Here is a 129,159-nt window from a genome sequence, read left to right on the forward strand (position 1 = left end):
ACCCAGGTCCTTGAGCAAAAGCAATCCCACGAATGGTTTGCCTTTGCCTGAGGCAGGAGTAACCTAGACTGTTTTCCCTAGCATATTTTTTATGTGCACTACAGGGACTTTATCCCCTTCTACGGTACATAAAAGTTCTGATCGGGCAGGGTCAGCCTGACTGGTAGATCCCCTGGTGTTAACTAATCAGGTGGCTTTTGCTAAATGTGTGTCCCAATGTTTGAACGTCTGGTTTGGGTTTGTGTGGCGGGGTTTTTGGTAGCAGGGTAGAGTCCGCAGGGCCGGCTCCTGTGAGAAGCTGCTGGAAGCTCCTCCGGCTCCAAGCCGGACCCACCTCTGGCCCAGGCCGAGCCCCTCAGGGACAGTGGAAACACCGGTGGGAGAGCAGATTTAAGAGGGGAAACCTGCAGGGAGTGGGGGATTGGAACGGGAGAGGAACCCCTCTGCAGACAGTAAGGCCAGTGAGGAAGGATAAGAAGGAGGGGATGCCCCTGCAGCCTGTGGTGAGGTGAGGTGGGGTCTGGTCTCTGGTGAGCAGGCCGTCCCCCCGCAGCCCATGGAGGGGAGTGGGGGAGTGTAGGCCCCCCAAGATGGCTGGGACTCTGTGGGAAAGCCCGCGCTGGAGCAGGCTGGGACTGAAGATCGGCCCACGGGAAGGACCCACGCCAGGGAAGTTTGTGAGGAACTGCAGCCCGTGGAACGGACCTACATTGGAGACGTTCGTGAAGGACTGTCTCCCGTGGGAGACACCCCACGGCAGAGCAAGGAACAAGTGAGGAGTCCTCCTCCCCTGAGGAGGAAGGAGCGGCAGAGACCAGGGGTGAGGAACCGACCCCAGCCCCCATTCCCTGTCCCCCTGTGCTGCTGGGGGGAGGAAGTGGAGAGAACCGGAAATGGGGTTGACCTGGGAAGAAGGGATGGGGGGCGGGGGGGGAAGGCGTTCTAAGGTCTGGTTTTACTTCCCAATATCCTTGTTTTGATTTGATTGGTAGTAAATTAAATTGATTTTGTTTCTTCCCCAAGTTGAGCCTGTCTTTTGCCCATGACCGTAAGTGGGGAGTGATCCCCTCCCTGTCCTTGTCTCGACCCACGAGCGTTTCTTTCTATTTTCTCCTCATCCCACTGTGGCCCGGGGGGAGGAGTGAGCGAGCGGCTGTGTGGTGCTTTGTTACCAGCTGGGCTGAAACCACAACAATATCCAGCCCCCCATTGCTCTCAGTGTAGTCTTTAACAGTCTGTCATACCGTTAGATTTTCCTGGAGTTTGGTGCATAATAGGGGATGTGATATACCCACTCAATGCCATGCTTTTTGGCCCAGGTGCCTATGAGGTTGTTTCGGAAGTGAGTCCCGTTGTCTGACTCAATTCTTTCTGGGGTGCTGTGTCACCTTAAAACTTGCTTTTCAAGGCCCAAGATAGTGTTCTGGGTGGTGGCATGGGGCACGGCATATGCTCCCAGCTGTCCAGTAGTTGTTGCCACCATTGTAAGCACATGGCGCTTGCCTTGGCAGGTTTGTGGGAGTGTGATATAGTCACATATATATGAGGGGGAATTGAATGTTTTGAGTAGGAGAATAGGCAAGATAGATGAAAGCCAGTGGCAAAACACTGTTTGACCCATCACAAAAATGTCTATAGGCTGGGGAACGTGAGGGTGGTTTTTTCACAAGGTCCGGAAGGTAGGCATTAACCAAGGCAGGTAGAATAGTAAATGAATTTTTGTAAAGCTTTGTTCTTGACTGTTGGCATGTGAAATCAAGGTGACCGACCTGAGAGCAACATCACAGTGAACCACACACTTCTGTGTGATAAAAGGGAGAGCGTTATGGTGACCTGTTGGAGCAACTCGGGCAAGATTAGTAGTGATTTGGGCTGAGTCAATACAGGAGAAAAATAGCAGAGCAGCAAGGGAGAATGGTGAAGGATGTCTATAAGTGTGTTTACTAGTGTTTTACAGAGACCACACACTACGTTGCCAGAGATAGGAGAGTGGGAGTAATGTGAAAGGTCAACATGGGAAGAAATCTGTGTTGACGAGCGCTAAAAGTGCATCAGATTGAAAGAAGTGCTTTCAACTAATTAAGCATGTAGGACTGAAGGGATCTCTTGAGGCACTGATTTCACTTACATGCTCTGGTATGTCTGTACACAAACACATATATATGTGTGCAGATGTGTGATGTCATATCATCCCTGCTATAATAATTCATCTTACCATTAGCTCCAGTAACCTTAAACAAGTTAGGTTTGGGGGGTTGGGTTTTTCTTTAACACTGTTTATGCCTTCACTATTTTCCGGGCTAATTAGCTTTTCATTTTCTCATGGAGCATGGTAGCAAACTGAAATGAATAGGGACTCATCCTGCAGAATAGTTGACCTAATGGCAACCTTAAGCTTGCCAGGCAGGACTCGCATATTGTCTGCCTTCTTTACCATTGCCCTGCAGGCAACACCAATGCTGCCTTTTGCATTGCTTCCGCTCACTTAGCTGGGGCACAAGTCACTTCCCAGCTGGATTGTGGTCTCTGAAGTTGTAGAATTGGATTACGTGTTTAATTTTATGCATACATATACACAACTAGGAAAACTTTTGTCTAGTCATATGTCTTCAGCTGCCCTGGGAATAAAGCCCAAACTTATTGGTGGTTTTCTTTTTTGCTTGTTAACCTGCTTTCCCTGATGGGCTTCCTGCTATATCTGACTGAACAAGGGCCATAGAAACACCATGGCTACACATACATTATTTGAATGTTTCGGATGTTTATTAATAGTTAAGTATGTTGCACTCCCTCCAGTGCTTTCTGTCACCAGGCATTAGGAGAGATATGCACCGGGGGGATTTCTTTGCTGCAGAGCTGGGTGTGATGGGGTGGGGGCGTACGCACAATTGCATATATTCATGGATATGTATAATATATAGACATGTGCACCTAAAATAAAAATGCCATTCACTTCTCACGGGTGAGAAGGGCAACTCCATTAATGAAATGCTCTAACAGAAACCTGCTGTCTGTGACTACGTTTGCAGCTATTTTGTAGCTGAGAGCATGAAGCTGTTTCTCTCCCAGCCATGTAAAACATAGACTGGAGAACAGGAATAAAAGGAGAGGAAGAAATCACTGGCTAGGGAAAATTCATAGGAATGAAGGCTTGAATGTATAAAATACTGTGTATTTCTGAGAGGTTATTGTCTATCCTGCAGTGACAGCTTTGAAATACTTTGAAATATCAAGTCCTATTCTGGCCACTGTAACTTATTTGACGGAGTTAGGCAAAGCAGTTAAAAATATGTTCAAACACCACCAGCAGTGATTGAAAGCAGCAAAGCCAAGAATGGGATTAGCATGTGGTACTCTTCACATAAGTGCATATTGCTTAACAGCCTAATCTTCTTACGTGTATAAGAACCGCACACTTCTCAGCCCTCTTGAATTATGTCTGTTGTTGTGCCAGTCAACTGAACACCAGGTAAATGCAAAATTCAAGGATCTGCGCATGGAAATGACATCCAAATCATATGCTTTCCAGTATTTTAATCTTTCTAGATAACTGAATGCCAAATACAGCTAGGGTTTTGTCCACTTGTCTCTTTTTCTCCTGAATAGCTGTTATTTCCATGTGTAGCATAACGGGACACAGAAAAATGTCACAGGGATGCACTGTGAAGAAGAAACTGTGGTTGAAACGTGAGAAATGTCACTATTGGCAAGACATAAAACAATACAAAGAGCATAAAAGATCATGGTCTTTCTCAACAGTTTCTGCTGTCAGTGAGGTTTCTGCCTTTTTGCTTGAGTTTGAAAAATTTGCTAGATTGTCCATGTATGAGTGCACAACAGAATAATAATTGTGTTCATGTTGTTGCCCACACATAGCTAAAGACTTAACTTGTTTTGTCATGTCTACCCTCCTGTTTGTCTGGAGGGCTGCTGCAGCCTGTGTAGACACAGTTGCACCGGCTTTGATTTGCACGCATGAGTGCCAGTGGCAGGGCAGATGTAGTGATCCACGCTTCAGGTCCAGACTGCTTGCCCAAGCCATATCTCAGGCCCTGTGCCGCTAGAGTTTGCTTTTCACATCCATCCTGGATTCAGATCGTACATGCCAAAAAATCCTCGGAAATAATTTGGGTTTCTGCCCTGATAATAGCAATAATAAGATATAATGATGCACAGAGCCATTACAAACCATGTTTTCCAGCATGGGCTCCCAGAGGGAAGTAACCAAGGAGCAGACCACCAGAAATGGGGCATCAGTCACCCACAGCCCTGTGATAGTGGGCATTGCAAGGACTGAAAGGGAAATGTCCACATTGAATAGTACCCTCACAAATGTCAGAGTGCATCAGGAACACAGGAACAAAAGGTGTGACCAAGGATAGGGGAATCCATCCAGATCCTGAATAAATCCCAAATATGCACAGGAGCGGCAAGAAAAAGGAGACAGGGGTTTTGGCATGTAGTTTTCTGTTTTGCTGAGACTTGAGCATCTCTTGCATTATGTGAGAAGTGTGCTTAGAAAGCTCTGTCAAGGTCTAGGTAGGACCTGCCTCAGCTCTCACATCATCTCCTGGGGGGGCTGGACCGCACACAGCTGCCCGGGGGAGAGGAGGACAGGAAAGTGCAGGCAGAATCCTCTGCAGCCCCCGCAGTGCCAAGGGGCAAAAGCGCCTGTCCCGTTCCCATCATCTGATGTCCCCCCTGGCAAAAGGGCTTCAGAAGAGAAAGCCATCACTGTCAGGTGTTGCTCTGGCGGTGACATGGACAGAAGTTATTGCTTCCCCTTAGTGGGAAAAGAGCATGGCATCCTGCCCCTGCCAGGGTGAACAGGGTTCCCGAGGGCACCAGGGTATGTCTAGTTTTCTGGCTCTAGTCACTTGGTACTTTTTGTCTAGAGGTGTGAGGGAAAGTGTGTGCATGCCCATGCTTGTAGGTATACTCACTGAAGTTATGGTGAGGTTGCCATTGCTCACTGGGTGATGGGAATGCTGAAGAGCCAGTAGCCTTTATTTGTAACGAAGAGCATCCCCGCCAACACACTCCCTTTGCACTGGCATTTTTCAAGCCTTAATAAAGATGGGACAGGAAAGTAGCTCATCCAAATAGCTATTTGCAGTTCCAGTTGGTGGGGTTTGCCATTGGCAAATAGGTCAAGACTGGGGGAAATGTCTGGGTGCAACTATGGTTAGGAGCAAGCATGACTGTAGGAAACAGAGTGATTGTCCCACTTCTGAGGAGCTCCGGGCTCCAGTATCCCTACTGGGTAAGCCCCTGCACGCTCCGTGCCATCACTGTGAAGCAGCAGCTGCAGAGGGAGCTGCTTTGAAAGTACTGAGCTTGCTGATGCATCGCACAAAATGTGGGACATGTACAGCAGAGAAACAACTGTAGATTTTTACCAGCCTTGTAGGCTTAAACCCCCTGGGTGTTACAGTGGAGACATGAGTACTTGGGGGAAGCATACATTCGAGACATTCAGGGCTATAAATAAAATTCACATGAGACTCAGCACTTGCCTCAATGAAACATTTACGTGCTAAAATGCATGATGAAGTTGGATGTGTTGTCAGACTGCCTAGTCTTTGAGATAATCTGGTCATCTTCCTCAGAATTAATTTTCTTGCAATGTTTTGCACACAAATTTATCAGGCAGTAACTCACTGCTGACCTGGGCACTAGGTGTGGAAGAGTTTGATCAGTTTGAACTCTGCTGCTGGCACAGGCCTATTTATGCAAAGCTGGGTGAACATACAGCTTTCTTATGACATTGAATCACACAAGAAAAAAGTCACCATTTTTACCTGAAATGGCTAGAAAAAATGGCATCTGCTAAAATGACAGGTCAACCACCTTAGTGCTGGAGAAGGGCTTCCCAAGCAGAGCCTGGCATGGTGCTGCTGGCCACGGCAGTCCTTGAGAGCATCCCACACCCCTGCGGCGCAGTAGGGAGAAGCAGTGGAGTTTCACTGGGTGCGCAGCCCCCAACTCCTCTGCCCCCTGCCAAGGGCTTGGGGCATTAGGGCCTCTCATAAGAGTAATTGGGCTCTGGAATAGGCTTATTCAGTAGTCTGATCCTTTTTAATTATGGTTTTTGTCTTTTGGAATCCAGATACTTTAATAAGGATTCAGCAGCTGTTGGTTCAGCTTTGCTTGTTCAGGGGTTCACGGCGTGACAGCTCTGAGCTCTGTCCCTTAGCATGTAGGCAACTTCCTCACTCACCACTCAAATCCCCTCCAGGCTGCACACTTTTTCACACCTTACAACACAATTGTGTTTTCTCTTTGAGCTAGGAAACATAAGGAATTATCTTCCCCCTGCCCTGACACCTGATGGCAACTATAATACAGAAAGAAATAATAGAAAGTTGAGAAACAGAAGGAGGTGGGGGGGCGGGGAGGCAAGCGTCTAGAGAAGCAGACAGAGTTGGGGGGAAACCCTGGATCTATCAAATAAATAGAGCAGAAATCTTTCTTGTTTGGCCTTTGTGGTGTTATTATTAGAACAAACACGCCTGAGTGCACTAAAGCCGCACAACCTTCAAGCATCCACATCTGGCTCTGCTGTGGCAGGATCCTTTTTCTGCCTTGCTAAAGGAGGGAGAGAGAGTGAATGAGAGGATGTGAAGATGAGAAGGGTCTGTAAATGATAAATATGATCAACTTTGATAAAAAAGCTATTTAGAAACCTTCAAAAATCTTCTCATGAGAACAGTCACTTGGGTATGTCTGTTTGACATTGGTTGTCAGGAAACCAGCCAACATTAATGGATCCATAGAATGTAATGGAGAATCCATTTAAATGGTCTCTTGTCATTTTGTCATCCCACAAGACAAAAAGAATAATTACGTGAATTCGAGAGTGAAATGAACATGATAGTTTATATGATTCACTTGTATATTCTAAATTGATCAAAGCACACACTGAAAATATATTAATCATCTATATTTGATGTCTGAAATGCAGTGTTTCCTATATCTGTACAGGCTTTTTTTCTCATTCACTGTGGTGTCCAGCTGTTAATAATTTAAAGACTGTGGCTTTACATTTTTTGTATTACTTTATTTATTATGCATATTGTGATGATGCTGAGGAGCTACAGCCACGCATAGGCTAGGCATTGTAAAAACAGACTGCAGTGTAAAACACAGAGTGAAAGGAAGTGCTGGCTGAAAGAGATACCTTATCCCCATTTTACAGAATGGAGGCATAGGGAGTGTTAATATTTAACCCAGGCTCTTAACAAAAGCATATGGTGAAGCTTTGACTGCACAGGTCTTCTAGGTCTCAACCAAATGGTCTTTGACTGCTGAACTACCCCGCCACAGGGTTGGCTTTTTTCTTTTAGTGGAAGTAAGAGATTTAATCCTGTGCAGCAAATCAGATGTTCAGTGGTTCTGAAAGCTCACGGTCCACTCCTGCGGTTGCATGCTCTGGCTTCAGCTCCCAGCAATGGTGCACAGTTCCCAGGGGCCTATGCCCAAACACGAGGTCCAGGCGAGATGCTGTTGCAGAAGCACTGGCAATGTGCAAAGGACACGGAAGGACATGTGCAAAGGACAATGTGCAAGGAGTGAAATGGAAGCAGGTCCCTCTTTTGGCAGACAATCACATCTGGTAATCCCCTTCAGAAAGGGTGCAGGCTTTCTCGCTTACCAGTTAGCTTTTTCCCTCTCTTTCCCCTTTCCAGGAGGCTTTTCCAGAGCTTCGCTCGTCTGAGGTTGGGATGCTGTTCTTCAAACATCCAGCCTAATTGCATTCATGGTGGGTTTATATTTATTTGTCTTTGGGCCAGCATTGTCCTCTACCCTACCCAGGGCTTCTCCCTCCGAGCTTCTTCCCCACCGCAGGCTGAGAACATTCATCCCCTCGCAGCTTTTTTGCCAGCTCTTTTAGTTTCTATTCTGGACTGCCTAGAAAATCCACTCCAGCTTTTGAGTATTTTAAAGGAATGTTCAGTTCATTGCGCATTGTGCAATACTTCTGCTTTCTTGGTGTCAGTGGGGCATATTCCCTGACACGGCAAATCAGTGTTCCTGCAGGGAAAGGCAAGAAGATACGGAGGCGTGCTAGCTGGGGCCATGGCACAGGGTACTGTAAGCTTCTTAGTGCCCTATCATTTGAAGATAAGCAATGTATTTGCTTTATTTTTCTTCTGGTACAGCACTATGCACAGCTCTGCCAGGTTTGCTGGCTAAGGGAGAATTGTTGGATGGCTAAGAGGTCATGCTATTTTATCTGTGAACAGCAATGTGTGTCTACAACAGCAAGTGCATAGCAGAATTGTATTAGCTTGGTTTCATTTTTAAGTCTCACACAAAGTATATTAACCCAACTCCTATTCTTTCTCATTTGTAAAAAACTGCTGCCAAAGCCAGAAGAGCTTTCTACAAGTTAAATTTTGCAGCAAATCTATTGTAGTCTAATGAAATGTCTGAACATTTCATAAGTAGGTAAAACTTTCCACTCACTTACTGAGCTCTGTCACAGACAGCTACTAGAACTTCAGTCTGGACAGTTTTTTTCTGGGAATAGGAAGTAACTGCTTGTGCCTGCTGTTTCATTAGCCTCCAGGGTACAATCTGTGATCATGAATATCACATATCATCAGCGATATAAATAATGGGTGGGGTATCATTACTATCACTTAAGGATTTTGTCCTGAGATGAGCTTCCCAAGAAGTCAGTGTGGCTCAGAACAGGATCAGGGCACGTTGTTTTGTGTCTCGGTACCTTGTCTGTAAAACAGACATAGTGCTTCCTTACCCTCAAGAGGTAAAGGAAATACAAAATCAGCTCATGCTAGTGAGATATTCACCTACTGCAGTGGTGACAAACAGACAAGCCATTAAAAGCTCTGCTTGTGATTTGGCAACATTCTGTTACTACAATGTTGATAATTTAATTAGTAAATCCTCATGATGAACAAACACATACAGGTTGCTGTCATTCACCCTACAAATTCCCCCGCTATCAATCATCTTTTTCTCACCGTGGTGCCGTTCCTTGCACTGACACCATGGCCAGTTGCATGGAGCGGCACTGCAAACATGTTGTAAACTGAGTGAAACCCCACCTGCAAAAATCCACTTGGAAGCAAAGCCTGTTGGACACAGAGTTCAGGGTCCCTTCGGTGGTGCTGAAGCTCTTGAGAACCTGAACTTCAGGAGGTCTATCGCCATATTATAACGCCACTTCCATCATGATGCCCACAAAGTTTTGTGAACTGGGTTTTTTTCTTATCAAAGAAGCTGATAAAGTCTGTCAGCATCCCACATGCAGCAACATGGTTCCTAGGTTTCTCCTCTTGTGTCTGCTCCCTCTTCCTTCTTCTCCTACTGTACTTTCCCAGTTCCTTTCACTATACAAAGCACTGGTATGCCTTCAGCCTGAGTGAATGTTGTTTTGCATTAAAGAAAGCAACAAAACCAGAAAGAGCAACGCATCTCCACCAGAGAGCCGGTCTCTGACATGTTGCACCGACTCCCACTCAAAAAGGGCAGCTGCTCCTGCAGGTCAGAGAGTGCAAAAGCATGGAAAGTAGATGAGAGCCCTGAAATGTGCTAGTTCCTTGGCTGGAGACAACGTACTGCTGTGGATGTCCTGCTGCCAACCCCTTTCTCTGGCTTGGCCTCCCCCTCGGTGGTGTCCCACGACAGTGGCACATTCATTCTCCTTCTCTTGTGGAAGTGGCAAGGGCCCTGCCAGGGAAGGGCTGAGGGCTGCGCTTGCCTGGAGTGATAAAAGCAATGCAAGGGGAGAACCTGGCCACAAAATATCTATCGTGTCAGTGGGCAAGACAGAGGCTGGAGACGGGGCCTGGCACACAGGCTGGGTCACTAACACAGAGTTACAAATCCCTGGTAGTAATCTCCATGGAAGAGGGCTCTAGCCATCAGCGTTGTGTTGGACTGTGTTACAATTGAAGCCGCCTCTGCTCCTCTGGGCTCTCACTGGTCGATGAGGGTGAAGGAAAGGAGCATGTGGCCAGTGGGGGGACCAACCCGAGGCACACTGGCTGTTTGGCTTCTCGCTAGGAATGGAACACCAGGAGGTCCCTCCACCACCCTTCCTCCCACGTGTGAGGGAGCCCACCTGCATCACGCTGCATTGTCCTGTAAGCAAAACAGCTGCAGCAGCTCCTTGGCATTACAAGAGGAAATGACTGGAGAGACTGTTTGTATCGATGCCTGCAAAAGAAGGAGCCAGCCTAGTGCTATAGCTCAAGACGTGCCAAGTGCTCTGCTGCATTACGTGGGCTGCTAAGCACAGGTGGGGAAAGTCTGCTCTGTGTGGCCAGCCGCGGCAGAGTGCTGGCATCCCCCATAGCCCTCCTCTCCTGCTTTGGCCCTTGGAAAGCTAGCTACTGCGTACACTGAGGTTGGGCACATCCTCCCAGAGTCCCAGCGCTCCTGAGAAATTCTCACAAACCTCTAGTGGAGTTGGTCCATGTAACTTCAGAGACTTCTGGGATTTCTCTGTAGAGGAATTGAAGTGTTCCTGTCCCTCAGAAGTCCCTGTCTATTACGAGAACCTCTTTTGATAAGTGACAGTTGAAGTCACTCAGCAGGGTGGGCAGTTAATCTCAGTTGTTACGTGCTAGAAGGCAATGAGCTAGCAACCTGTGTCAGAAATTAGTTGTGAGTAGCATGATGTAGTGAAGGAGCATATTTGCAGGAGAATGGGTAAATGGAAGACCCATTGCTCCCTCTGCCCTTGTTCAAAATGTCACTGTGGGAAGGTTGTGTTAGCTTCTTTGCGTTTTCATTTTGCTACCTATAAAATTATTATCCCTTTAGTTCATATATTTAACACCGACATAGTATTATTGCACCTACTTGCCTCCATAGAGCCATTTGCGATCTATGTCTAAATGCTAAGTGGTATAACGTGGTATGGAAACACAGAGAAGATAATGATCGCTCTTATTTGGTGGGAGGAGGGGTGCTGTAACACCCCCAGTGCTCGTTCTTGGCACTGCTGTTCCAAGTGAGAGCCACTGCTTTTCAGCTAGGTTGATGTAAGAGAGGCTAGGAGTCTTACCTTGCACTCTGGTTTTATCCTACAGCTGTCTCCAACCTGGATGCAGAGAGCAAACTGAGTGTCTATTACCGAGCACCTTGGAATCAGCAAAGAAACATCTTCCTCCCCTCCACCAGACCGCCTTGCGTGGAGGAGCTGCACCACCACGCCAAGCAGCACCTGCGAGCCTTGCACAGAGGTAGGTGCTTGCACACGCTCTGGCTCCATTTCCACACACATGACACCTCTCCACGGTCCCCTCCTGGCAGCAGCAGGGTGCTCAGGCACAGGCACAGGGCTGTGGGCAATGGTCTCCACTAGGACTTAGGTACTCAGGGTAAGAAATAAAGCTGAAGAAATTCTAGCAGTAGAAAAGGCTTGTGCCCCCTTCGGCTTGTTTGTGATTACTAGAGTAGAGCTGAAAAGGACTTTTTACTTTTCCTTTTTACATTTTTTGTTTATATGTTTTTCTATTAAAGTGGGTATGTCTGAATTGTGTGAGCAAATCCATGCAGTGACCCCAAAAGGATGGAGGCACTGAGTGTTTCAGCAAGGCCATCTTGTCTCCCTCCACTAAACAGATGTTAAACAATGCCTCAGCTCCACAACAGATAAGATTTAGCTTCCCGAGGGCTGAAACTGGAGCCCAGTGGTATTACAGTTGCCACAGAAACTGAGCTGTCTGCATGGGGTTTCCAAGCACGATACTGGAGGAGACCTGCATCCTTCAAGGGTGGCAGCTGAAAGCCAGGTGATACCCCAGACAGCTTGGCAAGGTCGGGCAGGTGTCCCCTTTCCAGGCCAGGGAACACCTCCTGACATCGCCTAACAAACTGGAGACGTATAGCTTCAAAACTGAATCACATTACACAGGGAGGAAGTGGGAGCAATCAAGGTCATAACCAGGCTCCTGGATCCCTGCCATAAAGGAAATTTCCTGGGTGCAAATATGTGGATGGTCCTACAACAGCACGCTACAGGGAAGGCAAAAGATGGGGAAAGGTCAGTTTTCACTGGGAACCTAACCGAGGGAAAATTCTTACTGGGAAGCACATAAAAGTAGGCAAACAAGCCTGTCTTTCTTCTATGCCATAGGGAAGAAGAAAATCCATGCAGGTCACCCTTAAAATGTTCAGCAGCAGCCTCCTGTGTTGCAATTGTTTTGCACCAACAGCTACCATTGCCTTGCTCATTTATTATTGTTATCAGGTTAGAATAATAATTGATTACTCGGATCTGCAGAGCATCTTGTTAGCTGGATAAAATGTTCCAATTAATTACCACATTTGAACCTCTCTACAGATTTTAGCTCAAGAACACACTGAGGGTGCAGTATGTCTTCATAGCACTGCAAAAAGTGATTCAGATGAATTGCAATCACAGTAGTGTTGGAGTAGAGAAGTTGGCTTTTCTGCTCTTAGCAGCTCTGCTTTGCAATTGTCCCAGGACCAGGCTGATCTCTGCCTGCCATCTTGTGGGCAGGAGAAATCCTGACAGCAGCTCAGGAAGGCAGCTGTCAGAAAATGCCTCATCTTTTTAAAGTTACAAATCTCTGTTTTGGCAACTTCCCATCCTCTGCGTTTAACGGCAGCTGTGCAGGTTCAGCAGGCAGCTTGGCATGTGCGGCTTTATTTTATTTTCCAAATAACTGCATATACTAGCTTGAAATTATAACTGGAAATTTACCCTAAACATGTTTATTGTGTCTCACCTGTTTCTTCTATCAGAATTTCATCATCTCTTTATCTATTTAACCAGGAGTAATTAAAACTAGACATTAGATCAGAAAACAGCTATGCTAGCAGCAAACATTGTTGGCTGGACTGTATCTACGTGCATCAGGTGAATCCCCTTCCAGCAGCTCTCCATGCAAACACTAGCTATCTGACTGTCACCTAAATTTAGAGATGGGGAGTCCTTGAGCGTTCTCCCATTCACTTGGAAGGTTTCAGAGGCTTGGGACTGATGCTGAAAGAGGACTGAATATTGTGAGCCCATGGTGAAGGAAGACTCCTCTGGGCCTGGGGTGGAGAGATCTTGACTTTTCCAGGATGATCTCTTCCATGCTGGGACAGAGAGTTCCACTGCAACAACCTTCATGATGTCAAGCCAATGCTCAGGACTTGGCACTGCCATGCAGCTGGGGAAGGAAATCCTACCTGGGGCTGTGTTTCCTTCATTCTCCTCAGAGGGGTGTATTTTAAATGAGTAGAGTGCAGTCATTGCTGCAGCACAATATTTCAAGGCAACAGGAGCTGCAGATTCCCACTGGGAATCAGGACTCGGGTCCCAAGCGCCTAAGAAGGTTAACTCCTTTGTCACTTGGCATAAAGGGTATAAAGCCCATCTGAGGAGAATTCAGCTTCAGTGCACACGCTGGGTTGTGTTGTATGAGCATTGCTCTTCCAGGGGCTTGGATGTCTGGTAACTGCTTGTCCTCTTCAGTTGCAACAGGGATCATAGTTAGCTGTCAGTGGAGAAGAGGAGGACCTTCATCTTTGCAGTCCACATCCTGTTCGTGTGTCTGTTGTGCTGTTAATAGAGATATTTATATGTTTTTTACAGTCTGAAAGCCTCATGTCTCCTTTCTCATCCAAAACAGAACATCGAAACCGAGGTGATAACAGAGAGCAAAAAGTCCAAGGCCCCATCACTGTGGTGGCTCCTCCCTTTCCTCCCTTCCCTGCAATCTGCAGTCAAAAGAGGCAAGCGATAAAGGACCGGCACTTGCTACCAGTAAGTCTTTCACTACAGCTATCACACACAAACACGTTATCAGCATTGTGGGACCTGAGTGTGACAGCACTTCACAAGCTCCCCCCACCCAAGCCTATGCAGGTATGACACAGCTGACCTTAAAGACTGTCAGCAGCATAACTCAGGTCGCAGCTTCCAGCAGCCAGCCCCAGGGTGGATGTTTCCATTGAGAAACCTCTTATTTTTTTGCCGATTGACAGCACTCATATGCACTCATTCACATACTCCTCCACAGCCCTTCACATTCTCCACTTGTGCTTTAGGTAGTACTTCCAGGACCGTCCTGTAATTTCAGAAAGTGCCATAATTTCAGCCCTTGCATTAGCATTGCCAGGAGCCAAGAACTCAAGGGCTTTGAGTGCTGGCTTGAGACTCACGTGTGCAGTTAGGCTCAACAGCACTTCTCCAGCTACAAGGAACTACATGTTCCATGTATGTATGGGCAATGGACCTGTTCTGCAGTATCCACCTCCATGCAGTTTTTTCAGATGCTTTGTGTCTCACGCATGTCCTTGCAGCCAGACAAACAGGAACTCCAGCTGAAGATCTGGTCCTGTATGTCTGTGCTGACTTGTCACTGCTGCACTAATTTGAAATCAAATTAGTGTTGGCAATATGGTATTTATCATGGTTAAAGGAAATGCACCAGATCCACAAGTTTAACTCTGATTGGGTCCATAATTCCCACTGGTTTCAGCAGGACTTTGCTACCTTTGTGGCTCTGGGTGTTTGACCCATGAAACTGCCATAGTAGCTATATTCTGCCCTGTGCTGAGAGCCATTGCATTCCTCAGACCAGTTTAAACTCCACAGGTCAGACCTGGATTTGACTTTTAAGTGATGCATATGTCTAATTACAGGCCTCAGTATAGAGATAGATCTGTCCTGCATCTGCAGGTACAGGGACATTGGCATCTACAGAGATGTTATACCCGTGAGCACATTGTGAGTCTGTAGCTACTGAATCGTCACTCACTTAGCTTAAAAATCCAAGTACATTCATCCTAATTCTTTATATTAACCATATGGAAATACTATAATGGTAAAGGAGTCACAACGTAAAGCACATGTCCAGGGAACAAAACATCAGCAGCTAGCCAGTCCATAGGAAGAGTTTTGTTTCTCATTTGAAAGCATGAAATGCATGATGAAGTTTTGATTAGTTTGACTATTCTGGCTTTTTGGCTGCTTATCTGGATAATTTTGAAGAAAGCATCACCATCACTGCAGGCTTTGAACTGGTTAAATTTGCAGGCCTTATGATTCAACTGAAGATATCCTGATGGTAAGGGACAACATAGAAAAGAGTTGGAAGACGGAAAGGAAAAACAGGCTTACCTGTTTCTTCTTTGTAAGTCATCATCAAAGCTAGCACTGTTGTAGGGTCACTGAAAGGTAAAGGAGAGGTGACCCCCACATTATGGTTCAGAACTAGTTACAGACAATAGTTTGGACAGTATATTGAACATAAATGTCTCTTAGTTAGTATCAGATGGGGAACAAGGCATGTCTTTTGAAATTGCATACTCAGTGGTGAAAGGCCTGAATCTTTGCTGTGTTTGGAAAACAACCAGTGCTCTTTAGACATTACTTCCATCTGTGGAACACAAAATAATAATAAATAGTGAGCAACCCTCCGAGTCCTGTATTAGTTGGCAAAATTAAGTCATGCTGAATGCAGATGTCTTGGCTTTATCAGCAAGTCCACCTTTTTCTTTTCAAGAGGGAAAATATTAAGCTTTGTGCCCACCCATATTGGGCCTTTTTTTGGAAGCTGACCAGATTCAGTGTTCCCCTAAGGAAGAGCAAGCAAGAGCTGCTTGGAGGTTGTCATCCTATTGATTTCAAGGCATCTGGTAATGTTCTGCTTTGGTAATTGCAAATACACCAAGGCCAGAGTACTTCAAAGTGCCTTGACCCATTTCTGAGAGAACATGAAGCTGCACATGAATGCTGTGTCTGGCAGAAGGTTAATCAGAGATTTTTACAAGGCACTGCAACAACGAATAGCTAATTGATATTGTGCCAGCCTTCATGACTTAATGATATCATTACAGGAGAAAGTTGAGAATGCTGTTATTGGCTAGCTTGCCCTTTTTAGCATAAGCTTTTTGACATCTGCAAATGTGTATCTGCTTCAGGGACTGTTGGTAATGTTTGATATCTGATTCCAGTTGATTGTATCATCTATTCGTCAATGAACTAAAGATGTTAAATCCCACAAGAATTTTTATTCATGGCATAGCAGTCTATTCTGTATTCCACTTTTCTGATGCATTGGAAAGGTGATGGTGAAAGCAATACTAAAGAACAATAAAAGCCCCTTTCTGTGTTACTTATGAATTAGAAAAGGGATTGTTTCTTTTAAATTAGGAAAGGGATCAATGAGAAGCTGGGAAATTTTTAAAAGTTACAGGATCTGACTTTTCCAAACTGACCATCTAAGTTAAATGAATGCATTAAGGTACTGAAATAAGTGGCTTGGTTTTGAGAAATGTTCAGATTACTACTGTGAGACCTGTGAGAGCTATCACTACTGAAAGGTACTGCAAAACAGGTCAGCTATGTCTGAGACCAGCCAAGGCTTCTATATTTATACCTTTTGGCTGCTGTTTTTATAGCTACCAATTAGGTGGCTATGAGCTTTTCCAAAGGTCTTGCATATTGTACAGTAAAGCTAGAGAAAATCAGCCACAACAGATGAAGATTCATTTTTAAGCATGATTATCTTTACAGGAAGGAAGATGCCAAAATCCCACAAATTCCAAGAAAGACCAAATGAATTCAAGTCCAAAGCAACTAATGCCAGTGTAAATGTGTCTGGAGGGACATTTTGGACTGTTCCATCACAAGGTCATTTTGTCATGAGAAGAAGCAGAGAACTAGAAATGACATAGGATCTTTTGTGTCCCAGGCAAGACAAGTTTGGAGTTAGCTTTATAGTCTACTTTTGTTAGAGGAACTGCCCTCATTTGTCTGATGAAAGGTCCACTTAGCCCAGAGGCCAGAAGGGGATCCTTCAGGAAAGAGTACAAGAACAGGGCATGGTTTATGCCATTTATTGTCCCATGATTTATCCTTCCAGTTTCATACAGAAATTGGTACAGAGGTCCTGAGCCAGCAACTAAACACAGAATAATAGCCACCAAGGAACCTGTCTGTGTTGCTTTTGAGACTTGTTTATTCCATTTTCTAGCAAATTTACACCTTTGGCCTCAACAGCATCCTGCGACAATGACTTTAACAATCTGTATGAAAAATGTATCTTTTGTTTGTTTCAAACCTGATGCCTCATAATTTCATTGCATCCCTTCTTGTTCTTAGACTGTGAGAAACAGTAAGCATTGCTTCCTCATTCCCTTTCTCCGTGCCCCTCCTGGTTTTGCAGACATGATTTTACTTTCCTATCCATCCCAGTCATTCACTTTTAAAGCTGAAAAACTCTACCTAGCATACTTAGTCTGTCTCTACACAGAAGAACTATACAACCAAACACATTCATAAGTATCGTTCATTCAGGCATTTTTACCACTGAAGAGAAAAAAAACCCAAAAACCTGAGGAGAGTACGAGAAAGTTATGGACTTGCTAAAATGAGGGAAATATTCCTTGCACATGTTCCCATGGCAACCCTGCCTGTAGCACTGCTGAGGCCAGTCACTGACTGTGAAGATGCTTTGTCATTCCAACTGCATTTCAGCCTTCTCTTTCATTTTCTCTGCATTTTTTCTTTCCCTGCTTTCCCCAAGTCCATCTAGTCAGGCTCTGAAATCTCAGTGTTCAAGTTCAGAATGTCATGGGACTACACTTTCTCAAACCCCTCATGGCACAGCTGTTATAATAAAACAAGGGAGATGGAGCAAAGAACTCAATATTTCCAAATTCATATTCACAATTGCACAAAGTTTGGTGCCAGTTTGTTCATAAAATCTGAGCAGAAATCTAAGGGACAAGAAGCAGGAGGTTGTTTTCCAGCCAGGCTGTGCCTCTCCCTGAGACTTCAGCTAGAGGAAATGTGAAGAGAAAATAATGCATCAGGTAATTTTATTCCATCTCCCTGACATTTAAAAAATATTCCCTATGGTCTGCTTTAGGATGCTTTGTACAGCAAAGGGAGGCACAACTGAATGTACTAACTTTCACACAGTTTTGTGCTGAAGCCATACGAAGCCGCAGTAAAAAATAACTGAGTTAAGGGCCGGGCATGAGTTGGGCTATGCACTTTTTGTGTGCAAATCCTGCCTGTAGCTGTTAGAAATAAAACCTACCTGGCATTATTTGCCAGAACGAACTTGTATAGCAGTATTTGTGCAATGAGCCTAACACCTACTGCCCTGTATTGTGGGATGATTATTTTGTACCTTTGTCTGCTGGAATGCCATGTGTGGTATGACTTCTGTCAGGAAACATGTCTTATTTTTGTCTTTACCTTGTCAAAACATTGGAGCAGTACATTAATTGTTAAAGTATTGTCAGTACTTTAGCAGATCGCATTTGTGATGCTCCAAAAGAAAAGAAAACACCCACAAGCAGATAATACAAAAACTTGAGAATGAAACATATGGAAATGTAAACGTTGGGAGCAGGCAGGTGAGCAGGGTTGTATTTTGCAGCAGAAGTAGCATGGTCAGAAATATTCCCATTACATATTCAGCATCAGTTGACTGTGTAAGAAAGCTGCTGTATAGGTACAAATGTTAATTTCTAATTAAGTAGTCAACTGTGCTCTGAAAACACTGGAAAGCTGCTAACCTTTTATTAGTATTTCTTCTTCTTTTACCAGACCTTTAATTTTCCAATGTGTCAATCAATAGCATTTTCCTTAACTCCTGTGAGTTAATGAAGCAGGAGGCTCTCCTTTTTACAGGGAGACAGGGAGGTTTCACCCAGGGCCACAGAAGGAGTCAGTACTCAACTCATGTGTACGTGAGATTGAACACTAGTTCACACTTATTCTATGTTACCTTTCCAGTATGCGAATGATTGCTTTCAAACAAGAACTCAGGATGTACTGTTAATAAGTACATAGTATTTCTGTGCTCACGTAGGGTGAAAGCATCCTGTATGTATGTTCTGTTCACTGCTGGAAATGGACCATATATGAAGCTTGCAGATGCTGAAGCTACATGCTGATACTCTGCTTGGGTGAATGTCACCCACTTTATTCACAAGGTCATCCTATGAAGGAAATTTCCCCCACATGGTAGTATAGAAGCCTGAAGTCAGAAATAATATTGATCCCTTATGCTTTTTGTTAGCTGCAACTTTTAGGTGGCAGGAGTCAAAAATAATCCTCTGGAGAATAGCACTGTGCTGCTAGCTGCCTCCTGCCCTCGACAAGGCTGTGTTGGCACTGCCAGCACCGGCCCTGTGCTTCTGGGGGTTGTGACTCAGCCACTGAGATTTCCTGTGAGGTAACACCTTGCCTACATGGTCAAACAGAGCTGAGGGGGAAGGAATCAACTTGGCCATGTCTAAATTTGACAAACATGTTGAGGATAAATGCTCTTGATGAGGCTTTAGCATTCTGAAGACATCTTTAATTACCTGAAGAAAAATTAGTTCTTTATTCTTTGGTTTATGTTTTTCCCCTTGCTATTGCACTGTGTTCAATATGCCCTGTGCAGTAACTTTGAAATCCCAGTATCTCCAGTAATGCTATCACTATAGGTAAGGCAGGCTAGGTACATGATTTAACGCAAATGTTACTTCTTGCACCAGGCTTCCCTTATATCATGAAGATCCTGAATGACAGTGGTATCTCAAAGCTTTGAGGGCTGGAAAACAGAAGGGCTTAAGTGGCATTTTTGTCCTGTCACTGGCCCATTCATTTCCTCCTCTGGATCCCAGCTCTGGGACAATAAATGGGGCAGGCCCATAAGTTGCCAGGCTGTCGACTGCTAAATTGCTCCTTTGTCATTGCACTGATGGTGTTCAAGATTTTTATTCGCTGAAAGGGTGACTCATGTCCTGACTTGGGTACCTGCAAGTAACGCTAGGCTCTTCCTAAAATCAGTGGGGAGAGTGTTCCGGGTCGCTTCATCTCGGCCTGAGTTAGGTGCTGATGGAAGGTGAGCTGAATTGCCCTGCAGCAAGGCCATGTCCTCTTTCTCTGTAGGGCACTATAGAGTTGACTAGTTCAGACTTGGACATCTGACTTTTTTGCTGTAGTGCACAGAAACCAAAGACTTTCACATCAAAGAGATGCAGAGCACTGAGAAATCAGATCACGTGCATATACAACTAAGATACTTACTGCAAAGCAGTTTCACGAGCACAATGGCACCTCTGCAACTGAAGTTGATGGGATAGCTCAGAAAATAAAGATGCTCGCATTTGTCAGTGACTGCAGAATAAATCCCTATTCAAGCAATTACATACCAGTTTGGTTTCAAAGCAATCTTAGCCCATTAAAGAAAAATGCCTATTTAAAGTGTTCTGGCTTTGTATTTAACAGATTGATTATCACCATTGCTGTTTGCCAAGCACACCCACACAAAAGAAATTCACTTTGAAAACTGCCTAACTGCAGATTTGCCCATCAGACCAGAACAGCCTTGGGTATATAATAATAATTTCTTGCTTAATTATGTGTTTACTCAGGACATTTAGAGATATTCCGGTCTTCTGAGTGAATGAAAACATTTGAAGAGTGGCAGCTCGCTCTCTCACCCAGTGTGGAGGTGTCGAAATGTTGAGGCTGATGCTATACCCCAGCATGCCTTAGCTGCCCAGCAGCAGGCACTGCGCAGGAACAGGCAGTTGGTGACCTCGGGACCCCTTGGCGAGGTAGCAGTGCCACCAGCTTTCTCAGGAGCACCACTGTGACAGCAGGAGCTGAAATTTTGCCAGTCCTTTTGCCTCCATTTTTGTCCTGCCTCCTCATGGTAGGAACCTACCTAGAAGCTTTGTCCTGCCATGCTTAAACAGGGACCTGAGACTTCGGCACATCAGACGATGGCTGTGGGCACACGTAACCAGGCAGGTGCTTTCTCGGAGGCATCAGGCAGAGCGGCACGTGGGGGAGGTAGGAAAGCCCTGTGCTGACAGATGGGTAGCCAGACCTTGCTTGAGGCCAAAGCTGAGGTCCCGCTGTTTCCCCCAGGGAGGTTTGCCCCTGAGTGGCTTGTGCATGTAGCTGTGCTCAGAGCTCAGCGTGGGAGGTCCCTCCCATCCTCTTCTCCTTGTGCACTGACTAGGACCATCATAGGCCTTTGTGGGACATTGCAAAGATTTTCATATCCTGAACTCTTGTGACCTCAGTATCATTTGTCTCCCCATCTCGACCCTCCCTAGAAATCCTCTGACATCTTCCATGGGGAAGTTGAATTTCAGTTCAAATCCTGATTCTGTTAACTGCAGCCAATCTGCTCAGAGCAGGTGACTGGAAACTTGGCCAGAGGACTAAGGGTGAAATCGTCCCTGGGTATCTGAAGAGTAGACTGAACTGGTTGATGTATTCAGTTATCTCCACAGACTTTATTGCATAAACAGAGGTGTTTCTCCTGTGATAAGGACTTTTCCCAGCTTGGGAGAACTGGTTTTCCACTGACCTGGGTAGAAATGAACCTGCTGGAAATGTTAACTGGGAACAGTCCTCCTTTGATTTACCGCCCCTGCTCTTCTGTAAGGCTTATGGGCAGTTCATTTGGAGGCTTCCCATAGTTTTAGTCCTGCACATGGGACCAGGGCAAAGCAGGAGGTGTTGCACATCTAGGAAGAGAGTAGGACAAGACGGAGAATTATGCCTTTTGAGACTCACCACAGCTTTTTTTTTTGAGAAGGCCATTTAATGCAAAGTCTTTAAGACTGAGGTTTGTGGTTCATCCATCATGGTGTTGATAATGATTGGGAGGAAAAGCATTCATAGGATTATTTGGCAGGTCTGCTAACTAATGAAGGGGGAGATAATAACCCCCACCAAGAAACACATGCTAAAGCTTCCCAGTGTGATCAACAGACCCATTTTCTTTATCTCTTTCTTTATTTTTTGTTTTATTTCCTATTTCAAAAGAAGTCATCCTTCACTCCTTGGTTTTGAAAACAGGACATTGCAACAAACAAACCAGAGTTTCTGCCAGAAGAGGATTTTGGAGGTGCAGGGATTCAGCGAGACCCAAGACATTGTGGGCATTGCTGTTTGTCCTTTCAAGCATTATAAAAAGTGGCAAAAAGCCAATTGGCTGTTGTCACCCTGACACGATGATCACAACCTTAGAGATGTAATGGTAACATCAGAAAACTTTAGCAAGCAATGTATTTGATAAATCACGCTCAGGACCAGCATTATTTATATCCATTGCTTAAATACCTCATGCAAAAAATTTCCCTTATATCATGAAATAGATAATTTATAATGTAATTAGATACATACCTTGCACTGCTTCAGCTCCAGGCAGTACACAGTTTGAGTTACCAAATCAATACAAGGCATTCTTGGACAATTTAAGCATGTCTGTACAAGGAAGTTGAACCAATTTCACTGCAGTTTTGTCTAATCTGAGTAAGCAAAATCAGCACAGACTTCACAAGGGTCCAAACCACTCTGTGGGCACAGTTGCTTGAGCTGCATTTTGTAGAGAAGTAGTCTGTTCTGGGGAACAAACCCATCAGTAGGAAATAGGGTGGAAATCTCAACTCGTTTTGCCTCTGATGCTAATTTATCCAGACAAAAATGATGTGGTTTTACCAGAAACGTTTGGTCTATGTTTTTAATTTATTTTTTTTTTTTTGTACATTTCACATTTATAGTTTAACAGCACCCGTTCGCCCTCCCCAATTGAGTGTTGCCACATCACCCCCTGGAGTAGAAAGGTACTGGAAAAACAAGCAATCCTCAACTAACAGCCCTGTCTCACTCTTCTCCATTCCAGATCCTAACCCTTCCTCTTGCTTGCTTTTCATTTGCTAACTTTACTGTGCTAAAAGAAGCCTTTTCTGTTTTTTTCTCATGTCAGTAAGACACAATAATGACTTTTTTCTTTTTCCCCCTCTTTCATTCTTCACCTCGGATGGGTTTCAGGAGCTCGTGGCCACGAGGCCACCTCCTCCTATCGCCTTCTTTAAAAGGCCTGAACTGGGACTGACTGGATAGTGTTAGCAATTGCATTTCATTCTCTTGCAATGTTTTTGCCAAACTATCCCTTTTCTTCTTTTTTTCCTAAATGGTAAGAAATTGTTCAGGCAATGCCAGCACGACAGCAGGTATTTATTCTCTGGCCATTTGGTGATGCCACTGTTTGGAGAGGAGGGGCTCTGGCAGCCAGGGTCACTTCACCCGCTTTGTCCAGCACTTCGTTGTCATCCAGGGGAGGAATCGGCAACAAATGCAGCCTCCGTGTGTGTGTGTCTGTGTGTCTGTGTGTGTGTGTGTCCGTGTGTCCATGTGGCTGTGCATGTGTGCAAGGGGTTTTTTTTTTGGATGCATGCATCAAACTTTTTTGGGGGGGGGGGGGGAGTTACCTAGGAAACAAAGTCTTTTGTGCTTGAAGTTTATATGAGCTATTCATGTCTGCCGGGGATCAGCACAAAAGCTGCAGGCAGAAAGAAGGCTGCAATGTTTGACTGAAATCCTACGTGGGAAAAGGAGGTTTTCTGTGGGTGGGAGGAGAAGGAAGCATGCGTTGTCTTGGGTCTGTGGGTGCTGCGGCAGGTGACATTGGTGAGGTAAGTGCCTTCCAACAGTTTAAATAGTAGCTGCTGAGTTAAGATCTTAAATGCTTTTGGGGCCACGGCGTAAATGCTGTTTGGCAAGCCTGAGATGGTTAATTTCCCCGGGATTTGTGAGGACCCTGGGCGGAGGAATGGCAGAAGTACAATGGCAGCCCAGACGTGATCCTGCAGTGTTCAACACCCGCCTGCTCAATGCCCTGCCAGGGAGCCGGAGAGCAATATTTTATCTTCACCATGTTTGCTACCGAAACTAAGCTGGCAAATAAAGTGTAAACGGCAGACATGAGGGGGAAGGCTGGTAGTTAAGCAGCTGGGAATTCAGGACTGAAGAGAAAGCCAGCCTGAAAGGGATTGCACTTCATTTTTAAAAACCAAGAGGCAGATGGACACGCTGGGCTGGTCGAAGAGTTGTCACAGCTTATAGAAGAATGTATTAATGGAAAAAGAGAGGGAAATTAGGCAGAAAAAGGTAAGTGTTTCTCCCCTGTGTCCCTTCCAAACAAAACAGAAACTTTTTTTTGCAAACAAAGAGACCCCCAAACCCGAGTTGGTAGCCAGAACCAGATGAAAACGTGCTTATTTATTTCTATTTTACTAGATGAAATTAGAGTGGCTTTGCAAGACAGGGTGTTGTTGGGGGATTTTTTATTTCTTCCAAAAGAAAACAAACCATCTGTGTTTCTTCCATGCAGTTTACTTTTCTCTCCATTTCTTTATCTTCTGTATCTAGTGCTTCTTGTAGCGTGCTGTAAAAATGTGCATGGTTTCTAAATAACTTTTTTGATTTCTTCTGGTGGTGGCTACTCTTCTCCTTGGCCACTGTCCCCCCACCCCAGCACTGTTAACGCCGGCCACTTCCCACGCATAGCTGCTGGGTAGCTGTAACTTAAGTCTGCTCTTGGTCTGAGTTTGTAAAAATGAAACGCAAATGGTTTTCTGAAGTACAGAGGGGTCTTAAACTTTGGGCCTTCTGATGCTTGTCCTCGAGTGGTTAAATGGGCCAGTCCTCGGTAGCAGTTAGTGGACTCCGGTGTTCAGAAGGTTGCGAATGCACATGAGGGCCCATGTGTCTAACGCTGATGGTAATTGAGGGCACGCTTGCAACGGCTACCCACAAATGCAGAACGTGCCCCTTCTGGTGGAGGAAATGTCCTGTAAATGTCACTGTAAATATGCTGAATTCCAGTACGTTGAGGTATTTTTCTTCTATTAGCAGGATGTTATTTTTCCATTGGAGAATAGCTTGTGCTGTCTGACTTAGCTAGAACAATTCCTCCTTGCATCCCTGTAATTGATTTCTGATCTGTGTGTCTGCTTTGTTTCAAAATTAGCCTCATGTGCCTGAGTGGGAGACACTGATTTTGAATGTATTCATTTGCAGTCCCATCCACCAGAGGACGAAGATACAGATGTCATGTTAGGTCAGAGGCCGAAAAATCCAATACATAATATCCCTTCTACACTGGATAAACAAACCAATTGGAGTAAAGCACTACCTCTCCCAACTCCAGAGGAGAAAATGAAACAAGATGCCCAAGTGATTTCTTCTTGCATTATCCCCATCAATGTCACTGGTACAAATCTCTTCTATTTCTTTTTGTATTTATTGCATGGTTCAAGGGAGGTCAAGTACTTATTTTGTTTAATTTATTTGAAGTCATGGGATTGTGCAGTCTGGGGGCAAAGACCCTAGCTTGAGGATTTAGTTTCTGGAAGACAGTGGGCTAAATTCATCCCTCATGCGTGACCACTGGAGTCACTGAAGCTGCATCTAGGATTAATTTGGCCCATATTTTCAGAGTCTTGTTATACAGTGTAACATAACACTGGTTCCCTATATAAACAATGTACTTCTGTTGTGTATATAACCTACAGTTTGTATTTACAAAGACCTCAAATAACTTTTTGAATGTAGCTGACTGAAATAATGCAGAAAGCCACCAAAATTAATCATATGATTATCATGTGTAGCAGGAGAAGAGAAACTAGAGAATGTAGGCTACTATTTGCAGTGCTTTAAACATGCAAGGCATGACTGTGTAGCATGCAAACCATCGCTCTGAGATCTCTTTACATGCAGCTATGCTGAAGGTATAGTAATGGCATTTTCTTTTATTTCTATAACATTTGGATACATTTGACTAGTTTTATTTGAAGGAGAATTTGTTTACAGAAGCAGCAGGTATATCACTTATTAAATGTGATAGATGACTTATTTCCAGGATAAAAAAATCAGGCTGTTTTTCTCTTTCTCTTTTTCTCTTTCTCTCCTTCCAGAGGGCTATGGTAAACATAAAGTTGATCTGAGTTTTCCTCAATAATATTTCACACCAAGTTTTGATTAATGTAAGAGCATAAAGTGGGCTGACTTCCACAGTTATAGACTTGAATATAAACAATCAGGAAAAAAGCAGGGAGCTTTCGGTTAGCCTTCATTCCCCAGAGATTTTCCCAGTAACTGAGGGGTTGGAGGGGGAGGTCACAGCCCCTCACATCCCATTGCTCTTCCCCATGTCTGTCAGTGGTGCCCAACCTTCCTGCAGGACAGGCTGTGGGGTTCAGCCCCCAACTGAGGGGCTCTGGGCTTTTGGGCTTGCAGCGCGTCTGTCCCACAGTGTCATGGTGACAAGTCCCCATCTGCTCCACCATCAGCTGCGTGAATCCTCCTGGTGACAGCAACTCAATCCCGGTTCCCCTCCACCCCAGCAGCAGAGGTGACACTGCACAGTGCCACCAGCTCTGCCCGCCCAGGGAGGTGGCAGCCAGGAGCAGGTGTCCCCGCCACTGGCACAGGGCTTCTGGTCATCTGGGGGCCCACGGAAGGAAAGGTGGCTGGCTGGCAGAGCTGCCTGCATACACCCTGCTGGGCTGGAGGTTGGGAGCCGGCTGGTCGAGGTCGCAGGTTGGGCACTGCTGATAAAAATCCCTGCAGAAGGTCATAGATAGTGTAGCATGTTTCCATGAGGTAAAGCTGGTGTTAAAATGATGCTCTTTCTAGAGTCAGTATAAGACCCTAACTGGTGTAGGCTTTCTAAGATGACTAATGTCACCTAATGCAGTTCAGAGGAGAGTTAGGTCTGGGACCAATGTTAACTTTTCCAGTAATAGCCATTTTTGCCTAGACTCCACCTGCCATACATTGGAACCAAATTTCCACTGATCAGTTTTACAGATCAAGAATGGTATGTAATCTTGTGGATGTTTATGTGTATCATTCTCATTAGCACTAATGGGAATAATTTGTATGCGTCACGGGGAGGATATACCCTCTTCCACTTTCCTCTCAGAGATGACCCCCATGCATCTGGCGCACAGAGCATGTTCTGCTAACTCACAGTTGCTGGAAAACCAGCCATGATGCTGATTGATTGATTTTTCATTTCAAAGAGTTTGCTTTCAGTTCTCTGTTTTTATTTTTTAAGCTTCTCCCAACCCTGAGAAATGTTCACTTTTTTGAAAATGACTGTTGTTGGAGTTTACAGCACTTTCGTTCCATATTAAAGAAAGTTCTTCCTCTGCTTATTCCAGGGGCATTGGTGGTTACAGGACATCTGTCTGAAGCCTCTATTTCACTGTAGTAGATTTCAAGAAGAACTTTTACAAGAAAGTTACTTTTTAATGTTTTACATTGTTATGTAGTGTAATATGTACGTGTATGTCTGTGTATAATTATGTTTTCTATAATTATACGCTATTAAAATATAGCTTCTTATCAGGATTTTTTTTTTCCTTTGGTTTGGTTTAGTCTGTTCGTTTTTCTTAAGATTACAAACCACTGTATCAGCGATCCTTATGTTAGTGTTTTTATGGACCTGGCACATTTTTTCCGACCTGTCCCATGTCAACTTTAGAGAGCGTAAGTGTACAGTTGTGCAAAAAGCCAGTGCAGATGGGCACTGGTCTTCTGATGGGCCTCCTTTTAACTTTGGTTTGACAACACAGTGTAAAAAAACAAAGTGGAAGACACTTCCTTGGGCTAATGCCATGGAAACATAAAAGAAAATGAGGAATTCTCACCTATTCTGTATGACTGTGGTCATAAAAAAAATGTGCCCACGAACTTGGGCTCCTAAATCCAAACTGAGGATCTTGACTGACTGTGTGACCTGATTCCCAGAGTGGACTCCCATGCATGTGCTGAGCATTTGTGAAAATCAGGCCACTTACTGATGTACACAAATAAATAGCAGCTGCCCATTTATGTCACCCTTGGCCATGTGTCATCGTCATGAAGAATGCTCTCTAAACTTGCACGGGGACTTGGCTCCATTTTAGATGTCTCCTTCCTTTTTGAAATGTTAGCTCCCTTGGCATATTGGTCTCCTAAGAAGTGCCCAGCTACTGCAATATGGTGTTATAACCTTCAATTGTTTTTTTATGCTTAGTTGCTTAACATAAGTGAGGCTGTAGCTGAACAGATTACTCTCTGCAGACAAGTTACTGTCATTGTCCCTATGACAGATGGATAAAGAGCTATAAGAAAGATGCCCTGTTACCAAGAGCTCTCAACTCTGTTCTCGTTCCTTATGTTTTTATTTTCTCTTTTCTTTTCCTTGTTTTCTTTTCCTTTTTTCTTTCCCTTCCCTTCCCTTCCCTTCCCTTCCCTTCCCTTCCCTTCCCTTCCCTTCCCTTCCCTTCCCTTCCCTTCCCTTCCCTTCCCTTCCCTTCCCTTCCCTTTTCCTTTTCCTTTTCCTTTCCTTCCTTTTCCTTCCTTTCCCTTTCCCTTTCCCTTTTTTTATGCCTTCTGTTATTTTTGGCAGACCAGGCTGCTGAGGGGGAGCTGGAATTAGATGTAAAACTGTGATATACTGTGATATAATTTACATAAGAGCTACATAAGGGCTCCCTTATGTTTATTCACAGGCTTAATCCAAGCTCACATACCTCCACTGTGTTCCAGCCATGAAAATTTGTTTACTATTTCTAAAGGCTAATGAGACCTATTTATGGGTTGCAGGAGTTGGTTTTGACAGAGAGGCTAGTATACGCTGCTCTCTTGTTCACTCACAATCTGTACTACAGCGGAGACGAAAGTTGAGGAGGAGGAAAACCATCTCTGGCATCCCCAGAAGAGTGCAACAAGAAATAGGTGTAGTATAAATACAAATCTTCCGTAGATAGCTTTCTAACCAACTTAAATTGCAGGGATATGAGCTGGTAGCCAGCCTTCCAAAGAAATGAAACATTGAAAGCATAAATGCTTGTGGAGTTTGGGAATGACGTGGTTTGTTTTTTTGATTTACTACAGTAAGCAAAGCTATATTACTCTATATGGCCTTGATGGACCGGGGGCCTTACCGAGTAATATAGATGTACGTGTTCAGCTCTTATCGTGTAAATGTTAATCAGTTCTTTTTTTTTCCATTTTATTTCTGTTACGAACCCATAGTTATGTGCATAAAAAGTAACTAGATTAAGTGAAAGTTTTTTCTTGTGTGAGGGGAGCTTAAGGTAAAGAACTGACAGATGTTGCTCAGCAAAGTGATGATGAGCTGTCACAACAGCCGGATAACTCACTCAGATGAGCAGTTGGATATCTGCCTTAGAGACATCTGCTGGTACCTTACGGGAAACTTTGCTAAACGTTCCTTTTATTTATCACGCTTGTCCTCGATTCCTTCCTTTTGTTCTTTATTACCAAGGGTATTTGCCCAAAATCGAGCAGATTGCCTCACTTTTTGTCCCAGGTAAATTAGGAGCAACTCTGTTGAGGGCAAATCCAGTGTAAAATTGGTGTTACCCCAAAACTAACAGGATCGTTATTTCTTAATGCTCATCTGCACCTGAAGATGGCTCTGGTATCTCGGTCTGTTGCTGTGAAACTTGATGGGAAGCAGAAGGAATGTGTTTATCATAGGGAATAAGCAACCAGAGAACCTATGAAAGAAAGATCCTGTTGCCTTGCAAATATTCTTGGTAGTAAAGAAGCAGACTATGGAAATTCTGTACAGACAGGTAGTCAAGATAGAATTATTTTTAGAAGCTCACGGAGTGTTTTGTCCAGCAGACACTCCTGAAAACTGCCTTTAACTAGTTGAAATAGAGTGACAAAACCTGAAAATTTAATATTTATCTTAATATTTACCACAGCAAGATCAGCTCCATGTGAGATCACATTGCAGAAATAGGAGAACTGAGATCACATTGCAGGACTAGGAGAACTTCCCCACCTCACCGGGATGAGATCTGCCTTATATACTCTTTATAGCAAAGTTAAATTTGGTCCAATGCTCAGCAAGATTAAAAAAGAAAGAATACAGCAGATAATGCTTCTTGGGTTGCGTCATGGGTTGTCTTGCGCCAGGGAACGTGGAGCTGTCTCCCACTCACCTGGCTTTCCATGTGTCCTAGATTCAGACGAGTCGCCGGTGGCGAGAGAGCGCAATGTGATTGTGCATGCAAACCCGGACTTCTCCAGCTCTGGCAGTAGGAGGTCGGGGACCCGGGACTCGGAGTGCCAGACAGAAGAAATCCTGATAGCTGCTCCCTCCCGGCGGCGGATCCGCACCCAGAGGGGGCAGAGTGTCGTTGCCTCCCTCTCCCACTCCACCGGCAACATCTTGGTGCTGGCAGACAACGGGGATGCCGTCTTTGCTGCTGCTGTAAGCAACCGCATCCGCTCGCGGAGCCTTCCTCGCGAGGGTGCCCGGGCCAGCGAGGGCCATCAGGATGCCACCGCCAAGAGTGCAGGGTACAAAGCGGAGTGCTTCCTAGCTGGCCAGGAGAGGATCCCGAAAAAGGGGAAGGAAGTCTTGAGCAAGCAGGGTTCACAAGAGCACCAGCCCATCGGTTTAACTTGTCCTCAGCACCTGCACAGCCCCGAACACAGCATCGGCGAGAGGGGGAGATCGCGGCTGTCAAGGATGGCTGATTCAGGCAGCTGCGAGATTTCGTCCAACTCGGACACCTTTGGGAGCCCCATTCACTCCATCTCCACGGCAGGAGTCCTGCTCAGCAGCCACATGGACCAGAAAGATGACCACCAGTCCTCCAGTGGCAACTGGAGCGGGAGCAGCTCCACGTGTCCCTCCCAGACGTCCGAAACCATTCCTCCTGCCGCCTCTCCTCCACTGACAGGCTCTTCACACTGTGACTCTGAGCTGTCACTCAACACTGCTCCCAATGCCAACGAGGACTCCAGCGTCTTCATCACGGAGCAGTTTGGTGACCACGCCGATAAGGTCAGGGGCCACAGGGCGAGCTCCTTCACCTCCACTGTGGCAGATTTACTGGATGACCCCAACAACAGCAACACGAGCGACAGCGAGTGGAACTACCTGCACCATCACCATGATGCCTCCTGTCGCCAGGACTTCAGCCCCGAGCGCCCAAAGGCCGACAGCCTGGGATGCCCCAGCTTCACCAGCATGGCCACCTATGACAGCTTCCTTGAAAAGTCCCCCTCTGACAAGGCAGACACTAGCTCACACTTTTCCGTGGATACAGAAGGATACTATACTTCCATGCACTTTGACTGCGGTCTCAAGGGTAATAAAAGCTATATTTGCAACTATGCAGCCACAGGCTCTGAGAGTGGCCAGACTGGGAGCATGACCTCCAGCCTGGCTGACTGTGCCTGGCAGGAGTGCATGAGCCACAGGAGACAGGGACGGCAGAGCATCTCACTGAAGAAACCAAAGGCAAAGCCAGCCCCACCAAAACGCAGCTCGTCTTTGAGGAAATCAGAGGGCAGCACTGATCTTCCTGACAAGAAAGAACCAAAGATCGGTGGTGGGCAGCACATCTCTCACACTGCCAGGGAGATGAAGCTGCCCCTTGAGTTTTCAAACACACCCTCCCGAGTGGAAGGCCCCAACCTGCCAGCCAAGCAGGAGCTCCCCTGGGCGAACCAGAGCGACGGCGAGTTAAAGGACACTCCATTTGACACTGCCGATATTCCCTCCTTTAAAGATGAAGGTGCTGAACAACCTCACTATGCAGACCTCTGGCTTCTGAACGACTTGAAATCCAGTGATCCTTACAGGTCCTTGTCCAATTCGAGCACTGCTACGGGTACTACAGTCATAGAGTGCATCAAGTCACCAGAGAGCTCTGAATCCCAGACATCCCAGTCCGGGTCACGAGCCACCACCCCATCCCTCCCTTCCGTTGATAACGAGTTTAAGCTGGCCTCCCCTGAGAAGCTGGCAGGGTTAGCCTCGCCCTCCAGCGGGTACTCCAGCCAGTCGGAGACACCCACCTCTTCTTTTCCGACCGCTTTCTTTTCAGGACCTTTGTCTCCAGGGGGAAGCAAGAGGAAGCCAAAAGTACCAGAGAGGAAATCGTCACTACAGCAGCCGCTCTCGAAAGACGGCAGCACCTCGGTGAGCAAAGACCTCGAACTTCCGATTATACCTCCTACTCACCTCGACCTAAGTGCTCTTCACAACGTCTTGAGCAAGCCCTTCGCTCACAGGCACCAGCTGCACGCCTTCAGCCACAGCAAGCAGAGCACGGCAGGGGAAGCCCTGCATCCCAGCCCTCCCTCCGCCCTTGCCATCACGCCCTCTGTTCTCAAGTCTGTCCACCTCCGGGCAGTCAACAAGCCTGAAGGAGGGAAACAGAAGGGCAGCACTCCAGACCTACTCTGCATACAGGAGACCGCCTTGATGGCAACTGACATTTCTCCGGGCAAAATGAGGCCGCTCTTAGCTAAGAAACCAGTATCGCGCCAGTATTCCACAGAGGAGGCCATAATGTCATACGTTGATGATTCCCCAGCAGAAGTGGGCCCCAGTAAGCTGCCTTTAGAGAAAAGCTCTTCTTTCAGTGGGCAGAATAACTGTGAGCAAGAAGCTGTAACTTCAGCCAGCATGGGCCTGGTTGAAATCAAACCTGGGAAGGACCAAATGCACCCAGCTGCTGAGCGCTTGCCAGAAAGCACTCTGAATCAGACGTGTGCCATCTCCACGGATGGGTTTCAGAAGGGCTTGGCTGTCCTCACAGGTGATGATGAAGCAAAGAAAGCCGGCCAGGGAGCAGAAACAGAGCACAACCTTCAGCAAGTGCAGGCTCAGCGAGAGCTCTCAGCAAGCAGCAAGGGGAGGCAAGAAGCTGGGCCTGTGGGCGAAAGCCCAGCTCAGGTCGAGGGAGCAGCCATCAGCGATCAGCTCAAGCACCAACCCGATGTAAGCCACCATGTGCCTGGGAATATTGGCTATGAAGCAGAGATAGCAGCAGTGAATTCACTCGGCAAAGTGGCAAGTGGCAAGCAGGAAAATGATATCGCATCAGGTATCCCAACCAAAAGTGCCTCTGATGACGGCAGGGCGGACGAGACAGCGGGCAGCGTGGACGAGCCTTTGCTGAAAGGTCAGTTCTGAACTCTTTTTGCATTGTACCTGATCATGTGGCTTTGGACGTGACTGGTAGTGGAGTCAAAAAGCAGGCTGGAGTTGCAAATCAGCCTGCCTCTCTAAGTTTAAGCACAGATCCCCCAATCTGTTAGCTGGCCAGCCAACCCAAAGATATTTTACACTTTTTCAGTGTATTCAGAGTGTATTTATCTGATATTTATTTCCTCCCTTGTGCTGCATTTCAGCTGAAAAGAGAAAAGGGAGGAGCACTAACCCTGGGTACAGAGGAGCCTTATTATCACAGCTGTACAGTGTTTACTGTACACTGGGAGATCCCAGTTTTGGTCCCTACCTGTGCCCCCTTTATGGGCTCCAACATGCAACTTTCATGATGTTTGGATTAGAGGATAAAATCTGTATGGTGGTATTGTCTGCTTGGTTGTGAGCTGAGCTGGTGCCTCGCATTTGTGGTGCTGTTGCAAAGCACAGCGGGGTCTGACTCATAGTGTGGACTCTTTCCTTGTTTAAGAATCTTCTCCAAGTGACGAGTCCATCATGTCTCCGCTGAGTGAGGAGCTGCAGGCTGATGCTGAGGATGTCTTCGTGTCTCCAAACAAACCCCGCACTACGGAGGATCTGTTTGCAGTCATTCACAGGTGACCTACTCTTGCAGCAACAGGAAAGGGTAACATGCAGCCCTGCACAGTCACTCACTAACGATAGCTGCAGGATGGTTATTCAATGGTTAAGTCTGTCCTGAAACTACCTTCTTTAGTTTATTGAGTTTAGTTTTCTAAAAGGCAGCTTTTAAAAGATGCTTTATTATGGTCTGATGTGCACTCTGAGTATCTTCATGGTGTCTGTAGGATGCTTAACAGATAACAACATCAGGCCGTTCTCTCTAACAAACATACATATCTCCAAAGAAAACTACGTGCAGCAGTTCCTGCCTTCTGCCCACCAGCTCTATTCTGGTGAGTGAGTCATTGTAGCAAGAATGATGAGAAGGCCTCTCTTCAATTTTAGAGTATTTTGTATTCAGCTGAAATTTGCAATCACAACTGAAATTACAGGTTTCTGATATTGAATAGGTTAAGCTGAGTATTATTATTACCTAAGACTCTGTATGCTGGTTGTGCATATATTGTTTTGGAAGAACTGGGTGATGTTGAGAGGGATTCTGTGGCTCAGTCCCTCATTCATTGCACAACAGCTATCACGGCTTAAAGTGCCATCAGTCACTGCTAGCCTCTGATATTTGACAGAGGGATTAAGAGAACTTTAGCTAATCTGAAAGCACAGTCAATCTATCTGTGAAACTCCAGACCAGCATGAAGTGTTATTCTACAAAGATAATGTATGAAAGAGTGTTCCTTTGTGTTTTTACAGATCAAAAAGGAAAGTTCTTGGGAGAAAGGATTCTGGAGACCTTTCTGTAAAAAACAGATTGAGAGCTTCATCTGGGACTAGCAGCCAGCCCCCCTCCAGCAGCACGCTGCCCGCCAGCAACGTGCCACCGGCCGGTAGCGTGGGCGCTCCCATTAGCAGTCAGAGGTCCCCTGGGCTCATATACAGGAATGCCAAAAAGTCCAACACATCCAATGAGGAGTTTAAACTACTGCTCCTTAAAAAAGGCAGCCGATCTGATTCCAGCTACAGGATGTCCGCTACGGAAATTCTGAAAAGTCCTATTTTGCCCAAGTCTCCGGGAGAGCTGATGGCAGATGCTCCCCAAAGCCTGGAGGAGTCTCCGCCTGCGGTGAGCCCTGATGCATTGTCCCCACTCTCCCCCTGCTCCCCCAGGGTCAACGCGGAAGGATTCTCCTCCAAGAGCTTTCCCATGTCAGCGTCCTCAAGAGTGGGGCGCTCACGGGCACCTCCAGCAGCCAGCAGCAGCCGGTACAGCGTGCGCTGCAGGCTGTACAACACTCCGATGCAGGCCATCTCTGAAGGAGAGACGGAGAACTCGGATGGCAGCCCTCATGACGATCGGTCTTCTCAGAGCTCAGCGTAGGCTGCGTGGGCGCCATGGCCAGGCTGCCAACACCACTCGGGCTCTGTAAGGATATAAGAGGCCAATGCTGTAGCATTCAAAAAAAAAAAAAAAAAGAAAAAAGTTGCAGGGCAATATTGATGCTTAAAAGTGTTTGTAAGATGCTGGGGAAACAGAGGACTACAGCTGTAGCTATTTATTACGTTATATTTTCTAAAAGGAGGCAGATACACTATGTTCTGTTTTCTTTTGGCTTCATTTGGTTTATCCCACTCTCATTTCCGTTGTCACTGTAAATTTCAAGGTTATACACTTTCCATAGAGTTAAAAGTGACTTTGGGTTGGTTTTTTTTCCAGAATCTGCCCGTCTAGAAGCAAATCCCTCACTGTAGTGCTTCCCTAGGGAGAAAAAAAAAAGAAAATGCTCTTGAGGATTGGTATTTTTCTACACTAAAATGAGCTGAAACAAAATTTAGAAGAAATTAACAAAACATATGTAAATACCATATTTTTGATAAAAATTTGTAAATAGAACTATCAAAAAGTGGACGTGGCAAACAATTTACTGCATAACAACTTTGTTTATAGAAGACAAAAGAAGTCAAATGTAATAACTGTATTCTGTGAATACCATTTTCATATCAAACATAAAAAATTCACATGGCCACCGATAACCACTTTCAGTGTGATAAGCCCGAAGGACAACATTGAGCAGTGGAAAGGAGGAATTCTCCGCCTTAGCTAAGGAAATGGAAAGGCTGACTGCGATTGAAGTAACCATTTGTCTTTCCAAGGCAGCTCTGAAGAAGCTAACTGGAAAGCACAGCTGGGAGAGTTACCGTGAGGATGGGTGGGGAAGGCGAGCGTGCTTCCGACAGAACAAAGTCATGTCTGATACAAAGCCCCAAAGGGTCCCATCCCACAGCCTCCCCTGGGCCTTTATTCTTGCAGGGATTGCTTCAGAGAGAATAGATGTGAGAAGAAATAGTACTTAACTTTCATATTCCTATTAGGCTATTGGGATACAGAACACGGTCATAACCTGGTAACTATAATCTTTAAACATGCTTAGTTTCTGGTTCGTAAAGGAAACAAATAAATTATAAGCATGCAAGAAGCGCTTTTGATTTATCAGCAAATATCCGCGATGAGTTTTCAGTGAAGCTTTCTCTTTGTGCTGATAAGATTCATGCTACCTAAATATTTACAAAAATGACACTGTGAAAACGTAGCTGGGAAATAGGTATGTGTATGCATTATTTATATTCATTGATGAGCTGGAAAGGGGAGAGCTCTGGTTCATTGTGCCAGCCACGTACAGTTGGGATCTTGTCTGGGTTTACCAGAAACGTGGAACAGGGAGGGGGACTGGGGTGGGGTGGGAAAGGAGACAAATCAAAGCAGCTGCTTTGATACCAATGAAGGCAGGGAAATAAAAGCTGAATTACTTGAAGTTACTTGAATTTTCTTGTCTTAAAACTGCAAGAACATGTACTTTTAAAACTTAACCCGTGAATCACTTTATACTTTTAATTTTTAAACAGAATAAAACCAACAGGCCTGATTCTCCTGTGGGCCACCACGGTTTCCATCAATGTAGCGCCATCCGTGCTACTCAGAGAACAAGGCCTTCTTTGTCCAAAACTGATGCAGTTGGTGTTGGTTGCTGTAGGATATGGTTTGGAATAGAGGAAAGGTCAGTGCAGAGAAAATAGCGTGAGGAGGAATGTGGTGTGCAGTAGGACAGGTTGAGTAGGATGGCAGAAAGAGCGTACTTTGGTACTAAAGAAATCAACTAAAAGCTGGCTTTAAGCATAAGTAAATGATAGGGAAGCAGAATGTGTGAAATCAGTTTTTACCTTTTTTTTTTTGCTTTTAATCATGTAATGCATAAAGCTGAGAGTTTTTAAAAGTGGGCAGAGCATGTTTTAAAGAGGAAGGTTCTACCTAAAACTGTTAGGAATTTAAGGAGTCTGAGCAAGTCAGAACAGTTTAACAAATCCCAAATGTTATTCCCCATAAGGTTCACATATGATTTTGTCTAGCACTTACCACAAGAAATATGTTATTCAGAGTTTGCTACTGTCCTCCTGTGTAGCCTGGTTGCATTTGGTGTGCGAGGTAGAGGCACCGTGTATGTGGTATGTGCATTGGGAAGAGGCGTGGTCCATCAGCTGAAGGCCTGCAAAATGGGGAAGTCTAAATAATCTAGAAGTCTAAAATAGTTTTCAAAAAGGTAATGGGAGCAAGGGTTTGGAAACAAAAGGCTAATAATATTAGTAGCTTAGTTGAGAAAAAAAGTCTGAACACAAGTGAAGTGAATGAATGAGAAATGTTTTAAGAGGAAACATTTAGCATATAACAAACCACTTTCTGGAGAACATGAGTAAAGGAAGTTTAGCTATTGGGCAGAAAATCCTTAGTTTGTCATCTTCAGTCATTTTCCTTAAAAATTTTACCAGGAGCATTTTTACAACATGTTTAATAGCCCTGAGTTAAATAGTCATTCAAAACTGTAAAGAGAATACAGCTGAATTGACTTTGATGATATAACTTTTTATTACTAATCCATAATTTAATAGAGACCATAAATAAATATCTATACACTAAAAATTTTTTTTTTTACTGGAATGGTGAGGCAATACTTCACATACAGAACGGCCACAGAACAAACCCATTAAAATATAGTCTTACTTCTTTTGTTTAATTTCCTAGTTTATATTTAGCAGATTGAAACCCAAATAAAGAGAGATTCACTATGAAGAAAAGAGTTTGTAGCAAATGTGGGAGTCAGAAGATGCATGGCAGGGACCCCTGTAGTGTTGCAGGCGTGCCATTAAGGCACCAGAGGACAAGCTGTAGAGTGAAGGGAACATCACTCACCTCTGGAGACAGGGTACAGTACATGCATCAGGTAAACTGCTGAACTGTCATTTTAACCTACTGTTCCGTTGTTTGCACTGATGTTATGGAAATGATTTCTGAAGTTATACAGCTGTGTGTTCTGAAAAATAACATTGTCCCACTTTTTCTTTGTTGTTGTTGTTGTGGCAGTGTAGAGGACATGGAATAGTTGTAGCAAATAAAGCATATGTTTGCTTTTGCCAAAGGTCAGTGATTGAGTGCATTTGCTGCAATGGTGGCAGATAGAGAAATACTGTAGGTTATGACTTAAAGAATTTAAAAAAAAAAAATTAAGAAGGTTACAGTGTAACTATTTTGGTACTAGCACCAGTTCATGCTGGCAGAAAAGACAATGGTTTATGGACTTGCATCCATTTTGTATTTTTGTAATATTTGTAAATATGAACTTTTTAAATTGTTGCAAAGATGGTTTCTTTTGTAAAATGTTTTCAAAGTTTACATTAAATCCAAGCCTTTGTATATTTTAGAGCTGTGCAACACTTTAAGTCTTGTATTTATTTTTAGTAAAAACAGTGACAGTTTCATTGTGAACCCCTCTCAAAAAAAATGTGTCGGAGAAGTTTGATTACCTAGAAAGTGTGTATAGAAACTGCAAATAAACGTGACTGCAATTAAATCACACCTTCTCTTTACTTTCTTGTAATGAGATGTGAAGTCTTATCTACAGACTACAAGTATGCTATTTCCAAAGGTAAGTCTCAGCTCATTACGCTTTTCAAACCATTTAATCGTGTTTTCTCTTCAACTTAATTGTTTTTATAAACTGAGTAAGGGGAAATCTGTATCCAAACTGGCATTGACTTTAAGTGGAATTTTGCCCACACGTACAATTTGGCCAGAATATAAAAAGTGCTGAATTTGCCCCTTGTCTTTTACAGGTAAGAGAAAGGAAGCTGGGATGAAAAATAGTGGAAAGACTTTATCGTCAGCTGGAAAACATGAAATTGCAACACTTCAGACCCAAGGCATAAAGAATCTAGTGACTGAACCTTATCAGATAAAACAAGCCGTGGGTAAAAAGCAGGCCATAAATGATGGACACAGAAGTGCAAACACTACTTTATTTTAAAACAGTTTGGTTACAGGAGGTTGACAAGTCAGGACATGGAAGTTCAGTGTTTAAATGACAGCCCCTGCCCATCTCTTTGAAAATTGCATACCTGCCGGAAAAGGGGAGGGGAATCATGAAACTTTGGTTTCAGCTGTCATTTTGTCAGTAGCTTTGCAACACTGTACTTGGTGTTTTAAAGAATACATCTAGGAAAAAAGCTGAAATGCTCAAGTCTCGTGCTTTAGAGCACATGGAAAAAAGTCTGCTTTGGGGAATGCTGCTGGGCTATCTGCAATCATGCTTTGCAAGGATACCAGGATTGCCCCGATGGGTGTGGTCTTAGAGTAGTCTCCAAGTAGGAATCCGTTTGCATAACAATTGCTTTAACCAGATGGTCAAGAACTTAATGATTATGTAGATCGTTTCCTGTTGTATTGTGTGTCTTTCCCAATCCAAAAACACAGATAAGCAAGACCTGTAGGAAGAGCTTAGCCAGGAGAGGCAGGCACAAGCTGGTTGTCATCTGCCCGCTGTATGCCTGTATATTTTTTCATGCTCAGTGGAAGAGAAGGTTAAACATTAAGACTACATAAAAGACACTCAATGCTTTTTTATATATACAAGGTGAAATCATTGTAACTATTTACAACATATGCGACGTCAGTGACTTTTTTAAGTCTTTGTAAAATCTAGGCTTCAGCATGTACCTTTGGGTATGCATACATGGCATGCAACTGTCAGGCCCATCCAGTGATAATACAAACTCGATACTATAAGTAGTATCACTGCATATACGAGCTTCTCTCAGGTTGTACTATCCTGCTTCTCAGCAAAGCGTCCCACCATGCTGTGTAGATACATATAAGGAATGTATATAACCATGCATGGGAAGCATTACAGGTTTGGGCAGGGGGCTTGGAGGATAATAAAGCACATGGGTGTTAAAACTTAGATGCCACACTGATAATTTTGGCACCTTCTCCCCAGGGTGGAACTCAACCACCGCCCAACAAATCTTCCTATACAGTCTTCCTATAGTGTTCTCAGAGACTTAGCAACTCAGGCCAGACACACAATCTGGTGGGGTCCTCCTCGTGCCAGCAAGCAGCGGGTATGTCTTAATCTCCATCTCTTGCTGGAGCTTTTATAGAAAATAGAGAGGCATTGATCCACAGCAGAAATCCCATTTCAGAGAGGGGACTAGCACAGGCATTCATTGCAAGTACTGAATGTTAGTGCCTGCTCTCAGGGACATTGCTGGTCACATCTGTCTGCTGCTCTGCATAATGTGGATATGGTCTGGGAAGCAAGGGATCCTCCCCAGATACGGGTCTGATCACCGGACATCGCTGTGCATTTCACTTTGCCAAACCAGCTGAACCATCAAAAAAATCCTGATAAATTTAGGCTGTAACTTCTATTAGTTTCCTCAACTCAATGCACAAAACAAGTTTTGGGATCTATGAAGGCCAGTGTGTAACCGGAGTTAGTCCACAACTTCACGTGCCATTTGAAATGTCCAACACTACAAAATACCAAGTTTCAAATCTGAAATGAAGACATTACAGAAACAGCTAAAGTAGGTAAACTTGTTTTATTGGATCCAATAACTCTAAGTACCAGGAAAGATGGCCAACAAATTAATTTCAGGAATTTTCTAGTCAAAATGATCCAAGAAAAAGGAATTCTTTGTAGATCAGGTTTTCTCACTCCTTCTGAAACCATGATTCTGCATTCAAATGCATTAACTATTAGCTGACAACTTTCCCTATAAAAACCTCCCGCCTACCTCCACTTCCTTCAGTTTTCTTTTGAAATGCATCCTGCCTTCTACATGATTAGTAAGCCACTGAAACAGTATTTGTAGAATTATGCCTACCACTTTATATCTTCAAGACTAAACTTTCTAAAACAGCATGCTGTAACGTTACAGCCTCTAGTGTGTCAAATAATTCCTTTTAATTCAGCTTCACTTCCTAAAGACTGTACTCCTCTTAGCCCTACCTTAAATATCTTTCTTCTCTTAGCTCCTCCAAATACCATTGCCCCACAAGACTACAGAAATCGGATATCCAACAAACTTTTTCTGTTTCCTTTCAAACCCAACATTTCTTCATCCTTGCCCTGAGAACTTTCTTTCCGCAGGCAGCAATATCCCCTATCCCTCACTCTGGTACTTCACTTATTAGTCTGTGTCTCGGTATGCCATTCAGCATCTGTGGCCTCCCAAGACCTACCTGGTCCCAAATCATTCTTTGCAGGGACTGCTTCCATACATCCACACAAAATGTTGCCCCATCATAAAAAAGTTCCTCTGTTTCTGCAGAAAAAATAAAGGGAAGATAAAAGCTGATTTTGAATACAGCATTGTTGGCTGGGATCCCTATTACTCAGGCATTCTCCCATCAACTCAAGCTTTACGGGAAAGTGAAACTCATAGCTTACTCAATGCTCTTGCAGCCCAGTAATTTAATTGGAAAGCATCATAAAATTCTGATATGTTTTGGTGAAGAAACTTGTGCAAGAAACTGGATGTACTGCACTGACTCAGTTCAAGATGAGGCTTGTAGATGCTGGTCTTCTACCTTGCCATCTATGTCAAAAGCTTTTTCTCTCTTTAAAACCTGCTAAAGATCAGAAAGTCATAAAGGAATCATTGACTAATCCTTCGGGTTCTCTCAAAATGCTTATTAGGAAATAAGGCTAAGTTTATAAATAGTCCTTATATATGTGCGTAATTCTTACACAAGCTTTCTGACAGATAAGCAATTATCTGCATGCTATATAGCCATTATGCCTTTCTCACCTATACGGGTATCGGCTTTCAAATCTTTAGTAGTTCTCTCGGCCTTGAATCTTTCAGATATAAGCTTTAAACTTTAAAAATAGAGTATTATACGTTGGAGGAAAATACGTTGTGCCAGATCCGACACCCAAGAGAGGTAAGGCTGCCCCAGCTCCATGCCCACAGGTTCCATCAGTAGCAAGGCAGAGGGTGTATTCCCATCAGGCACGTGCACACAAGAGCACACATATATACCACATATGTAAAGATATACGTGACCAGCCACACTGATCACAGACAAACACACGCATCCCTCACACAAACACAGACAGCACCAACAGCCTCATCCTGCTTCCCTCTCCAGCTGAGCAGGTTGGAGGTCCACTAGTGAGAAAAAAAGAAAAAAATATATATGCACATATGCATATTAACAATGTGGATCCTTCTAGCAGCTAGTCTTAGACACTCAGTCTTCCCAGTTGCTGGCACATACAAGTTCCTGAGGCCACAGACCCACTGCACTTGCTGGCGCAGACCATCTCAGCCCCCTGTCCCCTAAACATGCAGAGCTAGCTGGGACTCCCCTGGTTCCCAATAGCCAGCCCCACCAAGGCCACATCCTTAGAGACACAGAGCCACTCACAGACTCAGCGTTGCCCAGGGCACCCTGATCCCCCAGTAGCTACCACCCTTTGGTCTTCCCCTTAGACACATGCATGCTCCCCTTCACACCTTGAGACCCCCCAGACCCTACGGTCTCTCCAGCAGCTGGCAAGGACTCCTCTGGTCTCCAGTAGCCAACTGCCCCACAGTCTCACCCTTAGAGACATCCCTGGCTCCCAGGCCACTTCACCTACTGGCTGGACAGTCCAGCTTGACCTTCACTAGTGCTCACACACTCACTCGCACACCCGCACTCGCTCCAGTTGCTGCACCACAGGCGCACAAGCCCTCTGACACATGAGCTGACTGCTGGTGCTGCACTCAGACCCACATACACAGATGTGCACACAGAACAGAGAACTCTCAACCCAGGCAAGAGCTAGAAAGAAATTTAATATGACGCTACTCTCTCCTTGCACAGCACTTCCCAGACATCTCTTTCACCTCCTGGAGAAAGGGATTGCCCTTCTGTTACTCTGCTTTAGTATCTCCATGGTGCTGCTCAGCTGCGCTCAGGTCCTGCAGGCTGTCATAGGGCACTTTGTTGCCCCAGGCCATAAGCAGATCAGGTCCCATCACCATCCTGGATCTCCTTCCAATCCCTCCCCAAACATATTCCCCAAAGAGGTCCCTGTGCCTCCAGGGGGGGAGCGTAAGCACAGCCGGGGGATGTCTGGGCAGGGTGTCCTGGCCCTGCCAAACCCCCTAACTCCAAGCCTGATTTAGAAAAAAATGAATTGGCGTATAGAGATGAAGAAGGTAGGGCAAAAGGCACAAAATTGTTAATATAGGTAGGTGAGGCTGAAATTTCTACATTTTGTCACTCCCAAAGGCCCAGAGTGTTCCTGTATGAACCGCAGCCCCGATGATACCCGATTTTGTAGTCAGAAATTCCGAGGACAACCTTTTGCAGCTGTTAACACCCCTTTGTAACTGGATTCCTCCCATTCCAACAAGCGGTTCGCCAAGAACCAAAACAGAATCTGATGGCGTGGCAAGATAACCAGACGTTACTGCACGCTGAAACCTGCGGCCGCGGACGGCTTGCACAAGAGGCTCTGCCGTTCGAGAACCGCGGTGGCCGGACCTGAAGTTACCCGCGGCTTTGCCCTCCCGCAGAGACCTGAGGAGCGGCTCGGCAGCCCTCCATCCTCCTGGGGACGGAGGAGCCTGCGTGAAACCGAACTCGCTGCCCTGGGCTAGCAGGGAGCGCGGCAGCGCCACGGAACCGAGAGCAGAGCAGAGCAAACCGGGCCGCCTTCCGTACCGCGAGAGCCGGCGGCGCGGCAGCGGCCCGGGGCCCGGCGGGCGGCGGAGGGGGAAGGCGGCACCGCCCCCGCGGCTCCCGTTCGCCAGGCGCGCCCCCCCCTCCGCCCAGCGCGCAGCCGCACTGGTTCAAAACGCTTCGCTGCTCACGTCGGAGAAGCCGCTTCCGTTTCCAACGCCGCGTTCCGGCCACACCTGCCCGTGCCGGAGCCCCGGCTCGCTCCGCCGCCCTGCCCGCCCGAGAAGGACCCCGCGCTCCGCCGCGCCGGCGAGCCATGTCCGCCGAGGGTAAGGCTCCAGGCCGCCGCCGCCCCGCCGGTCCCCCGAGGGAGAGGGCGGGACGGGACGGGACGCGGAGAGCGGACGCTCAGAGCGGACGCTCCCTCGTCGTTCGCCACAGCCCCGGCGCTCTCTGCCGAGCCGGCCGAGCCACGCCCACCGCGCCCGGCGCTATTCGCCGGCTCCGGCGCGGCGAGGCGCCGCCATTGGCTTTCGCTTCTGCCCGTCGCCGCCGCGTCAGCGGCGGCTCGTGGCGCGGAGGGCGCGCGGGCGGTTAGCGGCGCCGCGCGGGCTGGGGGCGGCGGGCCGGGCCGCGCTAACGGTTTCCGCGCGCGGGGCGGCGGGCGGCAGGCGCCGCTCTTCCCCCTCCGCGCGCGCGGGGCGGCGTACCTGCGCCGGCGGGCTCCCGCCTCGCCCGCCGCCCTCGCGTTTCCCCGGGGCGCGTGTCGCCGCGGTGCCCCTGCCGCGTCGCTTCTTCCGCAGCTGAGCCGCGGGCGGAGGGGCCGGCGCGCGCGGCCGTGCCGCGGTGGCGCTGGAAGCGGCGCTCTCCCGGGGACGTTCCCGCGCCGGAGGAAGGCGCCCGTGCCGCAGCGGTGATCTGGCGGGCGGCGAAGGGCCGGAGGGCGACGGCGGCAGTCGCGTGGCTTGCGGCGGGGGAAGCTTTTGCTTTCGTTAGCCCTCGAGCGGTGGGTGAGCGCAGCGGCAAGACGTGGGCAAGGCTTCGCTGGGGGACGGCGACGTCTCGGCCCTGGCAGGTCCCCGGGCGCTGCAGTTACCCGGATACCAAACCCGAGTTCCAGCGGAGGCGCGTAACGCTCCTGAAGCGAGATGCCCGCCCTCGTGATCTTCCCATTCGAAGACATAACGCGTAGTGCAACTTCTGCATCTTAGAGGTGTATGGGCTTCGCTTACTTAGGATCAAACAGGCCTGTTTCTGTCAGTTACGCGCTTCACCTTGCCCTTCCCAGGAGTAGTGTTGATACAGTCTCGCACCGGTTTGAGCTTACTGAGCTTGTCGCTGCCCTCACGGTCCCCTACCCTCTCAAGAGGTCTCAGTTGTCTTTTGCGCAGATGCCCGATTTCCCTGTGTGACTTCAAGGTTCAGGGAGCTTTTCTGGATAAAAAATAATTTCATTTTTGGTGTGGTTAGGCTTCGGCCAGTTCACTGTGCAATTATATAAGTGTCAGCGCGAAGTAAGGTGGTAGGACTGAGGTGCGGGAGGGTGGGAGCATAGCAGTCCTAATATACTCCCGATGAAGCAAACGTGCAGGGCAATGCATTGGGTGTCTGTGCCTTCTCCTTTGTCCTCAATTTTTTAGTCTCCTGATCGGCTTTGTCTATAACTTAGTAATCTTAACAAATATTAAGACTGTTCTAAATTCCTTGGCAATAGACAAGATGTGCCATTAATAATATTCCTCAGTCAAAAGGTGCAGTGTGAGCTCAGATCTTATTAGACATCAGAGGCCTCTCTAAGATTTGTTCTGCCTCGAGTTTTGATCTTACTAGCATCTCAGTAATCCAAATATGAAACCTAAAGCCAAGGGAAATCTGGTTTCATTATTCTGCTTCTTTGTATTTGCTGTATTTTGGTTTGTATTTGCTCAATACGTGATCCCATTGTCTTAACCTGTTGCAAATTTCAGTCATGCAAATTCTGACTACAGCATTCTAAATTAACTATTTTTTCAGTGTTCAGAGACTGTTAGTAAGCATTTTATCTGTGGTAGAGTATTCTGGTGTCTCTGATCTGTGACAGCCTGTCTAGATTAAGGACAAAATTATCAGAAATAGGCTAAATCCAAGGATGCGACTTGAGGTAGACGGTACCCAGTTTTTCTGAGTGCAGCATTTAAGTATCTATAAAGTCTAGTTCCTCTTACCGTAGCTTCCATGGCTGTCTGTTGCACTTTGGAGTATCGAGAACACGTTTGCAGAAATACAGAGATGTGTCTAACTGAACTCTTAGAAAATGAAGAAAAAAATACTGGATTTCTGTGAAAAGTTTGATTTAGTTTTAGTGATTTTGCTAGCAGCCCCCAGGAACTCTGTAACAGATGTTGGGATAGGATTTAGTACTACTCAGTGCCTTCAGCTATCTCTCATTTGCCTCCCCTTACCATTCTATACCTCATGGTTACCTCTGTTTCTATTTCCACAATAAGTGAGAGCATTCATCAGGTAATGTCTGACTCAGTACAAGTCATTCCTTTTCCCACTGGTTTATGTGGTGTATTTAATTAGTAATGCACTTGGGGGAAGAGAAGTTGTCTGTCAGCTTGTCTTCAGACTTCAGCTGGTGCATCAGATGTGGCTGTATTTCTGTGCTTGTAGCTTTGATTATCATAGTATGCAGAAATGTGCTTAAAACTCTTGGTTACATCTGCAATGAGATTGAGTTAATAGGCAAATGATTACTTGAAGCTGGGATGGGATGATACTACCCCTGAAAGGCATTATGATGCTGGTGTCCCTGTGCTCTCCCTTCTGTTAGTTCTTTTTTGTGTGTATGTTAGAGTTAAGTGTCAGGCCAGAAATAGAGCAGGATTTAGTTGTGGTCCAAGTTAATCCTGGCTGGCTCTCCTTTTGTGACTTAGTTTAAAGCCAGGTAACTTCCTTGATATATCTTTTAGTTGTTTGGGTAGGGTTGCTTTGCTTGATTTGCATTGGTATGTAATCTGTAGTTGCTACAGAGTTTTGGGGACTTTTATGTTTGTCTTAACTCTGGCTTTGAAAGAGTTCATGTTCGGTTTTGGGTTTTTGTGGGGGTTTTTTTGTTTGTTTGCTTTTTTTTTAGTGTTTCTTGATGTTTCTTGATCAACATCTTTCCATCTTTAAGTTATTTTGGTGGTCCGTCTCTGTTTCCCCAGCCCGAGTTTTCTTTACGTTGCAGTTTGGTTCTATTTGTCTTTCATTCTTATGTTTCACATTTTTCTTCTGTTTTCAGCTCTTTTCACCAAAGCCTACACTACTATATTATTTTGGGATAGGTGACTGAACAGTAGTAAAAAAATAAGCAGTCATTTGGTTGCTGGGTGATGTTGATCAAATGACAGAGTTTCCAAAGAAGAGAGAAAACTTTCAAGTCATATTTACCTTTACATGTATTTCTCTATTGGAAATAAATTCTTTATGATGCTTGGTTTTACTTTGCTGCATAAAAAGCTGTAGCTTAATGTAACAGTGTAACTTATGATGCAGGGTTAGACACACAGTTGGATGTTTTTGCATGTAAATCATTATGAAAGCTGAGCTCATGATTAAGTGCCTTTAACTTTCTACAAATACCTGCTACCTGATGATTTTGTGCAGAAGCAAAGAAGAGCTCCTGGTGAAAGAATTCTAAAGGTGAACATAAACAGCTTTTAAATTAAAAAGAGCACCTCCAATCTTGGCTTTCTAATTTGGTCACTTCACAGCACTGCTCTGTCTACAACTATTTTTCTGTACAATGCATTTTTTTAATGAACCTCTACCTTATATTATAGCATATCCTACTGCCTTACTGAAAATAGTGTCATAGTCTATACCGTATAACCCAGAGCATGCATTGAGTCTGAGAAGGAAATTAGTTTGGTGATGTTTTCTAATTTTAGATGATTGTCACTTCAGTTTTCAAACAAAGTCAGAGTTATCTTAAACAGATAACTTCTTCCAATGATTGGATAAACCACCCTGTTTAATCCTACTATAAAGTGTAATTCACTTCACAGTAAAAGCTTTATTTGAAACATATAAGCTTAAAATATTTTCTTAATCACACTTTTAAAATTTATAATTTCCTTTCTAGACTTACTGGAAATGTCTAAATATCTATGTCATGATATTTTGTGTCAGTATAGCTAATTAATACAATGAAATTAACTTGGCACAAGAAATGCAGTTGCATCTTCATTCAAGTCACAAGTAAAAGAATCTTGATGGCTTCTTTTTTTTTAGGTGTACAAATTAATCACGGAATTTGGCAGTTTGTAGTTTCTACTTGAGAGAGACAGATCTGGATTTAATTTTATTTGGTGCTATATAGATGGTATTACTCCATATTGCTAGCACTTTTAAGAAGCATCAGAAATATTTAGACTTGCTAACAGGGCTAAGTTGCAGTTTCTTTAAGACTATGAGTAAAGAGCTGGAATTCTTTTGTCACAAGTTTTTGAAGGTGTGAATATTGTAGTTGAATGGATGAAGTTGTCCTCACATGTAAGAATGACTACAGTAGTAACATTAAGAGTTGTTTTCCCTTGCCTGAATAAGATATGTATAGGCCTATAAGAACTGCTTCTCCCCCCCCCCTTTTTTTTTTAAACTAGCTAATATTAGCTGACAAGTCTTCTAAACAAAATATTTTTGAGCACAGACATTCTCTTGGTGATGAATGTAGTCAATCTACAGCAAAGACATTTAAATTTTTCTGCTGACTTTAGAGGCAAGACAACTAGAATACATTAAGAAAAGTGGTGCGTGGTATAAAGCAGGTGGGTCTGCATTTCTTGGAGCAGCTTTCCTTATCGTTGCAGTGACCAGTCATGTTGATAAACCTTCATAGAAATGGGTCGTGTATTCTAATCTCAAAATTTCTTGACTGTCCATTAAGAGTGCCATTTTGAAGAGGGAATAATTTCCTTTCCCTGTATGAGAGCAGCCATGTTCAGCAATGGGTGATGGAAGTTAAAAGCCCTGGGGATGAGGAGGATCCCGACCACCATCTTAGAGGTTAAGTTTTGAGTTTTGTTGCTGCATTGCTTCTACATCATTGTAGAAATGTTGTGATTAATCAGATGTTTTTTGGAAGTGAGGTGTTTTCCCTTTCTGTATTTTCCTGTTTGGTCTATGTTTATCCTCCAGCTGTGAGTTGCTTTAGCTATAGATTTTGGCCCTTCCCTTGTGAAGGCAAATCTGTTCTGATCATTCTCCTGCAAGGGCACCATAAAGAACATGTCCTTCATATCAATAATAGCTAAAATTGGATGGGCCTGTTCTTGTATGGTGGAGGTTAGCTCAGCTATATTTGGCAGTGCTGTTGTCCCACAAGTGGGGTCATTTACCCGGTGTGCGAAATGCCAATATACACACAGAGCAGAGGTATTTTATTCCAATTCATGTTTGCGCAAAGATGGGGGCTAGATGGTAATCCACAAAGCTAGCACACCTCATACCTAAACGGACAAGCAATTTATACGGTTCAGTTATACATATTCAGTTTCCAAAGTTCTTCCCCAAAGCTATTACAGGTAGTCGCTTACCTAGCACAGTTCCTATTGGGTTAAAGTTTCCCCGCTTTGAATTAAAGGTACAGTGTTCTTTTATTCTACAGCGCATGCTCAAGGACAGTTGGGGGGGTAAGTATTTCTGGTCTGGGATTGAGTCGGTGGTCATGATCTCCCCCCTGCCGCCTTTACCTTTCCTCCAGTTATCGAAGATTTTTGCTGACGTCATGCCTATTAGCAAGTATTAAACTTTTCGGTGCCTCCTGGGGTAGGATGTTCTCTTCTTAGCAGTATTTTAGTTCTTCTTCAGGGGCACAGCCGTTAGCAAGGCATCCCTTGTGTATACAAAGGGTGTCTTATTTCACAAGACCTTTGTGGTACATCACTTCTTAAGTCCATCAGTGCCGCTGTTAAAGGGCTGGTTTTAGCGTTCAGGCGCCTGTAATCTATGGTTAGTCGCCACTTTCCGCTTGGCTTCTATACGGGCCATACAAGGGAATTGTATGGGGAGTGGGTCCGGGTGATCACCCCTTGTTCTTGTAACTCTTTTATCACTGGGGTGATACCCTCCTTTGCTCCCAGGGGTAGAGGATGTTTCACGTTTACAGTTTTAGAGGCGGGGGAAGCTGCGGCACAGTTTGCAGAAGCCTACTCAGAACAACGGGGGAGCCAAATTTCCACTCTCTCCCTTTAGAATCTATCCAGGCTTTCCCCTTTAATAGGTCTAATCCCAGGATATTGGTGGGAAGGACACCTGTTATCATTGTGGTTACAGCGGGAGTGGTGTCCCCGGGCAGCCAGCTTTGCGCTCGGGCCGTAGGTTGAGGTCTGGAATTTCCGAAAACATCAGTAACTCCAGTACGCTTCTTGTCGGGTGCTCTTCCGCTTCGGTTCGCCGTTTCACTGTTTAATGCTGACGTCTGAGCCCCTGTGCCTCCGAGAAAGGTAACCGGCATTTTAAAGGGACCCAGGGCAAAAGTTACTAAGAGGTCCCCTGGTGGTTTTCTGCGAGCCTTCTAATGCAAACCCACCAGCCGTCCCCCGGCTCACTTGGTGGACCGCAGAAGGGGTTTCCCGATTCCGGAGAATTACGGGCTTCCTCCAGCGGTGCTGTAGGGGCGGCGACTTTCTGAGGCCTCGGAATTGAGGGACCGCCTCCTTTTTTCAGGAGAGTCTTGCGTATGGGTTTCCACATTTCTACTAACAATTGTAAATTTGGAAGGGGTAAGCCGTCTGTTAGTTCTCGAGGGACTCCTTTACTTAACCCCTTCCTTCCATAGCTGATTTCTCGATCCCCCACCCACCTCACTTTTACTGGGTAGATGGGACATCCTACCCTCTACTTCAGGTCCACGGACCCCACAGAGGCTTTCTTCTCCTTACCAATTAAGCCTACCCAGCGGCCATAATTTATTAGCTCCTGAGCAATTCGTCCCCATGTAAGAGTGGCCCCTCTGCCAGGTCTGGCCACCAAAATTGCTCTTAGTCAGTCCTGAATTTGTACTGCACACACCTTTAGGGAGTCGGGAAGCCCTTTAATCAGGGGAGTCATTCTATCAGGGTTAGCAATTAATAACATGGGAGAGGGTTGACACACAGCAAGATGTGTATCATGTGTAAGTTGGAGACAAGCTGCCTTTTTTATGCTCTCCATAAGCCAACTCAGCCTGGAGGTAGGAATAGCAACCAGGTCTCCTCTTTTGATGGGGTCCAATCCCCCATAATATGCTGCCCACTGAGTCAAGGACCAGGGCTCCCGTGGGTCATCCACAGTCAGGAATACCCCTGGACTCCCATATCCCTGAGCTTCTTCCACCAATAATTTTATTCTGTCTCTCTCGGTCAAAGAAACTCCAGACATACTCAGTTTTGGTTTCTCTAGCTTGCCTGCTGTATTTTTCTTGCAATTTTGCTAACTTGGTTGCATTGTAGGGTATCTGTTTGACAATAATGTTTGGCTGATCATTTTCCCCATCTCCCCCCCACTACTCAACCTCCATTTAAATGAGAGGTCGCATCTTTGAATTAGACATGGATTTAGCCTTAGCCTCTTCCATTTCTTTCAAGGGGTAACTGGGATCACTTTCTTGGCTGACAATATCGGCTTCTTTTGCAAAGCTAGAGAAACTGGATTTGCTATTTAAATCGTTTCCATACTCTGCTAGTTGCACCTTTAAGTCTCTTTCCCTAATACAAGCTTCCTGCAGGCTGTCTTGAAGGTTTTCCACAACCCTCTTTCCTTCTTTTACTATTTCCTCAGCCTGTTGCCGTTTAGCTCATTCTGCCTCTAATTCTACCTGCACTTTAACTAATTCTTGTGATACTGGAAAGCCAGTCGAAGAAACTCTCTAAGACTTGTTTTGGAGTTTTAGAAAGCAGGCATTCTTTATTGCAGTGCTGGATGCACGGGGGATAATTCCACCTAGTGTGCATGCCACAGCTTCAGCACAAACAAGTTATATGGAGTAACAATTACATATTAATCGCATTAGTATACATAAAAATTATAGTAACTGATTATCATAGTACTGCCTACATCCGATCATGTGCAATGTAGTATTCATTTGAGTTGAAGGGCAGCTTTTATGACCACCGATCCATTTGAGATTGTTGGCTGTCCTTGAAGTCTTTGTTCTTGTCCTTGTTCTTTGACCTTGAAGCTTAACGCAGTTTCAATCACATGGTCAGTTTCAACATTGTTCTTACCTAGTGTACAGGAACATCTAGTCATAAGAGCAAAGAACTGCAAAACTTATGAGTAACTACCTCTACTAGTTAATTGCTTGACTATACTTTTGTCTACTGTTTCAATCACAGTGTTAGTATAAGATTTCTAATAATTATTTACCAAATCTTACTTTTACAGTCACCTAGCAGCAAACCAGTTTCCACGGCTGGTACAAAATAAGACCATCAAAATATTTAGACATACCATACAGAATGTATGGAAATACTCTATCGCTTGCAGGGATTCATTCACCTCATGTTCCGTTTGCTTAATGGTATGTTTGTCCCTCTGGGTGGCTATTAGTGCCACCCCCAGAACACCACAGACAATTAATTGCCTTGCCTTTACCAGCCTTAAGATGTTTTTCTTTTGCCAAACTTCTTCAGAGATGGCCAATTTTTCTCTGCCCAACTGTTAACCTGGTGGAGTGGGACATGCTTTATATCCTTTTAACAAATCCAACAGCAGGGAGCAGTCAAGATCAGGTTTATCTCGGGCTGCCATGATCTTCTATCAGAGCATTCGGCTTCAGCTGAATGTCAGTTCTCCTTTCCTCAGCACTCCAACTGATATTCCCCACCCCGCCCCCCCTTTTTTTTTTCTTATTACAAACCCTCCTTGCTGTTTCAGACTATCCTGTCCGTGACACCAATTTAGATGTCCCATCCCACTCGGCAGGCTCGGGGGAGGTGATCTTTTAGTAGTCTGTTGCAGCACTCAAGAGTCACAACAATGACTCAGGAGGGACAGGGAAAATGTCAACACCCCGTTTCGCTCAGCAAATCCCAGGGCAGGAGTCATGACAATGGCTCCTAAATGCTCAAAATGTGTTTTATTTAACAATGACTTATACACAAGTGTGGCTAAATTTGGCGTAGCAGATATTTTGAATAAGAAACTTGACACCTAACAGCTGTAGCAAAGTATTCCTGACAACAAAGTAGGAGGAAGGGGAGAGATAAGAGAAGAAAGAGAAAAAAGGAGAGGTAAGTATCACCACCCTTGGATCCAGTGAGGAAGGAGTCTCAGTAGAAACTGTGGATTTCTCAGGCAGCAGGCGCATGCCTGGGGGCTTGGTGTGTGTCCCCGTCCCTGCCCTCCCCCCACCTGCTTCATACCCTCGTTGGAGAGCCCTTTGTGCAAGTCCTTCAAGCCTTGTAGGGTTTTCTTGAAAGTTCTTGAGGAGGGAGTTAGGGGGATGTGGGGGGTGTTGCTGATGTGCCCTTATCCCATTTAACGTGTTTACCCAACTGCTGTGTTAAGGGCCTGTGGCAAAACTCCGACCCCGAACCTGTGACAAAATGTCCAAAACAACTGCTAGAAAACTTCCCAGGAAAACCCTTGTCAGAAAGCTTCTTCGAGGCACAACCACTAGAAAGCCTCCCACAAACAGCTCACTACCCCACCTCTGCAGGGCATGTCCTGTTTCAGCTGCTTGCAGCTACCTGCTTGGTTGTTTTAAGGCAAAATGGTTGCCAGTCTCTCACAGTCTCTTGGTCCCTCACAGCAGCTAATTAAAACTGGTCAAGAACCATTCTTGAGCCTAAGAGACATGTCCCAGCTCATGTCCACTCAGCTAAACTCCTTTTTGCAGAGCAACTATGCCCCAACTAGCTTTTTGGTTTCATTTACTACTGTAAACATAGCTATTGACTGCCTGGCAATTGATGGGTGTTTCTGAGCACACCCTCAATTTGGTGAAGTCTTTCCTAATCTGATGACAGCCAAATCCAAAGGCTGCCGTGTCGTTTCATCTGGATTAGATGGGAGTAGAGGGAAATAATTAGATTAGACTGGATTAGATGGCCAGAGGGAAAACTTTGGCCTGCGGAATTCAGCTTCTTTCCCACCTTTTGGTCTCTTAAGAAATTGGAACAGAGAGAAGAGAGCATGATTTGGAGTGAATTGTGTCTTTAAGAGTAAAGAACCAGACCACTGTTACACAGCCCTGATTCCTTCCTGGAGCTCGGTCCATCCTGTTCCCTGAACAGGGTATCCTCTGGAAAATACAGCATGTGTTCATATAACTAGTGTTATGCAAGCGTGCTGGCTGAATTTAAGTTTTATCTACTACCTTTAGTGGTTCATGGTATGATTCCTTCCATTAATTTGTTTCATCAAGAATAAATTCTGCTCCCTCCCCAGAACACCAGATCTAGCTATAATACAGTTATTCTGAGACCAGGACATTTTTTATTGATGTAGTATGTAGGAAAAAATCTGGTACTGGAGACTTGCCATTCGGTATTTCTGCACAGTATCTCATCAGGAGCCCATGTTTGGTTTGATCTGAATACCAAATATGCAGTTAGGATTGTAGACTGGTTTGTTTCAAGTGTATTAAGCATTTCTTATTTATGAAAGTAAAATTTCTAAACCAATTTAATGTCTCATGCTTGATTGTAAATAGTGGAGTTCTGAGAGAAGTGCTTGGTACTGGCTTATAACTGTTCCTGTTGAAGCTGGACGTTGTGGGAAGAGTTGCGTACTGAATAGTTTCAGGAATCCTGCCAACTAAGCATTAGTAATCTGCTTCCCTTCTAGTGTGTGTTAAAACTTCAGTGCCTGTGTTTAAAAGTGACTTCACATTTAGATGCTGAGGTGAAACTGGCTTTAAATTAGCTATGGTACAGTTCAGATAATGCTAGACATGATACAAGCACTATAGTTGTCATCTGATACTCAGAATGGTGTCTAGTCTTACTTGTTTCTCTTTCTGCATATGCTGATAGATTACGCATCTGTGAATGTTGAGGACGATGTTGAAGCAGTGATTATTGACCATGGAGAAAATGGATTGTCCACACAAAGCTGTGTGTCAATGGAACAGAACTCTGAAGTAAACAGTGTTGTTCACCATGTGGCTCAACTTGCCTATGGTAATTACTGTTCATTTTTATTGTCATCTAATAGTTAATGCTGTATGTTCAGCACCGCTGTCTTGAATGCTTTCTGTATTACCCATATCTTTAAAACATATTTTATAAGAAAGCTACTTTATAGAAATTGCTTGGCAATGCATTTAAAAAGAGCTTTTTAGTTACTACTTTAGAGGTCTTTATTATAGTGAACCCACTGAAATATTACGTTTTAAAAAACCAATTTTTTACTTATAAAGTAGTATACCTAGGAATGAATTAGCAAGCAATTTGGAAAATAAATGTCATGGAAGAACCTAACCCCAAAAATGAGGTTTTTAGATAAACTGTCCAGTGTAATTTAGTGGAGCACTGGGGATACTGGTGTGCAACAACAGTAAGATGGTTGTTTAAGGTCATAAATTATTAGCTGTAAGTAGCCTTTGGTGATTGTCTTAAATTCATTGTATTATTTTCACATGCAAGATCAAAGTCTCTCAGAAGTCTTACCCAATTCTCCATTGGCCCAGACAAAAATTAATCATAGCTGTTATGAGCATTTAGTAAGCCCAGTAGCAGTATTGCCAAGTTAGCAAGGAAAATGACTGTAACTAAGTGATGGCACTTATTAGTTTGTCGTTTGGGTTTTGGTTTTAGTTGTTTTTTTTTTTAATTTAGCCATTTGACTTTATAGAGAATCTCATCAGTATTTCTCTTCAGCAGAGTTAAGTTACATCTCTGTTTCCTAGTGTTGTTAGGTGCTTCTGAGAACCTTTAATCTTTCTGGTCTTCTACTTGACAGTAGATTATACTGTAATTTTTTTGTACATTTATGTCTAAAAACATATTTTGGGGAGGAGGATGGTTTGGGTGGTTTATTTTGGGTTTTTTTGCTGTTTTATTAAAAAAAAAAAAAATTCCTGCCCAAGAAACTGTCATAGACAGTTGCTGACCTTGATTTCAGGACATGAGTAATTCTTTTATTATCAACAAAGGAATCATGATGACTAGGTATGATTGTTTTTTAAAAGGTAAAAGATGGTTGTGTCATCTCTGGGCTTAGAGCTTCTGTTGTTGTAGATTGTTAGCACTAGGTATTGTCTAGTTAAAATTGAGTATAGAGAGATGTATGACCAAAACATGGTGTAAGTTTATCTTGAATATAACTGTTGAACTTAACTCTTTGAACTGAAATTTTCCCTGTTTTTATTCAACCACCATCTTAGGCTACTATCTTGTAGAGGAGTGCCTTTTCTTCAGATCTGGTTCTGTCTGTCCAAACTAGTTTCTTTTACTTTTGTTTCATATCTTCTTGCCTACAGATACTTAGCTGGCAGAGCAAGCTCAGCATCACTAAGATACATATCTAGGTCTTTATTTCTCCCCGCTTGCTGCAGAACACTTTTATTATGCTTTTTACTTATCCATTTATGCCCACATACTTGGTGTCACTTTTGCTGGCACTGTTTTTTAGGTCATCGTATTTATGCCTAAATCTAAATTTGGGAAGCTAATCAGAAAGATGTCTAGCTTAACATAAGCATAGTATGTTTAAAATGTAATTAAATCAGGGACCTAATGCTTCTCCAGGTGAAGTGGCATTCTGGTTTGGCTGCAGAAGGTTGTCTGCAGTTTGAGTGACTACATTGTGCCAGTGCATTAATCCTGCTGCCCTGCACCCCTTCTGCTTTCAACATGTCCTCTTGCTTGTATTGGTGTTGGTCCCACAGAGCACTGTGATCTCCCAGGCTCTCAGTTCTGGGAGCTCTCAGTGCTTAGTACTAGGAGATGAGTGCTAGCTTGGTCTGTGTGACACGGACAGAAGGATGAGGTGTTCTGGGAAAGGAAGCAAACTCTGGAGCTGCGTGGGAGGGTAGGTAGGTTTTAAACTTCACCTAAGAGAAGAAATATTAAGTAATTGCATGTGTATTTTTATTACTTAGTTATTGATAGTGATTTCAAAATGATGTTAACTACATTAATCAAAATCTACCGCAGATCTTGCCTAGGTAGCATCTGTCAGCTCTGCTACAACTTTTGTCTGGGCTCTTCATGCAAGGAAAATTTTTTTCTAGCTTATGATATTGAGTATATAACTACTTTTTTGTCCTGCCCCTTGCCCTTCCTCTTGTAGTGCTTAGAAATGCAGTTGTCTTTGCTTTTCAGTGGTTTCTTAGCTTGTCCCTGTCCCATTTGATTTGCTTTCTCTTTGCTTCTCAGATAGTTCTACTTTCCAGTTGGGCCATGAAATTAGTTCCATTATTTTGCAAAAGTAGTAAGAGTACCCGTGTAACTTTTCTCATGCAGCCCCTTTTACTTGGGAGGAACTTACTGTAGGTATCCACAAAACTTCCCCACCGTACCTTTTCAGCTTGACCTAAGCTCTAAAAAGCTCCTTCACAGCAGGTAGTATGGTAGAGACTTGGTTTTGCCTTTTCATGCCAGCTAAGTTTTTCTCCTTATTTCTTGGAAACCTTCAAAGGTCATCTTATGCTTTACTTGTCTTTTCATATCTTCTGTTAGCTATATCTATATCTGGTTATCTGTATAGTGCTTGGCTTGTCTATAGATAAAATATATAGAACTCAAGGGGAAATAGTTAATTTTTTTTTCTTCTTCCTCTCTTAACAGTGTTTTTACTTCTTTTTAAAAGAGCTACTGTAGCCCTTTCCTGAAAGCTTGAGCATAGAGCCTGTAAATGATGGACAGGCAGATTTGACAGTAGAGATACACCTTTTTTCTTAACTTTTTTTTTCCTTTAACATTCTTCAAAAGGTAGGTCTGGCAATCGTGTGGGCTTCGAAAGAATTAGGATGGAGCAGTGATAAACTGTGGTAATTGCTTTTTAACTGTGTGCCAGGCCCATACGTGAAGAGGTGAGGCATTTTGTGTATTGCTTGTGGATAGTTTGTGTTTGGTAGTCCCTGACCTACACTGGCTCAACAGAGGAGATACTTTTAGCAGATCTTTTTTGTTGCACAGTGCTTCAGCACAAAACTTGTGGAGAACCCGTAAGTTTAGGGAAGGGACAGCTGAGGACTAAACAAATGGGAACTGTGTTTTACATTGTGGGTGTATTGCCTGAACTTCAGTTAACTGGTTTTGTTGGAGTTTTGAATTCTGTGACTTTGTACAATCAGACATGGAAATGAGAATAGAGAATCAACAGTGAAAAGCAAAGCAAATTAAATGGAGGCTGGAGAAAGTTTGGAAGAAAGATTATTAAATTGAATTTATAATTTCAGATCTAAATAAATTGGATTAATATGTGTTTAATAATATGCTAGTAAATAAATTTCAAATAAACAAGCAGTCCAAAAGTAAAAAAAAAAAATATGGGTGACTGTGCATGTTTTTTGTAGTGAAATGTTTAATGCAGTGGTAAACCTGCTCATGTGCTTTGCTTTTTCTCCACTTTTCTAGGAAATGAAGGCTTATCAGTGCTAGCTGAAGGAGTGGCATCACAAATGAGCCATTCTGCAAGTATGCAGAGAGGAAATGGTCACAGCCCTGAAAAAATGGACTTCATGTGTTCACATAATAAAAGAAAACGACTTGCCCCTACTCTAGTGGGACACAATGTGGTATGTTTCACCAAACAGTAGCCCTTTGTTTTGAGGCCACTTTCCATGTTATTGGGAATGCCATTTTTCCTTCACTTTTGTATGCTCATTTGATGACATCCCAGTGAAGGAAGTGTGGGTAGGAGATCCATGTAGTGCATGGAAGCTTCTAGCAAGAGTAAAACCTTGTTGTGCTGGGTACTGTACATGTGTATAACAACAGATAGTGTACAGTGGAGAGTAACTTACACCAATTTCCCACGTAGATGCTCTTATTTTTTCAATAAAAAACTCTTTGTGCAATTTAGGATAAGAGTTGAAACTTAATGTTGAGTAAGGGTTTGCCTCCATAAACAAGTCTGTCCAAAGACAGACTACATATATTTTGAACTGAGGCAGTCTGAAGCTTAGTTCATGTCACCATATTCTTAAATTACAACAGTCTGGGTGTCTTTAATGCTATAAAAGCAGTTCCACTCTGTTTAATTCTGCCTGTTGTAAAACAAACCAACCCCCAACCTTCCCCCCCCCCTTCCTTTTTTTTAAAGTAAGACCTGATTAAATATTACTTAGTTAAAAAACCAAACAAACAAAAACCCCCAAACACAAACATAAAACAGCAACAGATTTGTGAAATGTGACTTACGGTGGATGGACAGGAACTGCTCCCATCCAGTAAAGAAAAATGTCGGAATTGTCCAGGTGGTGGCACTGTTGATTCCTAAGAGCAGTTTTCAAGCAGTGAGAAAATTAATGTCTTTTAGACATTTTTACAGCTTCTGTGTGCAGAGTTATACCCATTGAAATAAATACACATTTTTTTTTCCAAATTGATTTATTTAAAGTAGTGTAAAAATCTACATGGAGTCTCATAATTACATAAGCCTGGCTATATAGTACATATATAGTTAGATGAGAAAGTTCTGACCTTAGAATAACTAAATAAAAATACATATTATTGTATAAATTTGCAAGAGGTTTATGTTAAACCAGAATAAGATACTCTTAAAACAAAAGTGAGGTGAGTGTTCATATGACCTAACCACAGGCATATAAATGAGATGACTGGGTTGAGTCTCGCTTTCTTGGGCCCTTTTGTAGCCAGGGGAAGGAATATAGCTACAACTGAAAGTGTCCAGGTTGGATTCCTAGCAGGTTCTCTCTGTAGTTTATATTTTGAATTCTTTCGTTATTCAAAACATTACAATTTCTTTATGTTATTTCCCAGATGAGAACCAGGGAACGAGCATATGAAGATAGTGACAGTGTCATTTATGAGTATGAACCAGACTATGAATGTGTAAGTAAATTTTCTTTTGTTTGACCGACTGTGAAAAGCTGCTTTGGGGATGCATGTTTTGGGGTAGACTGAAATAACACGTGATGTTCAAAGTTGGGATTTATTTGCTTAATGTGATATCGTAAGACTGTGTTTATATTACTAGCTTACACTATTTTTTTATTATTTTAATGAAAAAGGGGAGTATTGTATCTGAAGCTTCCTACATTGGAGATCAGCAGAAAACTCTTATGGAGGTCCTCAGTTATTGCCAGGTATTTTTTTTTCTTTATCTCTGAAATGGCATTTAAACAATTTTAGTTAAATTTCAGGAAGATTTGCATTCTATAGTTGATAACCTATGACTTCATCCTTTCCGGTTGTTCATTTGTTAATTGCCCGCTTATCTTCAATATTTTCAGTGAAAAAATAATCTACGTCTTCATATTCTCTGAACTTTTTCACACCATAGCTGGCAAGAGTGTTTTTCAAATATTATGCTTTAATACAAAATGTAAAGTTTAGTCATTTATTGGGAGGGGCTTCACAGTAATGGGAAAGATCTGACCGTCATATGCATCCAGCTTTTGAAAGTACACAAGGCCTGCCAGAAGTGTGCCAAAATCCTGGTGGTGTTGTTTTGGCAAGTTCTTTGCTTTTGACTTCTGAAGCAGTAGCTGGCAAGACTGAAAATCACTGCACTGAAAATTAAAAGCATCCCATATTTATTCAGGTGAGGACTTATATGACTCTGGAGTCATAGTACTCTATAGACTGAAAGACATTCAGGCCATGCTTTAGGGAGGATAGTTTGTGAGTGGCTTGTAGCCAAGTATTAGTGTCTTGGAAGTCTCCTTAAGCATATATTCAGCAATGCAGTGGAAGAAAATTGACTAAGATTGTGTGACTAACATTCTTGCTGCTAGTCTGGGAATGTGTGCTGTGAGTGCTAATGAGATGATGTGGCCTCTTTTGCTGCCTGCTAGCCCCTTTCCATCTCCTTTACCCCTTTGTTACCACATTCTCCCAGTAAATCTGCTGTAGGGCTACATGAAGCCTTTTAATAACGCCTGTGCTGTCCACACTGATTTAAGTTTTTTTTTTTTTAATGCTTCCTTGAGATATTTCTAGATTTGGGGGAGATTTATAGATTCTTTTGTCTAAGGATATTTAATTTTTTTTTAAAAGATAGCTATCATATTGAAACCTAATGGTTGGTTTTGATAAAATTGAAAATAATTAGAAATTCCATCTACTACAAATCCAATCTAGAAATTTTTTTCATAGCCATATGTATTTTTAAAAATTTCTGTTAAGTTATGCTGTAGATCAACAGAAGAAATTGCTTTAGTTAGTTGAAGAAACATTTCATCTTTGTAATTCATAGTTACAATGTCCTTGTGTGTTTTTTGCAGTAATAGCTGATGACATGTGCCTGATACATATTTTCAAGTTGGCAGTGTCCTTTCAATACTAGATTAATGTTCTGTTATCTCATTACTTTATATTGTTACAACAGTATAAAGGAAGTGTATGTCTAAATTGCTGTTTGAGCATCATGTTTGAGTTGCTAAATCCTGGAAACACTGAAGAAGGAACTTTCTATGTCGCACAGTAACATATAGTAATAACTGATGGACTTTGAATGCTTTGATTTATCTGGCTTTTATGCCTGAAAATTTGGACCTTTACAACAATGCTTTAAAAAGTTTGATTGCTTTAGTAAGGCAACACAAATTTTTAACATCTGAAAGAAAACTTGACCTTGGGGATTGACTGAAGATCAGACACTTTCAATAAAATTAGTAGTTTTTTTCAATTCTTTGATGGCAGCACAACCCTCTGGTGTGTGAGCTGCTCCTGCTGGTCTAGTGTCATCAGCAAAATTGCTGAGGGTATGCTCTGCCCATTATGCAGACCATTAATGAAGATGTTAAACAGGATCGGACCCAGTATTGACCCCTGGGGTACACCACTAGTCACTGGCCCTCATCTGGACTTTGTGCAGCTGATTACCACTCTCTGGGCCCAGCCATTCATCCAGTCTCCAATCCACCTCACTGTCTGCTCATCCAACCTGTACATCAGCAGCTTGTCTGTGAGGATCTTATGGAATGCAGTGTTGAAGGCCTTCCTCAAGTCCAGGTAGACAATATCCACTGCTCTCCTCATCTCCCAGACCAATTGTTTTATCGTAGAAGTTTATCAAGTTGGACAAGCATGACCTCCCCTTGGTGAAGCCATGCTGTGACTACTCCTGATGATTTTCTTCTCCTTCATCTGCCTGGAAATGGTTTCCAGGATAGCTGCTCCGTCACTTTCCCAGAGATGGAGGTGAGGCTGACTGGCCTGTAGTTCCCTGGGTCCTCCTCCTTGCTCTTCTTCAAGACAGGGGTGACATCTGCTTTCATCCAGTCTTTGGGCACTTCTCCCATTTGCCGTGACTGATCAAAGATTATCAAGAGTGGCCTCGCAATGACATCAGCCGGCTCCCTCGGCACTTGTGGGTGCATCCCATCAGGCCCCTTGGACTTAATGTATGTCTAGTTTGCTTAAGTATTGCCTGACCATATCCTCTTCTACCCGGTGTGTCTTCCTTGTTCCAGCCTTTCCCCCTGGTCTCTGGGACCTGGGATTCCTGAAGGCCCGTCTTGCTGGTAAAGGCTGAGGCAAAGCAATCAAAAAGTGCCTCAGCCTTTCCCATGTCCCATGTCGCCCAAGGCCCCTGTCTCATTCAGCAGCAGGCCTACACTTTCCCTAGCCTTCCTTTGTCACCTATGTACTTCTAGAAGCCCTTCTTGTTGTCTTTGACATCCCTGGCCACGTTCAATTCCAGTTTGGACTCTTACTTTACAGATAGTATTTTTCTAAATACATTTCCCATTGGTGATCCGGAAGTCAGTATTTTGGTGGCTGCCTGTAAGCCTTTTACCTGTGTACTTGGAAACTTATTATGCCTTAAAATAGCATACCATAATACCTAACTTGCTGTAGAGCTTGTCAGTAGCTTTTCAGTGTAAAACAAAATGCTCCAAATATGTAAAAATAAAACATCCACTGTAAGCAGGAAGAACAACCTTTAAGTGCCAGCCACATTAAAGTTGCAAGAGTAAGCTTCTCTGAGAATTCTCTACTGTGATATTTACCATTCTACTTGCATTTTTGTATCTGAGTTGATCTTCAATATGCTTACAGAATGTATATATTATCTACAGATCTTACCCAGTTTTAGGGAGGGAATTTTGCCCTTAATTGAGCTTTCTTGGATATCTTCAGATTTAAATTGGGTTCTTGTGAAACAATACTGTTTTCACTCTTATGTTTGTTGTCAGGCCATGTATGACGCCATTCAGAAATTGGATAAAAAATTTGATCTGCTTCATCGGAAGGTCTCAGAAATGCAACACAGTCGTGTAAAGCCACTGTTGCTCAAACCTGTGAGTATTAAAGACCCAAGACATTTATTTTTCCTTTTAATTCTCTCACTTCCTATGATGCTTCTTTAAAAATAATCCCCTCCTTTCACTAAGATTAAAATTAGTAATAAAGTAGTAAACTTAAATTCCATTTCAATTAAATTATTCTAGATTTCTTACTATATGCCAGCTTCAGTCTCCTGTGTTGTTATTGACCAGTGGTCACAGAATGGCCCCCATCACATTCAGTATGCTGTGACTGATGCTGTAAAATTCTATTTGTGTTGTAATGAACAGAAATAAATTGTGTAGGATACGTCCTAAACTTGGGTATATTGGCATCACTGCTTTATGAGAAGCGATGTACGGTCTTATTGGTTTCTGCAGTTAGAAGAGAGTTTATGCATCGCTCACATAGGCTGGTTCAATTGACTTACTGATTTTTAGATCTCAACAGTGTGTTATCATATCCATTATGGTATAGAATTTTATTTTTTCTAATAAAAAGGCTTTTTTTCCAAATCTTTAAGAAGGTTTAATATTGGCTACACACTATCCATTTTGTTCCTATATGGTCAATCCACTGTTAACTAAGGAGACAGAATATTAGTACTTGTAACAATGCTCTTTAAAAGGGAAACAGAACAGGTGATTTTTGAAGAAGGTCACAAAATCCGCAATGATCTTTCTTTGTCAACAATACTGCAAAGCTTTTAATGTGGCAGAGGTGATCCTGCTGTCAGACGATGTCAAGGCATCAGTAAGGCCATTTACTTTAAGGGTGGGTAGAAGCAATGACATTCTCGTGCATGTTGATTATGAATAGGATACTAGGTTTTATTTGGGAATGCGTTTTTTTTTTGACAGCTCCACGCTTGTACTGTCCACACATCCAAAAATAAGAGATTCAGGAAACAAACTGGTCATGTCAGTTACTCTTGGACCCTGTGACTTCTGTGCTCTTACCCTCCCCTCTGATCATGTAGGATGGCAGCTGCTTTAGTGTTCAGATGAAAAGTGACTGCACTGTGCTTTTTTTTTTTTTTTTTTAAGTGGCTTTTATCACTATATGGCGTAAGGGGGAAGTCAGCAAATGCAACCTGCCAACCATTTTCTTTGTTCTGCTAGTACTTTATCTTTAAAACCATTAGGAATGCTGTAGATTTTTTATAGCTGTACCACTGTTGTACCTGTGATGGGCTAAGGATATAAACAAGGAAAGGTTGGTGGTGAAGGTACTATTTTTTTTCTTATTGGATCAACTCCAATAGCTGGAGAAACGGACAAACTTTCAGGCACGTAAGCCTTTCTTCAGGTCATAGATTTTTAAAGCTTTCAGGGGTGGAATATAATAAGATTTCTGTAAAGAACAAAACAAAACAAAAAAAAAAAACACAAAAAGAAAAACAAAGCTAACAAACAAAAAACCAAATCCAAACCCACATGTGTCAATTACATTTGGTAGCTCCTGCTCAAAGACTTATATTTTGAACTAGAACACATGCATTAGTGTGCGTATGTTTCTTAATAAAAGTATTCCAAGTGGTGGAAAGTATAGCCCATCTCTCAGTTTGTCTGTCTTAGTCACTTTGGAATCTTCTGTTGTAGATGAGATCCAAATGTTTGATGTTTTCAGCTAGCAAGTAAAGAATGAAGAGGCAGCCAGGAGAGAAAGTGAATTGCTTTTTTCTTGTGTAAAAAGGAAGCTAACATGGCAGTGAAGACATGCCTTGAAAATTCAGCAGACTGGGTCAATGGCTGACAAATTTTAAATTTTATTTTGCTTATTCGCTTTTTTTTTTTTAGAGAGTTGTTTTTAAGAGCCTTTACAAAGCTGCCTTTCTCATTATATATTTCTCTGAGTTTTTAGAAAGCAATTGTGCCAGCACCCCAGGTGGGAAAAACTTGAGAAACATTGAAGCTGACCAGATTAAACTCTGTGTTGGAACTACAAGTGAGAATAAAAGAAAGTAGAGGGAAGGCTAAAAAGTAATAGCACTAGCTTCATGACAATGAGTACTTCAATGAAGAGTCTGTTGCTAATAGCATAATTACTAAAATCTAGTCTTAGTGGTTTGCAAAAGAAAAAAATGACCAGATATGTCTAATTTAACCTTTTAATTGTTTTCTGAATCACATTTGCAGAAACCAGTTGGATTTACATACAGAAGTTCCAGTCATTTACCCCAAGGGAAAACAAGAGTACAAAAATCCATGGAAAGGGAATCAGGTCTTCATCTCTCTTCACCGGGTCAGGGAAGACATAGCCCAGTCATAAGGGTTGCTTTACAAAATGGTCACGTTCAGGTCAATTCCACAATAAAACATGTTCAACAGAGTCTTCAGCTTGAATCGCAGCAGCCTGTTCGTAGGCAGAGCCCACCACTCCCCACTATAGTTTCTACACATTCATTGCATTCATCATACGCAGCAACTAAAAGGATGCCTGACCTTTCTCCGCGATCAAATCTTGTAGCCAGTGTTATGGAGAGTACTGTCAACATTGCATCTTCACCAGTGGCATTGTCATCGATGCCAGCACCATCTGAGACCAGTCTGGGAAATAATACTGTGGTGGTGAACTACAGAAATGCATCTGGGAATGTGAACATTAGTAAAGAACTACCATCTTCTTCAGTCTCCATCAATCCTAGCGTTGGTGAGTTCCTTTTTCATAAGTACTCAGAAACAAAGGCTAAAAAATTGCTGCTAATATAAAAAAATATGCCTAAAGAAATCTCTTTATCATTATTTAGCAAAAGTAAAGGAGCAGAATTGGCTGCCTTACAAGCATTATTATAATGGAGTACTGTTTAAAACTCTTGAAACAAAGGTTATAGGAATATTTAATATGGCAGGGATCACTTAAAAACCTCTGCAGTGTATATACAGTTGTATAGACTATTGATTTACAGTACGTGTTTTGGGTTCTTTTAAGACTAAGCCCTCTTTTTCTGTCTTGATACACTTGATTTAACCTATTTTTAACCTGTGTGTATAAGCAATGTATGCATATGTTTACAAAGACAAAAGAGATTGCTGGTAAAGCTAAGTGAAGTATATGCCTGTATATATGTTTTGCATTTAAGAAAGCAACTTACCTGATTTGTATGAAGGAAATGTCTGTTTTCTTCTTGTGGAGGATTTTATCAGTGAAAAATCCTTTCTATCCTCAAATCCTCCAGTGTTTGGTTTCTTTCAAAATACTTAATTCCACAGAAAATGAAGAATTTCATAGATCATTGCATTGTAACAAACAAGCACATGTAAAATAACACCATGTTTTAAAAACTAACGTGCATCTTTCTAAAGTATAAATGCCCTGAGTTATGTGGAAGGCTGAGCTATGAGTTTTTTGTTGGTTTTGGTCTAAAAAATAAGTTCATACAGCTGAAGAGCTGCCCGAATAGTAGGTGAAATACTCAAGATACCTATCTGTAGATTGGTAAACAGTGTATGATTTAGCAGTACTATGTATGGATATGCCTTTCTTCATGCGTCATTGTCTTGAAAACAAACATGGTATCTGCACATGTGTAAAACAGGCCAGTCTAAACATTTTGGACTCTTACGTGTCTAATGTATTTTCTTGGGTGTTGTTATTTCAGTTAGTTACAGTACTGGTTAATGTGAATCAAAAATATATTTCTGTTACCATTCCAATTTAAAGCTGCTTTTGTAGGAGCGAAGATGAGTAATAAATAGTAGAACTACCTGTGGTAGAGAACATACACCAGGAGTACCATAGAGGTCAAGAGAAAGAGTTTGAAAAAGTGTTCTTTTTTTAACAACTTGCTTGGGGTTTTTAATTTTTTTTTTTCTTTACGTGTTTTTGTTTTCCAAAAGAGTTTGTTGGTGACCCAGTGAGAAATGTAAAAGTTCTTGGAAACTATTTGATGAAAGCTCGGCAAAAGACTAAACCAAAGTATGCAGCGCGCTACTTAGTTCGTGTCTTGTTCCCCAAGGAAACATTATTGTGCAGCATTATGGGAGTGAGTGCACGAGGGCGCAGAACATTGGATCCAAACAAAATTGCTGCAATAAGAGGTATGCTACCTTTCAAAATGCACAGATTTACTGCTTTAATACTTATAGAGTTTTTAACTTACAAGGAGTCATTTCTGTATGTTTCTGCTAGTCGTTGTCTAGCAACTGGTTGAATTGATAAATGCGGGTAGTGGATGTGCTCTACTCTTCTGTGTCTTTTGATTTTGAAATTCCTACTCATCAATGGAAATTCCTTCTCACCCTCAATGTTTGTTTTTCTTCAATGTGGATAAAACAATTCTAATTTCTCCTAGTTTTGTGTACTTCAGGTTCATCAGTCATGCTGACTGTTCGTAAATTTTTCGTTATGACTTATTTTGTGTTTGTGTGTGGCATGGGTTTTGTGGGGGTTTGGTTGGTTCGTTTTTTGTTTGGGGTTTTTTTGATGGCCATGGTTTACTTAGGACGAACATTAACTGGTGATTCTTAAATACTCTTTCTCTTAAGTTTGCTTCTCTCATTTGTTTGAGAAATGGTGAAGATGGGGAGTGCATTTTTTTTTTTAAATGTCAAGCCATTTACACAGATCCCATGGTATGTATGTGTGAACCTATATATCTCCTTCCTGTTTAAAGGGTCAGAGATTATTTAAGCCATGTGAAGTAGTTGCAGCATCAGCATTACCCTGTCTTTTTTTTTTTGTAGTTTGGGGTTGGTTTTTTTTTTAAAGTTAGTCTGAGAATCACACCTCACCCCTAATTCTACTAGGAAATGCTTAATAACAAAAGCATTATTCACAACACCTCAAAAAAGTATCACCGCACATCTTAAATTCATAGTGCTGCTTAGTTTCAAAAAGTGAGTTTACTATCTCTCTTTAATTAAAGGTGGAAATCTAAAGCTTCTAAATGGAGAACAGTAAACGTGAAGCACTTAGCTTTCTCTCTTTCTTTCTAAATTAGAGTAGTTTTAAATACCACTCTTTGTCATGAAGCTTAAAAAATTTTCTACATTTTATATGCAGAATTTCTTGCAACTAACTTTCCAAACTATGATTTGAGCGAGCATGGAAAAGACTGGAAAACCTGTATCACGAATGTCAATGCTATGATCCGCTGTTTACGCTCTGAAACAAAAATAAACCCAGTAAGTTGTCTCAAGGTGATAATTTATTAAGTACTAAGTTCATGCTTCTTTCTCACATTAATTATTTGAACTCCTCATCATACGAGTGCTTTAATTGGAAATTCCTTGGGTTCTGTCTTTGCATTGCTCAGCATAAGCCTGCTGACTGCAGCACTCGTTCCATATGGGGAATACTGGAAGCATGCCCCTTTCTCTTGCTCTGCCTCATCCTGCTCCTGTGTCCAGCATACAGTGAAGAGATGTATAAGCATAGGATACTAAAACAAAAGCACTGTAAACGTTGCCCAGAAGTAGTGTCAAATTTGATTGCAAGCTTAAACATGTAGCTGCTAGCACTGTTTTCACAGGCTTTCCTTCAAATATATCCAGCCATGCATTTCAACTTTATATTGACTGAAACATCACTCCCAAAACATCTGTAACTCCATTCACCTCTGCTTCTAAAAAGCTTTGTGCAAATCTGTGAATATTTAGTATCTGTTTCACCTGTGGTTTTTGTGATTGAAATTGAAATTATAAGAGTAACTATATTGTAAATATCTGGAATCTAATTTATACTAAATGGGAAGTGAACTGGAACACTAATTAGAAAACTGGTAGGCTTTCCCAGTGCATGTGCTAACCTCATTTAATGTTTCAGGAGACACCTGAAGGGAAAGAAAAAGTGGCTGACACTCCAGATACATCTCATTGTGTAGATTTGAATTATAATGAAGTTAGTGAAGGCAGTTTGCAAAACTCTCAGAAGATGACCAGCTCCACAACTGACACATTGCAGAATTCAGGATTGGATAAGTTTCCAGAAGCTTTCCACACATCTTCAGTCAAGAAACCACAGTCTTTGGAACCTATGGGTAAGCTAAGAAATTTTCACCTTATGGATTTGTGTGTTGCATTGTAAATGGTCAATGAGATGTGGAAGATGCTGCTGTAGGTGAAATTGTGAAAGGGATTTGCTGAAATATGTGGCTTTTCCTCTTAAGGCAGTCACTTGCTTTATATATAGTAAGTATTCATGGGAGCAAACAAGAACATTATCTGGCTAACAGAACATGTGTTTTCATCTACCAGTGTCCCATAATACCTATCTACTGTAAGATTGGAAAGTTCAGCTGTAAGATACTCTGTTCAGTTTCTCTGAATAATTATTTTTCCAGAATTATTTCACAGTTGCCCTGTTTTTTTTTTATTTGGTAGATAGTCTACCTTAATGGAGTAAGCTAGCTCAGAATATCTATTGAACGGTACTGCAATTTCAGAAAAGCACACCTTTCTGTAAAACTGACAATTTAGGACAATAAAAATCTTAAACCAGCCTTTATACTTGTTTTTTTCCCATAAAAATGCACAATATACAAATGCATTGGGAAAAATTCCATGTACAGCATGAGATGCCTCTAGAAAGCTTCAAGGAAAATGAGTTGAGATTAGTTGTCCTTGGAAATTATTTATTTTATTAGAATCATTTTGGAGCCCTATCAGATCTGCCTCTGCACCCAAAATTTGTTAGTCTGATCCCACAGACCTCCTGATTTAGTATACATTTTGTGGTTTTGTTGTTTTTTGTTTTTTTTTTTTAATGTTTGCAGTGAAGTCATGTTGAAGTAGTTAAAAATTATTCACTCTGTTTTTCAATTTCCACTTACAGGATCTAAGCACCATTGAAATAGCAGAACTTTTATTTACCTATGTAATTGGAAAAGCATCATCTTTTCATGTGAGATGAAAACAATTTAGAAAGCAATCATTAATAATGCAGGTTACATTGCTAGCATTGCTGAAAGCATATCAGAACTGCTGTTACATTGTTGTAAAAGAGCCGGGGGGGTTGGCTACTTGGACATTTGTCCACAATGTGTTGCATTTTAGTATTAGCTGTATGCTCTGGTCTTTCCAAGCAAGTACAGTAGTTTTAGGGAGAACTTTTTGTGTCCTAGTTTTATTGTAGTACAGCCTCTTTGAAGCATAATCAGTACTGGATAAGTAAAATTTTTCTCTCTCTCTCTCTGACATCCTTTCTAGAACTTCTTGGAAGTCCATGGCGCAATGTTCAGTTGCCTTTCTCAGTCATTTATGTAGCTAAGGGGAAGTCTCGGCCAGAGTTGTCAGCTCGCTACTTAATTCGTCATATGTTCACTGAAGATGTGCTAGTAAAAAGCAATGTATATGGTAATCTTGATCGTGGTATGAGCCCACTGGACTGCAACAGAATTAATGCTCTCAGAGGTAAGTAAGAAAAATATCTGTTCAAAGTGATAATGTGGGGAGATTAACAAAAGCAATTAACTTTGTATCCTATGAACAAACCATGGAGCTTCAGAAGTAAGTCTGTGAAACTGTTCTGCCAGGTATTAGTGCAAGCAGTGGAACAAGTTGAGAGAAAGTAGATGAAGTTATATTTAAGCAACTCAGGGAAGTCTCAGGGCTAGGGGGAAGTCTAGTTCTTCTGTAGTCTCAGGGAAGGGACTAGGTAGGCCAACCTGTGGTAATGCACAGCAGGTTACAGAGCCCTTCACAAAAAGCTTTGGGGTGTGATAATTGGTGGCAGTATTGTCTGTAGAGACTATGAAATAATGGACCTGAAGATTCTTAGTAGAGTTAAAATCACCTGAGAGTACAGACCCTGTAGCTTAAGAGAGCAGACTTTGGCTTATTTGGGAAACTGATAGGTTGGAGCTTGTGAGAGATGGCTCTGAAGAGAAGCTCAGGAAAGTTGGTAGGTCTTTAAGGACAGCGTTCTACAAGCACAAGAGAGTCCACCCTGACACTTAGGAGAACTGGTAGAGTTATGTGGAGACAAGTTTGGCTAAGCAGTGAATCCATAACTGAGCTCCAGTGCAAAAAAGCAGTATACAGAGATTGGAAGCAAGGACAGCTTATGAAGCAGAATTCAGCAACTTTGCCTGGGAGTGTTGGAATGGTGTCAGGAAAGCCAAAGCTCAGCTAAAATTGAGACTTGCAAGGAATGTCAAGGGCAGCAAGAAGAACTTTTACCACAACATTAATTATAAAAGATTGAGAAGGAGAGTGTGGGCCTGTTGCTGAATGGGGCAGGTAACTTAGTGACAACAGAGTCAAATTATGCTGAGGTGCTCAGTGCCTCCTCTACTTCAGTCGTCACCATGAAGGTCCCTCAAGCTTCTGGGCGGTGGTGGTGGCTGGGAACAGTCAGCGTGTTTTTACCTAGGGTAAATCGTGTTTGACTCGCCTGATTGCCTTGTGTGATAAAATGACTGGATTTGTGGATGAGGGGAGAGCTGTCACTTAGCTTGATATTTTTTTTTTTTTTTTTATTTTTTTTTTTAGCAAGGCTTTCAACACTGGCTCTGGCAATATTTTGGTATTCGTGTTGGGATGTTACAGTTTGGATGGGGGGACAACATTAAAGAACTAGATGGATGTTTGTGCTCAGAGGGTAGTCGGTCGTGCTCTACTTGGGTGACTGACACATGGGGTACTGCAGGGGTCTGTCCTGGTACCTGGCCTGTTTAACATCTGTATCTATGACTTGGAGAGAATGGAGAAAACTCATCTGGTTTGCATTTGACACCTAATTGGGACTATATTAACAGGTGCACAGCCAGCAGATCAAGGGAAAGGATTATCTCCCTCTGTTTAGCACTCCTGAGTTTGTATTTGGATTACTGTGTCCAATTTTGGGTCCCCTAGTACAGGAAAGAGATATTGATAAAGCTGGAGGGGCCACCAAAAGGTACAGGGAACCAGAGCACCTGCCCAGTGAGGAAACTGGGCTTATTTAGTCTGGAAAAGAGAAGGCTCCAAGAGAACCTAGTAGCAGCCTGCCACTACCTGTCTTCTCAGTAGACTCTCCCTAGAGTCAAGCTGTTCACAGCATTGCGTGTGGGAAGACAACAGGCATAAATGGAAATGAAAGGTTCCAACTGGATATGAGCAGGCTGCTTTTCCGCATGAAGACAGTCAAACAGCAGAGCACGTTGCCCTGTGAGGTTGTGCCATCTCTGTCCTTTTTCCACATCTCAGGGGACAAAGCCCTGAGCAACCTAGTGTGACCTCAGAGTTGTCTCTGCTTTGGGCAGAAGGTTGGAGTAGAGACCTCTCGAAGTCCCTCACAGCCTGAGTGACTGTGAGCGGAAAGGAACAGATTCAAGTGCCTTGCTCTTCGAAGGGCTCAGGGGTCAGCTCTCCCTATTCACCTAAGAGGGACCATTGAGAGAAAAGGTGTCAGCAAATGATTTAGTTGTTTAGAAGCTACAGGTGGGATAAGGACTGCTGCCAAGTGAACAGGCAGCATTTTGAACTAGCCCAGTTTGAGCTGTTTGAATAATGAATCTTTACTGAAGATTTATCTTTTCAAATAACATGTAACAGCCTATTCCAGTGTATGAATATGGACAGTTTTGCAGTTTCCTCAGCTTACATGAATCCAGGATGTCTTCAGGAAATTGGTATTATTTATTCTTTTGCAAGTACTATTCCAGAAGCAGAGGGTGGGTATGTTATGGTTGGAGTTGTAGCAGATGTTTTGCCTTCCGCATTGTTCTTGCTTTGGCATTAAGATTTCTGGAACAGTGATCCATGCTCCTTCCTGAGAGGGAGTCTTCTGTTAGTCTCATTTGGTCCCTCCTGCAAGGCTGGATAAAGTAAGTAGAACTGTGACAGCAGAATTAGCATAACAGTTAAGTAGCAAGTGAGGAGGGATGTGAAGCAGGTTGTAGGTAGAAAAGGTGTATGGTTTATCACACAGAAGACAAGTTGGCATTATCTGGTAAGATTTAAGCGTGGTCAGCACAAACAATGGTGTTGGGGGAAAGATCATCAGGTTTTTGTTGGCCATTTGCTCTGTGGTTATTACAGTACCTTAAAGAGAGAGTTCAACACATTTGATAAAGGTTTGGTCATGCAATATAGAAATCCTTCCACCATTTCTTTAATTTTCTGTGTTTTTGTCATATTTTCTTCGTTAAAGTTGGCTTTTTCTATGAGAAATCTGAAGAGAAAATCCTTTGCCAGGAATTCTCAAGTTTTGCTTGTGGGATGTTGTTTACTGGGCTAGATCCCAGGCTGCAGGCAGTGTAATAGTGGAGTGCCTTCAGCATTTCCCGACACCACTGGCTTAATGTAGGGTTTTACTTCCTCCTGTGTCCTTATGATATCACTGTGGGATAGTGCTCACTGGGTTAGTAAGGTTGCATATTTGACTAGTTACTCTTGTCTGGACAATACTCTTAATCATATGATTTAGTTTTAGGTAGTCCTGCAAGGAGCAGGGACTTGGACTCGATGATCCTTATGGGTCCTTTCCTACTTGAGATGTTCTATGATTCATCATACTTTTTAGAAATGTGCATCTTCTAACAAATCTTGAAACTCCTTCTCCTCCATGTCTGGAGTATAGGGAGGTTGAAAGGGTTGTTAAAATCTGGACAGTGCAGCCTAGCAGCTCCACAGGTGTGGCAAGATTGCCTCAAAGGATACAGCAATAGTGCTAAATAAAATGGACCTGGGACTTGCACTCTCTGGGGTGACGTCTGGGCATGGCTTGAGGGACAGAGCATGCCAGAAACCTGTCCCAGTATGGCAAGGCTATACATAAGAGTGGGCTTTCCGAAACTGTACATGTTACTTCACTACTAGCCTGGGAAGCTTTGCCACTTTAAGCATCTCCACATACTCCTATAGTATACATATTTTGTTTCATGACACTTTGAGCTCAAGAAGCTTTCAAAAGATGTATTAAGTGTGTCTTAGGGCTGCAGGAACACCATGTAGGGTCCAGAGCAGATGAGAAAGTCTTCTGTGTTGTGGTTGCAGCCAGGCCATGTCACTTGGCTCTGGGGCCAGAGGGGAGTCCCTGGCCCTGTTTTCTTTAACGTTATAACATAGTCTGATTGAATGGCAGCATCAGCTCCTGGAATGTAACCCTGCAGAGCAGGAAGGGGCCCCACATAGCCTTACTGTAGTCCCAACAATTCATCAACTTCTGTGAAAGAAAAGGTGTAACTTAAAAGCTGTTTTGTAGGCCACGTACAAAGGCTCTGCAGGCCTGGTAGTAGGAATTCCTATTCTGTGCTGTAGCTCTGAGGCCAACATTTTCTTGAATTTGCTGTTGGGGATGGAGGGGAAGAGAGCCTCGCTGCTGCTTCAGCCAACAGCTTGTGTATCCTTTGTCAGCATAGTTTATTACAGGAGCATCCTGGGAATGAAAGAAGCTAAGGCGCTCTCACTCCCCCCCCCGAGCAGAGTTAACATCAAGAGCACAAGTTTTTCTCTCTGTTATCTTCTTCCTTCAGACCCATGCTTTTCTGGCAAAATAGGTTTCCAGGTTTGGAACTACAAGTTAAAAAATCAACTGTAAACAATGATACTTTATTAGATCTTTACTTGGTAGTACATGTGAGAGCAATGGAAAAACAAAAGTGACGTAATATCAAATAGCTATGCCTTTCATTCTACTAAGGTAAATCTAGTTGTTAATCATAAAGTAGAAATAGTATTGCCTTTGATTTGAAATTACAGCTGAGAATTCCTTTCGGGTGCTTATCTAAATCTTTTAGGGGCTTGCTTAGAGAAAACATGTAATTCAGCTAAGCTCAGAAGGACAATCCTCAGTAATTAAAAAAAACAAACAACTAAAGTCTGCTTCTAAAACTGCTCATTTTACTTTTTGAAGGGGAGAAAGGTGCTGTAGTCTTACGTTATTTATCCCATTGCTACCAAACTCAAGTATTTGTTTACCGATCTTGTTCCAGTATGGTAAGGAACAACCTCGTGTGGTTTTTCTGTCTCTGTTGTTCCTCTACAGCTGTGTTATGTTGAATTGCTGTATTTCATTTTAGTAAATGTAGTTGTCAGAGATCCTCTGAAGGAGGGCTTGGTCCTGCCAAATATTGGTCATTCTGAAATGGAGCCTGAGATTTCTTTGCTCTGGTTGACCACATTAGAAGCTGAAGTTATTCAGTACTTTAAGGAATCAAGCCCATGTACACGGTTACATGTTTTCTTTGCATATTTTGTTTTTATGTTTAGACTTTTTGTTACTCTTTCTCAAATTAAATGGAAAGAGGGGGCAAGAGTATCTGCCCTTTAGCTTTGCTCTTCAAGCCTCACAATATGCCTAGCTGTCCTGTTTTGGTAGCATGCACTTGTTCTGGCTTAATTACACCCAAAACCAGTACATAGCTTGCATAAATAATTGATAACTTGCTATTATATTCTTTATTTTCAGATTTTCTTCAAGAGAATTATCCATCCTTTGATCTAAAAGAAACTGGATACGATTGGAAGGCATGCGTGGCTGCCATAAACAGCACAATCCGCAGTCTCAGACATGACCATAAAAAGGCTGCAGTTGGAATCCGCCAGAAAGTCTTGGCAGTGCCACCATTGAATGCAAAGAGTCCTCCACAGAGTCCCACTTCAGTAAAGCCATTTGAAAGTGACACTATCAATCTCACGGACTGAAGCTTTCTAACATCTGTCTCAAATCTTAATTTAGCAGGTTTTTATAAATCCCATGTAGAAGCCTATTACATCGAGTTGTCCTATTATACTGAGTTGTCAGAAACACTAAATAGTATTATTTCATGAGATCAAAGTTAGCAGAAGAGTTGGGAACCCTAACTCCTTGTATAAGTAGCACTTGTGCTCCTCAGAAATTACTTCCACTGTTCCCTGTAGCATTTGCAATGTGCTCTCCCCTAAAAGCACCTTCTTCTCGTGATTCATTGACTCTGAAAGATTGATCTGATTAGAAAAGATGCACTGCACATAAAGTCAGCTGAAGCAGGTAGAAATGTGGAGAGGAAAGAATGGTCCTCCTTGGAGGAAGACTCAGAGCCATCTAAATTATCTCATTATGTGTGAAGAATGAAATTTGCTTTGACAATTGGTTATTGTAAGCAAAAGTATCTAATGCAGAAAGGAAAAAAAATTATTGCATCTAGCTAACTTGTTATGTATCTCTCACTTTTTTTGCCTCCTGTAGCAGTCTTTGTTGTAGGATAAGGAAAGAGGCAGACAACAATGTAAGTACAGTTGGTAATATTTTCTTTGCTCTGATTTAGCTCTACAAAAGCACAAAAAACCATGCAGAACAAACAGTCCAATGGTTGGTTCTGTTTTTTCTTGATGAAAATTAAACGAAATACTTTTCAGGGGCTTGCTGTACTGTTCACTGGCATATGTCTCATCCACTGGTGTGGATGTCCACAAGATGCAAATCTGCTGCAACTTCCATCTCAAGGATTTGGATCCCGATTTAGATTTGAGAAATAATAATTTCTGTCAGCTTCAAGTCATTGGTCCTTCAGTTAAAACTGAGGACACGTGCTGTACTGTTGGTATGCAGTCAGAGATGACCAGCATCATTGGTATGCCTTCTCAATCTCATAATCATAGCTTTTTATACTCGGGTCTACAAGGCTAGGCATGTTTGCTTTGCTGTCTGGGTAGGCTGCTGTTCTAGAGACTTGTCATCCTGCCTTTGTTAACTTAAAACCTTGAAAGATGTGCAGTAATTATTCACAGAATGGTTGAGGTTGGAAGGGACTTCTGGATCCACTCCCCCTGCTCAAGCAGGGCCACCTAGAGCCCATTGTCCATCACCATGTTGAGACAGCTTTTGAGTATTTCCAAGGATGAAGACTTTACAACCTTCCTGGGCAACCTGTGCAAGGGCTCAGTCACTGTCACAGTAAATTGTTTCCTGATGTTCAGAGGGAACCCCCTCTGTTTCAGTTTGTGCCCATTGCCCCTGGTCCTGTCACTGGGCACTACTGAGAAGAGCCTGGTTCTGTCCTTTTGGCTCCATCTTCTTTGCAACCTCCCCTCAAGTATTTATATATGTTGATGAGATCCCCCTTGAGCCTTCTCCAGATTGAACAGTCCCAGCTCTCTCAGCCTTTTCTCACAGGAGAGATGCTCCAGTCCCTTCATCATCTTTGTGGCCCTTTGCTGGACTCTCTCCAGTATGTCTGTGCCTCTGTTGTACTGGGGAGCCCAGAGCTGGACCCTGTATTCCAGGTGTGGCCTCACCAGTGCTGAAGAGAGGAGAAGGATCACCTCCTTTGGCCTGCTGGCAACATCCTCCTACTGCAGCCCAGGTTACCATTAGAATTCTTTGTGGCAAGGGCTTATTGCTGGCTCATGTTTAGCTTGGGGTCCACTAGGACATCCTAAGGTACACTCTGCCCCATCATCTATATCATTAATGAAGACGTTAAACAGGATTGGACCCAGTATTGACCCCTGGGGTACACCACTAGTCACTGGCCTCCAACTAGACTTTGTGCTGCTGATGATCATCCTCTGGGCCCAGCCATTCAGCCAGTTTCCAGTTCACCTCATTGTCTGCTAATCCATCCAGCCCATATATCAACAGCTTGTCTGTGAGGATCTTATGGAATGCAGTGTTGAAGGCCTTCTTCAAGTCCAGGTAGACAATATCCACTGCTCTCCTCATCTCCCAGACCAATTGTTTTATCGTAGAAGTTTATCAAGTTGGACAAGCATGACCTCCCCTTGGTGAAGCCATGCTGTGACTACTCCTGATGATTTTCTTCTCCTTCATCTGCCTGGAAATGGTTTCCAGGATAGCTGCTCTGTCACTTTCCCAGAGATGGAGGTGAGGCTGACTGGCCTGTAGTTCCCTGGGTCCTCCTCCTTGCTCTTCTTCAAGACAGGGGTGACATCTGCTTTCATCCAGTCTTTGGGCACTTCTCCCATTTGCCGTGACTGATCAAAGATTATCAAGAGTGGCCTCGCAATGACATCAGCCGGCTCCCTCGGCACTTGTGGGTGCATCCCATCAGGCCCCTTGGACTTAAGGTATGTCTAGTTTGCTTAAGTATTGCCTGACCATATCCTCTTCTACCCGGTGTGTCTTCCTTGTTCCAGCCTTTCCCCCTGGTCTCTGGGACCTGGGATTCCTGAAGGCCCGTCTTGCTGGTAAAGGCTGAGGCAAAGCAATCAAAAAGTGCCTCAGCCTTTCCCATGTCCCATGTCGCCCAAGGCCCCTGTCTCATTCAGCAGCAGGCCCACACTTTCCCTAGCCTTCCTTTTGTAACCCATGTACTTACAGAAGCCCTTCTTTGACATCCCTGGCCACATTCAATTCCATTTGGGCTTCAGCTTTCCTAACTTCATCCCTGGATGCTCAGACAACTTCATTGCATTCCTCCCAGGTTACTTGTATTTTCTTCCACCCTCCGTATTCTTCCTTTTTGTGTTTGAGTTTTTCCAGAAGCTCCTTGTTCACACACACAGATGTCCTGGCATTTTTGTTGTGTTGTTTGTTCAGATGAATCTCTCTGGAGCTTGGAGACGGCGATCCTTGAATTTTAACCAACTTTCTTGGGCCCATCTTCTCCCCAGGGCCCTAATCCTATAGGACTCTTCCTGGTAGTTCTTTGAGGAGACCAAGGTCTGCTCTCCTGAAGTCCAGGATTTTGAGCCTGTGCTGCGCTTTAACCCCAGGTGGCAACTAAGCACCACACAGCTGCTTGCTTATTCCTCCTCCCTCAGTGGGATGGGGGACAGAATTGGGGGTGGGGAGTGGGAAGTAAAACTCATGGGTTGAGATAAAACCAGTAGAATACGACAGAAAAGGGAGGGGAAACACTACTGCTGCTACTTCTAATAATTATAGAATATAGAAAACATGTGAGGCACAATGGAATTGCTCACCACCAACTGACTGATGCCCAGCCAATCCCTGAGTTGCAGTGCCTCTCTAGCCAACTCTTCCCAGTTTATATACTGGGCATGACATCATAGGATATGGAATACCCCTTTGGCTCGTTTGGGTCAGCTGTTCTGCCTGTGTCCCCTCCCAGTTTCTTGTGTACCCCCAGCTTTTGCTGGCAGGGCAGTATGAAAAGCTGAAGAGTCCTTGACTTAGTATAAACACTGCTTAGCAACAACTGAAACATCAGTGTGTGATTGGCATTATTTCATCCAAAATCCAAAACACAGCACTATACTATCTACTAAGGAGAAAATTAACTTTATTCCAGCTGAAACCAGGAAAACATCTGCCCCTCATTCTATACTATCCACATCATGTCCAGGTTCCACACTTTCCAATACATTTTCAATTAATTACCATGGCTTTTTTGATACATATACACACAGATATCATTCCCTTAGTCTATGGGCCCAAGGGCTATTGCATGAATAATCTTCCCATTTAATTTGTTCAAAGGCTTGTTGTTGCTCAGGGCCCCATTTAAAATCATTCTTCTTCTGGGTCACTTGATAGAGAGGGCTTACAATCGTACTGTAATTTGGAATACACATTCTCCAAAAACACACAACACCTAAGAAAGCCTGTGTTTCCTTTTTGCAAGTTGGCAGAGACACAGCTGCTATTTTGTTGATCACATCCATTAGGATCTGATGATGCCCATCTTGCCATTTTATTCCTAAAAACTGGATCTTCTGTGCTGGTCCCTTGACCTTACTTTCTTTTATGGCAGAACCAGCTTTCAGAAGGTTTTGGATTATTTTCTTCCCTTTCTCAAAAACAGCTTCTGCTGTGTCACCCCATACGATGATGTCATCAACATATTGCAGGTGTTCCAGAGCTTCACTCTTCTCTGGTGCAGTCTGGATCAGTCCATGGCAAATGGTGGGGCTGTGTTTCCACTCCTGGGCCAGTCGATTCCAAGTGTACTAGGTGCCCCTCCAAGTGAAAGTGAATTTTGGCTGGTGCTCTGCTGCCAGAGGGATTGAGAAAAACATTAGCAATATTAATTGTAGCATACCGCTTGGCTGCCTTTGAGTCCAGTTTGTATTGAAGTTCTAGTATGTCCAGCACAGCAGCACTCAGCGGCAGCGTGACTTCATTCAGGTCACGATAGTCTTCTGTTAGTCTCCATTCTCCATTAGATATTTGCACTGGCTATATGGGGCTGTTAAAGGGTGAGCGAGTTTTACTAATCACTCCTTGCTCTCCAGTTGACAAATGAACTTGTGAATGGGAATCAGGGAGTCTCAGTTGGTGCGATACTGCTGCCAGTGCACCGTTGTGGTAGCAATTGGCACTTGTTCTTCAACCCTCAGCAACCCCACAGTCTGAAGGATGCTGAGAGAGACCAGGCAAGGTAGACGGCTGTTTAATTCCCTCCGTCTCCAAGGCAGCTATACCAAAAGCCCACCAATACCCCTTTGGTTCCTTAAAATACCCTCCCCTGAGTTAGCCTACGCCAAGGATGCACAGAGCCTCTGGACCAGTCACAATGGGGTGTTTCTGCTGCTCATTCCCAGTTAGGCTTACTTTGGCTTCCAGTACAGTTAGCTGTTGGGATCCCCCTGTTACACCAGAAATACAGATGGGTTCTGCCCCTTTATAACTTGATGGCGTTAGAGTGCACTGTACACCAGTGTCTACAGTGCCTTGTACTCCTTGTGGGTCTGACGTGCCAGGCCATTGAGTCCACACAGTCCCATAAACCCGGTTGTCCCTTTCCTCCACCTGGCTGGAGGCAGGACCCCTCTAATCCTGGTCAGAGTATTTGTTCTTTCTTGTAAAAATTAGTTAGAAGCCCCTTCAAGAGGATAAGAAGTAAGATCAGCCTTCTACTCCCTCTGGAAATGAGTGGCATTTTTTCCCAGAAGAATCCTGTTTTATGGTTGTTTTTCATTGTAACTCACATATCTGTGTATCTAGGGCCGAGGCAGGTTTTCCATCCCACTTGCTCATGTCCTCTCCGTGGTCATACAGGTAAAACCACAGGGTACCCTATGGTGTGTACCATCTATCTTCTCTCTCTTGAGCAGGGGCACACTTACACCTAATAGCTGAGATACTGGTCCATACAAGTGGGGAGTAGGACATACCCTCTTTGAACTGCTGGAACTCCCAGGATAGTTTCTCAACTAGTATGTCTGGCAATTTTTCCACAGCTGAGATGAGGGAGTAAGAGAGACTTTCTTGATATTGCCAGACTCAGCCAGGCAATTCATCCACTGTTGGTCTCTCTTCATCTTTCCAGCTCAGTACTGCCAGTGCGCTGGCATAAGATGATGGTGTGCTCCATGCAAACCTCTGCCACATGGGTCGTGTGCATTGGACTTCATATGGATCTGGGTAACTGTGCCTTCTCTGGGTCATAATAAACCATCTCTCACATGGCTAATTTCCTAAGGTACTGGATACTTCTCTCCATGGTGGTCCACTTGCCTGGATGACATTCGGCATCTTTCCTAATGGGATACCTTTCCTTCATGCCTGACAGAAGTCGCCTGCAGAGGCTGAGGACTTGTGTCATTTTTCCAGCCACCTTGTCAATGCCCCCTTCCCTAGAAAGGGATCCCAGCTCTTTGGCTTCCCTACCCTCTAATTCCAAGCTACTGGCCCCATTATCCCAGCATCAGAGCAGCCAGGTGATAATGTGCTTACCTGGACACTGGCTGAAATCTTTTTGCATATCCTGCAGCTCACTCAGGGATAGGGATTGGGTGATTATCTCTGGTTCTGCCTCTCCCCCCTGTTCTTGTGATGACCCTGGTTGATCTTCATCCCTCACTAAGTGAACTGATTTTTTTTTGTATATTTCTTCTGTATTGGGGCAACTGATACTGGCACAGGTTCATTCTCTGGTTCAGCTGTAGGGGGTTGGAGTGGCTGTGGTGTCTGTCGGTCTGGTTTCCTTCCCTTCCCCCTAAGGGTGCTGCATAATATCGAGCAGTGTTTGGTAGATACTGGCCAGGGCCCGGGACAGCGCAGTAAGTTGTGCCTCTTTGGAATAGTCACAGCATTTTCCTTTCAAATATTCTGTCTTTTTATCAGGATCCTGTAGTTGTTCAGGAGTGAAGTTCGAAACCATTGGAGGTGAGAAGTTCTCTAGATACCTACCCATATTCTCCCACATGCCATGCCATGTGTGAATATCCAGCCTTGGGACGGATCTCTGGGTGTTATTCTTAAATAGTTGCTTAACCTTAAACAAGACCTGGAAAACATTCAGGAGACATAGCAATAGGAATATGCTGATTTGAACATCCCAAGGATATTCAAAATTGTCAAGAGCTATTCTAATTTTCCTGGAGGAGAAGGGGAAGGTGTAGAAATGTGTCTCCCACAAGGATTGGCTCTCTGCTGAGAAAAGGTAAAAGGTGTAATTATTAATAGTTTCTGATAGATGGCTCCCAAAGTATGGAGGTGATGGCAGTGCTAAGTACAAATACAAAATTAGTTTCACAACCAGCAATTCTATCATATCATAACCAGTGTTACCAAGTACAACACTGTGATAACTTTCGCCTGGTTCCCATGGGTGTTAAACAGCACAACAGGGAGCATTTACTGCAAGTAAGGTATTACAAAATGCAACTTTAGGAACAAGTGCACCAACTTTGAAAGCGAATAAATCAACATTGTGACCCACTAATGAATGGTTATAACAAATTAGTTCTAAGATGTTTTAGTCAGATTTGTCATTATCTTAACCAGTCAAGCCCCATGTTGGGCACCAAAAAGGACTGTCGTGGTTTAATCCCAGGCAGCAGCTAAGCACCATGCAGTCGCTCACTCACTTCCCTGCTGCCAGTGGGATGGGGAAGAGAATCGGGGAGAAAAAAGTAAAACTCATGGGTTGAGATAAAGACAGTTTAATAGGACAGAAAAGGAAGGGATAATAGTAATAGAATATACAAAACAAGTGATGCACAATACAATTGCTCACCAGCCACTGACTGATTCCCAGCTAATCCCCGAGCCGTGGTGCCCCCCGGCCAAGTTCCCCCAGTTCATATACTAGGCACGATGTCACATGGTATGGAATACCCCTTTGGCTCGTTTGGGTCAGCTGTCCTTGCTGTGTCCCCTCCCAGTTTCTTGTGCACCCGCAGCGTTCGCTGGCAGGGCAGTATGAAAAGCTGAAAAGTCCTTGACTTAGTATAAACACTGCTTAGCAACAACTGAAACATCAGTGTGTGATTGGCATTATTTCATCCAAAATCCAAAACACAGCACTATACCATCTACTAAGGAGAAAATTAACTTTATTCCAGCTGAAACCTGAACAGCCTGCTTTTTACCCTCCTCACTCCCCTCAGGATCCTGAACTCCACCATCTTATGGTCACTGCACCTAGGGCTGCTTTTGACCTTCACATTCTCAACAAGCCCCGCATTGTAGGTGAGTAGGAGGTCCAGCACAGCACCTCTTCTCATTTGCGTCTCTGTCACTTAGAGGAAGAAGTTATTGTCAATAATAAATATTCATGCCCTTGCCTTTCCTTTCTGTCCACACAACACTAAGATTTATTAGTGCACTGAATTACATACTAAAAAAAAAAAAAAAATCCAAACAAATTTTGAAAATTACTTGGATGTTGAACTCAAAAAAATAAATAAAAACAAATGACTATACGTTCGATTTCACATCCCCCTCAGTTTCATTTGTAAGTTGAAATTCAACAGCAGTAACTGTACAGAAGTTAATGGGTTCTTTGTTGTTGGGTTTTTGGTTGTGTTTTTTTGATTTTGGGGTTTTTGTTTGTTTGTTTGTTTGTTTTCAAAAGAGGAAGTATTTGGTATATAGCTTTGTTACTTGTTTTTCCAGCATCAGTCACACACTCCTCTCACTGTCTACATATTGGCTAACTGATGCGTGAACTTGGCTTGCCACTTGCATTATGTCTGACTGTAGTCTCAGATGTCCAACTTTTTCACAGAAGGAAGCTTCTCAGAAGGCTGACGCGGGATCAATTTCACCTCTGAAAGCTGATGCAACTGTGGCTTCTAAAATTATGCTGTGTACATAGCAGAACAAGGTTTAACTAAATCTGTCCTCTCCAAGGCAAAGGTTTCATGGTTTGGTTTTTTTGTTAGCAACAGGATAGAATAGTGAAGTTACTTGTTCTCACTTTAACTTCTATTCATAACAAACAGTATTTACTGTATACAGTATAGGATCAGCTTTTTTATTTCAAGTTAGGATATACAATGGCCTTATCAGGTATGAAATTAGTAGTTTAAGTTTCCCCTACCACCTCCTTGCAGAAGTCTTCTGTAGTATTTAAGAAAGAGGCTGAATTTCTGATTTTTTTAATTTTTTTTTTTTACTAGAAATGTTGTACTACAAATTTGTTCTGGTTTACTACTAACAAATTCTGCTGTTACTGTTCTATACAATCGTTCTTGTAAATGCCAAGAACTTTGTTGTGTGTAGATATTACTAGTTCCAAACCAAAAATGCTTACATTTTTTCAGCAGTTTTATGAAACTTTTTCACTGTCCTTCACAGATTTTAATGGTAGAATGATATATTTATTGAATGACCTGTCTGGCACTGAAATCTGTTCAGTGCCAACGAGGACCTGCTCCCACTGGAGACCATGCTGGAGGTCACCAAGAAAGTACGCTGTGTTGAGCAGCCGGCTGCAGCCTTCCTGGCCCATCAGAGCTTGGCTGTTCAGAGGTCTCTGGCTGCCCCCCATCTCCAACAAATGCTGGGGGGGTGGAGGGGGAGGGGGCTGCCTGCAAGAGGATCTGCACAGCGACATCCTTCTGCGCAGAAGCAAGGGTCGGGAGTGGGAAAGGCTGCTTGACACATTCTTGGGCACCTGCGCTGAAAGCAAGGCTTTCCTGTGTGCAGGTGAAGGTGCTGGTGGAGTTCCTGATTGAAAACTGCAGGGAAGTCTTCGGGGAGGAGATGGCAGGCCTTTCCAGTCCCTCAGCTGAGGAGTCACCAGCGCCCATGGGCAGATCCACAGGTATGAGGAGGGACTGAGGGTTGTCACAGCCCAAGCAGACAGACGGTGTAGAACTTCAGGTGGGTTTTGCTTTAGCTGTTACCCATTTCCAACAAGTCACTTTGCTCCACGTGCTTTTGCTTTCCAGAGCTGCCTTTGGAAGAGCAACGTGACCGTGCAGGCGAGGCAGATGTGGACCACCAGGCAAAAGCCTTCCTGGACACACCACGATCTCTGCTCATCCTCCAGAAAGCAGCAGGGGCAGCCATGGAGGTGGGATGAGAAACGGCAGAGGTATGGCAGCTCCACAAACACCGGGACAACATGTCTAGTGTAGGAGGGGAGTTTCAGATGAGTCCAAGTAGCTGCGGTGCCTCCTCCTGGCATTCCTCTCTTGTGGCTTAGTGTGGGGTTGTTTTCCCTCCCCGGAATGATACATTGTAAGTAAAACTGGAAGGGTTGTTTCTCAAATGCATTAGGCATGTGCTTTATCAACGGAAATACCTACAAAATACCTACAGAAAGAGAGATTTCAAAAGCAAAGCCTTCCACCACAGAAGGTGGTATTGCACCAAAGGGATATCTGCAGAGCTCTGTCTTGGGAGGGCAGAAAAAACCCTGGCAGAATGAAGTGGGCAAGCCTTTTCTTGCCTGGGGGGGTGGGACGGGACTGTAGGCTCCCTGCTGAATGGCCCCCACAAGTGAACTGAGTGTCACATACCTGTGTGAACATTGTGTTCTAAAGGGAGGCCCCTGGAAGACAGGGCTAATGCAAACCAGCCAAGGGATCTTCTATGTAGAGCTGAGTTAGTAATTTGCCAAACGGTTGCCTACTACTCCAGGGCATTCCTTGCCACCTGCTAATACCGACATTTCTGTTTTAGGCACCCGTTGCTTTGCTTCCAACCACCCCAGAGACCACGGTAGGCACTGTGGTATGTACAGAGGAACTAAAGAGCCTTTCAGAGGAAAGAAGGTAAAATGAGTCAGCTTTGGTTAAATCAAGAACTGATTCCAGATGATCCTGGCGTTACCTGTGTAATCACGCTGTGGGATGGAAAGGTTTGCAGGCTCCCCCCAGGAAAATGAAAACCGAGGAGAAAGAAAGAGAAGAGAGGCCTGGGCAGAGGAGAGGGAATGCCAACAAGAAAAGAAGAGAAGGAAGAGAGAAAAAGATGGGGACTGAAAAAAAGCAGGAAGGGCCAGAAGGTGAAGAAGGCCAGGTGTGTACCAGGCTCTGCTGCCCATCTTTCCCAACTCTGAACACTGGGCTACATCAGTCGAACTCACTGGCAAGGACAGTGAAGGATGGTGCTGCACAGGGTATGGAAATAACTCCATGGCTGCTCCCCAGGGGCTCCCCATCGAACCCTGCTGCATGGCACCAGGGCCTTGTGCATCTCTGCCTGTGCACAGGCCTCTAAGGGCATTAACCCTAGCCAATGCCAGCCATAGCTGTTTCTTCTGGGCTATAAACAATTCCTTGTCAACTATGTTCCCCAAAGACAGGGGAAACAAATCCTGCCTATTCCTGCCTTTGTAGGTTTATCAGTGCTTTCTGACTTTACCGTTGTAGGTGGTGATTTCCCAGTACTGGCTGAACCACTGTGACTCCTGGGCTCCTGCACTTGAGATCCACAATAAAAGGGTATTTTCTTTCTTCTGGCTATGTCTGCTATTTGATATTCTGGGCTAGGTAGATGTTTTGTGATGAATTGTATTGGAGGAGTTTGGGATCATCCCTTGTCCCAGAATCCTTTCCAGCAGGCACCAGGGCTGAGGTCAGAGGATTTAGGAGTCAAACCAAAGCACAGAATCACACAAAATGGCTGAAGTTGGGAGGGACCTGTGGCGGTCATCTGGTCCAGCCCCTCTGCTTAAGGGTCACCTAGAGCAGGTTGCCCAGGACCATGTCCCCTTAAGTTTAGAGTCTCTCCAAGGACAGAGACTCTACAAGCTCCCTGGGCAACCTGTGCCAGCATTTGTCCCCTGACAGGAAAAAGTTGTTTTCTCATGTGCAGCTGGAATATCATATGCTTTAGTTTGTGCCTGTTGCTTCTGGTCCTCTCAGTCCGCACTCTTGAGAAGACCCTGGCTCCCTCATCTTCATTCCCTCCCAGAAGGTTTTTATACACATTGATAATACACCCCTCACCCCCTGCAATAGCTCAGAACAAGTTACCACGCAACTGCACGCTCTGGCTGCATAGGAGGCACAAAGCACCTGGCCCGTTCCTTTTAATCAGTGGAAAAGTACAGATTCTCCCATGACCTCAGTCACTCTGTCTAACATATAGATAAGAGTTATTTTTATACTCCTCTCACAGTGGGAGAAACACTGTGTCTGTGCAGCGTGTGGGAATCACTTTACCAAGATTCTTTTATTTCCAAAACAGTTGGAAAAAAAACACCAAAACAAAATGCAATTTTAAAACTTATTTAACCCAGGGCAGACTTCAGGATTCTCATTCTCACAAGTTATTTTACAATTGTATAACTTTGTAGACTGTACTGAGAATGAGTATCTTGTATGTGACATATTTAAAACTTTCATTTTTGGTGTCCTACACACTTCTGCTGATTGTAATGCCTTTGTTTGTTAATGGCAACTGGCAACAGACAACGCATATTGGTTTCAAGGCACTGTGGAACAGAGAAGATAGTTTGCCAGTGTTCTTACTGCTGTTGCAGACATTGTTTCAGTGGCTTGCAAGTGTCATGTTCCAAGTACCTTTTCCTACCATTGCTGCATAATTTTTTTTTAATCCAGAAGAATGTTTCTGTACTTCCCTTTGTTACCAAAATCCAGAATAAAATTCCTTAACACCAGTGTGACGTTAAGAAGCAGGCACTTTGTTTTTTGCAGCGCTGGGGACATGGGGAATCGCTCCTCCAAAGGCATGTCTGACTTAGTATTAAAATCCATCAGTTTTTATACACTTTTTCTGTCGAATCATTGTTACATAAGTTCTTTTACAGAAAAATGCATACTATGCTCACTCTTAAATTTAAGCTTTATAATGATTGGTTTTGCTAGTTATATAACCTTATCAATATTCTTATTTAAAAACAATCATTGGTCAATTTCACTTAGCTCTCCTGATTGGAATCCTCAATATTCAAATCAAGATGGGAAGGGTAAGGGGGTTTCCAAGCAGCAAACAGGTGTCCATGACAGTCGTCTTAGTTTCTTGTCCTTGCTCTTTGAAGCTTAAGACAGTTTCAACCACAGGTGGTCAGTTCCAATATTGTTCTTATCTAACGTACAAGAACATCTAGTCGTGAGAGCAAAGAACTACAAAACTTATGAGTAATTACTAGTTAATCACTTGACTATACTTTTATAATTACCTCTATTTTTTCAATCATAATGTTAGTTTCCAAACACAAAATTCAATAGAAAATATCTAAGGCTTCTATGGTTATACCTAACATGATTCATTGCACCTAACACAATTCCCTGTGGTTACAGTTTTAACTTGTAAGTACAAAACTGAATTTTCCTTGTATTGTAGCACCTTCCCTGTATGTTGATCTACATTGCATGCTATTGCAGAGTTCTTAGTCTACCAGTTACAGATTACTCCTTTCAGTTCTTGTGCATTTATGAATGTGTATCTACCTATATACCTACTAAACTAATGTTTATTCAGACGTAATATGCAACTGCTACAGAAGTCAGCAATTTTGCTAGTTATGGTGTTTTCCCCCAGTCAGTTGTTTTACTATCTAATAAGTACCTGATGACAGAGAAGGGGAATGTAAAAAAATAGACGAGTTAGGCTTTATATTAGAAATGGTTTTCGTAAAATTTAAGAGAACACTGTTTTGGAATAAGGATTTACATACCGCTCCTGGTGTTCTGTTGGGCTAATGTTTTGCCAGAAGGTGAAGTGTTTAACTTTCAAATGCTGTTTATGTAAATTGGCTTACCTATGAGTAATCTCTTTCAACTGTGTCTAACAAAGAAATAAATTTGCATATGCAGACATGTGCATATGCATATATAATTGTAAGTGCACAGCTGGGAATGATGCTTGTGTTTGGTGGGGGTAGACATACACAGAGGGACAGCAATGGGGAAAGAAGAATCTTTAAAGATAGTCTAGTGTTGTTCTCATTCTAAAGGTGAATGATCAACTTTCTGTATCATTCTTGACAAATGCTTGCCTAATTTATTCTTAAACATTTCCTGTATTTATTACTACTGTTGCAAAGATTGCTACATGCCCTAAGTTTTTGGGGTTGTAATTTAAGCCCCTTTATTCCGTGTCCTGTGTGCAGTGGATGTACAGAAGGTGTCTTTTTATAGCTACCTTTTAGAGTTTAAACATTGTTATTTCTCTTCAGTATTGCCCTTTCCAGGTTAAGCAGCTGTTTTTCAATTTATACTTTGAAGTCAGACTTTTGTACATCATTGAGCACCCTCTTGGACTTCCTGTAGACTCTCACCAGTTATACTACACCCTTCTTGAAAAGCAGTACATCATCTGGAGGGTTCAACAGGTAATCCATGCAAATGTAGTGCTGCAAAAATAATGCTTGGATGTACTAACTCAAGTGTGATGTGTGACAAGTAATCACGGGGCCTTTTAATTAGTGAGAAATGGTACATAAAAACTAGGTGACAGAAACAGGACATGAGGCTGGCATACTGGTCTTCAAGCTTGCAGTGCAGCTCTGTGGGCTTTGGATGACTAAATTAAAGCATGAGGCACAGGAGAGAACTGCTGCTGGATCTTAGTGAAAGATGGTAAATCATTTGGAGAGAGGTTTTCAAAGTCAGGAATTAAAGTCAGGTGCCCAGTTCCAGATTGCCTGTGAAATCACTGTGTACTTCCCCCGTTTGTGTAACTTTGTGTTGTATATTGTCTAGCAGCTTTTATTTCAAAGTTAACAAAGTTACGCTTGTGTGATAGGTGATGTAATGATCTCATAATAATAGGCAAAATCCAAGTCATGGAAAATGTCAGCATTTGAAAGAGAGCCCTGATAAATTACTAGCACCTTGTACAACTGCCGGTTACCATGCTTTCCATGTTACAGCTGTCTTAATCATTGATGCTGGTTCCTCAGACTTGGAGCTGTAATACCTGATTTTTGTTTCAGGGTATATTATGAAGTTGCTGATAGTACTGCCTTAGCCTTTTGGCTAAAAAGAATAGAAAATAATTTGTGGATTATCAGTAAGAGCAGCAGTCAAACAGCATTCTTTTCGAACCAACAGGGAAGAAAGCTGCACCAGTTTGTCTGGGTTCCCTAATAACAAAGGTCTTTCTCACATTTATTGATCCTTTTGTATTTTCCAACTTGTTCAGGGTCAGTTGATGACTGGAGTGAACTGTCCCATCTTTGAAAACTGCTTGTAACTGTGGAAAAGAGGTTTGTTGACTTTCTCGTGTGATAAGCAGACATTGAAGAAATTGTATGCTGCTCCTCTCTAAGTCAGAGATGGGAATTGGGTAGATAATGTGTTACTAGAAAATAAAATAGAACTGGGCCCCTTGAGACAGAAAATGTGCTGATGAAATCATGTAGTAGTATTATCGAGACATAGTGACTGTTTTCTCAGCCAACAAACAGATCCTATGCAAAAATAATGTTTGTTCCAGGTAATTCTAGTCAGTCTCCCACAGCAATGGATCTCCTTTGCAAATGAGAAAAAGTGGACCTAAATATTGAAACAATAAGGGCTATTCTCTTCTCCAGTTCAAAATTGGCACAGCAGAGCCTATATAGTTTTCAAATCGCTAGCAGCTCCTTCACCTACTTGTTAGCAAACAGAGCAGAATCTGTGCTTTCTCCTTCTCTATGGCTCTTGAAAGAAACTTGAACTCGTTTGCTTGTTGGAAAAAAAAAAAGGGATGTTGGATCAAGCGCAACTATAGCAAATACTGACTTTGCTTAAATTATTTAGAATTTTCATGTGTTGCTACTCACTAGAAAAAAATAAAAACTTGAAAAACTTGAAAAAATTACTATAAGGATTAAGCTATGAGATTGTTTTCAGGAAAAAAAAGAATAATAAATGGAACATAGTTGTAGAAAAAGTAATTTTCATAGCACTTTGAGGTAACATAGCTGTCTAAACATGATGTTTAAGGAAAAGATACTTGGTGTCTTTATAATTTTTTTTTTTGTGGCCTTCTAAATGAAAAGTCTGACTGTGTGAACCCTGGTTGACTGTGTGAACCCTGGTTATCTGTGTTACAGAAAACTGATCTGCTTTGCAAGCTGAGATTATTCTGAAACAGAGCAAAATATGAGAGACATAGTCTTGTGGTTTTGGTTACTATCGTGCAATTTAAACAGACTGTATAACAGCCAAAACTTTTTGTGATTTAAAAACTTCATTTGACTGCATAAAGGATGAATATGACCCATGAACAGTTTCTTGTGTTCATGCACATTGCCAGTGTTTTACTACTGAGAGAAGTCCTAGCAATTGTAAACAACTAGATGATTCATCAGAACATCACACACAAATGTAGATCTCAAATAATTTTTGTATCACAGCTAGTCTAAATGCATTAATGTTTTATGTAAGGAGCTCTTCCATAATAATCTATTTCTCATTTTATGTGATAGACAATGAAAGAATTTCTTGAAATATCTAAAAGGAAACATTGGATGAGAAAAGGGGAGAGGCAGAGTGGGTTTTGAAGTGTTGATGCAATATTATAGATTGTGTTGCAGTTCACAGAGGAGAAGACTACTTTGGTTATAATACTAAAATATTTCTCTTCCACATCTGTAAGCTATACTAATGATTTTATGCTTAGAAGCTTAAAAGATCCTGAGAAGTTAATTTCAACCTCTTAATAAAGGCTACATGGCTAACATGATATTATTCCCTTTTTGTGGTCTAGATTAACACACATCTTTCTCAGTGACAACTATTGAACTGGAAGTAGTATTTTCACATGTCCTGGATATCAGAAATGGTAAGACTAAGTGAATTGTCAGAGGTTTGAATTTACAAGTCTACTGAAGCTTTTAAGTGCCTGATTAATGTTTAAGAGCAGAAGAAACCCTACTGAATTCAGGTGGGACCATGTTTTTGTGAAGCAGCACAACTTGTTTTAGTACACCCCATGCACCTTTGTACCCACACATACCCTACCCCCTGTTTCCGTGTCTCCCCCATATGCCCCCCCCCCATCTCCTGCTCCGGCCCACCCCCTTCACCCACACAAGTTTTTAACCCATGCGAGTTGTTTCCCCCCGCATCCCCTGCTCTCCTGTCTCCTGCCCTGCCTCCCTCCTTTCCCTCCTCCGTATTCTACACCACCACCACCCATCATCCATCAGGCTCCAGACCTTTGGTGTGCTGCCTGCACCCCGTTCTCTGTCATTTTTTTCTTCTTTTCCTTACAAGTTGTTGTTGTTGTTGTTGTTTCTTTTTAATGATTAAACTGTGTTTGTTTCAAGCCACGAGTTTTCTCACTTTCACCCTTTCCAATTGTCTCCCCCATCCCACTGGGGGCAGGGGAGCGAGTGAGCGGTCGTGTGGGGCTTCGTTGCTGGCTGGCGTTAAACCATGACACGAGGTGAGTTGCAAGCCCTGCCTGGCTAATGCTGGAGGCTCTATGTTCCTCCTGCCATCTTGACAGGCCGTCCTTGTTCTTCATTGCCGCTTTATAGCAAGTGCCTCTTGCTCCATAAGCAGCAGTACTCGGACCATGCAAGTATTGCGTGTTGCAGGCAGCAAAAGGCAATTGTGACGCTTGCTGGCGGGAGCAGCAAGGAGTGCGGAGCCACGCTTCTCTAGGGAGCAAAGATGGAACCTTGAGGGCTCTACGGTCATCTGTTGAGGACATCTAATATCCCGACAGGCCTCTTTGCTCTCCCTGCTTCGCGTCTAATTACTTTGCACGCCGGGGGGTGGGGCGGTAAGGAACACCGTGCAGCGTCTCTTCAGTAAGAGATGAGCCCCGCACAAGAAGCCTTGCGTGCGCGCAGGATTGGGAGAGCAGAGTTCTGATGGCACAGAGGTGAGGAAAGGTGCGCCCGCCCCAACCGAGCCCCAGGGTTGCCAGGGTATCGCTGGCTTGCAGGTGGGCCGCTGGCATCTGGTGCGCTGGGACGCGGCGTTTCCTGCTGGACAGAGCTGCCCCTCTGGCACAGAGCAGCTTTGGGTCTCTCGTGGCCTGCCTTCAGGCTGTCACCGGAACCAGGCGTTATTTTTTTTTTTAAATCTCTCACCAGCATCTGTTGACTGGCTGCTGTCACTCCTGCAACCCTGATGCCACATGCAGAGGGATACAGCAGTCCCTGGGGGCTTGGTCCAGGGGACATCCTCCCCCCTTCCCCCCTGCCGTTTGCAGGCTTCCCTGTGCTGCTTCTCCTCTCTAGATAATGGGGTGGGGGGGCAGGGGCAGAAGCGACCACCCGAATTGTCTGTTCTTTGCACTTGACTGCTGTAAACGCTCCAGGCACTCGGGTGCTTTTTGGAACGGAGGCGCTGAAGATGACTGCCCGGGCTGCGAGTGGGGAAAGGGCAGGGCAACGTAAGCCCTGTGCCCCCAGTAAGTAGTTGCCGCCTGTGTCTGGTCTCTGCTGGTCTGAGCTGTCAGTCGTCCCTCATCCAGCCGATGCTCCGAAGAGGATCGTTACGGGGATGCGGATGCTGCTGCCCGGTGACCGAAGGTGGGAACTGGCGTTGGGGAGGGGCGCATGCGCGGTGGCGTGCGTCGGTGGGCTCCGGCTGTTGCCGGGCAACCCAGACGCGGTACGGCAGCTCGACAGCCGCGCATGCGCGGTAGTGCGTTTACGGCGCTCGCTGCTGTTGCCTGGCAACCAAAGCGCGACAAAGCATCTCGACAAGCGCGCATGCGCGGTTTACGGCTCTCCTGCTGTTGCTCGGCAACCAGAACGCGTTACGGCAGCTCGGAAACTGCGCATGCGTAATGCGCCTTGTACGGCGCTCGCCGCTGTTGCCTGGCAACCAAAGCGCGACAAGGCTTTTTTCGGCAACTGCGCATGCGCGGCGGCGCGGTATACGGCGCTCCTGCTGTTGCTCGGCAACCAAAACGCGTTACGGCACCTCGGCAACTGCGCATGCGCAGTGCGCCTTTTACGGCGCTTACTGCTGTTGCCTGGCAACCAAAGCGCGACACGGCGCCTCGGCAACCGCGCATGCGCGGCGGCGCGGTTTACGGCGCTCGCCGCTGTTGCCTGGCAACCAAAACACGGCCCTGGCGGTCGGGAGCCGCGCATGCGCGGTGGCGCCTTTTGCCGCCCTCCTGCTGTTGCCTGGCAACCGAAACGCGGTACAGCAGCGCAGAGCCGCGCATGCGCTGTGGCGGCGCGTTTCGCCAGCGCTCTCTTCCGCCACCTATTGAACAGAGTTCGGTACTGCAGCTGGGGTGCCGCGCATGCGCGCTGGCGCGTTGTGCCAAGCGCTCGCCGCTGCCACCCCGCGACCGATGTTCGGTACTGCAGCTCGGAGGCTGCGAGTGCGCGGGGCTGCCCCGGTCCTGCACGTGCCGTCCGACGGTAACGGCAATGCGGCACCGGCGGGAGGTGCCGCCGCGCTCGTTGCTTCCTCCCGGTAAGGAAACGCCGCCGGCAAGGAAAGCCGGCACGCGCTGTCTCTGCCCGGCCTCCCTCTCCTCGCGGCGCGGGAGCACGAGGGGACAGGCGGGGCGCTTACCGGCTGCGGGCAGGAGCTGCTGCGGCTGAAGCTGGAGAGGCCACAGAAAGGTAGAGAAGAAGAAATGGAAGGCCGGCCGGCCGGCCGCTGCCTCCCGCTGCAGGCAAGAGAGAGCCTGCCTCTCTGCGTGTGGAAGTATCCCTCTTTGTAGTCCACAGGGTCCGTATGCAGCACCGACGGCGCGGTACGGCCACGTAGTGTGCGAGCGAGCGAGGCTCCGTGCCTGGGAAGCCTCGTCTTGCAAGACCTACGAGGCGCGTGTTCTCCTAGGGGGAGGACGGCCGTGCCGCCGGAGTTACAGAAGAGGAGGGGAGCGGGAGAGGAGCGGAAAGAAGCGTCTGAACTGGCAAATTCTCCTGGCAGCGCCAAGAACAAGAGCTGCGGTGAGCCCCGGGCCCTCGGGGCCCTGACTCCCCTCTTCTGCGTTCTGGTCCCTCCCTGCCCCTCCCCTGGTCCCCTCTCTTTCCCACACCGCTGCCTTTTTTTTTTTTTTCTTTTTTTCTTTCCTCCCTTGTACCCCTGATACTGAAAAGCTGGTCGAAGAAACTCCCTAAGACTCGTTTTGGAGTTTTAGAAAGCAGGCAGCGCTGGCTGCACGGGGGATAGTTCCACCTAGCGTGCATGCCACAGCTTTAGCACAAACAGGTTATATAGAATAACTCATTGCATATTAATCAGATTAGTATACATATACGTAAAAATGATGGCAACTGATTATCATAGTACTGCCTACATCCAATCACGCGCAATGAAGGATCCATTTGAGGCAAAGGGCTGCTTTTACAACCACGGACCCATTTGAAGTTCTTGTTGGCTGTCCTTGAAGTCTTTATTCTTGTCCTTCTTTGATCTTGAAGCTTAACACAGTTTCCATCACATGTGGTCAGTTTCAACATTGTTCTCATCTAGCATACAGGAACATCTAGTCATAAGAGCAAAGAACTGCAAAACTTATGAATAATTACTAGTTAATCACTTGGCTACACTTTTGTAATTATGTCCCCAGCTACCCTTTGTCTACTGTTTCAACCATAATGTTAATATATGATCATTTATCAAATCTCACTTATACAGCTATCTAGCAGCAAACCAGTTTTCATCAGTCTACCTTCTAAAGGATGTGTTGTATTGTGAGCTGACCTGTTTAGCTCAAGTCCTAATTAGGGCACCTGCTAGCCTCTCCCTTTGCTGGAATTCCTCTACTCATTTGGTGTTATTTTTTTAATATGCTGAAATACAATTTGTGATTTTAATTTTCCAGATGTGTTGTCGTAAGGGTGTGGTGATGCTCAGCAGATGCCCCATCCTGTGGGAAGCACCCCCTCCCATGGGGCAGGCAGTGTGGATTATTTGGTGTTGGGTCAAGAACCCAGAGTGGAACTGCTGTTGCAGATTATCCCAGATGAGTTTACCTACTGTGGATTACCTGGGTGGAGCCCCTGGTGAAGGTAAACCTCATGCATGCCCCCCCAGACTGTGCATGTTCTTGCACACGTATCTTACCACTGCAAACTGTCCATCTAACCCACCTTCCCTGTGAGTTTTTTCCCATGCCGATTGGTGGGGGGTGTCAATCCCTTCCCCCCACCCACCGTGTATCCCTGAAGTTCCATGTTTTCTTGGTGTCATTTGTGGCTGCTGCCCTGCCCTAAAACGCGGGGGTGTGGCTTCTGCTGACCCTTTCCTGCATGACTGCAGGGGGTGTCGTTGCCCCCCTGCCCTGCCCTGTCCTTGTGGGGCATGGCTGCTGCCTGGTCCCCCCCCATGTATTTCCATGGGTTTTTTGGTGTCTTTTGTGCTTTAGGACTCTTGTACCTCTGTTAAGGGAGTCAGCTGGAGACACGCTCAGGGGGACTCTGAATCATTGGCTATTCACAGTAAATAATTTATTTTGCAACCAGAGATATTTTGGAGATGGAATTCTTAAGGGATCTAATTCTGCTTTTTGATTCATTCCTATCCAGAAGGTAGTTCTGGTAGAAGTAAGGTGGTATGCACAGTCTTGCTAGAAATGAAGCAAAACCCCAGAGCATTTTGGCTTTTTTATAGGAAACTAAAGCACATCAATTTTGATAACAACATTGTCATTACATTTAATGAGCTAGTTTCTTACCTAGTTTAGAAGGGCATCTATCATTTTCTATCTACACACCAGAAAAATTAAGTTTAATTCCCTACCTGGTCACGTTGCCAATGCAATAGTTGTAGCTGTAGTACAGGAGCAAATAGTGTCATTTCCTGGAGGGGTTACTTTCTCTGTCCAGGACCTTGCTTGCTGTAAATTTAAGGCAGGTGAGAACAGTGCTGCTCCTCCTCCAGCTGACTTTATAACTGCTGCTGGTTTGCCCGTCCACTTTCCCAGGTGATTGCGCTAAGGCTGGTGGGCGGAGGCTTGGGGTATTTGAGCCACGACCTCTGCTGAGGGAGCTTATTGTGCTCCTGGGTTTCTCTGGTGTTGGTGCTCAGCTCTTCCTTGAGTCCTTTGCAGCTTTAGAGCTGGCTCAGCCCTTTGGGAAGAGGTGTCTGTCTGAGATAAGAGCTTCAGGACCAGTCAAGGTTCAGCAGCATGTATAGTAGAAAGTAACACTTGTATGCAGCTGCTTTTTTATTTTCCTTTCTTTTTTTCAGGTCAGTAATTTTGTATTGATTGTTCAGGGGTAGAAAGATGATTTAATAGTATGCATTGTTTGGTTTTTTAATTTTTCATGCATTGTGTTTTCCTGGAATTCCTAACTTTATTGAAAAAGGAACCTTGTTTTTTTCACCAGTTCTGCTGTATGCTGTGTATGTTGCTGATATCTCTCTTAACGGGACCGATGGTGACATTGTTTAGCAGGGGTTAGGCTGAGTGTCTTGTATGCATCTATATATGGAGTTTTGGTATTTCTGAAGAAAGCAGAAGGGCCGTGAGGTGCAGTGCCCTTCAGGGTTTGGGATGCCTTTCCTTAATGCCCACAGAATGCCACGTTGTCCCTAGAACCTTTGCAGCTTGTGGCAGGCCCCTTGTAGATTACAAGCCTTGGGACTTGACTTTATTTTGTGGGCATGTAGCAGAGCTCAGAGTCTCTGGGAAGCTGTAGGTTAGAAGGTGCCCCCAGAATTTGGGATGTGGCTCAGAAGAGCAGCTCCTGAGGAGTAGCTACTGAAGGGGGTTCAGGGGTGCAAATTGAGGGCAGGAGGTGTCAGGAAGCAGTGGGGTTCCTTTCCTGACAGTTGAGGAGAAGGAAAGGGGTTTCTAAAGTTTTGGGACTGCTGGGGAAAGGGAGGAGGGTTCACCAGCCTTTCTCAGATGAGTTTTGCAGTTGGATTTGAATGTCATAGAATTGTAGAATGGTTTGGGTTGGAAGGCACCATAAAGATCCTCTAGTTCCAACCCCCCCACCCCCCGTAATGAGTAGGGACACCTTCCATGAGACCAGGTTGCTCAAAGCCCCATCTGACCTGGCCTTGAATGCTTCCAGGAGGGAGCATCCACAGGTTCTCTGGGCAACATGTCCCAGTGCCTTGCCACTCATAGTGAGAAATGTCTTCCTAACGCCGAAACTAAATGTACCCTCTTTAGGACTGAAGCCATTACCACCTTGTCCTATTGCTGTACACCCTTGTAAAAAGTCCCTCTGCAGGTTTCTTATGGGCACCCTTTACGTACCGTGAAGTCTGCTACAAGGTCTCCTGCAAAGCTGCATGCCGGTGAGGGGTCCGAGAAGGTGAGGCAGTCGTTGGCCGGGTCGGTGTTGAATAGCGAAGTATTATGGGGCTGCTCGGTTAAGCATTTACTTTCTGTTCTGGAGGCGTTGTGTGGGCTATCTTTGAATTGGATGAGCGTTTGAGGTGAGCTGTGGATTAGTGAGGAGGAGCATGGGGCCAATGACTTCTCACGAGTGCCATGTTAACTTGGTGTCTCTTGGTACCTTAGGTACCACGAGTGACGACGGCTGCAGGGTCTGAGTCTGGAATGAGCGGGGAAGCGAACACGGTGGCACTTCTGAGGAGGGGGGAGATGGTGAAGTAGTTGGCGTTGGCCAGCGGGATGCTTACTCCCTTTTCTGATTTGTGGGGGTTTTTTTTGTTTGTTTTTCTCATTGCAGATGTTGAAGAGCAATGTGTCCCTTTGAAGAACATCCTGGTTAGCCCGTGTGGTTTTGTGGAGGATGGATTCGGACCCTCGACCCTCTGAAAGCTAAGTTGAGGGACCCAGGCTGGGGAGAGGCTGGGAGGAAGGGACAAAGCTGGGAATTGCAGGGAGGGGTTTTAAAGTTAGCGCAGGAGAGAGGGCTGTCCCAAAGCAGTCACCTTTGTGCAGGCAAAGGGAGTGGGTTGCTTTTCAGCATGAGACCTGTGTGTGCTGGGCAGGGCAGTTCCAGCCTGTGTCTGTGGTGGTGTACAGTTTGTGTAGTCTGTCCTCTGTGGCTCAGATCTCAATGTCCTCATTGTGCTTTGTGCCAGCGGACCGCGGCATGCACTTTAGGCACCGTCCCTAGGTTCTCGAATGCTCTTACTCATCGGCCCGGTGCCAATCGGGTGCTTCTTTTCTTGCGTTCGGAGCTCTAAAGCATGGATCGGTCTCGGCAGATTCCAGTCGGTTCTTTTTGCAGCATTCTTTCAGGCTGCTTTGGCAGCTCTGCTCTCTAGCCGTCCGTTTTCTCGGACTGGGAGTTCTTCCCCGCATCTTGACGTTCCTAGGTCTTGATGACAGGCTTCTGGCGCATCCATCATCTCGGTTTTGACAGTACCATCTTGTAACAGGCCGTTACGTTGGACTCCTCGGGGGTCTGCCGTACAGCCTCCTCGCCTCGGTGTTTTGGACCCTGTAGGTCATCTTGCCGGACGGCACCTCCCATCCGGGAGTCATTCTTCTTGCCGAGAGTTTCCTCTCTGAATCGCCTTGTCTGTACTGTTCTGTCTTGTGTTGGTCTGTGCACAGGTGTGTTTGGCTTGGAGCCGCCCTGCCCGGGGCTGTGGAGTCAGGGTAGGTGGAACAGTGATAAGAGTCTATGGGTGAAATGTTGATTTGCCTTAATTGTTTAGGCAAGGGTCGTACAGTCACCTGGGATCGAGTAGGCATTGGTGGGCTGTGTGGATAGCAACGTTGAGATTTCTTTATGGCAATGATTGTAGGCTTGTGGCAGAGGCTGTTGAGGGGTGGTGAAGTGGATTTGAGTCTCTAAGGTGTTGAGGCTCGCATGTGATGGGCTTAAAGTTTGGCCCTGTTTTTTTTGTTTGTTTTGTTTTTTAAAAAATGGCTGGTTGTAGCTGGAGTACTGGTATTCCTAGATGGAATCAAGATCTCTGGAGTTGTTAGGCTCTTGCTCCGCATCCAGGCTGACTCGTTCAATATGGGGTTTTATTCAGATGCAGAGAGACAAGATGCATGCCCCAGAGTGACGGAGGAGGGGAGCGGAGCGCCGTAAGGAGGTGGGTCTGTGAGTGGAGTCAGAGGGAAGATGTGTCTGGTGGCTCTATGACTAGCTGATAAGGTTCTTTTTTTCTTTTCTTTGGAAGGTGCGAAGCAACGAGCGAAGCGGGCCATTGGCACCGGAGGTGTCTCGGGCAAGGTGAGCCGTGACTACTGGGTTAAAGGAACCGTTCCTTTGGAGGTGTCGCATTGTTGGCAAAGTTGGAAGTGTCCCTTGGTTTTTTTTTTTGCAGGTAGTACACATGCTTTGACGTGGCAAGCTCTTGATGACAGAGCGGGGTAGTTCAGCAGCCAAGGTAAAGGAGAGGGAGTTGGGAATCGGTCTGGGCAGGCTGAGGTTTCGGGCGGCCTCTCAGCATGCGTCTTCTGCTTTGGTTTTTGCAGGTGGGGCATGCAGCCTCAGAGGAGCCATGCCACAGGCCAATGAGCAGTCTGAGAAGGTGAGGTGGTTGTGGGCTGGGCCGATGTTGAATATCGAACTATTAGGTGGTTGCTTGGTTAAGTGTTTACCTTCTGTTTTGCAGGCGCTGTGCGGGCCACCTTTGGAATGGGATGAGTGTTCGAGGTGAGCTGTGGATTAGTGAGGAGGAGCATGGGGCTGGTGAGTCTCACAACCGCTATGCTAATTTTGTGTGTCTTGCTGTCTCGGGTACCATGAGTGATGATGGCTGCAGGGTCTGACTCTGGAATGAGCAGGTAAGCATAATGCTGTGGTGTGTGTGATTAAGTGGGGGGTTGGGAAAATAGTTGGTGTTGGCTGATGGGTTACTTACTGCCTCTTCTGATTTTGTTGCCTTTTTTTTTTGTCTTCACTGCAGATGATGAAGAGGAACCTGGCGACTGCCGGATCGTCCCAGTTGGCCCACGCGATTTTTGCGGAGGATGGATTCGTATTGTTGGGCCTCTGAAAGCTAAGCTGAGGGACCCGGGCTGGGGAGCGGCTGGGAGGAAGGGAGGAAGCTGGGAATTGCCGGGAGGGGTTTTACAGTTAGCGCAGGAGAGAGGACCGTCTCAAAGCAGTCGCCTTTGTGCAGGCGAAGGGAGCAGGTTGCTCTTCAGCACGAGACCAGCGTGTGCCGGGCAGGGCAGTTCCAGCCTGTGTCTGTGGTGGTGCGCGGTTTGTGTAGTCTGTCCTCCGTGGCTTAGACCTTCCTCAGATCTCAACGTCCTCGTCGCGCTTTGTGCCGGGGGAGCACGGCACGCGCTTTAGGTGCCGTCCCTAGGGTCTCGAATGGTCTTACTCATCGGCCCGGTGCCAATCGGGTGCTTCTTTTCTTGCGTTCGGAGCTCTAAAGCACGGATCGGTCTCGGCAGATTCCAGTCGGTTCTTTTTGCAGCATTCTTTCAGGCTGCTTTGGCAGCTCTGCTCTCTAGCCGTCCGTTTTCTCGGACTGGGAGTTCTTCCCCGCATCTTGATGTTCCTAGGTCTTGATGACAGGCTTCTGGCGCATCCATCGTCTCGGTTTTGACAGTACCATCTTGGTACAGGCTGTTACGTTGGACTCCTCGGGGGTCTGCCGTACAGCCTCCTCGCCTCGGCGTTTTGGACCCTGTAGGTCATCTTGCCGGACGGCACCTCCCATCCGGGAGTCATTCTTCTTGCCGACAGTCTTCTCTCCGAATCACCTGGTCTGTACTGTACTGTTCTGTCTTGTGTTGGTGTGCGCACAGGTGTGTTTGGCTTGGAGCCGCCCTGCCTGGGGCCGTAGAGTTGGGGTAGGTGGAACAGCGATAAGAGTCTATGGGTGAAATGTTGATTTGCCTTAATTGTTTAGGCAAGGGTCGTACAGTCATCTGGGATCGAGTAGGCATTGGTGGGCTGCGCGGACAGCAACGTTGAGATTTCTTTACGGCAACGATTGTAGGCCTGTGGCAGAGGCTGTTGAGGGGTGATGAAGTGCATTTGAGCCTCTAAGGTGTTGAGGCTCGCACGTGATGGGCTTAAAGTTTGGCCCTGGTTTTTTTGTTGGTTTTGGTTTTTGTTTTTTAAAAAATGGCTGGTTGTAGCTGGAGTACTGGTATTCCTAGATGGAATCAAGATCTCTGGAGTTGTTAGGCTCTTGCTCCGCATCCAGGCTGACTCGTTCAATATGGGGTTTTATTCAGATGCGGAGAGGCAAGATGCGTGCCCCAGAGCGACGGAGGAGGGGAGTGGAGCACCGTAAGGAGGTGGGTCTGCGAGCGGAGTCGGAGGGAAGATGCATCCGGTGGCTCTATGACTAGCTGATGGGGTTCTGTTTTTTCTTTTATTTGGAAGGTGCGAAGCAAGGAGCGAAGCGGGCCATCGGCACCGGAGGTGTCTCGGGCAAGGTGAGCCGTGACTACTGGGTTAAAGGAACCGTTCCTTTGGAGGTGTCGCATTGTTGGCAAAGTTGGAAGCGTCCCTTGTTTGTTTTTTGCGGGTAGTACCGCGTGCTTTGACGTGGCAAGCTCTCGATGACGCAGCAGGGTAGTTGAGCGGCCAAGGTAAAGGAGAGGGAGTTGGGAATCGGTCCGGGCAGGCCGAGGGTTTCGGGCGGCCTCTCAGCATGCGTCTTCTGCTTTGGTTTTTGCAGGTGGCGCACGCAGCCTCAGAGGAGCCGTGCCGCAGGCCAATGAGCAGTCTGAGAAGGTGAGGTGGTTGTGGGCTGGGCCGATGTTGAATATCGAACTATTAGGTGGTTGCTCGGTTAAGTGTTTACCTTCTGTTTTGCAGGCGCTGTGTGGGCCACCTTTGGAATGGGATGAGCGTTCGAGGTGAGCTGTGGATTAGTGAGGAGGAGCATGGGGCTGGTGAGTCTCACAACCGCTATGCTAATTTTGTGTGTCTTGCTGTCTCGGGTACCATGAGTGATGATGGCTGCAGGGTCTGACTCTGGAATGAGCAGGTAAGCATAATGCTGTGGTGTGTGTGATTAAGTGGGGGGTTGGGAAAATAGTTGGTGTTGGCTGATGGGTTACTTACTGCCTCTTCTGATTTTGTTGCCTTTTTTTTTTGTCTTCACTGCAGATGATGAAGAGGAACCTGGCGACTGCCAGATTGTCCCAGTTAGCCCATGTGATTTTTGCGGAGGATGGATTCGTACCCTTGGCCTTCTGAAAGCTAAGCTGAGGGACCCAGGCTGGGGAGAGGCTGGGAGGGAGGGATGAAGCTGGGAATTGCCAGGAGGGGTTTTAAAGTGAGAGTAGGAGGGCAGGGCTGTCCAGGAGCAGTCCTGTTTGGGCAGATGAAGGGAGCGCGTTGCTTTTCAGCCCGAGACCAGCGTGTGCCGGGCAGGGCAGTTCCAGCCTGTGTCTGTGGTGGTGTGTAGTTTGTGTAGGCTGTCTTGTGTGCTTAGACCTTCCTCGGGTCTCAATGTCATCATCAGTCTTTGCGCCGGAGGAGCGTGGCATGCGCTTTGGGCACCGTCCCTAGGGTCTTGAATGCCCTTACTCATTGGCACTGTGCCAGTTGGGTGCTTCTTTTCTTGCACTCGGAGCTGTAAAGCGTGGATTGGTGTCAGAAGGTTCCCGCTGGTTCTCTTTTTGCGGCACTCTTCCGGGCTGCTTTGGCAGCTCTGCTCTCTAGCTGTGTGTTGTCTTGGACTGGGAGTTCTTCCCTGCACCTTGATGTTCCTAGGTCTTGATGACAGGCTTCTTACGCATCCATCATCTTGGTTTTGACAGTACCATCTTGTAACGGGCCATTACTTTTGCCTCTTTCTTCTTTGGGGCTGTCGTAGAGCCTTCTCGCTTCGTGGTTTTGGGCGCTGTAGGTCAATTTGCTGGATGGCACCTCCCACCCGGGGGTCATTCTTCTTGCTGAGAGTTTTCTCTCTCTTTGAATCACCTTGTTAGCAGTGTTCTGTGTTGTGTGTGTTTGTGCACGGGTGTGTTTGGCTTGGAGCTGCTCTGCCCGGGGATGTAGAGTCGGGGTAGGTGGAACAGCAATAAGAGTCTATGGGTGAAATGTTGATATGTCTAGATTGCTAGCATTGAGGGTTAAAAGATTTTTAAGTCATTGCATGCCAGTAGGGGAGTGGATTGCAAGTGGATTGTGAGGTAGAATATAGTAAGGCAGTAAGTGGGCGTGGGTGTTAATATTGTTTATGTGGACACTTTGTGGTAAGCTTCTAGAAATGGTTAAGGCATTGAGGTTTTTGTTTTTGGAATCGGTGGGAAGCAGGTGTTTAGAGCTGTGGAGGATTTCTTTTTATGCCGAGGGTGAAGTGCGTATTCAAGAGTTTTGTGTGTTGGTTTGGCAGGTGATCACGGGCCACAAGGCGGTTGAAGGAACGTCGCGTTTAGGCGATGTGGCTGCTACGGAGGTTGGACTGTGACAAGTGCCACTATGAAAGCTAAGTATCAGGTTGAAAATCTGTGTGTGGTGCAGATGGTGAGTGTTGAAGCGTTGCTGTAACGGAAGGGCAGTTTGTGGGGAGCTTGGAAGGAGATTGGTCTGGGGCCGGGGGTTTTGCAGGCAGGGTGATTTTTGAGGCCCTGGGTGCTGTGAGTAAGGGACGATGGTTCCTTGACACCCTTTGGCTGTGAGATGGGTTAGTTGAGAGTGAGGGCTAGCGTGCGTGTGATCTGAATGAGTGTTGTGAATGTGTGTAACGTTGTGGGGTTATGTGGTTTAGCTTTTTAGTGGTCTCTTGCAGGGTGGATGTAGAGATGTTTGTTAGGCAATTAGGAAAAAATAAAATACAATTAGAATAAAAAAATCCCCAGCCAGGGGATTCCCCCCCCCCCGCCCCAGTCCTGGCCGCTCTGTGAGGCGATGTTCATGGCCAGTGTTCAGACAGGGGTCAGGCTCAGGCCGGGATTTTGGCAGGCAGGGTGATTTTTGAGACCCCTGGTGCTGCAGACACAGGGCGATGGCCCATTGAGGGTGCAGGCTGTTGGATGGATGAGTTGAGAGCGAGGGCCGGTGTGCATGCGATGTCAATGCGTAGTGTGTTGTGAATGTGTGTAACCTTGTAGGGTTATGTGTTTTGAGTTTTTAATGTTTTTTTCCTTTCAGGTTGTACAGGTGAGATGTTTTCTAGGGAATTAGAATTGAAAAAAAAATACAATTACAATTGGAAAAAAACCCCCTAGCTGGGGATTTGGTTTTTTTTTCCCCCAGCTAGGTTTTGGTTTTTTTTTCCCCCCAGTCCCAGCTGCTCTGTGAGGCGATGTTCATCACCAATTTTCAGATGGGGGTCAGGCTTGGGCCGGGGTTTTGGTAGGCAGGACAATTTTTTTCAAGGGTCCCGGGAATGGCGCTCCTGTGGAGCACCCCCCTGGAACATGGTAATTGCCAATTAGTGCAGGGAATTAAATTGGTCAGCAGACGGTCTTTGAAACACAGTTGAGGATTTTGCGGGCGAAGGATGGGGGGAGTTGGACTAGATGGCCAGCATGGAGTAGGCCAGGGTTGTGAAGTGTGTGAGTGTAATGGTATTTTTCCTTGGTGTGTTTATAAAATATTTGGGTGCTCTTTGTAGTTTGTGATGTTATGATCTTTTTCAATTTTTGTTTTTGTGCCTAGGTGTGGAAGTGCACCGTCTGTGAAGAGGAGCAGAGCTAACTCATTTTCTACTTGAGAACAGGGATCATGGAGGTCCCATTACCTCTTGGGAGGAAAACTTCTGGATGTGCAGCAACGGACATAATGGCAGTGAGGAATGTGGAAAAGACTGATGTGTTGGAACACGGTCTGTAAACTCGGAACATGGTATGTAAACTTTGTATTTAAATACCCTGAGAAACAATAATAAAAAGCACTAGGATATGGTACTGTCCCTGGGTGTAATTAAGAAAAAAAATAAAAAATTTACTATTATGGTGGAAGCCATTTTGTCTTGCAATTTTTGAAGTTGCTGTTGTACAAATGTATTGTAAAACTGTATTGTAAAACTTGAAAGTTGGTATAGTGAAACTTTGAAGTTGCTATAGTGAAACTGTACTGTGGAACTTTGAGGTTGCTACTGTGGAACTTTGAGGTTGCTACTGTGGAACTTTGAGGTTGCTACTGTGGAACTTTGAGGTTGCTACTGTGGAACTTTGAGGTTGCTACTGTGGAACTTTGAGGTTGCTACTGTGGAACTTTGAGGTTGCTACTGTGGAACTTTGAGGTTGCTACTGTGGAACTTTGAGGTTGCTACTGTGGAACTTTGAGGTTGCTACTGTGGAACTTTGAGGTTGCTACTGTGGAACTTTGAGGTTGCTACTGTGGAACTTTGAGGTTGCTACTGTGGAACTTAAATTTAAAACAAAAGAGCAGTAGTAGATGGCTCAGGCTCTGGGAGTAAAGAGTTATAAAATGAAGATAAAAAATTTACTCCCGGGGCAGAAGCCATTTCCTACTGCAATTTTGCAGTACTGTAGTGCTTAACCTTAGATTTTGCAGTACTGCTGCGCTTAACTTTAAGATTGGCACTACTGCTGTGCTTAAAATTAAGTTTAAAAGTAAACATTTCTAAAAAAACAGTAGAAATTGCTAGACTCCCTGGGAGCAAAGAGTTAAAAAAAACACAAAGAAGAAAACACTTGCTCCTGGGCAGGAAGCCGGTTTCTACTGCTGCACCACCCTTCTATAAAAAAATATTAAGAATATATATTATCTACACCTTCCCCACCCACCTACCACTTCATGATGTAAGTTCACCCCCAAGCACCCACCCCTGGTGTTAGTAGGCTTCCCCCCAGCACCTGCCCTGCGATTAGCAAGCCCTGCCCCAAGCACCAGCCCCCTACTTAGCAGCCCCCCCCTGTAGGTAATCCTTCCCCAACCCCCACCCCCTCATTAGGAGCCCTGCCCCCACTACCTACTCCCTCCCTGAGCCCCACCCCCTACTTTGCACACCTCTACACACCCCCCAATGCAATAATTAGAGTAAGCTAGAACTCTCCCCATAGTAATCAATTAGGGTAACAGCTGCCCTGTGCCCCACCCCTACAGTTTTAGTTAGCTCAAGGTAGGGTTAGGGTACCATTGGGACCCAGAGCCCCACCCTAACCCTAATGAGGGGGTACCCCCACATTACACCCCACAGTGCTCTATGGTTAGGGGACCTCTTACACATAGAACCCCACCCTAACCCCAATGGGGAACCCCCAATTAGGCCTCCCTAAGCTGTAGGGTTGTGGTTAGGGCTCTGCAGGGCTATGGTTGGGGGGGCTAGGGTTAGGGGTCCCTGGGGTCTACAGTGCCTGTGAATGCTCTAGACCCCAGGGACCCCTAACCCTAGACTGCCCTAACCCTACCCCAGGGATCCTTAACCACAACCCAGAACACCCATAACCCCAGCATTACAGAACCCCAGGCTCCACTACCCCCCACTCCCTGGAAACCCTCTGGTGGCTGGATGTGGGTTTGGGATTAGGAGTTAGGAACGAGGTTTAGGGCTGTTAGTATTTAGGTTTGGGGTTAGGGTGTCGGCTTTGGGGTCAAGGTCAAATATCACCTGGGTCATGGGTCAAAGGTCATAGGCTCAAAGGTCACAGTGCTGAGGGTAAAATTAATGGAGGTCGGGGGTCAAAGGTCACGGGGTCAAAGGTTTAGGATTAGGTTGTCGGTTTAGGGGATAGGGTTATGGTGTCGGGTTAGGGGGTTAGGGTGACAGGTTAGGGTGTCAGATTAGGGTTAGGCTTAGGGTATTGGTTTAGGGTGCCAGGTTAGGTTGTGAGCTTAGGTTTAGGGTGATAGGGTTAGGGTGTCGGATTAGGGTTAGGGTTACTGTTAAGAGTTTAGTGTTAGGGTGTCCGGTTAGGGGGTTAGGGTGTCCGGTTAGGGTACGCATAGGGCATCAGGTTATGGTTGGGGTTAGGGTTAAAGTGTGGGGTTGGGGAGTTAGGGTTAGGAGTTAGGGTTTGGGTGTCTGGTTAGGGTGTCGGGTTAGGCTTAGGGTTAGTGTGTTAGGGTTAGGGATTAGAGTTAGGGATTACACTTAGCATTAGGGATAGGGGTTAGTGTTAGGGGTCAGTCTTTAGGGTTAGGCTTAGGGTGTCGGGTTAAGGTGTCGGGTTACGGTTAGGTTGTCAGTTTAGTGTTAGGGGCTAGGGGTGAGGGCTAGCGGTGAGGGCTAGGGGGTCAGGGTGTCAGGTTAGGTTGTGAGCTTAGGGTTAGGCTGTAAGGTTAGGGTTCCTGTTAAGGGTTTAGTGTTAGGTTGTCAGGTTAGTGTGTCAGGTTAGGTTTAGGGTGTAGCATTAGCATGAGGGTGTCCGGTTAAGGCGTTAGGGTTACCGTGTCATGTTAGTGTTAGGGTTAGCGTGTCTGGTTAGGGTGTTGGGTTAGGCTTAGGGGTTAGGGTTATGGTTAGTCAAAGCATTAGAGTTAGGGCCTAGCGTTAGGGCTTAGGGTTAGTGTTATTCACACCATTAGGGTTAGGTTAGGTTTAGGGTCGTTAGGGTTTAGGGTTAGGGGTTAGGGTTAGGTTCGGGTTTGGGCTTAGGGGGTTGGGGTGTCGGGGTTAGGGTGTCACGGTAGGTCTAGGGTGTAGCGTTAGCATGAGGGTGTCCAGTTAGGGCGTTAGGGTTACCGTGTCGTGTTAGGGTTAGCGTGTCTGGTTAGGGTGTTGGGTTAGGCTTAGGGGTTAGGGTTAGTCACAGCATTAGGGTTAGGGCCTAGCGTTAGGGGTTAGGGCTAAGCGTTAGGGGTTAGGGTTAGGTTTAGGGTTGTTAGGGTTAGGCGTTAGGGTTTAGGGTTGGGGTAAGTGTTAGGGTGGTTAGGGTTAGGGGTTTAGGGTTAGGGCGGTTAGGGTTAGGGAGATAGGGTTAGGGTTAGGGGGTTAGGGGTTGGGGTTAGGTAGTTAGGGGGTTCGTTAGGGTTAGGGGGTTAGGGTTAGGTTAGTTTTAAGGGCTAAGGTTAGGCTTAGGTTTAAGGTTGGGTTAGGATTACGGTTTAGGGTTATAGTTAGGGTTAGGGCTAAGGGTAGGGTTAGGGTAACAGTTAGGGTTAGGGTTAAGTTAGGTTTAGGGTAAGAGTTAGGATTAGGGTTAAGTTAGGTTAGGTTGAGGTATAGGGTTAGGTTATGTTTAGAAGAAGGGTCCAGCCCCGAAAGCTCTTGCTGCTCTTCCCCTCCCCTTGGCGCCCTATCCGCAAGCCCCGCAGCGCTGGGGCTCCGGGCTTTGCCAGAGGCGGGACACCTCAGGGCCCCTCGGCTGCCGCCGAGCCTCTTTTCCGGAGGGGCGAACGTTAGGGTTAGGGCTAGGGTTAGGGTTAGGGCTAGGGTTAGGAGTTAGGGTTAGGGTTTCTATTAGGTTAGTTTTAAGGGCTAAGGTTAGTTTTAGGGTTAAGGTTGGGTTAGGGTTAGGGGTTAGGGGTTAGGCTTAGGGTTAGCATTACGGTTAGGGGTTAGGGTTAGGGTTAGGGCTAGGGTTAGGGTTACGGCTAGGGTTAGGGTTAGGTTAGGGTTAGGATTAGGAGTTAGGGTTAGGGTTTCTATTAGGTTAGTTTTAAGGGCTAAGGTTAGTTTTAGGGTTAAGGTTGGATTAGGGTTAGCCTTAGGGTTAGGGTACGAATTAGGGCTAGGGTTAGGGCTAGGATTAGGGTTAGGGTTAGGGGTTAGGCTTAGGGTTAGCGTTACCGTTAGGGGTTAGGGTTAGGGCTAAGGTTAGGGCTAGGGTTAGGGTTAGGGTTACAGCTAGGGTTAGGGTTAGGTTAGGGTTAGGAGTTAGGGTTAGGGTTTCTATTAGGTTAGTTTTAAGGGCTAAGGTTAGTCTTAGGGTTAACTTTGGGTTAGGGTTAGGATCAGGGTTAGGGTACGACTTAGGGCTAGGGTTAGGTCTAGGGTTAGGGTTAGGGTTTAGGGTTGGGGTTAGGGGTTAGGCTTAGGGTTAGCGTTACGGTTAGGGGTTAGGGTTAGGGCTAAGGTTAGGGTTAGGGCTAGGGTTAGGGTTAGGGTTACGGCTAGGGTTAGGTTAGAGTTAGGGTTAGGGTTTGTATTAGGGTAGATTTAAGGGCTAAGGTTAGTCTTAGGGTTAACATTGGGTTAGGGTTAGGATTAGGGTTAGGGTATGACTTAGGGATAGGGTTTAGGGTTATGGTTAGGGGTTAGGGGTTAGGCTTAGGGTTAAGCGTTACGGTTAGGGGTTAGGGTTAGGGCTAGGATTAGGGTTAGGGTTAGGGTTTAGGGTTATGGTTAGGGTTAGGGGTTAGGGGTTAGGGGTTAGGCTTAGGGTTAGCGTTACGGTTAGGGGTTAGGGTTAGGGCTAAGGTTAGGGTTAGGGTTAGGGCTAGGGTTAGGGTTAGGGTTACGGCTAGGGTTAGGGTTAGGTTAGGGTTAGGTTAGGAGTTAGGGTTAGGGTTTGTATTAGGGTAGTTTTAAGGGCTAAGGTTAGTCTTAGGGTTAACGTTGGGTTAGGGTTAGGATTAGGGTTAGGGTACGACTTAGGGCTAGAATTAGGTCTAGGGTTAGGGTTTAGGGTTATGGTTAGGGTTAGGGGTTAGGCTTAGGGTTAGCGTTACGGTTAGGGGTTAGGGGTTAGGGTTAGGGCTAGGGTTAGGGTTAGGGTTACGGCTAGGGTTAGGGTTAGGTTAGGGTTAGGGTTAGGAGTTAGGGTTAAGGTTTCTATTAGGTTAGTTTTAAAGGGCTAAGGTTAGTCTTAGGGTTAACGTTGGGTTACGGTTAGGATTAGGGTTAGGGTACGAATTAGGGCTAGGGTTAGGTCTAGGGTTAGGGTTTAGGGTTAGGGGTTAGGGGTTAGGCTTAGGGTTAGCGTTACGGTTAGGGGTTAGGGTTAGGGCTAAGGTTAGGGTTAGGGCTAGGATTAGGGTTAGGGTTACGGCTAGGGTTAGGTTAGGGTTAGGGTTAGGAGTTAGGGTTAGGGTTTGTATTAATGTAGATTTAAGGGCTAAGGTTAGTCTTAGGGTTAACGTTGGGTTAGGGTTAGGATTAGGGTTAGGGTTTAGGGTTATGCTTAGGGTTAGGGGTTAGGGGTTAGGCTTAGGGTTAGCGTTACGGTTAGGGGTTAGGGTTAGGGCTAGGATTAGGGTTAGGGTTTAGGGTTATGATTAGGGTTAGGGGTTAGGGTTTAGGCTTAGGGTTAGCGTTACGGTTAGGGGTTAGGGCTAAGGTTAGGGTTAGGGTTAGGGTTAGGGCTAGGGTTAGGGTTAGGGTTAGGGTTAGGGTTAGGAGTTAGGGTTAGGGTTTGTATTAGGGTAGTTTTAAGGGCTAAGGTTAGTCTTAGGGTTAACGTTGGGTTAGGGTTAGGATTAGGGTTAGGGTACGACTTAGGGCTAGGGTTAGGTCTAGGGTTAGGGTTAGGGTTTAGGGTTATGGTTAGGGTTAGGGGTTAGGGGTTAGGCTTAGGGTTAGCGTTACGGTTAGGGGTTAGGGTTACGGCTAAGGTTAGGGTTAGGGTTACGGCTAGGGTTAGGGTTAGTTTAGGGTTAGGGTTAGGAGTTAGGGTTAGGGTTTCTATTAGGTTAGTTTTAAGGGCTAAGGTTAGTTATAAGGTTAAGGTTGGGTTAGGGTTAGGATTAGGGTTAGGGTACGACTTAGGGCTAGGGTTAGGGCTAGGGTTAGGGTTAGGGTTACGGTTAGGGTTAGGGGTTAGGGGTTAGGCTTAGGGTTAGCGTTACGGTTAGGGGTTAGGGGTTAGGGTTAGGGCTAAGGTTAGGGTTAGGGTTAGAGTTAGGGTTCGGGCTAGGGTTAGGGCTAGGGTTAGGGTTAGGGTTACGGCTAGGGTTAGGGGTGGGATAGGGTTAGGAGTTAGGGTTAGGGTTTCTATTAGGCTAGTTTTAAGGGCTAAGGTTAGTTTTAGGGTTAAGGTTGGGTTAGGGTTAGGATTAGGGTTAGGGTACGACTTAGGGCTAGGTGTAGGGCTAGGGTTAGGGTTTAGGGTTATGGTTAGGGTTAGGGGTTAGGGGTTAGGCTTAGGGTTAGCGTTACGGTTAGGGGTTAGGGTTAGGGCTAGGATTAGGGTTAGGGTTAGGGTTTAGGGTTATGATTAGGGTTAGGGGTTAGGGTTTAGGCTTAGGGTTAGCGTTATGGTTAGGGGTTAGGGTTAGGGCTAAGGTTAGGGTTAGGGCTAGGGTTAGGGTTAGGAGTTAGGGTTAGGGTTAGGAGTTAGGGTTAGGGTTTGTATTAGGGTAGTTTTAAGGGCTAAGGTTAGTCTTAGGGTTAACGTTGGGTTAGGGTTAGGATTAGGGTTAGGGTACGACTTAGGGCTAGGGTTAGGTCTAGGGTTAGGGTTAGGGTTTAGGGTTATGGTTAGGGTTAGGGGTTAGGGGTTAGGCTTAGGGTTAGCGTTACGGTTAGGGGTTAGGGTTACGGCTAAGGTTAGGGTTAGGGTTACGGCTAGGGTTAGGGTTAGTTTAGGGTTAGGGTTAGGAGTTAGGGTTAGGGTTTCTATTAGGTTAGTTTTAAGGGCTAAGGTTAGTTATAAGGTTAAGGTTGGGTTAGGGTTAGGATTAGGGTTAGGGTACGACTTAGGGCTAGGGTTAGGGCTAGGGTTAGGGTTAGGGTTAGGGTTATGGTTAGGGTTAGGGGTTAGGGGTTAGGGGTTAGGCTTAGGGTTAGCGTTACGGTTAGGGGTTAGGGTTAGGGCTAAGGTTAGGGTTAGGGTTAGGGCTAGGGTTAGGGTTAGGGTTAGGGTTACGGCTAGGGTTAGGGTTAGGGTTAGGTTAGGCTTAGGGTTAGGAGTTAGGGTTAGGGTTTCTATTAGGTTAGTTTTAAGGGCTAAGGTTAGTTTTAGGGTTAAGGTTGGGTTAGGGTTAGGATTAGGGTTAGGGTACGACTTAGGGCTAGGGTTAGGGCTAGGGTTAGGGTTAGGGTTTAGGGTTATGGTTAGGGTTAGGGGTTAGGGGTTAGGCTTAGGGTTAGCGTTACGGTTAGGGGTTAGGGGTTAGGGTTAGGGCTAAGGTTAGGGTTAGGGTTAGGGTTAGGGTTAGGGTTACGGCTAGGGTTAGGGTTAGGGTTAGGTTAGGCTTAGGGTTAGGAGTTAGGGTTAGGGTTTCTTTTAGGTTAGTTTTAAGGGCTAAGGTTAGTTTTAGGGTTAAGGTTGGGTTAGGGTTAGGATTAGGGTTAGGGTACGACTTAGGGCTAGGGTTAGGGCTAGGGTTAGGGTTAGGGTTAGGGTTAGGGTTTAGGGTTATGGTTAGGGTTAGGGGTTAGGGGTTAGGCTTAGGGTTAGCGTTACGGTTAGGGGTTAGGGGTTAGGGTTAGGGCTAAGGTTAGGGTTAGGGTTAGGGTTAGGGGTAGGGTTAGGGTTAGGGTTACGGCTAGGGTTAGGGTTAGGAGTTAGGGTTAGGGTTTCTATTAGGTTAGTTTTAAGGGCTAAGGTTAGTTTTAGGGTTAAGGTTGGGTTAGGGTTAGGATTAGGGTTAGGGTACGACTTAGGGCTAGGGTTAGGGCTAGGGTTAGGGTTAGGGTTAGGGTTAGGGTTTAGGGTTATGGTTAGGGTTAGGGGTTAGGGGTTAGGGGTTAGGCTTAGGGTTAGCGTTACGGTTAGGGGTTAGGGGTTAGGGTTAGGGCTAAGGTTAGGGTTAGGGTTAGGGCTAGGGTTAGGGTTAGGGTTACGGCTAGGGTTAGGGTTAGGGTTAGGTTAACTTAGGGTTAGGAGTTAGGGTTAGGGTTTCTATTAGGTTAGTTTTAAGGGCTAAGGTTAGTTTTAGGGTTAAGGTTGGGTTAGGGTTAGGATTAGGGTTAGGGTACGACTTAGGGCTAGGGTTAGGGCTAGGGTTAGGGTTAGGGTTAGGGTTTAGGGTTATGGTTAGGGTTAGGGGTTAGGGGTTAGGCTTAGGGTTAGCGTTACGGTTAGGGGTTAGTGGTTAGGGTTAGGGCTAAGGTTAGGGTTAGGGTTAGGGTTAGGGCTAGGTTTAGGGTTAGGGTTACGGCTAGGGTTAGGGTTAGGGTTAGGTTAGGCTTAGGGTTAGGAGTTAGGGTTAGGGTTTCTATTAGGTTAGTTTTAAGGGCTAAGGTTAGTTTTAGGGTTAAGGTTGGGTTAGGGTTAGGATTAGGGTTAGGGTACGACTTAGGGCTAGGGTTAGGGCTAGGGTTAGGGTTAGGGTTTAGGGTTATGGTTAGGGTTAGGGGTTAGGGGTTAGGGGTTAGGCTTAGGGTTAGCGTTACGGTTAGGGGTTAGGGGTTAGGGTTAGGGCTAAGGTTAGGGTTAGGGTTAGGGCTAGGGTTAGGGTTAGGGTTAGGGTTACGGCTAGGGTTAGGGTTAGGTTAGGCTTAGGGTTAGGAGTTAGGGTTAGGGTTTCTATTAGGTTAGTTTTAAGGGTTAAGGTTAGTTTTAGGGTTAAGGTTGGGTTAGGGTTAGGATTAGGGTTAGGGTACGACTTAGGGCTAGGGTTAGGGCTAGGGTTAGGGTTAGGGTTAGGGTTTAGGGTTATGGTTATGGTTAGGGGTTAGGGGTTAGGCTTAGGGTTAGCGTTACGGTTAGGGGTTAGGGGTTAGGGTTAGGGCTAAGGTTAGGGTTAGGGTTAGGGTTAGGGCTAGGCTTAGGGTTAGGGTTACGGCTAGGTTTAGGGTTAGGTTAGGCTTAGGGTTAGGAGTTAGGGTTAGGGTTTCTATTAGGTTAGTTTTAAGGGCTAAGGTTAGTTTTAGGGTTAAGGTTGGGTTAGGGTTAGGATTAGGGTTAGGGTACGACTTAGGGCTAGGGTTAGGGCTAGGGTTAGGGTTAGGGTTAGGGTTTAGGGTTACGGTTAGGGTTAGGGGTTAGGGGTTAGGCTTAGGGTTAGCGTTACGGTTAGGGGTTAGGGGTTAGGGTTAGGGCTAAGGTTAGGGTTAGGGTTAGGGTTAGGGCTAGGGTTAGGGTTAGGGTTAGGGTTACGGCTAGGGTTAGGGTTAGGGTTAGGTTAGGCTTAGGGTTAGGAGTTAGGGTTAGGGTTTCTATTAGGTTAGTTTTAAGGGCTAAGGTTAGTTTTAGGGTTAAGGTTGGGTTAGGGTTAGGATTAGGGTTAGGGTACGACTTAGGGCTAGGGTTAGGCCTAGGGTTAGGGTTAGGGTTAGGGTTAGGGTTTAGGGTTATGGTTAGGGTTAGGGGTTAGGGGTTAGGGGTTAGGCTTAGGGTTAGCGTTACGGTTAGGGGTTAGGGGTTAGGGTTAGCGCTAAGGTTAGGGTTAGGGTTAGGGTTAGGGTTAGGGTTAGGGTTACGGCTAGGGTTAGGGTTAGGGTTAGGTTAACTTAGGGTTAGGAGTTAGGGTTAGGGTTTCTATTAGGTTAGTTTTAAGGGCTAAGGTTAGTTTTAGGGTTAAGGTTGGGTTAGGGTTAGGATTAGGGTTAGGGTACGACTTAGGGCTAGGGTTAGGGCTAGGGTTAGGGTTAGGGTTAGGGTTTAGGGTTATGGTTAGGGTTAGGGGTTAGGGGTTAGGCTTAGGGTTAGCGTTACGGTTAGGGGTTAGTGGTTAGGGTTAGGGCTAAGGTTAGGGTTAGGGTTAGGGTTAGGGCTAGGTTTAGGGTTAGGGTTACGGCTAGGGTTAGGGTTAGGGTTAGGTTAGGCTTAGGGTTAGGAGTTAGGGTTAGGGTTTCTATTAGGTTAGTTTTAAGGGCTAAGGTTAGTTTTAGGGTTAAGGTTGGGTTAGGGTTAGGATTAGGGTTAGGGTACGACTTAGGGCTAGGGTTAGGGCTAGGGTTAGGGTTAGGGTTTAGGGTTATGGTTAGGGTTAGGGGTTAGGGGTTAGGGGTTAGGCTTAGGGTTAGCGTTACGGTTAGGGGTTAGGGGTTAGGGTTAGGGCTAAGGTTAGGGTTAGGGTTAGGGTTAGGGCTAGGGTTAGGGTTAGGGTTACGGCTAGGGTTAGGGTTAGGGTTAGGTTAGGCTTAGGGTTAGGAGTTAGGGTTAGGGTTTCTATTAGGTTAGTTTTAAGGGCTAAGGTTAGTTTTAGGGTTAAGGTTGGGTTAGGGTTAGGATTAGGGTTAGGGTACGACTTAGGGCTAGGGTTAGGGCTAGGGTTAGGGTTAGGGTTAGGGTTTAGGGTTATGGTTAGGGTTAGGGGTTAGGGGTTAGGGGTTAGGCTTAGGGTTAGCGTTACGGTTAGGGGTTAGGGGTTAGGGTTAGGGCTAAGGTTAGGGTTAGGGTTAGGGTTAGGGCTAGGGTTAGGGTTAGGGTTAGGGTTACGGCTAGGGTTAGGGTTAGGGTTAGGTTAGGCTTAGGGTTAGGAGTTAGGGTTAGGGTTTCTATTAGGTTAGTTTTAAGGGCTAAGGTTAGTTTTAGGGTTAAGGTTGGGTTAGGGTTAGGATTAGGGTTAGGGTACGACTTAGGGCTAGGGTTAGGGCTAGGGTTAGGGTTAGGGTTAGGGTTAGGGTTTAGGGTTATGGTTAGGGTTAGGGGTTAGGGGTTAGGGGTTAGGCTTAGGGTTAGCGTTACGGTTAGGGGTTAGGGGTTAGGGTTAGGGCTAAGGTTAGGGTTAGGGTTAGGGTTAGGGCTAGGGTTAGGGTTAGGGTTAGGGTTACGGCTAGGGTTAGGGTTAGGGTTAGGTTAGGCTTAGGGTTAGGAGTTAGGGTTAGGGTTTCTATTAGGTTAGTTTTAAGGGCTAAGGTTAGTTTTAGGGTTAAGGTTGGGTTAGGGTTAGGATTAGGGTTAGGGTACGACTTAGGGCTAGGGTTAGGGCTAGGGTTAGGGTTAGGGTTTAGGGTTATGGTTAGGGATAGGGGTTAGGGGTTAGGGGTTAGGCTTAGGGTTAGCGTTACGGTTAGGGGTTAGGGGTTAGGGTTAGGGCTAAAGTTAGGGTTAGGGTTAGGGTTAGGGCTAGGGTTAGGGTTAGGGTTAGGGTTACGGCTAGGGTTAGGGTTAGGGTTAGGTTAGGCTTAGGGTTAGGAGTTAGGGTTAGGGTTTCTATTAGGTTAGTTTTAAGGGCTAAGGTTAGTTATAAGGTTAAGGTTGGGTTAGGGTTAGGATTAGGGTTAGGGTACGACTTAGGGCTAGGGTTAGGGCTAGGGTTAGGGTTAGGGTTAGGGTTTAGGGTTATGGTTAGGGTTAGGGGTTAGGGGTTAGGGGTTAGGCTTAGGGTTAGCGTTACGGTTAGGGGTTAGGGGTTAGGGTTAGGGCTAAGGTTAGGGTTAGGGTTAGGGTTAGGGCTAGGGTTAGGGTTAGGGTTAGGGTTACGGCTAGGGTTAGGGTTAGGGTTAGGTTAGGCTTAGGGTTAGGAGTTAGGGTTAGGGTTTCTATTAGGTTAGTTTTAAGGGCTAAGGTTAGTTTTAGGGTTAAGGTTGGGTTAGGGTTAGGATTAGGGTTAGGGTACGACTTAGGGCTAGGGTTAGGGCTAGGGTTAGGGTTAGGGTTAGGGTTAGGGTTTAGGGTTATGGTTAGGGTTAGGGGTTAGGGGTTAGGGGTTAGGCTTAGGGTTAGCGTTACGGTTAGGGGTTAGGGGTTAGGGTTAGGGCTAAGGTTAGGGTTAGGGTTAGGGTTAGGGTTAGGGCTAGGGTTAGGGTTAGGGCTAGGGTTACGGCTAGGGTTAGGGTTAGGGTTAGGTTAGGCTTAGGGTTAGGAGTTAGGGTTAGGGTTTCTATTAGGTTAGTTTTAAGGGCTAAGGTTAGTTTTAGGGTTAAGGTTGGGTTAGGGTTAGGATTAGGGTTAGGGTACGACTTAGGGCTAGGGTTAGGGCTAGGGTTAGGGTTAGGGTTAGGGTTAGGGTTTAGGGTTATGGTTAGGGTTAGGGGTTAGGGGTTATGGGTTAGGCTTAGCGTTAGCGTTACGGTTAGGGGTTAGGGGTTAGGGTTAGGGCTAAGGTTAGGGTTAGGGTTAGGGTTAGGGCTAGGGTTAGGGTTAGGGTTAGGGTTACGGCTAGGGTTAGGGTTAGGGTTAGGTTAGGCTTAGGGTTAGGAGTTAGGGTTAGGGTTTCTATTAGGTTAGTTTTAAGGGCTAAGGTTAGTTTTAGGGTTAAGGTTGGGTTAGGGTTAGGATTAGGGTTAGGGTACGACTTAGGGCTAGGGTTAGGGCTAGGGTTAGGGTTAGGGTTAGGGTTAGGGTTTAGGGTTATGGTTAGGGTTAGGGGTTAGGGGTTAGGGGTTAGGCTTAGGGTTAGCGTTACGGTTAGGGGTTAGGGGTTAGGGTTAGGGCTAAGGTTAGGGTTAGGGTTAGGGTTAGGGTTAGGGCTAGGGTTAGGGTTAGGGTTAGGGTTACGGCTAGGGTTAGGGTTAGGGTTAGGTTAGGCTTAGGGTTAGGAGTTAGGGTTAGGGTTTCTATTAGGTTAGTTTTAAGGGCTAAGGTTAGTTTTAGGGTTAAGGTTGGGTTAGGGTTAGGATTAGGGTTAGGGTACGACTTAGGGCTAGGGTTAGGGCTAGGGTTAGGGTTAGGGTTAGGGTTAGGGTTTAGGGTTATGGTTAGGGTTAGGGGTTAGGGGTTAGGGGTTAGGCTTAGGGTTAGCGTTACGGTTAGGGGTTAGGGGTTAGGGTTAGGGCTAAGGTTAGGGTTAGGGTTAGGGTTAGGGTTAGGGCTAGGGTTAGGGTTAGGGTTAGGGTTACGGCTAGGGTTAGGGTTAGGGTTAGGTTAGGCTTAGGGTTAGGAGTTAGGGTTAGGGTTTCTATTAGGTTAGTTTTAAGGGCTAAGGTTAGTTTTAGGGTTAAGGTTGGGTTAGGGTTAGGATTAGGGTTAGGGTACGACTTAGGGCTAGGGTTAGGGCTAGGGTTAGGGTTAGGGTTAGGGTTAGGGTTTAGGGTTATGGTTAGGGTTAGGGGTTAGGGGTTAGGGGTTAGGCTTAGGGTTAGCGTTACGGTTAGGGGTTAGGGGTTAGGGTTAGGGCTAAGGTTAGGGTTAGGGTTAGGGTTAGGGTTAGGGCTAGGGTTAGGGTTAGGGTTAGGGTTACGGCTAGGGTTAGGGTTAGGGTTAGGTTAGGCTTAGGGTTAGGAGTTAGGGTTAGGGTTTCTATTAGGTTAGTTTTAAGGGCTAAGTTTAGTTTTAGGGTTAAGGTTGGGTTAGGGTTAGGATTAGGGTTAGGGTACGACTTAGGGCTAGGGTTAGGGCTAGGGTTAGGGTTAGGGTTAGGGTTAGGGTTTAGGGTTATGGTTAGGGTTAGGGGTTAGGGGTTAGGGGTTAGGCTTAGGGTTAGCGTTACGGTTAGGGGTTAGGGGTTAGGGTTAGGGCTAAGGTTAGGGTTAGGGTTAGGGTTAGGGTTAGGGCTAGGGTTAGGGTTAGGGTTAGGGTTACGGCTAGGGTTAGGGTTAGGGTTAGGTTAGGCTTAGGGTTAGGAGTTAGGGTTAGGGTTTCTATTAGGTTAGTTTTAAGGGCTAAGGTTAGTTTTAGGGTTAAGGTTGGGTTAGGGTTAGGATTAGGGTTAGGGTACGACTTAGGGCTAGGGTTAGGGCTAGGGTTAGGGTTAGGGTTAGGGTTAGGGTTTAGGGTTATGGTTAGGGTTAGGGGTTAGGGGTTAGGGGTTAGGCTTAGGGTTAGCGTTACGGTTAGGGGTTAGGGGTTAGGGTTAGGGCTAAGGTTAGGGTTAGGGTTAGGGTTAGGGTTAGGGCTAGGGTTAGGGTTAGGGTTAGGGTTACGGCTAGGGTTAGGGTTAGGGTTAGGTTAGGCTTAGGGTTAGGAGTTAGGGTTAGGGTTTCTATTAGGTTAGTTTTAAGGGCTAAGGTTAGTTTTAGGGTTAAGGTTGGGTTAGGGTTAGGATTAGGGTTAGGGTACGACTTAGGGCTAGGGTTAGGGCTAGGGTTAGGGTTAGGGTTAGGTTAGGCTTAGGGTTAGGAGTTAGGGTTAGGGTTTCTATTAGGTTAGTTTTAAGGGCTAAGGTTAGTTTTAGGGTTAAGGTTGGGTTAGGGTTAGGATTAGGGTTAGGGTACGACTTAGGGCTAGGGTTAGGGCTAGGGTTAGGGTTAGGGTTAGGGTTAGGGTTTAGGGTTATGGTTAGGGTTAGGGGTTAGGGGTTAGGGGTTAGGCTTAGGGTTAGCGTTACGGTTAGGGGTTAGGGGTTAGGGTTAGGGCTAAGGTTAGGGTTAGGGTTAGGGTTAGGGTTAGGGCTAGGGTTAGGGTTAGGGTTAGGGTTACGGCTAGGGTTAGGGTTAGGGTTAGGTTAGGCTTAGGGTTAGGAGTTAGGGTTAGGGTTTCTATTAGGTTAGTTTTAAGGGCTAAGGTTAGTTTTAGGGTTAAGGTTGGGTTAGGGTTAGGATTAGGGTTAGGGTACGACTTAGGGCTAGGGTTAGGGCTAGGGTTAGGGTTAGGGTTAGGGTTAGGGTTTAGGGTTATGGTTAGGGTTAGGGGTTAGGGGTTAGGGGTTAGGCTTAGGGTTAGCGTTACGGTTAGGGGTTAGGGGTTAGGGTTAGGGCTAAGGTTAGGGTTAGGGTTAGGGTTAGGGTTAGGGCTAGGGTTAGGGTTAGGGTTAGGGTTACGGCTAGGGTTAGGGTTAGGGTTAGGTTAGGCTTAGGGTTAGGAGTTAGGGTTAGGTTTTCTATTAGGTTAGTTTTAAGGGCTAAGGTTAGTTTTAGGGTTAAGGTTGGGTTAGGGTTAGGATTAGGGTTAGGGTACGACTTAGGGCTAGGGTTAGGGCTAGGGTTAGGGTTAGGGTTAGGGTTAGGGTTTAGGGTTATGGTTAGGGTTAGGGGTTAGGGGTTAGGGGTTAGGCTTAGGGTTAGCGTTACGGTTAGGGGTTAGGGGTTAGGGTTAGGGCTAAGGTTAGGGTTAGGGTTAGGGTTAGGGTTAGGGCTAGGGTTAGGGTTAGGGTTAGGGTTACGGCTAGGGTTAGGGTTAGGGTTAGGTTAGGCTTAGGGTTAGGAGTTAGGGTTAGGTTTTCTATTAGGTTAGTTTTAAGGGCTAAGGTTAGTTTTAGGGTTAAGGTTGGGTTAGGGTTAGGATTAGGGTTAGGGTACGACTTAGGGCTAGGGTTAGGGCTAGGGTTAGGGTTAGGGTTAGGGTTAGGGTTTAGGGTTATGGTTAGGGTTAGGGGTTAGGGGTTAGGGGTTAGGCTTAGGGTTAGCGTTACGGTTAGGGGTTAGGGGTTAGGGTTAGGGCTAAGGTTAGGGTTAGGGTTAGGGTTAGGGTTAGGGCTAGGGTTAGGGTTAGGGTTAGGGTTACGGCTAGGGTTAGGGTTAGGGTTAGGTTAGGCTTAGGGTTAGGAGTTAGGGTTAGGGTTTCTATTAGGTTAGTTTTAAGGGCTAAGGTTAGTTTTAGGGTTAAGGTTGGGTTAGGGTTAGGATTAGGGTTAGGGTACGACTTAGGGCTAGGGTTAGGGCTAGGGTTAGGGTTAGGGTTAGGGTTTAGGGTTATGGTTAGGGTTAGGGGTTAGGGGTTAGGGGTTAGGCTTAGGGTTAGCGTTACGGTTAGGGGTTAGGGGTTAGGGTTAGGGCTAAGGTTAGGGTTAGGGTTAGGGTTAGGGTTAGGGCTAGGGTTAGGGTTAGGGTTAGGGTTACGGCTAGGGTTAGGGTTAGGGTTAGGTTAGGCTTAGGGTTAGGAGTTAGGGTTAGGGTTTCTATTAGGTTAGTTTTAAGGGCTAAGGTTAGTTTTAGGGTTAAGGTTGGGTTAGGGTTAGGATTAGGGTTAGGGTACGACTTAGGGCTAGGGTTAGGGCTAGGGTTAGGGTTAGGGTTAGGTTAGGCTTAGGGTTAGGAGTTAGGGTTAGGGTTTCTATTAGGTTAGTTTTAAGGGCTAAGGTTAGTTTTAGGGTTAAGGTTGGGTTAGGGTTAGGATTAGGGTTAGGGTACGACTTAGGGCTAGGGTTAGGGTTAGGGTTAGGGGTTAGGGTTAGGGGTTAGGGGTTAGGGGTTAGGCTTAGGGTTAGCGTTACGGTTAGGGGTTAGGGGTTAGGGTTAGGGCTAAGGTTAGGGTTAGGGTTAGGGTTAGGGCTAGGGTTAGGGTTAGGGTTAGGGTTACGGCTAGGGTTAGGGTTAGGGTTAGGTTAGGCTTAGGGTTAGGAGTTAGGGTTAGGGTTTCTATTAGGTTAGTTTTAAGGGCTAAGGTTAGTTTTAGGGTTAATTTTGGGTTAGGGTTAGGATTAGGGTTAGGGTACGACTTAGGGCTAGGGTTAGGGCTAGGGTTAGGGTTAGGGTTAGGGTTTAGGGTTATGGTTAGGTTTAGGGGTTAGGGGTTAGGGGTTAGGCTTAGGGTTAGCGTTACGGTTAGGGGTTAGGGGTTAGGGTTAGGGTTAGGGTTAGGGTTAGGGTTAGGGTTACGGCTAGGGTTAGGGTTAGGGTTAGGGGTTAGGGGTTAGGGGTTAGGCTTAGGGTTAGCGTTACGGTTAGGGGTTAGGGGTTAGGGTTAGGGCTAAGGTTAGGGTTAGGGTTAGGGTTAGGGTTAGGGCTAGGGTTAGGGTTAGGGTTAGGGTTACGGCTAGGGTTAGGGTTAGGGTTAGGTTAGGCTTAGGGTTAGGAGTTAGGGTTAGGGTTTCTATTAGGTTAGTTTTAAGGGCTAAGGTTAGTTTTAGGGTTAAGGTTGGGTTAGGGTTAGGATTAGGGTTAGGGTACGACTTAGGGCTAGGGTTAGGGCTAGGGTTAGGGTTAGGGTTAGGGTTAGGGTTTAGGGTTATGGTTAGGGTTAGGGGTTAGGGGTTAGGGGTTAGGCTTAGGGTTAGCGTTACGGTTAGGGGTTAGGGGTTAGGGTTAGGGCTAAGGTTAGGGTTAGGGTTAGGGTTAGGGTTAGGGCTAGGGTTAGGGTTAGGGTTAGGGTTACGGCTAGGGTTAGGGTTAGGGTTAGGTTAGGCTTAGGGTTAGGAGTTAGGGTTAGGGTTTCTATTAGGTTAGTTTTAAGGGCTAAGGTTAGTTTTAGGGTTAAGGTTGGGTTAGGGTTAGGATTAGGGTTAGGGTACGACTTAGGGCTAGGGTTAGGGCTAGGGTTAGGGTTAGGGTTAGGGTTAGGGTTTAGGGTTATGGTTAGGGTTAGGGGTTAGGGGTTAGGGGTTAGGCTTAGGGTTAGCGTTACGGTTAGGGGTTAGGGGTTAGGGTTAGGGCTAAGGTTAGGGTTAGGGTTAGGGTTAGGGTTAGGGCTAGGGTTAGGGTTAGGGTTAGGGTTACGGCTAGGGTTAGGGTTAGGGTTAGGTTAGGCTTAGGGTTAGGAGTTAGGGTTAGGGTTTCTATTAGGTTAGTTTTAAGGGCTAAGGTTAGTTTTAGGGTTAAGGTTGGGTTAGGGTTAGGATTAGGGTTAGGGTACGACTTAGGGCTAGGGTTAGGGCTAGGGTTAGGGTTAGGGTTAGGGTTAGGGTTTAGGGTTATGGTTAGGGTTAGGGGTTAGGGGTTAGGGGTTAGGCTTAGGGTTAGCGTTACGGTTAGGGGTTAGGGGTTAGGGTTAGGGCTAAGGTTAGGGTTAGGGTTAGGGTTAGGGTTAGGGCTAGGGTTAGGGTTAGGGTTAGGGTTACGGCTAGGGTTAGGGTTAGGGTTAGGTTAGGCTTAGGGTTAGGAGTTAGGGTTAGGGTTTCTATTAGGTTAGTTTTAAGGGCTAAGGTTAGTTTTAGGGTTAAGGTTGGGTTAGGGTTAGGATTAGGGTTAGGGTACGACTTAGGGCTAGGGTTAGGGCTAGGGTTAGGGTTAGGGTTAGGGTTAGGGTTTAGGGTTATGGTTAGGGTTAGGGGTTAGGGGTTAGGGGTTAGGCTTAGGGTTAGCGTTACGGTTAGGGGTTAGGGGTTAGGGTTAGGGCTAAGGTTAGGGTTAGGGTTAGGGTTAGGGTTAGGGCTAGGGTTAGGGTTAGGGTTAGGGTTACGGCTAGGGTTAGGGTTAGGGTTAGGTTAGGCTTAGGGTTAGGAGTTAGGGTTAGGGTTTCTATTAGGTTAGTTTTAAGGGCTAAGGTTAGTTTTAGGGTTAAGGTTGGGTTAGGGTTAGGATTAGGGTTAGGGTACGACTTAGGGCTAGGGTTAGGGCTAGGGTTAGGGTTAGGGTTAGGGTTAGGGTTTAGGGTTATGGTTAGGGTTAGGGGTTAGGGGTTAGGGGTTAGGCTTAGGGTTAGCGTTACGGTTAGGGGTTAGGGGTTAGGGTTAGGGCTAAGGTTAGGGTTAGGGTTAGGGTTAGGGTTAGGGCTAGGGTTAGGGTTAGGGTTAGGGTTACGGCTAGGGTTAGGGTTAGGGTTAGGTTAGGCTTAGGGTTAGGAGTTAGGGTTAGGGTTTCTATTAGGTTAGTTTTAAGGGCTAAGGTTAGTTTTAGGGTTAAGGTTGGGTTAGGGTTAGGATTAGGGTTAGGGTACGACTTAGGGCTAGGGTTAGGGCTAGGGTTAGGGTTAGGGTTAGGGTTAGGGTTTAGGGTTATGGTTAGGGTTAGGGGTTAGGGGTTAGGGGTTAGGCTTAGGGTTAGCGTTACGGTTAGGGGTTAGGGGTTAGGGTTAGGGCTAAGGTTAGGGTTAGGGTTAGGGTTAGGGTTAGGGCTAGGGTTAGGGTTAGGGTTAGGGTTACGGCTAGGGTTAGGGTTAGGGTTAGGTTAGGCTTAGGGTTAGGAGTTAGGGTTAGGTTTTCTATTAGGTTAGTTTTAAGGGCTAAGGTTAGTTTTAGGGTTAAGGTTGGGTTAGGGTTAGGATTAGGGTTAGGGTACGACTTAGGGCTAGGGTTAGGGCTAGGGTTAGGGTTAGGGTTAGGGTTAGGGTTTAGGGTTATGGTTAGGGTTAGGGGTTAGGGGTTAGGGGTTAGGCTTAGGGTTAGCGTTACGGTTAGGGGTTAGGGGTTAGGGTTAGGGCTAAGGTTAGGGTTAGGGTTAGGGTTAGGGTTAGGGCTAGGGTTAGGGTTAGGGTTAGGGTTACGGCTAGGGTTAGGGTTAGGGTTAGGTTAGGCTTAGGGTTAGGAGTTAGGGTTAGGGTTTCTATTAGGTTAGTTTTAAGGGCTAAGGTTAGTTTTAGGGTTAAGGTTGGGTTAGGGTTAGGATTAGGGTTAGGGTACGACTTAGGGCTAGGGTTAGGGCTAGGGTTAGGGTTAGGGTTAGGGTTTAGGGTTATGGTTAGGGTTAGGGGTTAGGGGTTAGGGGTTAGGCTTAGGGTTAGCGTTACGGTTAGGGGTTAGGGGTTAGGGTTAGGGCTAAGGTTAGGGTTAGGGTTAGGGTTAGGGTTAGGGCTAGGGTTAGGGTTAGGGTTAGGGTTACGGCTAGGGTTAGGGTTAGGGTTAGGTTAGGCTTAGGGTTAGGAGTTAGGGTTAGGGTTTCTATTAGGTTAGTTTTAAGGGCTAAGGTTAGTTTTAGGGTTAAGGTTGGGTTAGGGTTAGGATTAGGGTTAGGGTACGACTTAGGGCTAGGGTTAGGGCTAGGGTTAGGGTTAGGGTTAGGGTTAGGGTTTAGGGTTATGGTTAGGGTTAGGGGTTAGGGGTTAGGGGTTAGGCTTAGGGTTAGCGTTACGGTTAGGGGTTAGGGGTTAGGGTTAGGGCTAAGGTTAGGGTTAGGGTTAGGGTTAGGGTTAGGGCTAGGGTTAGGGTTAGGGTTAGGGTTACGGCTAGGGTTAGGGTTAGGGTTAGGTTAGGCTTAGGGTTAGGAGTTAGGGTTAGGGTTTCTATTAGGATTAGGTTAGTTTTAAGGGCTAAGGTTAGTTTTAGGGTTAAGGTTGGGTTAGGGTTAGGATTAGGGTTAGGGTACGACTTAGGGCTAGGGTTAGGGCTAGGGTTAGGGTTAGGGTTAGGGTTAGGGTTTAGGGTTATGGTTAGGGTTAGGGGTTAGGGGTTAGGGGTTAGGCTTAGGGTTAGCGTTACGGTTAGGGGTTAGGGGTTAGGGTTAGGGCTAAGGTTAGGGTTAGGGTTAGGGTTAGGGTTAGGGCTAGGGTTAGGGTTAGGGTTAGGGTTACGGCTAGGGTTAGGGTTAGGGTTAGGTTAGGCTTAGGGTTAGGAGTTAGGGTTAGGGTTTCTATTAGGTTAGTTTTAAGGGCTAAGGTTAGTTTTAGGGTTAAGGTTGGGTTAGGGTTAGGATTAGGGTTAGGGTACGACTTAGGGCTAGGGTTAGGGCTAGGGTTAGGGTTAGGGTTAGGGTTAGGGTTTAGGGTTATGGTTAGGGTTAGGGGTTAGGGGTTAGGGGTTAGGCTTAGGGTTAGCGTTACGGTTAGGGGTTAGGGGTTAGGGTTAGGGCTAAGGTTAGGGTTAGGGTTAGGGTTAGGGTTAGGGCTAGGGTTAGGGTTAGGGTTAGGGTTACGGCTAGGGTTAGGGTTAGGGTTAGGTTAGGCTTAGGGTTAGGAGTTAGGGTTAGGGTTTCTATTAGGTTAGTTTTAAGGGCTAAGGTTAGTTTTAGGGTTAAGGTTGGGTTAGGGTTAGGATTAGGGTTAGGGTACGACTTAGGGCTAGGGTTAGGGCTAGGGTTAGGGTTAGGGTTAGGGTTAGGGTTTAGGGTTGGTTAGGGTTAGGGGTTAGGGGTTAGGGGTTAGGCTTAGGGTTAGCGTTACGGTTAGGGGTTAGGGGTTAGGGTTAGGGCTAAGGTTAGGGTTAGGGTTAGGGTTAGGGTTAGGGCTAGGGTTAGGGTTAGGGTTAGGGTTACGGCTAGGGTTAGGGTTAGGGTTAGGTTAGGCTTAGGGTTAGGAGTTAGGGTTAGGGTTTCTATTAGGTTAGTTTTAAGGGCTAAGGTTAGTTTTAGGGTTAAGGTTGGGTTAGGGTTAGGATTAGGGTTAGGGTACGACTTAGGGCTAGGGTTAGGGCTAGGGTTAGGGTTAGGGTTAGGGTTAGGGTTTAGGGTTATGGTTAGGGTTAGGGGTTAGGGGTTAGGGGTTAGGCTTAGGGTTAGCGTTACGGTTAGGGGTTAGGGGTTAGGGTTAGGGCTAAGGTTAGGGTTAGGGTTAGGGTTAGGGTTAGGGCTAGGGTTAGGGTTAGGGTTAGGGTTACGGCTAGGGTTAGGGTTAGGGTTAGGTTAGGCTTAGGGTTAGGAGTTAGGGTTAGGGTTTCTATTAGGTTAGTTTTAAGGGCTAAGGTTAGTTTTAGGGTTAAGGTTGGGTTAGGGTTAGGATTAGGGTTAGGGTACGACTTAGGGCTAGGGTTAGGGCTAGGGTTAGGGTTAGGGTTAGGGTTAGGGTTTAGGGTTATGGTTAGGGTTAGGGGTTAGGGGTTAGGGGTTAGGCTTAGGGTTAGCGTTACGGTTAGGGGTTAGGGGTTAGGGTTAGGGCTAAGGTTAGGGTTAGGGTTAGGGTTAGGGTTAGGGCTAGGGTTAGGGTTAGGGTTAGGGTTACGGCTAGGGTTAGGGTTAGGGTTAGGTTAGGCTTAGGGTTAGGAGTTAGGGTTAGGGTTTCTATTAGGTTAGTTTTAAGGGCTAAGGTTAGTTTTAGGGTTAAGGTTGGGTTAGGGTTAGGATTAGGGTTAGGGTACGACTTAGGGCTAGGGTTAGGGCTAGGGTTAGGGTTAGGGTTAGGGTTAGGGTTTAGGGTTATGGTTAGGGTTAGGGGTTAGGGGTTAGGGGTTAGGCTTAGGGTTAGCGTTACGGTTAGGGGTTAGGGGTTAGGGTTAGGGCTAAGGTTAGGGTTAGGGTTAGGGTTAGGGTTAGGGCTAGGGTTAGGGTTAGGGTTAGGGTTACGGCTAGGGTTAGGGTTAGGGTTAGGTTAGGCTTAGGGTTAGGAGTTAGGGTTAGGGTTTCTATTAGGTTAGTTTTAAGGGCTAAGGTTAGTTTTAGGGTTAAGGTTGGGTTAGGGTTAGGATTAGGGTTAGGGTACGACTTAGGGCTAGGGTTAGGGCTAGGGTTAGGGTTAGGGTTAGGGTTAGGGTTTAGGGTTATGGTTAGGGTTAGGGGTTAGGGGTTAGGGGTTAGGCTTAGGGTTAGCGTTACGGTTAGGGGTTAGGGGTTAGGGTTAGGGCTATAAGGTTAGGGTTAGGGTTAGGGTTAGGGTTAGGGCTAGGGTTAGGGTTAGGGTTAGGGTTACGGCTAGGGTTAGGGTTAGGGTTAGGTTAGGCTTAGGGTTAGGAGTTAGGGTTAGGGTTTCTATTAGGTTAGTTTTAAGGGCTAAGGTTAGTTTTAGGGTTAAGGTTGGGTTAGGGTTAGGATTAGGGTTAGGGTACGACTTAGGGCTAGGGTTAGGGCTAGGGTTAGGGTTAGGGTTAGGGTTAGGGTTTAGGGTTATGGTTAGGGTTAGGGGTTAGGGGTTAGGGGTTAGGCTTAGGGTTAGCGTTACGGTTAGGGGTTAGGGGTTAGGGTTAGGGCTAAGGTTAGGGTTAGGGTTAGGGTTAGGGTTAGGGCTAGGGTTAGGGTTAGGGTTAGGGTTACGGCTAGGGTTAGGGTTAGGGTTAGGTTAGGCTTAGGGTTAGGAGTTAGGGTTAGGGTTTCTATTAGGTTAGTTTTAAGGGCTAAGGTTAGTTTTAGGGTTAAGGTTGGGTTAGGGTTAGGATTAGGGTTAGGGTACGACTTAGGGCTAGGGTTAGGGCTAGGGTTAGGGTTAGGGTTAGGGTTAGGGTTTAGGGTTATGGTTAGGGTTAGGGGTTAGGGGTTAGGGGTTAGGCTTAGGGTTAGCGTTACGGTTAGGGGTTAGGGGTTAGGGTTAGGGCTAAGGTTAGGGTTAGGGTTAGGGTTAGGGTTAGGGCTAGGGTTAGGGTTAGGGTTAGGGTTACGGCTAGGGTTAGGGTTAGGGTTAGGTTAGGCTTAGGGTTAGGAGTTAGGGTTAGGGTTTCTATTAGGTTAGTTTTAAGGGCTAAGGTTAGTTTTAGGGTTAAGGTTGGGTTAGGGTTAGGATTAGGGTTAGGGTACGACTTAGGGCTAGGGTTAGGGCTAGGGTTAGGGTTAGGGTTAGGGTTAGGGTTTAGGGTTATGGTTAGAGTTAGGGGTTAGGGGTTAGGGGTTAGGCTTAGGGTTAGCGTTACGGTTAGGGGTTAGGGGTTAGGGTTAGGGCTAAGGTTAGGGTTAGGGTTAGGGTTAGGGTTAGGGCTAGGGTTAGGGTTAGGGTTAGGGTTACGGCTAGGGTTAGGGTTAGGGTTAGGTTAGGCTTAGGGTTAGGAGTTAGGGTTAGGGTTTCTATTAGGTTAGTTTTAAGGGCTAAGGTTAGTTTTAGGGTTAAGGTTGGGTTAGGGTTAGGATTAGGGTTAGGGTACGACTTAGGGCTAGGGTTAGGGCTAGGGTTAGGGTTAGGGTTAGGGTTAGGGTTTAGGGTTATGGTTAGGGTTAGGGGTTAGGGGTTAGGGGTTAGGCTTAGGGTTAGCGTTACGGTTAGGGGTTAGGGGTTAGGGTTAGGGCTAAGGTTAGGGTTAGGGTTAGGGTTAGGGTTAGGGCTAGGGTTAGGGTTAGGGTTAGGGTTACGGCTAGGGTTAGGGTTAGGGTTAGGTTAGGCTTAGGGTTAGGAGTTAGGGTTAGGGTTTCTATTAGGTTAGTTTTAAGGGCTAAGGTTAGTTTTAGGGTTAAGGTTGGGTTAGGGTTAGGATTAGGGTTAGGGTACGACTTAGGGCTAGGGTTAGGGCTAGGGTTAGGGTTAGGGTTAGGGTTAGGGTTTAGGGTTATGGTTAGGGTTAGGGGTTAGGGGTTAGGGGTTAGGCTTAGGGTTAGCGTTACGGTTAGGGGTTAGGGGTTAGGGTTAGGGCTAAGGTTAGGGTTAGGGTTAGGGTTAGGGTTAGGGCTAGGGTTAGGGTTAGGGTTAGGGTTACGGCTAGGGTTAGGGTTAGGGTTAGGTTAGGCTTAGGGTTAGGAGTTAGGGTTAGGGTTTCTATTAGGTTAGTTTTAAGGGCTAAGGTTAGTTTTAGGGTTAAGGTTGGGTTAGGGTTAGGATTAGGGTTAGGGTACGACTTAGGGCTAGGGTTAGGGCTAGGGTTAGGGTTAGGGTTAGGGTTAGGGTTTAGGGTTATGGTTAGGGTTAGGGG

At 45.2% G+C, this 129,159-nt stretch overlaps 2 protein-coding genes across 6 annotated transcripts; both read left to right on the forward strand.

Moving 5' to 3' along the window:
• Nucleotides 1-11,066: 11,066 nt before the first annotated feature.
• Nucleotides 11,067-38,652, forward strand: NHS (NHS actin remodeling regulator; the record flags this gene model as incomplete). Its single annotated transcript, XM_075022206.1, has 8 exons — nt 11,067-11,219; nt 13,623-13,756; nt 22,528-22,590; nt 24,830-25,022; nt 28,406-28,537; nt 29,800-32,760; nt 33,274-33,400; nt 34,134-38,652. Coding segments are annotated over 8 exons (4,388 nt in total), but the record flags the coding sequence as incomplete, so codon positions are not given.
• A 4,931-nt stretch (nt 38,653-43,583) lies between these two features.
• On the forward strand, nt 43,584-75,399 carry BEND2 (BEN domain containing 2). Of its 5 annotated transcripts, XM_075022201.1 has the most exons (13): nt 44,109-47,055; nt 48,302-48,420; nt 54,375-54,521; nt 57,924-58,084; nt 59,292-59,363; nt 59,543-59,617; nt 62,675-62,779; nt 64,904-65,417; nt 66,605-66,805; nt 67,770-67,891; nt 68,532-68,745; nt 69,914-70,117; nt 75,099-75,399. In XM_075022201.1, exons 2-13 carry the CDS (start codon nt 48,369-48,371, stop codon nt 75,332-75,334), a joined length of 2,103 nt encoding a protein of 700 aa, XP_074878302.1. In that variant the 5' UTR covers nt 44,109-47,055; nt 48,302-48,368; the 3' UTR covers nt 75,335-75,399. The 5 variants fall into 5 exon arrangements, with proteins under 5 accessions (XP_074878303.1, XP_074878306.1, XP_074878302.1 ...); XM_075022202.1 differs by lacking the exons at nt 44,109-47,055; nt 48,302-48,420 and adding an exon at nt 43,584-43,715; XM_075022203.1 differs by lacking the exon at nt 48,302-48,420.
• Nucleotides 75,400-129,159: the final 53,760 nt, after the last annotated feature.

This window comes from Buteo buteo, unplaced genomic scaffold (assembly GCF_964188355.1).
Source record: "Buteo buteo unplaced genomic scaffold, bButBut1.hap1.1 HAP1_SCAFFOLD_199, whole genome shotgun sequence".
NCBI lineage: Eukaryota > Metazoa > Chordata > Aves > Accipitriformes > Accipitridae > Buteo > Buteo buteo.

Coding starts and splice junctions, on each gene's coding strand:
- BEND2 (XM_075022201.1), top strand. CDS start 48,369: ATGGAAGTTAAAAGCCCTGGGGATGAGGAGGATCCCGACCACCATCTT. Junction 54,522..57,923: donor TGTGGCTCAACTTGCCTATG/GTAATTACTGTT, acceptor CCACTTTTCTAG/GAAATGAAGGCTTATCAGTG. Junction 62,780..64,903: donor AGCCACTGTTGCTCAAACCT/GTGAGTATTAAA, acceptor TCACATTTGCAG/AAACCAGTTGGATTTACATA.